The sequence below is a fragment of the Puntigrus tetrazona genome, chromosome 10 (genome assembly GCF_018831695.1).
Source record: "Puntigrus tetrazona isolate hp1 chromosome 10, ASM1883169v1, whole genome shotgun sequence".
NCBI classification, from domain to species: Eukaryota; Metazoa; Chordata; class Actinopteri; order Cypriniformes; family Cyprinidae; genus Puntigrus; species Puntigrus tetrazona.
The window spans coordinates 2883147-3027325 of record NC_056708.1 but is presented as its reverse complement, the minus strand read 5'-3'; the positions used below and the strand labels follow the sequence as shown (position 1 = coordinate 3027325).

The following is a 144179-nucleotide window of genomic DNA, read 5'->3' as shown; positions in this document are numbered from 1 at the left end:
TGATCCTTTGTATTCAGATACAAACCGGGGAGAGCGAGTGCCAGATGCGGGGGTGCGTATCACGTGTGCTTACACTGCACTGCGTTCATCATAAAATAAATGTTGTATAATTATGTTTACCCTATGCAGTATGTGTGTTCATGTTTAGATTATTATTTATGTATATATTATTAATATAGAAGGAAAGGTGTTTTTTGAGCTACCGGAATGGTACGCCCCTGGGAGTTGGTGCCCTATGCAGACTGCATACTTTGCATTTAGAGAGCGTTTCCAAAAGAAAATAAGGGCCAAAAAAAATAAAAATAAACCAAAAATCTTAAAATGATTAATCGTGAATAATTGCATCCAAGTTTTTGTTTACATGTGTGTGTACCGTGTGTATTATATATAGGCTATATAAGTAATAGCCAATTTTTTCTTACAAAAAACAACAGTATTTTGTCTTTTGCTCTTTTGTTTTAGCACTTCACCCTGAAGAACTGTCAGCTAATAGACTGGGCCACACCATGATCGTGAACTTCATGTGCTTTTCTGCCTTGCCTCTGGCAGATACTCTACCTACCATTTTTGTTGTGTCTGGTTAATGTTCAGCAATTTAATGTAATTTGATTCCCAGTGCTTTTGCAAGTTGTTCAGCTATTCCCTAAAGAAATAGCTCCAGTACAACTGGCAAAGAGGATTTTAAAATACAGTGACTTACTGGAAGATGTAGAAATTCCTGAGGCTACATGACCATGTGGTCACCATCAAGGCAGGATCATCATATTCCTTGGACTCTGGGTACGCATCTTATTCAATAGTTATTATACACTGCATGCTTAAAGGGCTTCACAGACTGGTCAGCACATACTGTACGTCAAAGGGTCTAGAGATCAGCTCTTGCTGCAAGCATTGAGGCCAGTTCACACCACACCGAGGCAGACCACTGCAGACAAGGTCAACAAATGCAGAGCGTAACACAATAAAACCCGCTAAATGTTTTGTAATGACTTTGTGCACTGGTTCTGAATGCTAGTCCTGGATACCTCCTGCTCATCACATATCGTATGTCTTTCTTTGCCTCTCCACACGCAATTTTCAAATATTAACAGATTTTAAAGCCACGGGAGACCACAGACATGAACAGAGTTTCAGACAGTGTTTAGCCTTGTAAACCACTGAATGAGATGATTTGACCAGACCGCGAGACTACATAAACATTCGTTTATTGTAGGATTAATCATTTTTGTTGGCTATATCACATTCAGTCCCGCACAATTAAGTGTGGTAAATATGAATACAATTTTATATAGTTTGGGGATGCTTCGACTGGAAGCAGGAAAATAATGGTAATGACACTACAGAATAGATGTTCGTTTTTTGGGGTGGGGTTTAGACAAAAAAATGATTGTGACAAGCCTTGGATTGGGCCACAGCCCCTGATCCTTCTGGGGTGCGATTCAGGCATAAAGCCGGTCTTAAAATCTTCTAGTGCGTGGCCATCCATAGTCTATAAAGCACTCTCTCAGCTGATGAACTGAATCAGGTGTGTCACATAAGGCAGACACTGAAAATAATCAAGGGGTCCCTAGGTCCAGGATTTACAGCCGCTGATCTTATGCCTTTGCTCCAAGTTGTTTACTCCTGCCCAGTCGCTCTCACTGCACTGCAGTGTTTAAATCCAATCCTAATCAAACACACCTGAACCAGTTATTCGAGGTGTTCAGAATTAGTAACATTGTTTCTGAATGTGAAACAGTACATTAAATCAGTAGTATGTCAGAATTTATATTACTCATATAACAGAAAAAAGAATAGCATCCCCGGTTGATCTACTACTTATTCTGAAGTGTGCACCTGATATCGATTGTACTATCCCATGATGCCACAAAGGTAGTAAATGGCAGTAAAGTAGTTGTCAGATAAGACTCAATGTAGCAGCAAGGCATTGGAGGAGCTTGATAGTGTGAAGCCATGGGCCAATGGTCCAGTCTATAAGCCCAGGCCAGGTCAATGATATCTTATAAATAAATATTATAAATAAACCTTTATATGTCGGACCAAGCCTTGGAAAGACATGGACTATAGAATGCTATATTCACATTTACTTTCCTGTGTACTTCTTCCCACGTGCCTGGAAAGAATGTGTAAATGGTTGGTGAGTCAGTGCCCTTCTGGATTTTATCAGTTTAATCCTCCTGTCCCATCTCAGTATTAACCCACCCACCTCACCTGCTTTTGGCACCCTGTGTACATCATGAAGTCAGCCAGTTTTCTACAGTTTCATTGAACATCTGCCAACTGGAGAATGGCAAGTAAACATTGGGTTATTTGACTGCTCCTGCTGCCATTTCTACTGGGTGGGACTGGCCTGAGTCCAAAAGATATGCAAATCATGACTGCAGCAGAAACAACAGTGAAGTGGTTCTCCAAGCTTGAGAATAATGCTCCAACTTCATCTGGTACTCTTACGTACAGGTATCGACAGAGAGAGGATTAAATCATTTTCATAATATCGATGTAGGATGTGATCTGATGGATAGGGGATATTAGATGAGAAATGAGAACAGCGTGATGGTGACAGGTTACGCTGCAGGTTTCTCGAGCCAAGCCACCAAAGTCAGACACTTTCATTAGTTCTTCGGTAATTGCATATATATGGAAGTGTCATTATATTAAACTGCCTTTGTTGTACTTTTCTTGAAAACATCATAGTTTAAAAGTAATAAGGTATTTATTACTTTTAAACTACAGTTAAGTTTTCAATTATTTTTTTAATTATTCTCCCAGAACATTAGGAAAATATGAAATTCGTCGCATTGGAACATTCTGTAAAAATGTATCGTAAGGTTTCATAAATGTTGATGCTGGTCACCATCACTGCCATTATATGGATGAGCATGAGCAGACTTTTTTTTAATTATTATTATCCTCCTTATCATTTAAATGCTGGAAAGGAATTTTTATGTTATTACCGCGTGATAATTGTAGCAAAAGGCAATAAGAATTTCAGAATGCATTCTAAGTTAAAGGTCCAGAAAAAGGGTAACAAAATGGTGATTTAAATGTCTTTTTTTATGCATTGATACTTACACATATGATGTTTCAATTGCATTTTAATTTAATACTACACAATGGATATAAAGTCAATGTGGATTTGAAAATGGAGCATCCCCCAGGAAAACAGCATTTAAGTGATCCTTTTGAAACATTTAAACCTATCTAATCAATTTGGGTAATACATTTTAACTTTAACTTTATAACGCATTAAAATATGTTTTTAATTTGCATGTTAAAACTATTGTAGAAAACGGCAAAAATAAATTATATTATTTATTTTTAATTGTCAATTTGCTTCTAAATGTTGCACGTGTTTGGTAAAATGTAAATTAAAATACAAAAATAAATCAAACGAACTACAACTCGATTGATTGTGTTATTTTAGTTGTTTATGTTTAAAAAAAATTCACATTGGTTAATTTTAAAATAAGGGCAAATCGTTTGCCCTTGTCTTCAGAAAGGCCGTGATTACAAAACTAGGTAATGTCCTAATTATCTTGGTGGTTCTAAAAATTGACCGAATCTGGTCGTAAATCCTGATGTGTGGGGACCTGAGAACAAATGTGCGTAAGATCTGGAGATTATCACGTGAAACTAAACAATATCCAATCGGAAAGCGTGCTGAAAGAAAACCGAAGCGTAATAACAAACGCACTCACGGATTGGGACAGCAGAGATTCGGGATCAGCTTGTCGATTTGTGGCAGCAGAGTGTTTATACAACGTGTCCTGGAAAACATATTTGTTCTCAAGCCTCGAGAGATTTTGTGAGATTTCCTGTGTTTACATTTGGGACTCTGAATGAAAATCTCTTTGTGTGTGGTGCGCTGTCTTTGTCACTGACTTTTTTTTGTCTTCATGTTTGTGGTCTCTCACATTTTGAAGTCTTATAAGATTCAACAAATCTTTTAGCGTGTACCCAGACTAACTCGCATGGTCCTTTACCTTATTAAAGCAGCAATTAACCAAATAAAAACGCGGCTAATTACTTTTCTTATTAATAGATGAAATGTATCTTATAGAGCTGCCGCAAGTCTAGTTCAGAACGCATTTTGTTTCTGTTGAATTAAGTCAAAAATTTTGATATTAAAGTATGCTCTGTTGGGGTTTTGAATCTGCATTCTTCACCTGCTAAAATCCATGATTTCAGACATTCAGAGACATCCCTCCCAAGTGTCCCTGGAGCTTTTCTGGGCAGTTTCTGATAGTCTACTGCCTCAACCAATTGGGCTGCAGTTTAGTGTTTTTTTATACCGACAGCATGCTGTCCTGGCCAGGAAGAAAGCAACTTTGTCAATCACTATTTGGATGCTGGTATGCTGCCTAGGGAAGAGCTATTATTGCACAATCTAGGCCAGCTGTGAAACTTGGACCCGCACAGGTGTCCACGAGTCATATATCTATTTCAGAAACTGCTGGGCTGTGCATGCCAGGGAAAGGCTTGATTGGGCCAACATCTCTGATTTAAAGGTGGGAAGGTGGATGGAAATACTAAAAGGCTAGCAGTGCCTCCTCCAATGAGCTAGCCCAGTAGCTTTTCCTAACTCAGAGATAACTTCGAAACATGTGTCCACACAGTCCTGATGAGTCAGTTTTACTGATGAAGCGGTGGCTAACGCAGACTGCATTTTGCGACTCAAGTCTCAAGATATTTTTGCATAATTTGATGATTTGGTTAATCTAGTTTTTGAAAGTTGAAAGAGGTATGCTTTGGTTTTTATGTGTATGCAAGGTTCTCTATGCAATGAACATGATGCAAACCCTTCACAAAACCCTGCCTTACTTAGTTACTGTTGCTATGTCTGACAAACAATGCTGCTAAGAACACAAACACATATTTGTGTTTAAAATACATACGGCAAAAAAAAAAACAGCATCAGAGCATACTTTAGATCTGAACCATGGTCTCAGCTTTCAAATGTTCTTTTTTTGTTGCTGTTGTTCAAAGAGATATAGGTTTTGTAGCTCTTTAATCTGTCATGATAGAACAATGTAGTGCCAATCTTCAAGTGGTACATGTGAGCCAATTGTCTTTTCATATGTGGGCCTACTTAAAGCACAAAATAAGCACGAACGAACCTCGGAACGTATTTTAGTTATAATACGAAAGGATGCCAATACACACAAGTCCAGTTTAGTCTCCTGTCTATGGTATTTGTCAGCCATGATGGCAGATTTGGTGTTATGGTTGGTTAGATCGCCTGTCAATCTAGCTCTTTGCGAACGGTCAGTTGTGTTACAGTTTTTGTTACTAATTAGTTGTTCCACAATGTGGCAACACTGGCCCAGATCATTGATTCAAAGTGAAAAACCAAACTGAAGAGACAGAATAACTCAAAATACTGGAGACTGAAACAAAAACAGATGCTTGCATTGAAAAAAATTTAGTACAAATATTTTTACTAGTCATAACTTGGGAGAGAAATAGCACAGACAATAGACAAAGACAAAATTCGTTGTTCACACATGCTATCAAATGAAATAACCTGCACTTTCAAAATTTGTGTTTTCAGCTGTACACACGTCTACCAAAAATGAAGTATACTTTGGGCTTTAGCGGCTGTTTATATGTTAAAATAGCAATAATCAAGTTGTTGTTCTCTGAGAAACACTATTACGAGAAAGCATTTATTTATTTGTTTGTTTGTTTTCCAGCATTCCTGAAGTTGGTGACCTTTTCCAGATTTGTAAAAGAGTTCATATCTAAAAGAAACAGGCAGAAATTTACATAAGAGTTTTTTTTCTTGTCCATTAATCTCCCAAATAGGATGTCAGCGTTCCTTTTGTGCTCACCGCTAATAGGCGTTCAGTGTCTTGCCCTCCTTGTGACTTTGTCACGCTGCTGTCCATGATGCTGGAGCATAATTGTCAAGGGAACCAAAATAATGCTGACATACACACCGAGGGCTCATTCTCAAGGTCTCAAGGCTCAGCAGCCTGCCCACGTCTCATCCCAGTCCTGCTGTCCAGGGCAGAAAGGGTGATCCAAGATGTTTTCTAATCCAGTCTGGCAAGGCACAAGCCTAGGTTTTGTCACATAACAGGAGCGAGCGTGATTGCTTCGATGACTTTTAATGATCATATTCGATAGGCCTACTTTATATAGCTTTAACTGCGAGAGTTAATGAAATGTTTAATAATGGCTGCAAACAATCCATTTTTGGTACTGAAGAGATCACTATATGCTACTGAGCAATAAAATTGATTGATTCTAGATTTACAAACAAATTAAGCTTGACCTCAGAACTATATAAATATGTAAACAATAAAGTACAAGAGGCCATGGTGCATGTCTTGGGTATCTTATTGATTTTATAAAATGATAAACATTATAGCCAAAAGTATATGTATTAATATTACTTTTCTGTATTTTAGTTTAAACCAGACCATATGCTGCAGAGCTTGAGTTTACCAAAGAGATAAAGTCAGAATTGCGAAAAATATAAAGTCCCAATTTTGAGTTATAAAGTCAGAATTGGGAGATACAAAGTCTGAATTGCGAGATAAAAGTCAGAATTGTGAGTTATAGTCAGAATTTAAAAGTCAAACTTATCTCGCAATTCTGACTTTGAAACTCCCAATTGCGAGTTTATATTAAGCAATTCTGAGAATAAAAATCAGAATAAAAAAATCGCGAATTACCTTTTTTTTATTCAGTGGCGGAAACAGGCTTCCATAGAAATCTACACTTCAGCAGCACAAAAAAACCAACAAGCAACAAAACAATTCACAGTATTTAATTTCAACATAAGTCAATCAATGTTTTGACTTGATTTGAGACCACTTAAATTAATCTGTCTATTATTCAAAGGGATCGTATTGCTTCAGCAGACTTGAATTAAACCATTGCAGTTGAATGGACGTCTGTTTTGAGCGACTTGATGAAATAGCATAGACTTTATAGACTTTAAAATCCTGCAATACCTTTATAGATAGCAGTCAATCGTCGGCTGTCAGCCGCATGTGACAACAATCTAATGACAGCAGACTGTGAGTTATGCCTCTGGGATCTTATTGCGTCTTTGCCAAGAGATGAGTCTATAAGAAAACTTGATTTGCTTGATTTACACTATATTTCAGAATGATGAAATGCCTTGTCACAGTCTAAAACACTGTCTGGCACAGTATGAAGTCAAATACGACACAAATTATACAGATCCTGACTGACACGCTGCTATTCTTTTATTCATGCGCGCTTTAATTTGCCCTTTGGTTGCAGCATCTCTTCAACCTTAAACATGTTTGCTTTTGCTCCCTAACAATGTCACGCTTTACCGTATCCTGATGTAGGTCATATCTCTAGGACGGATTTTATACGCCGGTATTTATAGCTCAAATTGCATGGACAGATGTCAAACTGTGCATTTCCCGTATAATTCTGACACCTGTTCGTGCGATTTGATAAAAAAAAAGCCTTCACTCTACTGTCACACGCGGTTGCTACTCGTAGAACTCCGCTTGGCGTATTAAATGTCAGATGTGACGTTGGCAGATTTGCGAAGAAATTGTTCTCTGGAGTCTTTTCATCTTCTTACCCGGTTCACTTAGCAATTCATTCACAAATCGCAAATCCCTGTCGATAAGTTTGAGTTTGTTTCTTACACAAAACTACATACGACTTTATGATTCTAAGTTCTTTTAGGAGAAGCACTGAGTCGCTAGCGTCACCTAATTAAATTGCAAAAATCAAAATGTCAAATGTTTTTACCAATCACAACACCGGTTGAGCCAATGCTACAATATTAGCATATCTAGACATTGAACTGAACCATGCGAGCGAGATACAAATGCTTGTGTTAAGTTGTTAGACATCCAAACAAGAAGTAGTCTTCTGCACTAGAATTGAAAAGTTTTGTATTTTTAACATAAAAATTTCACACATAACTTATGAGAGGTGTGTCCCTCTCTAATACTACTATAATGTATGCAATCCAGCGTCTCTTAATTAGTAACTATAGCAGGAATACCAAATATATGATTATAGTGGTAACTATGAATCCTCAGAGATTGTCGTGAGCCAGTCATGCTGAAACACAGTTGTTGGATTCTCCGGGTACATCTGCCACTTGACTGGTTTTGACATTTAACTCATAACTCATGGACAGACCTCTCCAGGGGATTCTCGGACACGATTCTTTCATAACAAGGGAACCGATACGCAATGAGTCTCCCTGCATACATGGGCTGAGAATCTGAGCCCGGGATCATTACGACCCTGAGCATTGTTTAAAATCCAATTACGATTCAGAAACGTTTCAGTGGCTCTTATTACAATTGTGATGACCTTGGGTGTCTCTGGAGAAATACAAGGGACGGACAAAAGCTCAATGCGAAATTTCGAAAAATTCTTGGATTTTGAATAATTCAGGGGGCCAAAGAAATACACGAAGCAGAACAGTGAGATAATAATTTTTTTAATCCCTATTCATGGAACATATTTATCTGTTGATGGTGCTTGACATCTACCCATAGACACATATTCTTATTATAATTATTATAAGGTGTCTTAAAACAATACATTTTATGTTTTTTTTTGGTTTTTTTAATGTTTTAATTTAATTACATTTTTGCCAAGGATTTATTTGATCAAATACATAGTTTTTCTCTCCCGAAATCATTCAGATAAGCTGATTTACTGCTCTTATTACAATTGAAAAAGGTAGTCACTTAACAAAGTTGTTGGTCAAGGCTATTTTTGATAACTTCTTATCACTGAGTAGCATGCTATATATTAATGTCTACAAAATATACATTTTTAAATGTATTTTAAATGCATTACTTAAACTAGAGTCTAAGAAATATAGTAAATAAATAAATAAACACTTTACTTATTACATTTAAAGTAATATGCATATCTTAAACATCCACCCAAATTTATATTTGAAATCAATAGACAGTGCTGAGGGAACATCTTGCTGAAAGCATTTAGATTTAGATGCCAATAAATGCCAGTAAAATAATCATCCCACAGATTTTTGCCTGTCTCAAAAAAAAAAAAAAAAAGCGGCAAGGAGTTTTCATCACAATTCACTGGACATTCAGTTTGATATTAATCTTGTTTCGGGGGATCAATATGCTCTAAAAGCAAATTGGCTCATGCCTTTAATCACCCTGAATGCTGCAAGTTACTTAAAGCTCAATTATGCTGGTGATGCATGTTTGTGTAAAAGCTTCCCTGTTTCCGCCTGAAGATTTAAAAGACAGCTGTGTTGTGTTCATGTAAAGACATTTTGGTAACACTTTATTTCAACACTTATTTATATTCGGTATCCAGCTATTGTGCAGGCTTAAGTAGAATAAGGGCATGTAGAATTAGACATTAATATGTTGTAGTAAATGGCTAATATTCTAGTAATGTGCATGCTAATAAGTAGCTAGCTAACAGACGCTAAAATAAAACATTTTAATTAGATTTTTTTTCCCCGTTTGCAGTGTTCGAAATGAAAAGTAGTTATTTTAATTAAACATAAATAGCTATTTGGTCAAATACAGTCTATTTGTTTATGGTCATTTACACTTTGCAAATCTGATTACATACTTTTTTTGTTCCTCTGCTATTAAAGATCTAAAGGTTTAGAAACGGTCACAACTGCATCTTTACATTTTCTTTCTTTTTTTTGTGTGTGTGAAATCGCGGTGTCATTTCTACAATGCAGTCCATTGTAGACTATAAAATATTAATCTCACAATCTGCAAAGATGGAAATCATTTCAGTCCATTCATTATAAATAACTGCCCATCATAGTTATATATATATATATATATATATATATATATATATATATATATATATATATATATATATATATATATATATATATACACACATCATATTATAGTTAATAACTAATAAAAGCGCCCAGGTTTAACCACTCCACTTTTGACTGCCTGTCATACCCCTTTATAGAAATACTACATTAAAGTGTTAGAGCGTTCAGAAAGGACTGTATAATGACCTGCATTTAAACCTCTTCTCTGAGAGCTTCTAAATGAAACATTAACTACAAAGTGGCCAATAGCTATTCAAAATAATGCATGAAAGCCAAAAGATTACAGTCACTGCAAACAAAGCCAGACAAACATCTTATTATAATAATACTAATCTATATTTTCTATTTTGAATAACAGCCAGGAGTGTATTCGCTATCCTTGATGCAGCATCACCGACACAAAGAAAACATTTAGTCACTGTTTCATGATCAGAATGACAAAGTATGGCAAGACAAGCAAACGGATGGATATTCGGAGCTCTGTAATTGTAATTCTAAGGAAATAATTCACGTTTCATTCTGCCTCGGAGTCGAGAGATGAGATATGTTTCCGTTTTCTCATTTAAAAAATATTTTATTCAGTTTGCAGGCTATATCATTTAACAATCGCAATAGTGGTTTACCATCTCACATTATGAAGATAAATGAAGATATTATAAAATAGAATATGCTTTCTTGGATTTTAAAAATCTGATTTATTTATTTTTTTCAGATGCGCTCGTATCAATTTTATATCATAAAATATAAAATGGTTTTGCCTCAAACCATAATGCTTATAAAGGCTTTTATGGCCAGTGTTGGAGAGAATGCATTACAAAGATCATTTTTTTAAGTAACTAGTCAATTAATGCACTCTATCATCCCTCTGGCTCTGCCCTGGTCAGGCATCACCGTAGTTTCACATTAGATTCCAGACCTCTTGCTTTGCCCAACCGTCTATCCCTTCAACTCTACCGTGTTCTGCGCAACTTCCGGGTACTTCCACATCCACCAGAACCAGTCACTTCGGCACCACCACAGTTTTCCAAGTCTTTGTCTCTACCTCAGACCCACAAGGCATCAACTCTTTCCTTGCACAACAAAAATGAAATTAATAATCCTCAGGCTGAAGAAAATATATATTTGCATATGTACAGTAGAGGGCACTCCTCAAACTAATTGCATCAAGAATATGACACAAGTGAAAAAAGTTCAACACTGTTCAGTAATAACAAAAAATGGAACACAAATTTGTAATTTCTGCTTAGTATGGTGGAATATGATCATCGAATGTCAGTAGCAAAGACTTGGAGTTGGACAGGACTAGACTTGGAGTTGGACAGGACTAGTGCAGATGCTGAAGACTTGGAGCTGGGAAAGACCAGTGGAGATGCAGGACACCTGGACTTGGATGGGTGCAGTACAAATACAGGATACTTGGCGTAGAACAGTACCAATGCAGATGTAAGAGACTTGCAGTTGGATGGGACCACTGCAGACGCAGGAGACTTGGAGCTGGACAAGACCACTGGAGATGTAGGAGACTTGGATTTGGACAGGGCCAGTGCAGACACAGAAGACTTGGAGTTGGGCAGAACCAGTGGAGACGCAAGAGATTTGGATTTGGATGAGACTACTGCAGACGCAGGACACTTGGAGTTGAACGGGACCAGCGTAGACACAGGACATGGTTGGGACCAGTGCAGACGAGGAGACTTGGAGGTGTTCAATCCACTGTTCACGAGCATCTGCACCTCAACCACTGAACTTATTTTAGAAAAAAAAGAAAAAGAGTGCAAGAAAAGTGTAGCGTTAGTTCCTCACATTAGCCAACTCAGCATATTAAGAATATGACACCTATCTAAGCATCCATATATAAAGCCCTTCAGTATTATCAGCAGTTTTTGCATTGCTCAATAGTTAACTACCCTCCTCCATCCCCTTATCCTCCTCTCTCAGTCAGGATCCAGCCTTCTGATTCTCCTTTGAATCAGACTAATTTAAAATGTGTATAAAATTACTGAACATTAACGTTATATGCAATAATTTGTTGGTTCTGTTCTGTTTACCCTGGGTGCGTTATTGCTGCTCTTATCTATGCTCAGTTTCTTAGATGTGCAGGCAGTATCCAAACTGTATGCTAATTGTCAATAATCTTTAATGACAGTGGTCCTGACAGAACTAAACGAATGAATACAAAGGATATTTTAATTAACAAACTCTATATTTCCCTGCTTAGTATCGTAAGGACACTTTAAAATGCCCTTATTGTCACTTACAGCTTTAACTTTAAGTGCATTTGAGCCGTAAATGTTAATCCTAAAATCTGTTTGACAAAATAGATCTGCGCTTCGCAGATGCCAAACGTTAGGCTCCCTTTGACTAGTTTGAGGATCAACAGGAGCTGAATGGGAAACGATGTAATAAAAACTGCACTTAGGGTCACCAGCAGTGCCACACTCTCAAGTCAGCACTTTTTTATGGGATTTTCTGGCCAGCTAAAAGAAGGGGATTGCCTTTTGTGCCTATTGAGTATTCTTACACCGCAGTGTTGATCCTGGTGAATCATTCTTGCTAGGGGAAGATTGTGACTGGCACTGCAGATACAGAGACTCTTTCTGCAGGCTACAGCAGGTTTTTGCATAGGAGGTCGTAAACTGCAGCATTCATCACTCTATGAAGCAGTTTGATAAAAACGGTGTGACAAGTTTTCTTTTCTCTCCCACACGCACGCTAAACTTATCAACCTTAACATTAGTCTTCGAGTCTTGGCAGATATAAGTGTGAAAAATGAACAAAATAAATCAATATGAAATTACGATGCTCTTAACTAGCAATAATAAACCAGTCAGTGAACAAATACATAAATTATCTTCAAAAATGTGCATTTGATGAAACTACACAAAAGCCAAAAATACCTCCACGCTTTCCAGCATGTATCTCAGTATCCCTTAGCTTTATTTGAATTGAGTGCCTTTCGCAGTTATGTTTTCTGAAACTTTCTTGAATTTTTTGTCTACCAAAACAATTGTAGGTCACGATTAAGATTGTCATGTTTTTCTGTGTGTGTGTGTGTGTGTTTTTCTTGAAGAATTGAGATAAACCCTCTGTAATTATATATTATATATAACTGTGCATTTTGTGATATGTTTTTTTTTTTTTTAATGAAACAAAACAAAAACACTTTTTGATTAAAGTAAAGTAAGGAATGCACAAGAAAATATCGTTCATGTTCAGTGTCTTTAATACAAAAAGTATGCTATCTGTTTTAATATACTGTAGTTTTAATGGCAGTTGCCGTTTTGCTCATGGACAGTAAATTCTGGACAGACCTTTGTTTGAGTCAAAAATCTGACCAATCAGGACGGAGCTGCATATAATCTTTTAATGAATTTGGAGCCAATCAATCAAATTAATTAATTGATAACAAACCAAACAAAATAATTGCATTTAAAAAAAAACAAAAAAACATTTACTATAATATAATAAAACATTCTACATTTCCTTGTTAAAATTTTCTTTGCAAAAAGTGTCACGAATCCCTGTTCGCTCACCGCATGGACATTGCGCTACACCACAATTAGACTTCATTTCCCAGACTCCATTGCACAGCTTGGTTACACCTGCAGTCAATTACACAGCTGTTTCCAGTCAGACCCATGATATATAAACCTTAGACTTTCTCCCACTCAACTTTTTTGCCTGTTAATATTCTTGCCTTTTCGTCTTGTCGTTTGGATCGTGTTTGCACTTGCTTGGATTATTTCCTGTTTGTGCATTATCTCTTTGCCCCGTCCCCTGGATCACGTTCTCAGATCGGAGACACCCGCATGCGCTACGATTCCTCTCGTGTAGCCCATGCCATACCCTGCCTATGAATACAGTTCTGTGGATGCTTCTTCTGTTCCTTCCGTAACAAGTGTCTAGAACTACATCTGCTTTCACTCATAAACTTCCTCTTCTTCTTTTATCATTGATTTAATTTTTCTTTCCTGCTATTTGACGCGTTCAGTGGCATCTGTGACACTAATATACCTTAATCCCTCAGAGCTGGACACAATCCATAATTGTAGAATTGGCTCTCTTTTGTTTTGTATTAAAATGGAATGACAGGAAGAGGAATTTGAATAAATTATTCCATCATTATTTTACCCTTCACTTGAATTCCAGTCCTCGGTTGAATTAAACCAGGAAAAAAAACATCCCATCCCAATGCAATTAACTGTAAACGGCTTAATTTTGAATAAAACTGCACATTAATTGAATATTATTCTTTAGTATTTCATTTGCATACGAAATTACATTTTCAATGACGTTTTTTGATTTCATTAAAGAGAATTTTAAATGCGCTGCTAAAAATAGGGGGGAAAAAAACGTTTAAAAGAAAAAGAGAAAAGCTTTATTCGAAATTGTTTTCAAGTGACACTATTTATTTAAAAGTTTAGACAAGCAAATTCACTTTTTTTCTTCTTGAGTTGCTATTAGAAGTGAGCTCACCTTGTTTCTGAACAATTTCTGTACAGTTTTATTTGAGAAATTCGCACCACGCGCATATCCTCCACGGAAACGGGAAAACAGAAATATTCATGTAAATATCCTACAATTTAAGCCATAAAAACATTAGGTATGTGGCATTTTGGGTCACACGTTATAATTAATTCCTACTAAAATAAGTACAATATTAATAAAAACGACAGATTTTATATAAACTTATTGGAATTTCTATTAAAGACGTTTTCACTTGCCATGTGCAGCGCTAATCTTTAAGATCATTTATAAAGATTGCTCCGTACCGCGGGGGTCGTTTAAGGTTAGATGTCGGTGTTTAATGAAATCTGAATAAAATAATATGTATCAAAGGAAACCTTCAATTACTTTTCCAAATCAATTTGCAGTTTCATTTAGCCACACATGATTGATTATAAGAGCGAGATTAAAACTTGATCTTGAGATTGTCTCATCGCTTTAAGATGGAATAATAGATTTACACCGTCCCTTTACTGTCGTATTAATGAGAATAAGCTCTCTGTGTGGAAAATCGGTTTCATCTCCTCTTTAGCAGTTTAGCTTGAAGGATGTAAAGTGAAAGACGGACTCCCGGCCGGGGCCCAGAGCCATGTGTGACCTCCAAGGAGCCCCCGTCCCATGTTCCCCAGAATGCAACAGAAATCGAGGGACGGCCCACGAAGCAATTATTAAAAAACCACACCATGGGGTAAGAAACATGACCACTTTTAAGAAAGCAGTTTTTGCAATACTATTTGTACAATTTGACTTTGGGTTTTGAGATATACAGCCATAAATTAGCCTCGTCTTTCCTATATCATAAAGATATTAATGCTTCTTTAAATATTTCGCATGATGCTGCAAAATGTAACAGATTGAACGACATAGTCTAATTTTGCTCATGGAAGATTTATTTATTTGTGTATTTATTTACTTATATATTATTACTATTACTAATGCCAACACAAATTTAATAATAGTAATAATAATTGTTAAAAACATTCCAATAATTTTTGCTGCGCATAAGCATAACCTTCAGATAATAAAAAAATGAATAAATAAAAAATCGGCATATAATGATATTCAATAGCTAAATTATTGAGTAATATATTTGTTATATAATTGGCATTGGTAACAGTGCATTACATTTTGCATATTTAACTTCGTCACATAGTATAATTATATTAATCATCTGAATTATGACAAATTAGTCAATTTGAATTCAATATTTTTTAATGAATGAATAAATGATCATGCAGCACATGGGGATATGTACCATATTGCCATCTTGTGGTAAAAGCTCATGCTAGCAAATTATTTATATACCTTTTAATATGTGTTATTGTTGCTCGCAGTTTTTTCCACCCCAGTCCTGTGCGCCTGACATTTCCGCTCGAATCCCGGGCCGGCCCATTTAATCACACGGTTATTGTCACTCTTATTGAAACGAATCAGATGCGTAGTCAAAACATGTATCACCATGAGACATTATTGAAGAAGCATATGCAAATAAGCCTGTTTTGTCTCGCTGATACATGAGAAAAAGGTCACGCTCCAAACAGAAGCGCCGCTGAGACTCATTATATGTGGACTGACAGTCAGCGAATCCACACTGAATCACAGGAAAGAAAAGCTGATTTTAAACAAACGTTCATTTGTCACATAGACGACAATCACTGCAGTATTACAAGCATGTCGTTTAAGAACCAAATCATTTCTGCGCATTGGGAAAAGAACCTTTTTTTTTTTTCCCTCTCTCTCTTGGGATTAAATGAAGATCAAACAGCATGCTTTCCGCTTCATAAGTCGTGAGACGTTTCACTTTTAAACTTTTTCAAATTCCTCCAGGATTAAACTGAGCACTTTTATTTCAGAGCTTCATTTTCACACACACACACACAAAAATCATCAATTTCTACCTAATAAAAAATGCTGACTAAACAGTTTTCCATTTATAGAAAATTACATTTACAAAATTCCAATATTTACAATAGGTTTACAATAAATTATACATACACGTATACAATTTCCAAGTCATTCTGCATACTTTTTTATTTATTTATTTCAATAAGAGTATGGTATTTTGTCATTTTGGGCTCTCTTGAAAGTGTGCTGAGACCCCTAGTGGGCTCTGGCCCCCTGTTGAGAACCTCTAAGCTATTACAGCATTTGAAGCTGTGAAAAATAGTTTTTCTGGTTGACACCACCAGTTTATCTTGATTTGCTCACAACTCTCTACTGGGCGGTTCTATTATTGTGAGCTCAGTAAAGGAGGTCTAATGTACGTGGAGGACGCTATCAATCTCAATGGCGGTTGCTTAGCTGGCGCTACTTTCGAATGGCCGTCGATAGGAAAAAATGGGGCAAACTACCACAAATACGCTAATAATTAAACGTGTGTGACGCTTTCAAACACCTAAGCTCCAGTGGATGGCGTTAAGGGTAACGGTTTTCAGTCACGTGACCTGGAGGTCAAGCCTGCCAGGTAACAATTTCAACGACCTCTCAAAGTTTTTGCAGTTTGCAATCCATATTAAGCCCTCGCTGCAATATTTAAACCATCAAACAGCGTGACAAAACATTGTAGAAACGCTTAAAGTGCCACGATATATTCAAAACGGTCATATTAAAAGATAAAATTCAGTATTCGCCATATCAGTGACACATAGCTCAAACAGATGAGGCCGGAATATGAACACAATCTGCTTTCCTTATAATCCTTTTAATGGGAAAGCATTTAATGTAGACCGTTGTGTTTTTGCGTCATCTTCTTGTTAGTATAAAATATAGACCGTCCATAAGGTGTTTAGTAAATTTGGCCATTTAATATCTACGTTTTACTACATTATTACGTGACGCAATCTGATTAAATATAACCGGCGGGATGGAGTTGTGCAAATATGGATAGAGGGTTGCGCTTCCCTCGGTTGATTTAAGTCATGAGAAGGAGTAAGTGTGATTTTATAAAATATATATAAAACGTTGGAAATAGAATGAGCAGTGAAGATTGGGAAACTGAAATAACTTGCAGGCTCTGTGCTTTAGACTGGACCAGCAGTCTTTCCTGATTCTATCTGCAGCAGGACATGCAGTCACCAGCAGAGGGCGCGCGACTTATTTCATGTACCTGCAAATAAACAATGTGTGTCCCATCATAATTTGCAATTAATAAATAAGTCAATATGACATAATCATTCATACAGTGGCCTCAAAATTCATCTGGATAAAAATAAAATAAGCTATTAATAAAAAGAACAATTTGACCATTTTGTTTCCACCAATGTAAAAATAATGAAAGGTAAAAATGTTTGTAAATCTAATGAAACGTCAGATAAGTCCACATGCATTTTCTTTCGCATTTCAGAAACAGACCTACAAGAAACCTTACCTGTGTATTCATAGTCTTTGGGCAAACCGCAAAAGTTTTATTATGAAATTAGATTTTTTTTATATATATATATATATATATATATATATATATATATATATATATATATATATATATATATATATATATATATATATATATTTATATATATATATATATTTATATATATATATATATATATAAATTATTATTTTTTAATCTAAAACAAATATTATTTAAAATAATTTATATTATATAATTTATATTAATAATTTACGCTACCATAATATAATCCCATATGAAACTGTTTATGTATTTATTTTGAATGATGAATTATTCTGAAAATGATCAGGGCCGTCGTCGCATAATAACCACCAGAGGGAGACAGATCCATATAAATGAATAATTTTCCCACAAGGACATGACATTTATTGTGCATATCCACAGTCAATATTGTGCATATCCATATCAACAGTGTGTTGGCGTGTTCAAATATAATGCAAAATAACAACATGAGTGATTTTTGTCAATAAACAAAATGTTATTTTAAGTAAAAAAAAACATGTAAAGCATGTTACGATCTCACGGAGCCTGATATTCTGTCTGTGTGTGTGTGTGTGTGTGTGTGTGTGTGGTGTGCAGTTTTTGGGGTGGATGAGGGGTCGAGTCTGGCTCACTCTTCACCTGTGGCGACAGCTGGATGAGGAAGGGCTAAATTTAGCCGGATCCGTAACTCGGGGTCTGGAAGTCCTGCAGTTCCCCCTCGTCTGTCAAACTGTCTCTCTTTATTAGACAGAGGGGAGCTCGGGGGACCATGGGAAAGTCAAATAATCATTTAAACGAGAACATGGCTCTGTTTCAGCGCAGTTTTTTGGCCTCTGAAGAGATCTCGTTCACAATGGCAGAACCCCGTCTCCATTCACGGCCTGACAACCTCTGATTCGTCAATTCTTTTCATGTCACTCAGCCAGTAATGTCACAAATTCGCTCTTTTCGGGGGACGGGATGGATCCCCCTCTGCGACACATTCTGGACGCGCTGACAACATTGACACGTCTCCTCCAGCCTCAAATATTCCCGAGTTTTAAACGCATTGTTTCTTTTTTGCTGAACTTGAAAAGGTTTGTTTTGGGTGTTTGCACAGCTTTGGGTGCAAAGCGCAAAGCATGAACATCTCATTTGCATAAAATCTGTGACTAAGTGAAGGAGTGGGCCGCATAAATATCTTTGGGCGACAGCCTGACAGAAGTGTTTAGCTCAGCAGGCTTTGTACAGGCGTCTTCTGAATGAAACGTCTGGTGACAGGGTTCTTGGGAGGACACTGGAGCAGAACGGCAAGCTGAAGGTGTTTGGACTGTCGTGATCTACCTGCACCAGTCAAGGTCTTCATTTATTTACCATGCGATGAAGTGCATAAGTACAGCATCACGTAATTATCGATTTACCGTTAAATGAGAAAACTAGCTCCGTTGATGGCGTTTGTCAGCTTCTGGTTCAAACGTGAAAAATTCTCATATTATTCTTATGTTGCAATGTGTAGATTTTTACTGTTCTAAAATTGCAAAAAGGCTTATTTATTCATTCATTTGTCTGTTTTTGCTTTATTCATTTTTATCATTTCTTCTTTCATCATTCCTACTCCCTGACAATAAATAAAGACTAATGTGTGAAGTTTTATAAAAGTTCTATGTGTTAAGAAACATAGGCATGAAAGTGTACTCATGAAAGTGTTTTTTTAAGTACACTTAAGTGGTCTTTATTTCATTAATATTATTTTATCTGCAAGTGCAGTTTATATATATATATATATATATATATATATATATATATATATATATATATATATATATATTTTTTTTTTTTTTTTTTTTTTATATATATATTTTTATAAGACGCAATTTGCAAGATTTTTACTGTAATAATATATTCCAATATATTCAGAATCTAAAACATATAAATAAATAAATACTTGAAAAGCAAATAGATGTAGCTGACCGATATTGTAACTAGACTAGTTTTTTCGTCACATTATTACAGCATCGTCTAGGATTTCGTCTGCTGATGGTCATATATCAGAAAAGGGCCAGGACTGGCAGTTAAACTTTAATAAGAGAAGAATAGTCCACCGGAGACATTCACAATTGAGTGAGTGAAAATCCTCAAGGACGAACTTAATTAATGGAAGTAATTAAGTGCCTTTTATCTTAAAGAAGAACAAAGAACGTTTCCTCAGCCGACAACGGAACTGGTCCACTCAAATAATGGAGGGAGGTCTTCGGGGGAATTTAAAGTGACAATATATCCTAATTTGGCAAACAAGTCAGTGGCACTGGATGACTCTATTGTCTGGTCGCTGTTTTATCCCAGCATGCCGTGCTCTTCGCGCAAACCCGGTCACTTTCGATCGCCCGAAGCATGCCAAAAGTCCTGTTTAAATGACTCGTCAAAACCATTGTTCGGTGTCGGATCCCTTGGTTTTTCTTTCTAACTTATTTTGCCTCCAGACAGTTCAGCACATAACCAACTGGAATAAATGGCGTACTTGTTTGCATTGAAGTTACTGCGAAACAGCTTGAAACGAGACGATGAGAGTATATCTAGCACGATGAGCACACAGTTGCAACCGCGTCTTCTGTTATTGGCCGTTTGAATGCTGTTCAGCAAGCTGCTTTATTACCATATGACAGACTGAACGTATGGTTATAGCATTGTAAAGATGATAGATACAGAAGTATCGCTCCATGCGCCATGCAGAGCAATCAGCCATGTGGAAAATCGAGCTAGAGCTTATGCTTTATTGGCATTCAGTTTAAGGCGGATGTATCGGGAAGTGAGATACTTTCTCTTTACGTTTTGTCAATTAATTACGGCCTGGTTTAGAGTCTGAGTCAGATTGGAGAAATGGAGACTTGGCAGGCTCGTGCTATCAGTAGGAGGATTTGAAAAGAGATAATTTTGAAAGCGTATTACTTTTGCAGCCATTAACAACATCAACACTGGCGCTGAGTCTTTGACACATGTCGGGATGAAAGCTGGTGAACTCAACGAAGGCCATTCAACTTGAAATCCAAGTCACTAAAGCGTGTTATGGTGGCAGTTTATTCTCCTAAACAAAGCTTTTTAGTTCGTAGAGCAATATGCATTCAATACGCTTCCTGAATGAATCGTTCTGTCGCAAATTAAAATGATGTCTAATTAAAAACATCCTTCATGTTTTTTTTTTTTTCTTTTAGAATTTTCGGATGGAAAAAATGTACCGTGCATGGAATATTTTACATCCCAAGTGTTTCAAAGATTTTTGTTGTTATTCTTTTACAATCCATTACTGTTGTTGCGATTGGATCATTAAGTTGGCGAGCTCAATTCAATAACTCTATCCATGAACCAGTTTTGATGAGCAGGTTGTGTTTAATTAGCCAAATGATAAAGTTCACAAACCAGACTGAACAACAACTGGACTGATTCGTTCTCAAATTTCACTGACTGACTATCCTTTTGCAGCCATCTGCAATCTGCAACATCTATCTATATATTTATAGATAGATAGATAGATAGATAGATAGATAGATGTTGCAGATTGCAGATGGCTGCAAAAGGATAGTCAGCCTTGGTGAGCATGAGATACTTCTTTGAAATGTTATTCACTCAAAGCAACTGTGCGAGAGTTTAACCGATTATATAAAGCTTTAAAAAAGTGTTTTAGTGCATTGAAATTCAGTTCAAACCAACTTCTCAGTCTAAATTCTGTTATTTGTCTCATACCTCGATCCAGAATTGGTGCATTATGTCATTGTACTGGTTACTTCAGCATTCTCAACCACTATACAGTAGTTTAAAAGCAAAGCAAAGCCTGTGATGGTGGAAGCAATGGTGTCAGGTGACACTTAAAAGGGAAAGCCATCTGCAGCAAAAGATATATGACCCAGTGTCTAAGTAATGGACTTCTGTGTGAACAGTCCCTATAGACCCCCTAATGCCTTGTTAAGAATCTGTTGAGCCTATTTCGTCTCACTTTATTGCCACTAACATGGAGATATTGTATTACTGACAGGAACAAATAAGCACATGGCGACAGAATAATACAGCCTCAAATGTTAGTAAGAGGTTTGTGTTCGTCTCAGAAGGGAGCTTTTCTATCAGTGTGTGATGTTTGCGGCTCCTGAGACAGAAAACAGGGGAGAAATATGATTTTAAGTAAATGGAAAAAGCCTTTGCGTTAAATAGTTTTGCCGTATCTGTTTACGGCACGCTTGCTTCTGTTTTGTGTTTGAGGGACTGACTGCAATTGCGTGTGAAATTGAATTGGTGAAATGACAGATCTCTAAGGACCGCGAATCCGTGTTATTATTTGCCGTTAAGTGTAGGACGCATGCTCGTTACGCCGGTAATATTTCAACAAATCATTACATTTATTCCCACTAATCTTAAATTTAAAGCGTGAGAGGTATCAAGTGTGCTGTATTTGTTATGTGACTGCAGGAATCACGCTACGGAAGAGTTTATTTTGTCGTTTTTATAAAAAATATATAAAAGTCTAATAAATATTGGCAAGCCTCTCGTTAACAGGTTTGTTTCCTTTCCGTTTATGACTAATTGTTTTACATCGCTGTAAACTGGAGGCTGCGAGCTGTCCGTGTCACTTGACCGATAGGAAGAAGAACCCATCATCTTCATCTGTCCTACACAGTGTCCTGCTCAAGGGCAGCCATCAGTCTGACCCATGGACGCACACAAAGAATTAATCACAGATTTGTTGCATGTACATGATTTGAGGAAGGGAAATGGTAAACATTCTGTTGAATATAAGTAGCATTGCTCCTACACGTCTACTAAATCTCAGAGTATTAATAGACTGGTAGAGTTGGGGTTGGGATAAGTTGAGATGTTCGGTAGTTACTTGTTGTCGGTAGAATGTATGTTGAGATGCCATAAAAAGTTAGCAGAAATTAATCAGACAGCATACTGACACTCTAATGAGAGTTAGTTGGCATGTAGGCATGTAGGTGGAATATTACTGATTGTCAACAAAATGTTCAAAAGGGCCCATCAAGTTTGTGCATAAATATTCTGCTTATGCAAACTTATGCAACAGCTGTCCGGGTAGCTGGTCTCAGACGGTCTTGGAGGTGAAGATGCTGGATGTGGAGGTCCCTGGGTGGTGTGGTTACACTTGGTCTGCGGTTTTGAGGGCAGTTGGATGTACTGCTAAACTCTCTGAAACGCCTCCGGAGAAGGCTTATGGTAGAGAAATGAACGTTCAATTCACGGGGCGACGGCTCTGGTGGATATTCCTGCGGTCAGCATGCCAATCGCATGCTCCCTCAAAACTTGCGACATCTGTGGCATTGTGCTGTGTGGTAAAACCGCACATTTTAGCATGGCCTTTAATTAGGGCCAGCATAAAGCACACATGTGCATTAATAATGCTATCTAATCAGCATATTGAAATGCCACACCTGTGAGGTGGATGGATTGTCTTTGAAAAGGAGAAGTGGTCACTAACACAGATTTAGACAGATTTATGAACAATATTTGAGAGAAATAGGCTTTTTTGTACATAGAAAAGTTAGAGCTCATGAATAATGGAGGCAAAAACATAAGTGTTGTGTTGATAATTTTGTTCGGGACAAATGGGAATATGCATTTTGAATATTTTCTAATTGTTCAAAATACATATTTTTTCATCTATACATATATTCAAATGAGTGAACAATAACAATAATAATAAAGTCAGCAATTAATGTCTTAAAGCAACAAGCATTGATTTCAAATTAACAAAACGTTTTAAGTAACAAAAATGTCACACGATGCAAACATTTTATATCACATTACATTTTTTCAAGAGTTTACCTGAATCTGTAACCATAAAGAGCAAAACGCAAAGTCAAACATCGAGCCAGACAACACACAAGTCTAAAATCTACACACAAATCTAATACGGCATACATAAAGCCGCACGACATTAACAGAAACGCCCATTCTGTTTTGAATTATGTTGAATTTCAGACACTGTCGTTTCACAAAACTCTTTGCGACGCTTCAGGCTGAAGATCGCAAAAAGAGAAAGATATAAATGCATGTAGACATGCGTACGTTACCGTTTTCTAACTCCTTAAATGTCAAGAATATGACCAAAATATGGCGCGCGATGACGCTCAGTTGAACACTTTCAATAGCTCTGTATTAAGAGATCACAGTGTATTGGGCTCAGCCTCAGAATCTCAGGCGTTAAGTGCTGTAATTGCCCACAGACAGGCTGGCACAGCAGTGAGGCGAGGCAAATCTGTGTTAATGATGTGTGGGGCTGCTAGATATCCCCTCATTTACACATCCAGCCAGGACTCACTGAGCTGAAATATTAGTGGGTCTTGGCCTTCCTTTTTACCGACCACCGGAAGGTTGAATCACGGGCTTCCCAATTTCAAACGCTCTCCTTTATTAGCAAGACGCGCGTGAGGCCACGGCTGCGGTACGCTTGTCGGACAGCAGTCATCATTACCCCCAGCGGTCTGACCTCGTCACATCTGGCTGTCGTACGGAATGGCCGCTCTGGAGCTCAAGATGGATTGGCTCATCCATTCAGACGGCTGGACAGTAGGACGATCTGTCAACGGCCTCATTCACAGTCCGCTGCAGTCGATTAAAAACACGCTTTAGACACACATCATTTCCATTGAGTCCAAACTGAACAATGAATTAAAAAAGCTCATTACGTTTGAGGCGTTAAAATCTGCTGCTGGCTATAGCTGGTGATTTTAATGTTTGAGCAATTAATAAGACACAGCATCTTATAAATATCTGGAATGATGTCCTTGTTTATGTAATACAAAACATGGGTTTATGATTTGTTGTGATTGAAAAACATATCAGCTGTTTTTTCATGAATGTTATTATCAATTACTAATTTTGCAAATTATTACTAATTATAATTGGATGAATTTCCAATTTTAATGAAAACACTAATGAACATCAATGTAATATTATGAAATTGTATTACAATTTAAACTGTTTTATTTGTTTATATTGTGATTTAATTTCGAATATCATTACTCCAGTCTTCAATATAACACAATCCTTCCGAAATCACTATAATATGCTGATTTGCTTATTAATATTTTCACGTTATTTATTATTATCAATGCTGAAAACAGTTTTTGTGTTTCACAACTTTAACAACTTTCAATTGTAACAACTTTAATCGTCCTTTTTTATCAAATTATTTTAGTGCTGTCATATATATATATATATATATATATATATATATATATATATATATATATATATATATATATATATAATACATGCATGTATATATTTAAGAAAACTCATATAAATAGTACGTGAAAATAGAAATGTATAACGTAAACATATCTAAATAAATTCATATATACATAATAAATATACACAGCACACATACATTTATTATGTAATTTTTTTTTTATTTTGGATGCGATCAACCACAATTAATGAATTAATAGAACTAATTTATTTCGTCCTTGCTTACTTAAATTATTAATATTTGTATTTTTTGTTTGTAGGTATTGCAGCAATTTGCGGCCATTTATGTGTCAGAAACTAATGTCAGCCGAATTGTTGGAGAATGCTATTATGCCGTAAATAATTTCAAGATGACCATACGTTACGTAAACTTAGTGCTGCTCTGTTATTTAACGGACGGGTCTGTGTGCTTGGAGCAGTCAAATAGTATGTACTCATACATATCTATCAGTACAACTAGAGTGTGATGTCATTGTTTACATGGCCATTAAAAATGTGTAAAGCGAATGTGGTCAGCTATGCCATTGTTTTTAAAAATATCAGTTTTTCTTCATTGAAACCAAAGACAATAAAATGCCCAAGACATGTTACTCATATAGCTTTAAATGAGAAAATGCTTAAAATGGCAGATCAATTACAAGAAGCCCCGCCTTCTAAATAAATTAGCCAATCGCTGATCTGTGTAGTCAGAGCATCACCCAGACTGCCATTAGAAGTTCCAGTTGCTATAGAAACAGTCAGCTTTCTGAGATGTTCGCCTAGCACTGCGCACTGGCTGATCTCGCTTGAGAAATAAGCTTTTTATATCGCTGTTTCAGCAAAGAGAACGACAATTATTGCACAGTTGTTGTCAAATTTCATTGGTGATTTCAAATATTACATTTAAGTGTAAGCTTAGTTAACAATTTGAGAAAATTTGATATTTCTCAATACAAAGAGCAAGGAGCTGCATGCCCAAGAGGCGTTTCAAAGATGGCCGCCGAATGACGTGACTTGTCTTAAAAAGACTTTGATTTTAAACTGAAATGCAACCTCTGATTAAAACAGCATCTGTAGAGCTTTCCAAAAGTCTGTGCTTTTAACCCCCGAAAACGACGGAGTAGTGTACATGAGTTAAGTTATACGTTTTAAAACAAAAACGCACTAGTGTAAATGGGGGCTGAGGATTATCCATTTCTATAGCGACAGTCAACAAAATGAACCTGCGACCACATGAAACAATGTTACTAGCAGCTGTAAAGTATCACAGTACTTATAATAATAGTACATGGTATAAGCCGTCGCTCTCAGAAGACTCTCAGTTCACAGGTTCAGTAAAATGTCACAAGCTGATATCTTGTGATTACGGTAATTACGATATGACGTGAACGCACCTTTTCTTTTAAAAGTAAAGCTGCCTTCACGGCATGTCGTAATCACCGTAATTCTGAGATGACAACATGTGACATTTTACTCATAGTGCTTCCCCCACACCAAAAATCGCAAAACATATCTGTTGATTTATTTTTTACTTATCTATTTCATTCATTTTATGAATTATTCGAAATAACAAATTTTATAAAATGATTAGAAAATAAAATTGGATTAATTGCCATTTTTTGTGTTTAATGTTGTGAAAAAAGAAAACACTAATGCAAATCAATGTAAAAATTGTATTGCATTTTAAAATAATTTTTATTTTTTTATTGGTTGTGATCATAGCTGATTTACGACACCTTGTCCACAAGAAAAAACAAATGATGCTCACACAGAAACACGTCTAATATGAATTGACGGCTAAAAAAAAACGAACCAAAAAACACTTTTTAAGTATCACTCAAGTAAATCCTTACGAACAATTGAGAACTGGATGCAGCCCATAAAGACAGATTGATCAGCTGTAGAATGTGTGTATCTGTAATGATCTGACCTTTTGAGGGCATCTCTTCAGCCGCACTGACTTTCATTAGCATAGCTGATCATTCCCACACCAGCAGAATGGCCAATATTTTTCCTCTTCTCTTGTTCCAAAGTCAAGGATCAAAGTTACTTGGCTGCTAGTCAGTATATGCTCAGAATACCAATCATCACTAGCGTTGCCTCTGTATGTGTGTGTTTTTTCTTGCTTACTACTGCAAGGTTGAAGGAGGATTCACAGTGGTTCAATGAAACACACAAGAGGAGGGGAGAGCAAGAAAAAAGGGGGGAAAAAAAGAAAAAACAAGGACAATCCCAGATGGCACAACAGACGGTTTTGTGTGTTTCAGACAAAAACAGGAGCACTGATGTGTCTTGGAGAAATATGAATTGAAAACCACAGTTGTGCCAAGCTCAAAAAAAAAAGAAAAGAAAAGAAAACCCTACAGAAAGGGATAAATGCACCTCTTGGGATTACAGATTGAAATATCCACACAGAGTAAAGTCGGGAATATTTTGTGCCCTTCATTAAAAATGAGACTAAATTATTGTCTAAATTAAGCTGGTAAATAAACAATGCAGACTGAAGAAATCTGTCGTGTTTATGCATACTCCAAAACTAAAGCTAAAATTAAAATGAATCAATTAAAAAAAATATATCTTTTATATTCTTGGACGCTGAAATCTCGAATCCTGGATCTTTGCTAGCTCTTCACAAACTTTGTGTGTTGCATTTCGGCATTAATGCAGCGTGTTTGGGGTCAGTGCCCAGTTGAAAGGTCCTTCTAGGGGCATATCAACCTCTTGGCAGAGGCAAGTAGGTTTTAGATAAAAATATCCTGGTGCTTATTGGAATTCATTATGCGATCGATCTGACCAGGAGCCTCTGGATCACGAGCAGCCAGACAGCCCCAAAGCATCGACTGCCTCGGCTCACCCGTGGTAATGGATGTCAGATGGATTTTGGATGCATATAAACTCATGTTTACATAAAAACCAGCCGAACGCGAACTTGTGGAAGGTGAAAAAAGGCCACAAAAAAAGCCCAAAAGCATACATAAGATATTTAAGATATTTTTACATGAGATATAAGAGATGCCGCTTACTTTATTTTACAAACAGACAGATCTTAGGGCAGTTTGCACATATTTTATGAGATGACTAATTTGTACAAATTCATAAAAATTCGTATGAATTTGTATAAATGACCTATCACTAACTCTGCAGCTAAACCAACCCATCACTGGGGTTTAGACAAATCATACAAAATCATGCAAGTGAGGTTGCATTAACTAAACTAAACAAAAAACAGTAAAATGTGCGTTTACACAATAACAGTAAAAAACTTCTAGCTGCTAGTAATTTCGAATAGATGTGCGTTTCATCTGAATTTCAACTGTAAACTTACTCAATAGGAGTATTTAATACGGTCACTTCAACGGTTAAGTTGACATTCAGAGAATGGTCTCGCTATTTTAGTAAACACAATGCGAGATTGATTACACGCCAATTGAACAAAGCTGAATTAAAAATTTATTAGACAGCTGTGAAAGTGCGCACTTATAGCCGGAGAAACGGATCTCCGCTTGACCGAACACTTGAGCCGCCTTTGAGCGCGTGTGAAAGGTCAAACGCCGCTGGATCGGCCAGAGATTCGCGCTCCAAGCTGTGATCAGGAATTAATTGTAAATGGAGCTTTAGTGTATTTCAATGGCATTTTCTGTGAAGAGTGTAAAATGTGTGGAGCCTTCAAAATAAACAACATAAAAGAGCATTAATGACTGACGTATACCATATGTGAATGAAAAATCTTCCAGTCCAATCCAATGAGTTTTGGGAATTCATCACAGCGGACAAAGAGAAATGGAGAAATTATCCAAGCATTCCTTCCTCCTTTCTCAATTACTAGGTTCTGTGTCACTTTAAAAATAGATAGATAGATTTCTAAAATATATACATGCATGTGTTTGTATTTTTATATATATATATTAGTTTACACATATATATATTTTTTTAATTTACACACACACACACACACACACACACACACACACATATATATATATATATAAACTTTTATTTTGGATGTGATTAATTGCGATTAATCGTTTGACAGAAGTATTTATTTATTTATTTGTTTATGTTAAATTACTCAAAATCCCTTTACCCAATTACCCAAAAGTCCAATATGGTTTGCAGTGGTGCAGGAGCTATAAAACTTTTTACCAAAACATTTCAGATTTTAATGAAATATTAACAGCTCCTTTGTTGTGGCTCTTCCTATCTAAGGTACTTGCTTACCTACATGAGCTATGAGCTTGCGTGAGCGCATAAATATAAAAATGCATGTTTTATGGTGTGTGACCCATGTCTGGCCGCAGTTATAGATGGATGAGCTTTTGTTTCAGGTGCTGTACTGAGGGCCCATTTCTCTCTCACGCACCATTGGCGAGCAATGCATTAGCCTGTCTGCTTATACCTAAAGTACAAATGTGAATTTATGCTCATCATAATGCTTTTTTTTGAGCATACAACAACCGTTTTATGTTTGATAAATCAGTGTCGTTTATTAAAAGCCAGCGGTTTGCTGGGGGATGATTTTCCTGGCGTGGTTATTTGTGTGCATGTATGCTCAGTTTAATGGCTGTGGTCAGAAAAATGGCCTTGACTTGATGATCCTCTGGTTTAACGTGTTGATAGCCTGTTTCTTTCTGACTGATCGCTTTGACTTTGACCTTCAGCTCGTGTTAGTGGTGAAGCTCAGGAAAGTGTACCAATTTTATCTGTCAAGTGCAAGTGAAATGTGATATACAGTGAAAAAGCCCTATACCATTAAACAGCACTTTAGAGGGCGTTCAAATACAAAACGCTACCGAACATACACTGTAGAGGCTTTCCTTCTTTCGGTTAAAAGGTTTTTATTTTACATTAAAAGGATTTAAATGTTTGTGGCTATCTTATATAAAATGTCCAGGTTGTTTAATGTGGATATCATTAAATGTTTCAGTTATCGCGACGGATCAGAATTTTAATATCCAGGGACTGCAGCTAAAATGTCTATCATGATATATACCCTACACCAAATCCAACCCTAAACCTACCCGATAAAGCTAACAAATGCAAAGCCAATATCAAAAGATATTTATCGATGCAACCGTGCCGTTTCAACTGCCTTTAACACAGATTTGAACTGCTTTGTCAAACCGCTTTACACGGGAGTTTCCCATCGTCAAAGTTCAACGTTTATAAAAACACATAGATACGAAGTTAGATATATGTGATGCTAACGTTCAGAAGCGCCGGTTTTCAAATCTTTTGAAGTCATTAAAGTAATTGTGCGAAACTCTGTAAATTTGCGTGAATAAGAATAAAAGGAGTTTTACTTCCTGTAACTGCAGCGATGTACTTATTGGTACGTATTCCGAGGTTTGCTAAAAAGTGCACCGAGGTACGTTAATGCCGTGAGACCGGGTGTAGGGCCGTGTTCACAATCTTTTCTGAGACAAGAGTTCTTTTTTAGAAAATAAAACGCTGGCACTGTCTGCTGCAAAAAAAGCAGTCGCGAGCGTCTTTTATTGCTAGAGCAACAGCTGCAACAGTAGCCTAGCGTGCAGAAATGTCAAAAAGTGTCTCTTGCATTGAGTTTTGAAGTTAACAGGGAAGAAAATGTTGATTCACAATAATGTTTGTGGGTGCGCGACATTATATGGAGAATGAACCAGTATGGTGCTTACAACAATTTAGTCCAGGAGCTCCGGGTAGATGATGCACTGTTTGCTGCAAATTTTAGACTAAACAACAAAGTCATTTTGAAGACCTTCTACAAATCATTTCATCAATTTATCTTTCGCAGCGTCTCCTTTATTTCTTGTTGTTATGGAGATGACAGATCTCGCTATTCGCTTGGTCATCGGTCAACTGTCAAAGGGGCGCTCGGCGTAAAGCGTTAAAAAAACAACGTGGTGTGGTGCATAATGGAGGTGAGTGAGTGGAAGTTTGTGGCCCAGAATCATGACACCAGGTAGTATTTATTTATTTAACCTGAAAGCACTAGATAATAAAATTACTAACTACATTACTGTTGCTTTTTTTTTTGCAACTGCCATAACATTAACATAGACTTTTCATTTGTATGATCCTAATTTGATTATTTTAGTCAAATAAATTGCATGTAAAAAAACCAAAAAGGGTTGTATTTAGATAATTTAGCTATTATACCGAATTTTATGTAGCGTAAGAAAACATAACCTCGGTAATTGGATATTTTTGGATGTGACAAAATGGGCAAATGGGTTATTCAAAATATAAGTGCGTATAATTATAAACAGATCGCTGAATTATACGGAGAAACGTTTCGCAATTGTTTGTTTTTGTTCATTGTAAAAAGGAAAAGGAAAGGTGTTTGCAAATCTACACACCTTTTCATCATGCTGATACACAGAGAATCGTTGTGATAGAGTGGCTTCTTTCACAAAAGCATGAAAATTTGCTGAACAGCAAGTGCATTTTGCTGTAATTTGTGAAGTATCCACAGCAACAACAACAATGTGGCCTCGCTGCCGGGACGCAGAGCAGCCGGATGGTGCGCCTGTCCCTCATCTCTGAATAACGAGGTGTCAGGCCTTTACTTTAGCACGCCGCTCCGCTTCACGCCTCATTCATTCGCGTCACAGCGGCAGGCCGTCAGGGAAGAACGGCGGGCACACAAAGACAGACCCTCATTGATTAATGGCCAGCGAGATGAGCGGGGTCACAACGGCTCCTCTGCGGCTCTGCATGAATATACAACCGAGAATAATGGCCACACTGCCATTCTGGGGCATATCATAGACTGCGTTTTGTGACAATGGGTGCTGTGCCGTTTCATAACGCCTCCCTATACAATCTCCCGCCCAGTTCAAGAGATTGTCCTCAAATCTTTCCCCCAAATGCCCCATTATGCCATCTGCCATCAGTTTTGGGTTGGAATCATCAGCAGGAATCCACTGGTCGAGATTTACGACTAGGTCGTTATACAAGGAAGCGTTTACACCGATGAAGAATGTGATTGGCTAATCTCACTCTTGGATTGTCAGGATGGAGGTTATAGAGAGCAATGATCCATAAAAATTTCAGCGGAATAGCTCTCTAGACAGATGAAATAGCCGCAATAAATTGTTATAGTGAAAACTGCGTGTATATACTTGACGAATTCAGGTTCATCCTTTAAGTATTTGTGGATAATTCAACCTTGAAGCATATTATAGTCATATATTGTTCCTAAAAACAGTATACTTTTATTTTTTTAAAAAGTAAAAGTAACATGAATAATTTTGAACGTTGTAAAAACAACAACAACAAAATTCAGCAAAAATATAAAGCAGCTCAACTGTTATCAAAGGCAGGATAAGCAATTTTTGAAAAGCATTTAAGAAAAATGAGTCGGACCCGATTACTAGAACTATGTTGTAGCCAATCAGCAATAAGGGGCGTGTCTATTCTCTTTAACTGGGATAATGATAATATGAAATGTTTGTTGAGCAGTAAATCAGCATATTAGAATGAATCACAGCAATAAATTACATTTTACAATATATTCACAGAGAAAATTGACATTTTAAATTCCAATAATATTTCACAATTTCAAATAAATGCAGCCTTTCTTTCTAAATTGATGCCAACCCCCAAAGCTTATTTTGAAAGCATATATTTTGCAGAAAACAGCTTCTTCTGAATTAATTATTTTTTTATTTTAAAAAATCAACCAATCAGATCTGAGGATAAATATTTCAGGAAATATCTGTTTTAGGCTTATGATCAGGGTTAGGTGTTTCCAGAATCATTTTTAATCAGCTATCATTTCCAACTGATTTTAGGAATACATTTTGGGTAGGGTTAGGTTTAGGGGTAGGGATTGGGATGCGTTTATGTTTTTCGACAATAATGTTGATCCAGGATCATGTCTTCATGATCACGGCAACTGTCTAAAAAATGCACAGCTGAACTGGAGACTGCCCGGAGGTGTGAGTGCAAAAGTGTCTGTCTGTTAGTCCTGTGATGGAGTGGCCATCCTCCCAGAGTGTTTACCTGCCTCTCATTCTACATATGCTGGGATATTTAAGTATTCTTCTGTATTTATTTGTTTGTCTGTTAAAGTTAAAAAGGTAAAAGTCACAGTCAACAAGAAACGGTAAAGTGAATTGAAAATAAATGTTATTCGTAAATGTCAGAAAATGTATCATCTTGCTCCTGTTTCATCTTGTATCATCTTGCTTAGGGGCAGTCATGGCCTAATGGATAGAGAGTCAGCCCTATAACCCGAAGGCCATGGGTTGGAGTCTGGCAGGGATTGTAGATGGAGGGAGTCAATGTCCCGTGCTCTCTCCGCCTTCATTACCACAACTGAGGTAAGACCCTTGAGCAAAGCATTGAACCGCCGACTGCTCCTCAGCAGCCACAGCATTAGCTGTGTTTGTGGGTGGTTGTTTACTTCTCACCACTGTTTGTGTGCACTTGGATGGGTTAAATGTAGAGCACAAATTCCAAGTATGGGACATCACACCATACCGGGTCACATGTTGCATCCTTTCCTTTCCTGTTTTTAATACAGACAGAAATCCATTCACATACATGTCCTTTTGTTGAAGGGAAGAGAGCAGGGCCTTATCACTTGAAATTTCCAGGGTTCTTTTGAAGAGATTATGTATGTTTTTTCTTAAATTGAATTAATGTTTGTAATCAAATGGTTTCATATGATTAAGAGGGGAAATCAAGAATCTAAGGACCCTCAAATGCAAGTTGTCTGTTTGCTCGAGAGGAACCATACATTTGTGTTAAGTTTTATTTTTTCTTCATTTTCAATCATTCATTCATTCATTCATTCATTTGCATTCATTTAGTTTGTTATTCAATTTAATAATGTAAACATTTATTTTAATCATTTAAGGCATTTATATACAAATTTTACTGATATATTCAGTGATTTTGTCATGGGTAGGAAGCACATGGATAAGAAGATAAAAAAACAGCAACTGGATGCAATTAAAACTAGAATAAAACAGAACATAACCATAAAACATTGTTATTAAGCCTACTGGAAGGCAAACCCTGGAGTTGATCTAGGTGACCATTGAGGTGCCAACAGGCTGAGGATCCTGCAGGGTGACACTGGCAATACAAGAAGCCAGGTAGGTGCAGTGGCTCAGGGTATGCAGAGAGCCAGGCAGGTGAGGTGGCTCAGGAAGCAAGGGAGGTGCCAATAGCCTCAGTAGTGGAGAAGCTAGGGAGGTGAGGTGGCTCAGGAAGCAGGGGAGGTGCCAATAGTGCAGAAAGCCAGGGAGGTGCCAGTAGTGTCAGTAGTGCCAGTGGTGGAGGAGCCAGGTATGTGCAGACGGTGGCTCAGGGAGCAGGGTAGAAGCCAGTAATGAAGGAAGCCAGTGAGCGCCAGGTGGCAGCAGGTAACCAGTATTTAGGAGTTCAGAACAGCCTCCTTGGGTATAAAATTGGAATAGGAGACACTAGGAGATAGGACCTGCCACTATGGCCTGGGACCCTCTGGAGTGGATTCCAGAATTGTGCTCTCTGGAGCAGATTTGGGGATTGCTCTCTCTGGAGAAGATCCCTGGATTGCACTCTCTGGAGAAGATTCAGGAATATAGCTCACTCAAAGGGGAGGATTGGGTTTTTGGAAACAGATTTGGGTATGGCGCTCTTAGAACAGATTCAGATTACATACCAGACTCATGGATTGCATTTTCTGGAGCAGATTTAGGATTGCGTAATGGACTCTCTTGAATGGATTCAGGGATTGAGCGTCAGGTCATCTGCACAATCTGACCTGTATTGCAGCCTGGAATTAAATAGACCCAGGCTGATTTTATCTGGCCAGAGAAGAACTGGCTCCCCAACTGAGACTGGTTTCTCCATGGTTTTTTCTCAATTTCTGTCACAGATGGAGTTTTGGTTCCTTGCTACTGTCGCCTTTGGCTTTCTTAGTTGGGGACACTTGGCTGATTGCACAGACACTTTTGAAAAACAGCTGAACTGGATGATGACATCAATTAATCATCAATGATCTTCGTTATTCTGCCATATAAAGGCAAAAGACCATAACTCGATAGAATGTGAAAATGAGAATGTTTTTTTGTTTGTTTGTTCAGCCCAATTAATTATAGGTAGGATACTGGAGATTTGGCAATTCGATTTTTTTAATAATGAAAATATTAAACTTGATTTTACACCTATTTTAAATTAACTGTACCCTGCCTTTGCATTGTTTGCAAAAAGTGAGAAGTCACACCAAGGCAAAAGGCAGTAACTTTTATATTATCAATATTTGGTTGCTGATCCCTATTTACAAATTTGTTATAGTAGCACCTGGTTAAAATTCAGCAATTATGTGGTATTGGATAGTAAAGTGTATTATCTGTCTCATTATTATTAGTAGTATTATTAGTATTATTTTTGACCGCAACAAGCAGACCAAAAATATAAATATGAGTGAATAACCTATTGCTTTGCTAAGAATACTTTGCAAAGTATAATAAAAATTACTTTTATATTGACTTTAAAATAGCATAACCTAAAAAAACGACTTGTGCAATAATGGGACTTTTGGCTTGGCTCAGCTGACTAATTTTAGTTTGGTACCAAATTATGAGAACAAAAAAACTGTAAAGGGAGAGCCACATGTCAGAGGCACCATTTACAAATAACTTTCCAAGCTGAAGGAAGAGTCAGCTACTGGCATCCAAGAGGTTAGGTATGGGTCCAGCCAACTCCAACAGAGACTAGTGGTCAGTCACGATTAAAAGGTGGCTATATTGCAGGAAAAACCTGGCTGGATCTGGTGTCAAAGAGCTGAATCTAATATTTCTGTAATAGCATGGTCTAACAATTTCTCCTTCTTATTGTCTATTTTAATTAACATGAAATGTGACCTGTAGATCTTTGTTTGATTCACACAGATTTTCTTTCTTGGAAAATCCTGAACCCATTGTGAGCTGTCAGCAGCTGTCTTTTAATTTAGTATGTTGTGTGTGCATAATTACTGTGTTGTATTGATGAATTTCACTCGTAAAGGAAGCATTTTTAGCTGACAGCAGCTCTTCAGCAATGCTGAGGGAAGCAGATCACCTTGTTTTCAGCAGATGGAGTTATTATAATGGTAGATGTACATGTACTTGTGTCTGAACTGATCATATTAATTTGAGTCACATTTCATTTTGTCTGCTTCATGTCTTCATTATGAGCTCTATATATCAGGAGAACAAACAATATCATTATGCAGGTCAAATAGCTGAGCTATTGTGTTATGCAAATGAGCATGGTTCAAAAATTGATATGAAATCTAATTGAATCCATGCACATTTTTAATATGCAGTGCTTATACACATACACACATCTACACACACACACATACATATATATATATACACACACACATATACAATGTATAGATGTAATTACTGTTTGTGCATGCTAGCAACCCACAGAATGGCAATACATGTGATTTTTGACTACTGTTAATCAATGAATGAATTTTATGTGTGTATGTATGTATTTATTTGTTTAGTTTGATTGCTTTAATTTCAGGTATAAGTATATATTTTTATTTACTAATTTAACAAAAGTAATACAAATAATAAAATAAAAATTATAATAATAAAATACAAATGCAAAAATAAACATTTACAAGCAATATAAACAGCATATATGGTCAAAATTTACCTTTTACCTTTGTTATATCACATTTGATTTACAGTGTTACAACCTTGTGTGTACAACTGCCTGAGAACCCAATCACCTCTAAGCTTTAGAGAAAAGACCAATGAGAATTGGTGAGTGGAATTTGCATACCAAGCCATTCCTCGTGCATATGGATGTGTGCAACTACTTATTCAGGTTTATGCTGAGGAGCCGAATCGCAACCCGACAATTCAGCACAGTTAAAGAGGGACATAACATCTCTGTTCCCTCCTTCGAGGTTACCAAGACATTCCCTTTCAGTCAGTCGCTATGAAGTTATGTCATTATCTGACGTCATGGGGTCCCTATGGAAAATGCCACAACCTGAACTGCATTACGTAATTGAGGTACAAATGCTGACAAATGGAGCTCAATACACAACCATCCCAATGCCCTGCAGGCTAGAGTAGCGGGCCTACCAGGGGTGCCAAAGCAACCATTGGGGGCAGAACACAAGAATGTAGAATGGAGGTAAGTATAGGAAGGGGAACACGGTTAGGCAAAAAAATTGGAATATAGAGATATGGATGTCAGGTCCAAAGAGGGTAAAGGAGCCCCCATTCTGGCAGAGCTCAAGCTACTCTGACTAGTCTGAATTGCAAGGCATGGAGGATGCAGTCTTCACAATGCAAACAATTTGAAAAAACATACAAGGATGCCTAGGGAACGGTGCTGCAAGCTGACACCCCACCGATCTCCAGCAATTACCTGATAATTACCTGATGCTACCCAATACACGGGAGGACATTATAAAATCTTGCGAAGGTGTTGGGCATTGTCCATCCTGCAGTTCCATGCAAAGGCACAAGGCATGAATGGGACACAGCAACACAAGGGCCGGGTCTGCCTACTTCTTTCTGATCCTGAGTGGTGGGAACCATGTGCACATAACCAGGTCAGGGTCTCAAGGTAACGTGAGAGTCAGCTGGACCAAACTGAAAGCATGAATCATTGACAGGTCAACGAGTCAAGCATCTCCTGAAAGAACGTCAAAAGGTCCCAAGAAGGAATAAGGTGTGGTCTGGGAGGATTTAACCTTCTCACACCCCTAAAGAACCTGACAATCAAGTGAGGCCTTTCCAAGGATAGCCTGTCTACTACATTGTGGTAAGCTGTGATAGCAGTGATGTAGATTTTTAAAGTACAGTTCACAGCTTATCCTGTAGTAAGGAGAGAACCACACTGACAGAGCAACTCTGAGCAATCTTTCAAGGAGGGGCTCTCGAGAGAAGCATGAGGTCCTAGAACCTGCTCCTCTTCCTCCCTGATTTTGCACAGGGTCTGTGCAAGGAGACTCACTGGGGAAAAGGTGTACTTGAGAAGACCCCAGGGGCAAACTGTGTGCCAGTGCATCCGTGCCGCTAACCAGCACAACTGCAGAGTCTTTATAAGCCCAGGCACGTGAGACAGTGATCCAGAACCTTACGGTCAAAAATACATCTCAAGAGACGCTCTCAACGACATCGCAGCAACAGGAAATTGTTCTTTTAGCTGGCTTGCTAAGGGGAAGGACTGTGGCACACAATATGCAAACCCAGTGTGATCACCACTGAATTGCAGATGAAAAACGACTGAAAATCGCCTGCAGCTCAACATTTTTCTTCTTCGTAACTCTTCAAAGCAGAAATCTGAATGAGTCATTGCACATAGCCATCTTATATACCCACATGTACAAGGGAGGGGCTTAGCATGCAAATTCCACTCACCAATTCTCATGGGCCTTTTCTCTTAAGAGGTGTAAAGGCACAAGGCGCCAGAAGTGATTGGGTTCCCAGGTGGGACCCTATGATGCCAGTCAATTACGTTACGTCAAAGAAACTTACTAAAAGGTAATTTACACTCACATTTTTAATCTCTCTCACACACATACTTACACATACACATACTAATAACATGCTCAAACAATGCAAGAACAGAATGAAGGTTCACAGGACCCGAAATTCCCACTCTTTTAGTAATATAAGTGTGTGTGTATACAGAAAGTGGTAATGGGAATTTTGGTAATAAAATTTGTTTTTTATTAAAACTAGTTTAAAACTATTTGTCTAAAGTTGACAGTCAATATATATATATATATATATATATATATATATATATATATATATACTCACATACATAATTACATTTTTTGTTATTACAATTTCAATAAAATTAAAAAGTTTTAAAGTAGTTTTAAAGAACAAAAATAATTATTAAAATGAATAATTATGTAATGTCTCTATACTAGCACGGCAATATTACATGTATATATTTAAATATTAACAATTATGCAAGAAAACACATTTATTTATACATTTCTACAATTTATTTATACAATTATCTGTCTATATTTCAGTTGCATTATTGCCTTATATATTTAAAGTAGAGTCCAATTAAACTACTTTATGTTTCCAAAGTTACTCTGACAGGGTTAATAACTGGCAGTGCTTGTATCAGTTCTCAATTTCTCAATTCTTGTTCGTTTGTTTGTTTCCTTTGTTTGTTTGTTTCCTATGCAGCAACATGAGCGGTTGATCGTTTTTACTCAAGCCTGCAGCGGCTCCCGGCCCGGTTTTACACTGGCGCTGGACTGTGTGTGCGTGTCAGGATGGACTGCTGCGTTCTCCACGCTCACAGTCCCAGCATCCTCAGGGGCAGAAGACTTCAAGCCCTATCTCGATTAGCTTATTTTGATGTTTTTATCCTTCCGTGATTGGGAGCCATTCTCGACAGCCAAAACAGACAGGTTTGCGAAGGCGTCGAGTGCATTTTTAGCCCCTCTCGGAGGACCGGGCTTCAATAAAACATCACCCCACCACCTCCTCTGACTGGCCGGAAAGCTGCGTGCGTCTCCAGCGAGCCCTGCCTCCCCCTGTAACATTACGCTCATGTGAACGACTCGGCCGCTCAGTCGAGCTCTAAGTGAAGGTTTGCACGCAAACATGGCTCCTACTGAAGTTACCTCAGGCGAAAGTGCCTCCATCATCGACAAAATTAAACATTACGCCATGTCTCTGGCGATTAACGCCGAATCTGATTCGACTGCGCTGCATGTTTTTTTAATGAGGTGCGATCGTCCTTTTATACCCTGGCTCCCAGAGCAAGGCGAGCCTGTCATTCTTGCTGAAGGGGGAATGGGCAGGAGATGTGAATGGAATGGATTGTTGGTACAGCGCTAGATTTCTGTTGGTGAAGCAAAGCAATGAAAACAGACTTTGCTGGCAGACACGACATGCGCACTGAGACTTCCCTCTAGTGACTGACTATCTTTTATTAACCAGTGCTGCAAATAGAAGACGGTTTACTCAAACAAACCAAAAACACTCCACATTTCGCATCCCTCTATAAATGCTGAGTAATAGTCATACTGTACCCTGTACCACCTGATATTACTAAGTAGCAAGATTTACATAAAAATAAAGATTCTTGTAGATTTATAAAATATTCTTCATACGCAAAATTGTTATATTTATTTATTCCTTTATTTTTATCGTCCTTACCCTTAGACCAGCTAAGAGATGTAGACAAGTTAGTGTCTTCATGGGAACAGATTTGGAGAAATGTAGCATTACATCACTGTATCACCAATTAATCTTCTGCAGTGAATGGGTGCCGTCAGAATGAGAGTCAAAACAGTAGTGAAAAAGTCCATCTCCTGTTGTCCTTTCACATCAAAATCCACCAATATGTTTTTGTACTGTTCCTCGATTTTAAACTGTGATCTGTACAGATTTCGCACCTGATTCAGAAAAGCTGTGTTATGGAAGCAACAGTTACAAGTAGCTTGATGGATTTGTTTATTACAAACACGCAACTTTTAGCTTCACAAGATGTTCATTGATGGACTGGGGTGACGTGGATGACTTGTGGATTACTGTGTTTTCATCAGCTGTTTGACTCTCATTCTGACGGCACCCATTCGCTGCAGAGCATCCATTGACAAGCAAGTGATGCAATTTCTCCAAATCTTACCTACAAAACTAAGAATTGTAACCTTTTTGTTCTGGAAAATTTCCACATTTAGTGTTAATCAGTTTGAGGTATGTATAAAAATAAGGGCTAAAGAACAGGTGATGATTCTGGGGCAAGTGAATACATGGTACTTTAAATGTAATTATGTATGTACATAATATTCATAATGTATAAAATCGTTAGCAACATAAATATGAAATCAGATAAAATGAAAGCTACTTCCTCGGACTTGGATTTCCTTTAGATAAAACAAGCTGCCTTCGAATCTGATTTTCTATATTTTTTCCCCTTTTTTCAGAGAGGAGAAATGCTGATTGTGCTGGTTTTCTGTCAGATTTGAATTTGCAGGCTTTGTGTGATCTATATCAGCAGTTATGGCTAACCTTGACGCCTCTTATTCACCAAGAGACAAATATCTATTGATTTAATACTTCCTACTGCAGGAAAATACAGTCAGATACAGTTGTTCTGATAACATCTGCTGTGTAGTTATATAATAGCCTTTTTTTTGTCATTGTGCTGCTGTGCAAAGAGGACCTGTGTAACAATCATGTGCTGGATGTGCAGTTGTGGAATTAGGAAACGACTGGACTTTTATTTCTCAGTAATAAAATTTGGGTTTATTAATAATTTTGTTATTTGTTAACAGCTTTCTGAGCTACGAGATTAAACACAGATTTTAGAATTTCTGTAAAGTAGATCTATTGTAATTCTTTATTTTACAGTGTGCTTGTATATCAAATATTAAAGTAAATTATGCTTAATCACATGAAAATAACCCTAAACCAAACCCCAAACTATTACTAGAAATCATTTGCATAAAAACACTGTAACAAGTTCTTTTACAAAGCTATTATTGCCTAATTAATGTGTAATTACATTGTATCAGTGATGTGTATGCTGTTAGATTGATATTTGAGTTTGCATGATTTTACTACCTTTTTAAATCATTAGCTGTTATGTAAATTGTTACATATGCCTTGTTTGTGTTACGCTTTGTCTTCCGCTTCCATTCTTTCTGAAAAAAAAAACAACCCTTTGGTTAACAATACACTTCCACTTCAGTTAGTAATAACACAGTGAAAATATTCATATTTAGCTGCTACTGAAGTAAGCTTTTCTAGCAAAACAAAACTAAGGAGAAATAAATTTGCACGCTTTCATACCTCTTAACTGTACGAATCGGTATCTCAGCTCTGTTTATTGTTTCTGATTTGCACTCACAGTAAATTTTCCGTACAACACTATGAAATATTCACACTGAGGTTATCGCAGCAGCGTTTATGAAATTTTAAAGACTGTTGTCTGTTGAAGGTGTACTTTAAAAGCCTGGGTGAAGCGGTCCGTGTTTATGGAGAACTTCTTCAAAGACATCAAACGAATGATTGCAACACTTATCCGGCGATCTTACAATAATCATCCATTACACCACCACAATAAACAACAGTCTATTTCTACAAACTTACAGCTTACAGCTTGATCAAACGAAAGAAATCTGCGTTCACTTATTATAGAATAGATTTTAATATTTAATATTTAATGTTTTCTTTTCCTCAAGCCAGAAAACGTGTTCTGTTTATTTGAATGGGTCTATATATATATATATATATATATATATATATATATATATATATATATATATACACACCGTTCGATTTTTTTATTGTATTTTTACTGTAACTTACTGGCAGCACTATTGCCAGTAAGTTACTGTAACTGTCCCTTTACAGAAGTTGACCTATAAATGAGTTTTACAGTATGATGCCCTTACCGCAGTTTTATTTTACAGTATGAGACCCTTACTGCAACTTAGTTTTACAGTATAACACTTAAGTCATTTATTTTACACTTCATTATAAAAGATCTTTATTTTTAAATTATACTGAATCTATATAATTTAAATCTATGTGTTAACAACAATACATTGCATTGCGTTAAATAAAATAATTTAAAGCACAATTAAAAAGGTTAATTAAATGTATTATGTTAAAATACTAAGAGAAAATGTGTGATATACTATATAAAATACATATTATATAAAATTGGCCTAAAACATCAGTGCAATAAGGCTATGTACATATTGTATGATTTTTGGTTATTAAAATCGGGCTTCTTCATTTACAGTAGCACTACTGCGTTTGCGTAAACCATAATGTATCGCAAATTTACAGATACCTTTATTTATTTAGTTGCTTGCTTGCTAGTTTGTTTTATACATTAACTATGTGTAACTTGGACAGGCTGACTCAATTGCAATTGCCTACTTTCCCAAATGAACTAATGTCTTTATTAAAGGCAATAGTTATGACATCCCATCCTTTCCCTGAGCGCTCAACTCCACTGAAGAGATGAGATTTCTGGATGGGTTTTGTCACTGCGGTTAGCAGTTTCCTGCCCCCCACTCCGAGTCCCGAGCAAAACGTGGCAGTTACGAGCAGCAGGTGATTTTCTCGATGGTCACGTCTGTCTCTCTCGCAGTCAGTGTCCTCTGCCCTCCGCCGTTGGCACGATTGTGTCTCCCCGGCTAGTCCTGTCAATCATCAGCCAGAGGCAGATGGCCAGGCCTGTGGATGGAAGCAAGCGGCGGCCTGTGAGCAGCCCCACAGCTATCCCCACCCTAATAGAAAGCAGAGGAGGATGGAGACGTACAATGCTGATGATGCCGTGATCTCAACAGTCTGCAAACATTCCCACATCTGACATGCAATGAAAGGAGCCCGAAGCCTTTCATTGACACTGTGGCGTGATGGAGCCGTGCCAAGCCAGCATGTAGCACTGCCAGGATGCATGATGGGAACTATGGCACCCTACAACATCATTTGTTCGATTGGTTAACAAACTGTTATTCAGCCTAGTGAACCATTCTCAGATTTTGGGCATCGGATCTATCAGTAAATAATGGCATTTATTCATATATATACCATCCAGATGGGACTAACAATGTCATGAACTGAAAAAAATGTATTTGCAAAACTAAACAAGTGGGACACACTTGGAATAAATACATGTTTTAAATCAATGTTTTATGGCTATATTAAAAGGAAAACTAATAGAAAAAAAAATGTTTATTAAACATGATGACTTTTATTGTGGGCTTATGAATAATTAGTATCATCATCTGTAGAAATAGTTTATAATTTGTTTAAATGTAGAAGGGAATTATGGTGGATAATTATTATGTATTATGCAATATTGTAGTCGTAAACATTGTTCTTGTCTAGTGTTTTGAAAACACTTAATTCGTTTTCTAATTAGTCAGGGTCTCTAATGATTATGTATGATGTCTACAAGTGAAGTTCATCCAACGAATAAGTTTTTAAAAAGTCAATTCTCGTTAAAGTATTTAAAAATACATTCTTTATCATTTAATGAAGTTGGATTGCATTAATTTTGACAGGTAGAGTGGCAGCTGCTCTCAGTGGACACGGAGTCCAAAAACTCACTTGCATTGAGGTTTATGAAAAAGACAGTTTAGAATATGTCTTGGGAAAAATAATGTACATTTTAAGGAAAATGCTGTGAAATGCATATTGTTTTCATTACTTTTTACTAATGCCATTAAATGCATTGCATATGCATACAAAGCCAATATGTTTGCATGTCTCTAAAATAAAAAAAAACTATGTTTTAGATGTTTGTCATTATTATAGCCTTGAGAAACAAAATAATATTTTACCTGCATCAGATAGATAATGAATAAATGACTAATTATAATTTAAGTATAAATTAATTTAAGTATTCATTTAAGTATAAATGAGTGATTCAATTTAAGCACAGTGTTATTTGTTTAACTTACCAATTTTTTCTTGTTCATGCAAAGAATTTGTTATGCCTTTTGGAGGGTTTTTTACCTCCGCCTTGAACAAAAAAAAATGTTATCTACCTTTAAATCGACAACTGTGGAACTTTTAAAATTTACATTACATTTGCATGCCAGTGTGGTTAATGGCATTAAGGCGTTTCTCCAGATGAACTCAGCACTTCTGTACCTCTTCATTATCTCTGAAGATCCTGTAGATTTCCATTCTTTAGATCTATAATTATCTTCCAACTGCAAAACCAGAGAATTGTGCGCACAAGCAGAATTCGTTGTTTAAAATGAATAATACTAGATATCTATTTTTGACCAAATGAAGATATTACTGGGAAGGAAGCTTGGTGATATGTATAAAAATGGTAAAAAAAAACACAAACAAAACTTGTTATATCCAGAAATCTGGAATCCCACTTTACTTTACGCATATTTGAATTTTCATGTTTGCATATTTGAAATATGACTTTTGCTGTCAATAAAGTCAAAACTAGTTTGATGCATCCATTGTGAACCTGAGTCTTCAAACTTTAAAAAACCATAAATTATCAACATTAAACAGGATTCTTAAACTTAGGATGTTCCATTCTATATTGGTACAGAATCAAACAAGACTCAGTTCAGTGAACGACAAAGTCCTGCTTTCTCATTTCTTATGCCAGTGCGATTTCTCTTAAAATATTGCTAAGATCAGTTGGTGGTACTGGTTGGTTCTAGCTCCAAGTGTTTCTAGCAACTGTATGAATTCCAAATTCATCTTCATTCGACTCATATGGACCACCTGCAGTTCATTCACTGACCGTCTGATGAATATTGCACACAAAATTGACAAGAGCTGCCAATTCCTATCAGATTTGCTGGCTTTAAATAACTTCCAAGAGTTCGGTGCAGCAATCCACCTGGAAACGAAACAATTTTTTTTTTTTTACTTTGGTACAGTTTTGATATAGAATGAACGCTTGAGGAAGTTAATAATTGTACTTGCCAAAGTTTGCCAGGTTTAGAGGCATTAGATCTTTCAAAGAGACTGGGAATTGGGTCTTTTGCTGAATGTGGGTTATTCTTGGCTACAATATAAGCTGTGATGTGGGCCAGACTTTATGCCGACGGTCTACACAAGTCTATTTTTTTTTTACACGTTTACACGATGCTACTCTTACGCTTAGGCATGGGTAGCCAGCATTGCACCTGGAGAGCTCAGATCCTGTTTTTAGCTCCAACCCTAATCAAACACACCTGAACCAGCTAATGAAGGTGTTCAGGATTACTTGAAAATCACAGGCAGGTGTGTTGAAGCAGGGTTGGAACTGAAGTCTGGAAGGTAAGACTTCAAGAGCACTACCCTTGCTCCAGGGAAAAAAATGAACAAAACAAAACCAATCTTTAAATCAGACATTTGAGAGCGTGTACACTAAATATCTGTGAGCAGAAATGCCTACTCTGTTTCTTTGTCTGAGAAGTAATCTTTATTTTAATTGTGGCTAGAGGGTAGTGCTATGCATCCCTCTATACATCTTCCAAAGCACCAGTCCTATTCAGGTTTGTGGTCTTGTGCAGATTTATCTCAGGTCATAGGCAAGGATACACCTTGGATGCACCCTGAGATGTATGTCTTTGGGTTGTGAGGGAAACCTACACACGTGGTCCACAGAACTGGAGAACATACAAACTCCACACACAACAAAGCCTCCTGGTTCAGCCAGGACTCAAACTAGCTACCTTTTAATGTGAGAGGATTATTCACTGTGCTACCATGCTGGCCTAATTATATTTAAATATTAGGGGCCATGTACAGTAGTTCTAGGTGCTAGCAGCAGGGTGGATCCTAAAGAACCAATTTCTCTCTCGGTATGTTTTACTTGTTGAATTCTCACCAGCAGTGGCAACTCTGAAGTGGTTGACAGTTGACAGTGGTTGTCTTTTTTTTTTTAACAAAACGTCAGCAACCGATAAATGGCAAACAACTGGTGAAGACCCACTCACCCTTGGAAACGGTTGCTATACCTGACAAACAATGCCGCTCTCACACTACAAATCAAAAGTACATAACAGAGCAAAGAAACTGACAACACACCAGACCAGACAGGTTATTTCTGGCATGAAACCAGGGCTCAAGTCTCTCACTTTTCAAATTTTGTATTTTTTTTTTTTTTTTTTTAATGAAATTTTGACAACAATGTAAAATGTCAAGTCAAACTTTAAGCTGGCTAGAAGTTTTAAGGTTTTCAGTTTGAAGATTTAAAGTCGTTATACTACTTATAGCAACTTAAAAGGTTAGTTCCCCCAACATGAAGATGATGTCATTATTTACACACTCTCATATCATTCCAAGCCCATAAGACCTTCGTTCATCTTTGAAACACAAATTAGGATTCTTTGATGAAATTGGACGGCCTCCAAAGACAGAAGTGAAATGATGCTGGATCCAGAAACTCAGTGGAACGGTCCATGTGACATCAGTAGATCAACTTACGTTTTTCAACGATAGGGACTTTTTCTTTTTTGTACAAAGAAAACAAATTCGAACAATTTACTCAAACATTCTTATACCATGATTTACATCTTCCGCCATTTTTGAAAGTATCGTAACGCAACGCATGCGCACGCTTTAAAGTATTTGATGTAATCAACCTCATTTACGTTCAGGGGGGAAAGCATGAGCTTGAACGTAATCCGTGGTTGTTTACGCCTAGGGGAAAGCACATGCATCCATTGTGATACTCTCTGAAATGGCAGAAGACGTAACTCGGGGGAGAATATCATCAAAAATATCTTAATCTGTGTTCCGCAGATGAACAAAGGTCTTGCGGGGTGTGCACGACATGAGGTTGAGTAATTGATGACACAATTATTATTTTGGGAAGAGCTAAAGCAGCAGCAGAAGTATGGCGTAATATTTATTTTCTTGCTACTTTTCCTTTCATTCTTTTCATGGCTTTTGAAAACTTCGGGAAAAGCAACAGATGTTTCTCTACATTGATTTTTGCATAACTCTGGGTCATTGACACAAGCTTCATTGTAATATTTATTTCCAGGAATTAATTGCTTTCACTGATTTTGTACAGGCACGGATATATCTGTGGCAGTTCAGCTATGTTCATAGTTACCTTAAGATGTTGCTTCCTTGCCTGACCTTTGCTGTATGACTAACAAACTGGGAAAACAAAATCCCACGTCAAACAAGGTGGAGTTTCAAAACACACAAACCGACTGCATAACCGCCTGGGAGCAATGGTAGCTCAGAGGTGTTTAGGAGTAAAAACAAACTCCCCAAAAAGTTTGCTTTCATGAGCCAATTCGAACCGATAAAACTAATTTGTATTGGCTTGATTTTGTTTGAAATGACTTCATTTCAGTTCGTTCTTTGATTTTCAGTTGTAGTATATCATTTGATATTATGTATCATAAATATAATTTTGTGGCTCTTTAATGTGTCATGTATTGCCTCATTTCAAATATGTGAACCAAACATCTTTTCGTATTTACTTACAGCAGGAAATGAACAGAACACACCCTTTTTCAAGTTTAAGTCCACCGAAGTAAACCACAAATCAGGCAGTACAGAAGATTTAGACTAGAATGGCTACTGTTTATTAGCATTTACATATTTTCAGAGCCAACAATATAGCATGAAACCTATGTAAATGATTTAAAAAAGAACATGGCTTCATATTTTTATCACTTCACAGTGACAGTCTTTTTGCAGTAAAGGACCTGTCGTATTTTAACTAGCTTGCAGATGACATGACGAGATGCAAGGTTTGCTGCATTGAAAATAGATGAGAGCATATGTGCATATGCAGCGCCTGATGGGAACAAAGTTCACAGGATTTTGTCCACAGAGTGATAAGACCACAAGTTTTAACATATTATTTTATTATTTCACATTTCAGTGAAAGCGATGCAAGCCATGCATACTGCACCAGACATGACAGGCTTTCTGGCATGCAAAAGTACTTTAAAGGAATTCCTTAGCTTATTACCGTTACTGTGGTTACCAGCAACAGCAACAAGATGGTGGATAGCACATAATATCTTCATTCTGATTGGTCGGATCACCTGTCAATTGAACCCCCTGTAAATGGTCTACTGAAAGAGCATGGGAATCTAGCTAAATCTCCTATGTAACACTGCAGGTCATATCATGGAGGCTGTGAAAGTGGCTGTGCCAGTGTTTTGTATGCATTTGGCCAATCATTTGGGCGCAACTCACTGATTCTATAGCAACTTTTAAATTGGGCAGTTGGTTGGTCAGGAAAATAATCAAAATGTACAAAATGCTGTCATTATATAATTCTCCAATAGATTTGCTGTGCTCTAGTAAGTCCAGGTAACTCAAAAACCAAAGGGTAGATGATTTGAGGCCAGACATGAGATTTGATTGTAACCACTGCTAACGTCCATATTGATAAATTGCAAGGCTTGCGTAGAAACAACTTCCCACTTCTCTGTTGTGAGCCCCAGTTTGTGGTTTGGGTCATTTCAACAGCATAACATGGCTTTATTGCAACAGATCGCCTTAATAAATAAAGGTTAGAGATCCAAGACTTAGAATCTCTTAGTTTGGCTGTTCTAATGTCTAAATGACTTGACTGTCTGCTTTATGCTATATCGTCAAAGTCATTATATGGCTCTCAAGGGATTTTCACAAACATACTCTTTACTTCTTTATTTGAGACATCAAATATATAGTCCCGAGTTTCGTTTTGCCACACTGGCGATAATAGATCAGAGTCATGCCCAGATTCAGATAGCGTTGATTAATAAAGCAGAGCGCTTAACTTTGTGTGGGTAAACACACTTTGTAACCTACACTTACATTTCTCTGTTGGATCAATAATTCATTGCCGGCGATGATTCTTTCATGAGACTTGCTTCACATTATTCATGCTGGGCTGCAGAAAGTAGGACACATATAGAGCGAGCGAGCTAGCGCTGCTAGCATAAGGATGAGAGTATCGCTGGAAACTCACAGGCTTCAATCGAGGGGGAAGGGTGCATGCTCAAAGACGTCTAAATTAGAGAGTTAGGTTTGTGGTTGACACAAAGATCGAGCAGGGTAGCTGGAGAACCTTGGTGGCCTACATTTGCGGTACAACCTGAGCCAGGAAGAGGAATCGGCTGTGTGTGGGATGAAGACATCTCAGGTGTTGAATAAATGTTCAGGCAGCAGTTTTCTTTGCTGTCGTTAGCTCAAGGGCAGTGTGTGTTCAGGAAAGGTAACGGCACACACATCGTGCCGTGAGAGGTGAATCTCGGGAGGGAGGGAGTGTAAAATGGAGAGCGAGAGAGAGCGAGTGATAGGATGTGATGTTTTTGGGCTGTAACAAGTCTCAGAAACCATCTGGTTTTATAGTTGGTGGCGCAAGATGCTGGTATGGGGAGAAATAATATATAACAACCAAAAGCCGCAGCAGGGGGAAACATTTCTGCAGCATTTCTGGTTCCATTGACATTAAACAGATGACAGGGAAAGACAAGCCTAACAGAATGCATTGACATTCCAGAGGCATTATTTTGTTGGCCTCACAGAGACCGTGTAATTGTTGCTGTACAGTACGTAGCCTGAATTACAATCACCATGTGCTTATTGTTATGAATTTACTTTGTGTTTCTCTAGACCAGACGGCATGCCCACAGTCTGTTCACTGCCGCCTTGTGCATATCGCCGACACGACTGGCAAGAAGCTGTGGAAAATCACAAGCTCCAATCAGATTGGCAGACTCGCTCTTAAAAATAAAGGTTGTTTAATGGCATTAGCGGTGCCAGAAGGAACTGTCAACATCATTGAATCCTCTCGACTGCACAAAAAGATTCTTCATTGTCAATGTTCTTCAGATAAAGAAATATCTGGTTCGTCGTTGAAAAGTTCTTTGGTACAGTGGTTCTCAATTCTATTCCTGGGGACCTCCTGCTTTGCACATTTGCTTTTGCACAGAAGGCCCTCAGGACTGGAACTGAGAACCAGCGCATTAGCGAACCCAATATGGTTTTTCTTTGGCACTGCAGAAGAAACTAGAATCTTTATTTTTAAGTACAATTGATTTTAGTGTACTGTGCAACCATTTGTTTATTATTAATATTATTTTAAAATTTATTTGCCTTCTGTGTGTCATTTACTAAATTTGTATTATTTAAGTATCTGACTGTATTTATTTATTTATTTATTCATGTAATATATCTATTTTGATATCTGGTATCAACCTGTCCTTATCAATTTTCGTCAGGTTTTTTGTGCCTAAGTAGGCGGTCAATGTACCAAATTGTTACAAATAGAAAAAATATGAATGTATTAATTAATTAACAACAGTTTATACATCTGATATAAGCATATCAATCCTTACTTGGATAAACACGGTAGGGATATAACATAGCACAGTGTCACAATTGTCTGTTTTTTGCAACATGTATCTGTATTATAACCCAGCTCTTTATATAATGTTCCATATATAATTATTATAATCCACCTGCATAATGTATTTTCTTGTAGAGTGATATGTAGTACATAGCAAATTGTAATAGCTTGATTGCTTGTATGCATGTAGCTATATTATTCCGCCTATGTAATAGTTGCAAAACCAACTATTTGACAACTATTTGTAAATATTAGCACCAAGCTTCATTTAAACAAGTTTTGAGTATTGTGAAAAGTGCTGTACAAATAACTTTGACTTTATGACCCGAATAAAAGCGATGTGGACCAGACTTTATGGTGACAGTCAAATTCTGGTTATGTCATACTGCTGAAGATCCTACTGTCAGAACTTGAGAATCTCTAAGGGAAAACTAATTCCCATAGCTAGTAGTTTGTTTCAGAATCACAATTTTAATTGTACGGTATATGAAAACATGACTTATGTTGTCTTTTTCAGCTGTAATAATGGAAGGTAATATTCTGGTAGAAGAATTAGAGCTGAAAGGGTAGCAGGACATACTGACCTTTCTTACACTAATGGTGATCTCTCTCTCTCTCTCTCTCTCTCTCTCTCTCTCTCTCTCTCTCTCTCTCTCTCTCTCTGTCTCTCTCTCTCTCTCTCTCTCTCTCTCTCTCTCTCTCTCTCTCTCTCTCTCTCTCTCTCTCTCTCTCTCTCTCTCTCTCTCTCTCTCTCTCTCTCTCTCTCTCTCTCTCTCTCTCTCTCTCTCTCTCTCTCTCTCTCTCTCTCTCTCTCTCTCTCTCTCTCTCTCTCTCTCTCTCTCTCTCTCTCTCTCTCTCTCTCTCTCTCTCTCTCTCTCTCTCTCTCTCTCTCTCTCTCTCTCTCTCTCTCTCTCTCTCTCTCTCTGTCTCTGTCTCTCTCTCTCTCTGTCTCTCTCTCTCTCTCTCTCTCTCTCTCTCTCTGTCTCTCTCTCTCTCTCTCTCTCTCTCTCTGTCTCTCTCTCTCTCTCTCTCTCTCTCTCTCTCTCTCTCTCTCTCTCTCTCTCTCTCTGTCTCTCTCTCTCTCTCTCTCTCAAACATTCCCAGGGGTTCAGAGTCCACAGGAACTGCCCTTAGAAACACACGCTCTGCCAATGAAAGCAAAGAAATGTGTTTCACAGGTGAGAAACACTTGAGATTAGTCTGCCTGATTGTTGGGAAGAAACACAATGTTTACACTTTCCCATGTGTGGTGTAGTGTGGGCTATTGTTAGCACACCTGGACTTTGTTGTCAGGGAGTGTTGTTTTGTTCTTTCCTTCGCCTCATTGATGGAAAGGATCGGGACGTTTTCAGTCTTATCTATATTGCATGCGCTGTTATTGTGGTTCAGACGCAGTTCAGTAACGTGGCACTGCATAACACGTGTTCCGCGATTTTAAAGTGTCCCATGTTTGGTTTATTCTTGCTATGAAAATTGAATGTATCATGTTGCTTGTAAAATATGCAATTATGAGTGTGACAGTATATATGACGTATATACACTTATGATGAGTGTTTCAAAGTAAGATTTTCCCTTAAGAAAACCTCAGATAAAACAATGTTTATCAGAATTCTGGAGCAATGATGTTGAATGATGTAGAAATAAACTATATCTTAATAAATATTCACATAAAAACAGTTATTTTAAATGTAATATTTTTTTTATATGTATAAGATGCAATAATGCAATATTGCTTTTTTATATGTATAAGAGACTGGTCTGGTATTGTATTATTTTAAGTGTTTATGTATTGTTTTTAAAGTATTTAAATTCATTCAAGCCCCTTCCCTAGCAAACAGTTATTTTAAATTGTAATAATATTCCAAAATATTACCGTTTGACTTTAATCAAATAAATTCCACCCTGGCAAGTATAAAATGCTCCTTCATCGAAAGGACCTTTTACTGGACTTTTACTCTTACCTTTTGAACGATAGTGTTAATCTTCACAGTCACTGTACTCACAGTAAGTTGTTATATAGTTTTACAGCATTTTACAGTTGTATTATCTTCCCGAATATGGTACGCTCTACAGGATCTTAATAGTCCAACCTTGTCTGTGTGGTACATCATGTTTGCAGCGCCTCCCTGAAAACAAAGCCGTAAAAACGAAGGAAGTATCAGTTTGTCATGATCAGATTACTCTTATAACGTTGACAAGATGATAACAATCGTCTCCATATCGACATGCACTCAGACAGTCTGATGACCGGCAGTATATTATATGATGAAATAATTGTTTTCATAAACAAATTAGTCCCTTGAAATGGATACGGTGGCAACAGCGAAGTGGAAAGCCCACTTTTACTGTAACTGCTCGTCTATCTCATTACAAAAATTATATATTTATATTTATAAACATATTATAAGGTAAAAAGAAACTTCATCCGCTCTGATAAGCCTGTGAAGCTGATTTCTGCTTACCTGTTTTTTTTCCTGTGGCACACCAAAGCAATTTTTTGCTCTTTGTAATCTTTTTTTTTTTTTTTTTTTTTTTTTCGCCTGAGGACAAGTTCAAAGTTTCCTCCTAAAGCTCCATTTATCACCGTGTCTACTTTAGAGGTCAGAGAGCCCTTCAGAAAGAAAACACCCCTCCCCAATGATACGCTATGAGGTAATGGATGATTTGAAGGCAAAAGTAAAGCTCGCTGTCGGAGATTTCCAGAAGTATTTGTCAGATAAGAAGTCTGTACGGTCATTAGCGCATTAGAGCACGATGCAATCACACACCTGTGATGACAGACAGATGCAAAGAGCCGTATAACAAGCTCACCGCAGACGAGCTCTTTCATGATCACTACCGTTTTTCTCATGGCTAATAGTGTATATAATACGTATGGATGTTTAATCATAAATCAGCTGTCCTGTTAAGATGCTTGATGAATGCAGATCCTGACCTTTTTGGTATGTGTCTATAGAAGTGCACGAAGTCTGATTATCATTTTCACGCCTCATTGGACTTCAAGGAGAAATTCCATCCCATTTCCATTCATTATAGAGCAATTCAAGCATTATAACCGTTCTGTACAGAATAATATTAATAATAATAATATAATAAATTAATAAATAAAACAATTATATAAAGACTAGTTAAAGTCATTTGCAAAAAGACTCAGCAAAATTAGATGTGTATATAAAAGTGATAATTAAAATGATTTGATACTTTTTTTTTTTATTGATTTTATATTGACTAGGGAAAAATGTATGTGTGTATATATATATATATATATATATATATATATATATATATATATATATATATATATATATATATATATATTAATTAATTTATTTATTAGTTAGTTATTTATATTTTTAGTTATTCAGAGGTGCAAAATGTGCAAAAATATTATATGGGAAAAAAGTGCATATGAATATCAGTTGTCACTATATACCGTATCTCCCAATGGTATAAGTAAGATGATATTTAAATCATCTTTTTTAAAACATAAAATTAAATGCAATACAGTGCAAATGTACCTCAATGATATGTGATATTTACCTTATCTTTATATTTATTTAAAAATATTTTATCATGCATGGCTAATAAACTTTTTGTTCATTGCGAAATATTACTAACAATATAAAAGTTATGTTTATTTTTAATGAAATATACTGAGACAAGTTAAAGGGTCTTTTTGCGATGAAATTCTAAACTATCAAACAGATCGCAGGAGACATCATACAAACAGATTTATTTATGTATTTTTTGAGCATGTTGATCATTTAGAAATATGTGCACGAAGTATGATGGGTATATGTTGGGTTAAAACACCTTCTTCTAGCCCATTTTACAACCCAAAGAATAACTGCATAAATTAGTCCTTTTTAGGTTAGCTCACAATACTAAGAAACCCACCCAGCCCGACTTGTGCAATGAATTTTGGAACGACGGCTGTATTCAACGCCGCTCACAAACAATTACTAAATACAGCCCTATAAAATAATTTTTTTTTTTTTCCATCCATATTGTTTAATGTCCTGCACCAAATAACTCATTCCACGCGCAATAAAGTCGATCTAATTTTCGGAGGCCTGCAGCTGAACTTTAGATGTGTGTAACAGGATTCGTCCGTCTGCGGCAGGCTAATCACTTCACTGTGAAAGCCGGCGGTCGCATGGGGAGAAAACGCCTTTGATGTCCTGCGTGTGCATCGGGGTCAATTGGCATCACACTCCCACAATTCTCTGCTAGTCCAAATGGCAAAGCTGGTGAACACACAGCAATTCAGCCCTTCGCTTTTAATAAAGCTGTCAGCGATGACACAGCCGGCCGGGTCTGCGTGTGCGTGCGTGAGGGTCTCTCTCTCTCTCTCTCTCTCTCAGTCACCCTCTTCCTGCGATCGGGACGAGGGGGATTACGGAGATGAAGCCGTGCATTGTTACAGACTGGGGAGCATTGTCTTTTTTTTCCTCACAGAGCAGTCTGCAGCTTCCCCCCCGGTTTCATAAACGCCTGCACTGATGAGCTGTCTCTTTGGGGCGAAAAAACACCTAACAAAGCTATTTTAGCTCGGCTGTTAACTAGATGTGGCAGGCTTTGGCAGGAGGAAACCGTGGCATTTTTTCCAGCTCTATTTCTTTCTGCCCTTTCAAGTTTTAATTGCCCTTGCCCTGCCAAGTGCAGCCAGATCCTATGCCAGTGTCACAAAAATAGCAATTACGCAGCATGCACGCGGAATTCTGCATATCGTTGGAAACAATCTTTTTTGTGTGCGTGTAGATGCTAAAAAAAAGATGATTTACAAAAATTGCACAATCACGTAAAATGATGAAACAAACTGGATATACAGTAAACGATATAAGATATTATGTTCGACGATATTATGCGAGATTTAATTTTTCAAAGCATATTTGGTCATATGTATATGTTGACTGATTTTGTACATTTATAGGCAATGCTTCATGAAACAGTCACCTGGTTACACATTCATTATTATTGTTGTTTTATTAATTAATTTTATTTATTAATTTTTCAATAATATTAGTTAACTGCATTAGTTGACATGAAATTTTTTTTTAATTTTATCTTCAAATACTACATCTGAATACAAATAGTTTAATCTTAGTTTGTTAATTCCAGAATTTACGAATGCATTATTAAAATGCAATATTATTTAATGCACCTGAGCTACATTATGTATTACTAATTTTTAGATAATATTCATTAATGAATCAACCAACATTAATTGATATATTATTATTATTATTATTATTATTATAGATGTTGTTGTTGTCCATACTTACTACTACTACTGCTGCTACTTCTATAATAATAATATATATATATATATATATATATATATATATATATTTTTTTTTTTTTTTTTTTTTTTTTAATTTTAATAAAAATGTTAAATTTAATTTTCTGTATTTTTCCATTGTTGAATCAAGCATGCAATGCTAAAAAAATGTAGCATTGTGTTGCTTGAAATGTTGCAAAGTGTGCGCTGTTTCAGTAACTTTTTACAGAGTACAGTATTCAGTAAGCAGTAGAGCATACAATCATTTCAAAATAATAAAAATAAGGTAATTATGAATAAAAAGTTTGCAAGAAAAATGCTTTTTTACTGTATTACTGAAGCAATTTTAAAAAGTACATTTATGTGTTTAATAAAAAACCATTAATATAAACACAATATAATTATTAGACAATGTTAATAATTAATTTATTACATAGTTATAAGCAGTTATACCATAATACACGTGCCACTAATGATGTTGTAGGTATTTTGACAGGCTGAACCGTTATTCAAAGCAAGCGATGATTGCACTCATCAGCCAAGCCTCCTCATGTTCCCCGAGGTCCAATCAGTGTCGCGGGTCGCGTGATTAGAAGAGTGTAACCTCAACATCTACACACGCTTTTTACCTCAGGTTGTTTCTCTCCAGCAGACCAGCCACTGTAACCCGGGTCCAAGTGTCGGAGGAAGTATCTTTGCGATGTCTCTGAGTGAGACATACAGAACTCACACGCACTAACAGACCGGCTTGCCTTTTTAACATCCCACCGGTCTCCTCCCCCTCTCTTTGGACTAAGAAGATTTGTGGTTCAGACAGCTGGGTCTGGCAGTTCGCGGCCCAAACCAACCCTCCTCAGCATTTACCAGCAACCCCAGACGCGTCTCAGAGTAATTATCAGTTGATAGATTGGGATAATATGCAAATATCTGCTCACATCCGTGATGAATGAACTTTATAGCTACATTTCGAAAATGCGATATGTATAATGATGCGACAATTCCTGCACACCGCGCACAGAATTTCACCGTGTCTTTGAGACCAAATGCATGTGTGTGTGTGTGTGTCATATCTGATTACTCACAGCTGCTGGTTCGGAGCTAACACACTGAGTGCTGTCTGTTCTTCGTTCCCACCCTACACATGTTGTTTATGATGAGTTCAATTAAAGCATTATTTTAGAATAATGAAGCTCTGAAGGACCCTGATATCAAATGTGTGCCTGGCAGTTTTGGGGATTTTCGTCTCCCAAGCTACAGTACTCATAAGGTAAACTACATTAAAACATGTATTATTATTATTATTGCTTATTACTCGCAATATTGAGGTGAGGTCATGTTAGCAGTATTTATTTATTTCCTTTTTTTGTCTATTGTCAACGGCGTAGCAGTGCATGAAGAACCGCTCACACAGAACCCAACGTCAAACCAAGCAGGTTTTCGCCGGTCAATGTGGCAAAATCACGGGAACGAGACGCATCAACTCTGAACCCGTTGCGAAATCGGCAAAGAGAACATCTTTCCCCTCAAATGAGCAGATTCCAACTAAAAAGGTATGCTCCTTCAACCTAGCAAAATTAATTCAATGATTTTCAGTGACGACGCTTGTGAAGATTGGTCGTTCTGAACACTTTGCACCAAAAAACGCATTCACTATTTTGTGCGAATGCATATTATTTGGTTTGTGCGACTACATGTGCTTTTGAGAATAAAAGTGGGCATTTGTAAATCTCTTTAAAATCATTTAGCTTCTGCTAAATGAGCCGTAAACATAAATGCATGAAAGTCCGCATCTGAACATAACTTTCAGTAAGGGATGAACAGATCGTGCAAAAATGCACTTCTCTACCATTTCATAAAACACGCATAGTTACAAATTGACACGAAAGTGTGTTATCTATAACTTGTTTTGTAAAAATATGTCAGTAGAAGAGATCACAATAGAATTTAATAGATAGGATTATTCAGATGTTGAGCTTGTCAGTTTAATTTTACAATTTGCTGTGTCACAACTGTGGAAATAATTTTTATAAGTATTTAAAATTAAAGTATTAATTTTATAATACATTAAAAAACATTAATTATAAGATTCAAAGATAATTTGACTGCAAGCGAAAAATATTTCAATGTTTTTTTCTTTGTAATTACTTGTGAAACTGACAATGGAATTGAGTTAAAACCATTTCTTGACCATAAATTAATAAATTTATTTTCAGTGTACTCGTGTCATTAAGTAAGACAAAATACTGCAATTGAATCAGGAATAGTGGAATAATATAAAACCACTACCGACAGGTTTTCTGCGGTTAAAAAGTATTACAGTAAAAAAATAATAAAAATACCATACCAACCCAAACAAAAGAAGCCCCGAAAATATGTATACTAAAATAGATATACTATTTGTAAATAAAATAAATATTATTAGACTGATTTACCAATCCTTCTACTTTTAAATGTCATGTTTAATAACTTTTTTTTCTGTTTTATGAAAATGGGGGTCACTGCTGAGATCCAAATTGCGAGCAAAATATTTCTCCAAGCATATTTTTTTCCAAGGGGTTTGGTGTTAGCCAAGCAGATTCGCCACGTTGGCCAACAGAAAGCAGCTTGGTTTGCTTCGTAAAGCATGACCATTCACTGAATAGAAGAAATCTAATCATGAGGTCATGCGGTTTGACTAGTTTTGATAGCGTTTGTGTTTTGTAACGTCACAGGAATATCTCAGCCGAACCCTCACCGCGTGGGGTTAAGCCTTTCACCCAAAATCCTGACAGCAAGTGGGATTTTGCAAATTGCATTTGATGGCAGAGCACCCGGGGCGAACTTGTAATGAAGAATCAAGTTCTGCAATTAAATAATGAAAGAATGCACTCAGAATTAGCATTTGAGATGGAAGCAGCATCTTTGGATGCGAGTGAATTGCAGCTGGCAGTGGTGTCAAACAGTGACGCGGTGTAGCAGACGTCTGGTCTGTTTCTCCTCTGTAGCAGCTCGTATGCAGCTCACACACTCACCATATGCTTGAGTTTCACAGTGTTACCTCAGGAGCCTCCAACATGCTCAAGGACCGGTTTAAAAACATGTTGCCACGGATTACTCTCAATATCTTTTTCTGTTTATATTGAGATGTATGCGAAGACTCGCCCACTTGATGTAGTAATCTAAATTTAAAGCAATAAATATTTAATTTCGTAAGGAAACTCTCAGCAGATTTTCGTTGTAAGGCTTATTAGCGATAAAGCAAGGAACGCTATTACTAAGGGTTGTTTTCTCTGAGGAGAGACTCCCTCGAGCTCATCGCCGGGATCGGGATCAAGAAAAGTATTGGAAACTAAATGCACGTAGTAGGAAAATAACAGTTTTTTTCAAAGGGCGATTTTGATTTTTTACCCAGGATCTTGGAATTAAACTAAAATTGTGATATTGAGAGATGCACTCGGAAATTGTGAAGGTAAACTTTGAAATTGCGAGAGATAAATTTGGAATTACGGAATGTAAACTTGGAATCGTGGGATTCGAAATTAAAATTGTGAGATTTAAAAATGTTACATTTTGAAATGTAAGCGTCAAGTTGTGAAATTTAGACTTGGAAATGTGAGATTAAACTCAAAAAGGAAAGACAGAAATTTGGAATTGCGAGGATTCCGACTTTTTAAATTTTTAATTCCGATTCCGGAATTTAAATTTGAAACTGTGAGAAGTAGATTCAAAATTGTGAGAACTTTCTTTTTCCCCATTCCTGTTGGAAATGCTTTTAATCTTAAGGTCTGATTCGTGCCGATAATTTAAATACAGTCATGATTGTACCGTAAAAGTTTAGTTTAGAATCTATGGCGTGAACAGGGCCCTGTGTTCAGTTAGCAATACCTCAGCAATGCTTCAAAAACTGCTCGTAGCGCCCTAGCAACCGCACAGCAGTATTCAGAATTCGCTCCGAACTCTATAGCAACACCTTGGAAACCACAAACGGCCTAGCACGACGGCAGTGACTTTTACATGGACAACCAACGATCTTGTCGTTCTTGTAATTTCATGAAGTAATCCTCTCAGTTCAATTTAAAGACTAACTCACCCTTGGAAATGGGACGTTTTTGAAAGCTTCCAAACTGCTTTTGTTTTCATTGTTAATGAAATCATGTGCGACAATGAGGTGATCAATCACCGCCATTCTTCACTGTCACACTGTCAAGCTCTTTGAATAGACGGGAGAAAAACTCTGGCAGTGGCCAGTGACCAGTGAGCTTCGCGTTTGGACAATAGAGACACAATGGATGTGAAACGCACAATTAGGAACTTTTTAGCGCCACTTGCCAAGTTTACAAAAGCGGAGAGTACCAAAAGTAATTAAAATAGTATTACCTGTTACTTACAGTCGAACAAATTCACAGCGTGAGTACTGTAGGTTAGCAGATACATCAAAATACGAATGCGACGAGTTTTGATCAGGTTTGATTCGAAACCAGTTTTCTGCCGGTTCATTGTTTGATCCCGAGTTTATTAATTACTCCTAAGCTCATGCAGTGAAATAAGGAGAGCATCGGTTTGATTCACTTCTCATTTGAGAGATATTGTTAATTCAAAGTTTTTCTTACTTCTGTTGAAAAAATAAACAACAGCAACAACAACAATAATAACAGTAATGTGGTAATAACAATGTAATAATAAATAAGCTGAAATAATATGTATAAATCTTTAAATACATCTAAAATGAAAACTGAAAATATGCGGCAGTAATAAAAATGTGCCAGGGTTCACCTATTGAAACCGTGTTTTAGCGCCGCTCAGTGGACATTTATCTTTGAAACTGAGGCGAAACGTGCAGTAATATACACAAAAACACAAAAAAGTTGCACAAAAAGTGCAAAGGGGTATGTATTTTTATGAAACCGGGTTGCATTTATTTCTACTGACCAGCGAGTGGATAAGATATTTTCTTTAGAGTTATATTGCTGTATGAAAGACATTAAACTGTCAGACTTGCGTTGCCTGCACTGGACAAAAATCCTTAATAAACAAGAAACACAAAAATGTCTTTTATGCCGAACCGTATTATAGTTAGTATTTTGTCAGTCATGACTACCCACCGGCTTCTGAGTCACCCTCTGCATCCCACAATGCACCGGTGTACTGCTCTCAGACTGTGCGCCGACTCTCAAATTGTTCCTCTTCCTGTACTTTTGTCCAAGTCCTCTCTCTCTTTAATGCCAGGGCACGATTATCAGTAGCGACAGCTCAGCTGTGTCTGCCCAAACCGAGCCTCCCCTCTGAGCGCGGCGGCAAAGACCCTGCTGCTTCAGGATCACAGAGGCCTGGCCTTCTCTGCAGTCCATGACAAGTCCAGTTCACCCTTTCATTTAGAAGTGGCAGCTCGTTCATTTTAAACGAGATATAACTAGACCTGCAGGAAACCTGTGCATGCACCGCTCAAAAAAAAAAAAACGCATAACCGATCTATTTCCAGCTTGTTTTTCGTCATTTGTGTTGCTTGTTAAAACAAGCCTCGCTGATATTATGGGATATTTACATGTCTTGGCGGATTCCATTCCAGCACCGCATTGGGTTTAATGCTCAAAAGTAGTTTTTGGCAGCTTATATAAAGTAAGCAACCGCCTATCAGTGACTCAGCGATGCATAGGTGTGCTCGGAAATCCAGTGTGAACACCTTAAATTAAAACAGATTGTTTTTAATGCATTTAATCAGATTTAAAGACTTTCGGACCTTATTTTTATTGTGCTCTGCACCCTATCGAGACATTTAGTAAGACACAACTGAGACAACGGTGTTGATAAGGATAGGGTTGTATATGCCCGCTTGATTTTGTCGACATCTGAAGACCAAGCCCTCGCTGTTGTTCTTCAGCTTGTCGTTTTGAACTCAGGAGGAGCTGGGTCTGAAGTCGACTGCTGAATTTCTCTGAGTGTCTGGTGAACGAGGACAAGCGCCGAGGAGCGTGGGATGTGTCGGGAGGGCACGGCACGGGAATATGTATAATCATGCAGATGAAAGAGATTGAGCTGCAGTCATTGAGCCACATTTATCTTGTGGGTGGAAGTGCTGCTTCGGCTTAAATTTGGATTTTAAGAATGCAGTGAAAAATAGAGCGATGGGGAAAAAAAAGGCCATGTGAGCTTAAATCACATTTGCTCTGTGAATACAGGCCTGCTTTTGAAAACCTTTACAGTGTTGTGCCGCAGAAGCTTGTTTTTTTAAGGAATAGATGTAGTTTGACGCCACAAAGCACATCAGCCAAAATCTCAGACATCAGTCAGGCTTTAAAAATAAAAAATAAAAGAAAAATAAATAAATAATATATATATATATATATATATATATATATATATATATATATATATATATATATATATATATATATATATATATATATATATATATATATATATATATATATATATATATATATATATATATATATATATATATATATATATATATATATATATATATATATATATATATATATATATATATATATATATATATATATATATATATATAAAATTTTAAATAACCCTTAAAATTTTCTTTTTACATTTAATGTAAAGATTTAATAAATAGATGCCACAAAGCACATCAGCCAAAATCTCAGACATCACTCAGGCTGTAAAAAAATATATATGTATTTAAATGAAAAATATATATTAAAAATAACCCTTAAAGTTTACTTTTTTACGACACAATAAATAGATGCAATATTTTTTGCCACTTTTTCCACACATTGTTCTAGCAGTTTCCATTTTATTGAATTATTTTAGTACATATATATATGTATATATATATATACATACACACACACACACACACACACATATATATATATATATATATATATATATATATATATATATATATATATATATATATATATATATATATATATGTGTGTGTGTGTGTGTGTGTGTTTGTGTATGTTATGATTTATCATGATAACAACTGACTTACAGATTTACAATGCATTCAGATTATTTACGATGCTATGTTTATGTACAGGTATAAACTCAGTCTCGCTGGGTATTTGATCTTAACCTTACTAAATTAAACATTACACGAGACATCGTAGCATACAGGCCTAATAGAAAGAGTTGCTTCATTACTCGCATTAAGAAAATGGCAGCGCGACATCAATCCAACGCAATCGATCAAATACACGAGCGACACGACGCGCGCATAGTTGTCATTTTTTTAGCGCGATTCGTCTGACTTACACCTTCATTAGTCTGGATGAGTCTGGTGTCACGAGCAGTCACTGATGTCTATTGGAGAGCCGTAATCGTTTACTCCTCCTCCTCCTCCTCGCGCTGTCGGCTGTGTGGGTGTCTGACAGCTCCGCGAGTCTCAAACCGGAGCGCTTCAACACTCGCCGCTCTCCGCTCAAATGTGCTTTCATTCCCGCGTGACTACGCTCCGCGCTCCCCATGTCCCCCGCAACTCTCTCCGGATCGTTCCGGTGCTGATGTGAGTCCGGTGCTTCCGTTCGTTTGGCACGTTTCTTCAGTCGATGAGCATGCGTTCACGGTGGAGTTACATCGCTTGGATTTGCGTCTTCGGTCTCGGCGCGTTCAGGACTTTCTGCATTCCCGGTAATGAAGGTAAGACGCGGGGTTTGGGGACGGCGCTGTTTCTAAAGCGATTGGCGGCTGACAGTCGCCGGGTTTCGCCCGTACACTTCTGGAAATAAAGCGAAGAACGAACGCTCTTCAGATCAAGAACCGTTTTCGGCTCTTGCGTTGCTATATGGTTGTATGGAGAACGAAAGTTCTTAACGGTAAATTAAAGGTTCCTTTCATCCCATCGTTGATGTCGTTCGCTTTTTAATGGCCGGGAAATAAGTTGTTTTTAGAACCTTTTTTAAGTTCTAATCATTGTTTGTTTTTAAATAGAACCGTTATTCGGATAATTAAGCACATATTGCGATAAATACAGAGCGAGCATCCATGCGTTAAAAATCCTATCCAGAACGTTTTATAGGTGACGCGCGCGGATCTCTAACAGAAATGTTCTTCGCGCAGCATTAAATATATCATATGCGAAGCATTACGTAATATGTTATTCATAAAGCCAACAATGATTTCACACCAGACCGTTTAATGGAGCAGAAGTTCCAGTGAAGATCCCCCCTCCAAAACTCCCAGCCAGGTGGTTTCTAAACATCTTAATCCACTATTGTGCGTTCACTGAAAACATGAATTCATAAAGCCTATTGTCGCCTTTGAACGTGTTTACTGGATCCCTTTACAGCTTTTATGAACCGTATTGTTCAGTGAGAATATCCATTCACAATCGCAGATTAGATCAGAATGAAAGCACTATTCATTGAAGCTCAAGCTTTACAAGAGTCAGTGGTCTGTTATAGACCTGTTGTAGCACCATCTTTCAAGACACAGGTACTAGATGGAATGCGATTTCCAAAGATTTACATCGAACTTCGCACGAATCTTTCAATATTTAGGCTTTAAATCGGCTGATTAAAATACATCTGTTGCATTGGACCCCAACGGCACTTTTTTGGTAAAAAACATGACGTCTTTTTTTTTTGTGAGAGCTGAAGTGTACACGTGGGATGCTGCATTTGCATTAGAGGCGTAAAGACAAAGGAAACACAGACGCGGCTTCATCAAAGTTCCCTAAATTTGCTTTGTAGTGGTCAGAGAAACTGCAAATCATATCGCGTGCTTTAAAGCTTTATCACAAAACCGTATAACCCTTTCAAGTTACCGGACGTTTTAACTAGCACCCCGAAAAAGATGATGCCACAGGGAAGTGTCAAGAAATTATCCTCGAGTGAAATTGATGCGTTCCAATTCATCATTCGAGCTGAAGCGCGGAGACTACGGAATATGTAAATATTCTAATGAGGAGAAGTCAGCATATGGATAGTGCGGTGACAAGTGTGGGGATGAGTTGATTGATTGTACGCTGATGATGGCACAATAAAAAAAACGAGAGCAGGATGGGGGAGGGCGCTCGGGTGCCTACACAGACTGGCACAATGGCCCCCGGCAGACGCTCGAGGACGACGGCCACTCCAAAATCACAATAAGCGACGAGTCCGTAGGATCTCAACAAACCTGTCGATGCCTGCCGTCAACCGCGCTTGCAAACGAACATCGACGATATTTGCGGTCACGATACGATCCGACCGCTTAACCTCGAGTATTCCGTGGCAGAAAGGCATATTCACTTTGAACGCTCACTTTAAAATCCATCTTTCCCCTCCTGAAGTCAGATTTCCCCATATCGACATTTGTATTCGCCTAAGGATGGACATAACCTCTCTTTTATCTAGTTCATAACTGCATTCCTTCCCGCTAATTAGATTTATGCCGTTCTCCCCAGGATATTTTTTTTTTTTCAGTTTAAGTAGGACAATGCACATCGATGTCTGCCATTCAAAAGAATCACGTTCAGACCTCGTTTAGAGATGTTTAAAAACGGGACACGAGAGGGTTCGATTTAAGTCGAATTTAAGGTTATATAATATTTAGGATCAATTACTGTTTTGTGCGTCCTGCCGGGAGCGAAGTGCAAAAATGATCCTAAATGTGTACTTTAAAGAAGTTTTGACGAACTAATAGCTAGCCTTTACAGATTCGTTTTTAGCACCGTTTGCGTTGGTGTCTTTGGTCTCAAAATGATATTGCTATTGTGAGTCATCTCACACATGCTAAACAGTCTCGCCGCACAACCTTTGATCAACACAAGGTCAAATTAAAATTCAGCCCTGATCGCACTGTGAATGTAAAGGTCATCTAATTAGCTGTGGCGGTACTCGTTCGTAAAAGGTTCCAGCAGATAAAAAAGAACCTGTGACCTACTCTGGGTATCAAATGCTGGCACAATAGTCTAGAAAGGACTGCTTGTTTAATAGACATCTCGCATAGAACGCGCACTCAATTTAATCAAGGGCAAAGATTATACAACAGATATTATTCCATGATCTTTTATATTTTCTATAGGGTATTTTGAAACGATTGTCCACACTATTCTGAAACATTCAGATCAATAGTATCGCAACAAGCCCGTGCAGTCTCTGTTTTTTTGCAGGTGTACAGATACGAAATGTCTGGATGCATAATATTTTCTGTCTGGGATTGATTTTCAAGGGCGTTTAAATCATAAGACTTTATTATTTAATTCAGTTTAGTTAACTTCATTTAGTTTTTGGTACTTGCATTTTTGACTGAAGTCAATTTGGACCTGGATCTAAAATATTTTTAAGGGTCATAGATCATTGCATTTATGCGCGTCATATATGCAGTTTATTCAACCTGGTGTGAATCAGATTAAATAGGTTCGATCAAATGTAAAATATATTTAACTTGCATTCATATTGCTTTACTTATGAATGTCTATGAAAACAGAACTGAAAATATTTTTCTATTAAGATATTGCATAATAGAGACTAATCGCACACAAAAAAAAAAAAATTTTTCTTAAAATTATATATGTGTATATTTATTATGTAAATATAAATATATATATATATATATATGTGTGTGTATATATATATATATATATATATATATCTATATCTATATATATATATATATATATATATATATATATATATATATATATGTGTATATATTTTGAAAATAGTTACATATTTTATTTATATATATATATATATATATATATATATATATATATATATATATATATATATATATATATATATATATATACAGTATATATATATATATATATATATATTTCATACATAACATTTTTGTTCTGAAATATATACATGCATGTGTTTGCATTCATACACACACACACACACACACACAATAAATATACACAGTGCACACGCATCTATTATGTAAACGAAAAAGTTTATTTTGGATTTGATTAATAGCGATCAAAAACTTGAAAGCACTAAAAAAAATGATCATGTACAAGCATCTAAGAAAATGTAATGAAGTCATCTGAACTATGTAATTACATTGTAATATTAGTTAACAACATGCAATTAGAATATAGCTAGAGTTTGGTTCAGGGATAGTTGCTTGTAATTATGAATGAATGAATAAATTACCGCCATTACTACGGTAAGTGCATGCAACAAAGACACTGTGAAATAAAGTGCTACCGAAATCTATGAAAACACACTAGATCTGAGCTCGACACTGGTGTAATAAAGAGCATCTAACGTGATCTGCATATCAGTGGTTTTTCTATGCTGCTTTTACAACTCCAGATCATTGATTTGTCCCCGTTTCTCGTTCTCCCCCGCAGTGAACTTGCTGGACTCTCGCTCTGTAATTGGTGACCTGGGGTGGGTCGCCTACCCGAAGAATGGGGTGAGTTCCACACATCTTCCTGTCTCTCAGCACTTTGAGTTAAGAGCCGGCTTAGGAGAACATCTCAAGGTCTCCGATTCCCTCGACGGCAGAAAAGACAGTTTCAAAGTGAAAAATAACAGAACGTAGAGAGCGCTGCACAGAGAGAGAGGGACTACGAGAGGTCAGAGACAAACAGAGAAGAAGGGAAAGCCCTTTTTTGTTCTAAACGAGGCACAAAGACACACTAAACCTGCTGTTCTAATTTCTTTGCAACAGTGTGATTCATTTCTGTCGAGCCAGCCGATCGGTAAACCCCGCTGAACAATGTGTTGAATTTTAATGACAAATGGCCAACTTTATATACATATCTGTTTCCGCGTTCGCTGTTTCCACTGATAATACCAAAGCGAAGAAAGCTGAAGCTACATGAAACGGTTTGTCAGCAGAAAAGGAACATGTGTTGAGCATCTCGGTTGGTTTTGACAGGCTGACAGGAATAAACAGCTACAAACTCGAAAAAGAACATATCCCGGTATTGCTTCAGGTCTGTCAGTAACATGATGTTTTTATACCCCCCCAAAAAAACAAGCAATGCCATCATGCTAGCTCCTTATCGTAACATCACCCAGTTTGCTGTTACAGGGGTAGTGCACTGACTAGGGCGATATATGTGATATTGGCAAAAATATATGCGTATTGATGTTTAGTGGGTTTTTCAATAATTAACTCTATCCTGGGTGGCGTTTTTGACGATTTTACCTAAAAAACAAAGCAAGACTTTGCTTTATCACCACTTGAATGCAGGTAGGTTTCATCAGAAATACGACATTTTAGACAAAAAAAAAAACACACAGGGAAAAAATGCATTTTTATCAAAATACTGCATTTTCATTTCATCGTATTATCATGTTCTTTCGCCTATAATATAATTACATGAATAATTGAAATTGCGTTCAGTAAACGGAACAGACACACAAACACACACACGTTTATGCACACTAGAGGTCTTCAAGGGTACGCTTGACAATATTACAGAAGACATCATACGTTATAAGGAACGTGACGTCAACTTTTTTGATTCTTCTCCCTTTTCCCCCCAGGCTGTCAGAACGGAAATGCATTTATTTTTAATATAAATGAACAAACTATTTAAAAAAAACTAAGTGCCTAACAGTAATTTAATATGTGTTTATCAGGTTTAAGGGAAAGGTGTATGGATTTTTGTCCTTATAATCCCATATATAAGTCGGTGCATACTTGCACGTTGGTGTTAAGTGCACTTTGAAAACGCATATCACCGGGTCTATCCACGACATAACTCGAGATGTTTCTGTGTCTGTAAAGGCATCTCCGACACTGACTAGTCTACTTCGTCGCTCGATTCAAAATGGTCAAAAGACGATCTACATGCATGAGCTACGTACTGTATATGATCTGTGATACACCTGGCTGGGAAGCGTTGTAACCTAAGTGAAGAGATATCTTTTACATTTTAAAGAAACCAGTATAAAAAGAGAATTAGCTTTTTAGGTAAAAAAAGTCAATTAGACAAGACAGAATTGTGTGGAAATTGAAATAGTATTAATTTTTAGTTGGCATAACTTAAAACAATTTGTAGAGACAAACTTAAGTACCGTTGACTTAAGTGCATTATTTGAGATAACTTTCGATTCACATAGGAAAATATTAGGAAACCAATTGCCCTAAAAATTACTTAAAAGTAAGCTAAACTAAAAAGTTAAGACAAAAATCAACAACTGAAGTGAGATGACCCAACCATATAAACAGTTTTTTGAATTTGGCAATAACAAAAAAAATTTTGACAAACAAAAAACACACAGTTACTCATGTTAATCTCATAAATCAACTTGCTGTGCAAGTGCAGCTATAAAAAAGGGATCCTGACTGCTTGACAGTCTTTGACCTGAAACTGAACAGGTGACCCTTTAAAATAGTCACCACTAGCTTAAGTCTTAAAAGGATAGTTCACTCAAAAATAAAAATGTGATGTTTATTTGCTTACCCCCAAAGCATCCAAGATGTCGGTGCCTTTGTTTCTTCGGCAAACACGAAGATTTTTATTTCAAACTGTTGCAGTCATGTAATGCACAGGCACACAATCTTTGAGAGTAAAAAAAAACATGCCCAGGCAAATCCAAATTAAACCCTGTGGCTCATGATGATACATTAAATGTGTAAATGAGTCGGACATTGTGGTGTATCAGAGGTAAAAACTGTTCAGATTTGTACATATATTAAGCCACATGGATTAATTTCTTGTCTGTGCATGTTTTTTTTGTCTCAAAGGTCATGTGCCCATTGACTGGCATTATATGACTGACAGATTGCAACGGTTTGACTTAAAGAGCGACTCCACCCCAAAATGAAAACGTTGTCATTGATTACCATTTCGTTCCAATCCTTCAAAAGCTTTGTTTGTCTTATTGTTTAGAACTATATCTTTATCGTTATCTGTGTAGCTGTCATGCTTGGTCTGAACGAGGCTTAAAACCTACTAAAACGAACCAAAAAATTGACATCAGAACGGAACGAACAACTTGCATATTCATTCAGGTGAATTTTCAAGAATGAGGCCATTCAAAACAATAAATGCATCCAGAGAAAGTAATTAGCAAATTTCACACAATACAGAGCAGTCTAACGATTTGATTAAAAAATATAACATCAAATGTTGCTATGTAACTCTACCTTGCTTAATCTGTTTAATACACGGTCGATTACTGTATACTAAGCAACTAAAATTGCTACAAATCAATTCCACCTAACTGTACATAGCCACTCATTTCAAAATACTCATGATTGTAAGTAAAGTTTAATCGCACCTATTTAGATTAAAAACTTTCAGTGCTAAAAAGTTGTCATTACTTTGATAAACGTAGTTTGGCATGAATGAGTTTCAGAATAAGTTATAATTATATACATTCACACATAGTCACACAATGCGGATGTTGATAATATTAATAATTTGAGAATAAAGTATAAAAGTAGTAATAATTTGCATGGTTTGATGTGATAGGAGCTAATTGATTGTTAGATTAAATCACAACTGACGTGATTCGTGGTAATCCTTTTTTTTCTCAGTTGGTCAGAACAAACGCAGCAGTTGTTCAGATGAAAATTCTTATTTGGGTAATATCTTCCGAGATTTAGACTAGAATCCATGATTGTGAAGTACAGTAAGCATCCATACTGAAGGGATGACTGATAGCCACACAGCTTTTACTATATAAATACAAAAAACGCAAACCTTTATTGTTTTTTTTTTTTATTATTATTGGGGTGTTTAACTGCATCTTAAAGGCTTCTTCAGACATTCAGTGATTTTGCGTGGTGAAGACGTTTTTTTTGTCAACTCGCATATCATCAAAACCATTATGATATTATCAGTAACTTATGCCCACCTATAGGACTAACTCGGCTCTCTCTACTAGCGTTGGATTTTATTTAAGACCATGCAAACACTGTGATTTCTCCATTCTCAATATCACCCTGCTTGTCCCAGGTGCTTTTTAGAGGCCTTTATTGTTATCTAGCGTGGCCTGCATCCAGTGTTGACAGTGTGCAGTTATAGCTTAATTCAGTTTCCTGTTGTGATGGTAAAAAAAGAGCGCTTGCATTGTGCTTACCTGCACCTGCCCTCCATTGCAACAATACAGGCCAACAATAGATGTTAAAGTCTCCAGGCTCGCTGGATAACACCTGTTAAGGGAGACGATTATTCCTCCTTTCAGATGGAAATACACATATCCTTACGTGATATCCTGAATATGACTTGAAATCTGGAGAGTGATAAATCAATGTCAGATAAAGCACAGGGCTTTTCACATCCTGCTCAATGGCTATTGAGATTAAATGATTTGCTCTATTATTAGATGTTCAAATTACACAAAGGTGACACGCGGCATCTGAGATTATGTCAGCAAGCCTGGGATGTTAACTAGCATTGCTATTATGCAAGACGTGTCGAGTTTTAATCAACCAGTTGATTTCGAGGGTGAAGGCCGAATCAGTTTAGCTATTAATATTTAAATCTTTCAGTAAAGTCATTCAAGTCATTCAAAGAAATTAAGGTACAAAAAGTAGGAACATGTTAGCTTTCACAGACTAGATTACCAGGTAACAATACGAGACACGCATTAAATACTACTATTAATCTTAATTTTATCATTAATATATCGCCATTAAAATACGAATGCATATTTTTGTCGTATCCATTTATTTGAAACAGATTTAAAATACAGATTTTTTTCAAAACCGCTTTATAGTGATACACAAGAACGTAGTGATTCATTGATGCGAATAAAAAGACAATAATAAACCTTAATTGTGTACAGAAATTTCACCGCATTACGTACATCGCCATACACACTGCAGGAACAGACAGTATTCCAGCGTGAAGTGAAACAGTTACATAATTCGTTTTTTTTCTTAAAGGAAAGGTTGAAAAATTCCCAGGAGATATCAGATTGATTGTGCGAGTTAGGGAGGAGATGCTGGTATCCGGGAGGCTTGGGATGTTTGTTACGCTGTTAGAGTCGACTACACTCACAATCATATTAATTCAACAGAGCGTCTGGAGTGTGAGATTTAGCAACAGCTCAGCAGTTTCAAGAGACTCAGTAAAGCCGGTCACTTACGCTGCAAATGTGAAATATGACGGATAAACCCTCTTAAAGTATCTAGGTATTGGTTAACAGCTATTTACATTTTTAACATTTGATGAGAAACCTAAACCATATTACTATGCGTTACTATGCATTCTTATATAATACAGCTAAAAATAAAAGAGGTCAAACACTAGTTTTGCTGTCTCGATAATGTCTTCCAAGGCAGCATCATAACCGAAACTGAATAGAATTGACTGGTGCTCTTTATTGACAGAAACCTCCAGCAGATAGACACCCTCATATCAATAACACAGGAGACTCACGTTTGATGTTTAAATGCGGAAACAATATCGCAAGTAATAAAAAGTATCCCTTGATGTTAAAGGGTTAGTTCACCCCAAAATGAAAATACATTTTCGACGCACAAATGAAGATAATTTTGCTGAAATCGAAGAGCTGATGTATCTGACCTTCCATAAACAGCAACGCAACTAAAATTTTGGGGAGTACGTAAGAACGTATTTAGCGTAATAGGCATTGTTTACATTCGGTAACATAATCTGTGTAATAATCATTGTTTCCGCTTATGGGGAAGTGTGCGTATGTGTTTCGAAACATAAAATGAAGTATAATATATGTATGTATGTGTATATATATAGTTGTCACATGGACTGTTTTACCAATGTGTTTACTATGTTTCTGGACCTGGATCATTTCAATTGTGTTGCTGCCTATGGAGGGTGAGATGTCTCTCCCATTTCATTAAACATATCTTAATTTGTGTTCCGATGAAGAAGCAAGGTCTTCAGGGTTTGGAGTTGGAGTGAAACTCTGCAGGACATCAGCACTCCAGGACCGATGTTGCCTACCACTGTTCTAGATTATTCTGGGATTGCCTTCTTCTAACAGTTTAAGAAGATATGGTAGCATAAACTTGTTCCCTAAAATGCTGTCTAAGTAGGCAGCTCACTATATTTTGGAATGGAGCTGTTAGATAACAAGAGTTAAAATTTTCTTTTTCATGTCGGTTAATGCAATTGGGTCAAATGCAGGTTTTTGAAGACTCAAAGGCTTTTGGATCTACAATCAGCAATCTGTACTGGCAGGTACATCACAAAACGCCAGCGATTATCTTTTCTCCCCGGTTTGTTTGTTTTCAACTCTGGCTTCATGCTGCTTTAACCGCTGTCAGAGCGGGCCAGATTTGCCAAGTCAACGAAGCGGTTTACAGGAGCTCAGCTAAATCCGGGCTTTGTGCAGGCCTAGGGCACCTCTGGCTCACACCGCTGTCTCTTACCGAAGGGGAAAAACGTATTGACGTGATGCTCAACAGAGGAGCCGCTCCACCCACCCTGAAAAGTCACATTCACATGCCCCACAACACTCTCACGCAAAGACAGCAAGAATCATAGCAGGGAGCTGTTTTCAACCCCGACTGTCAGTCACGTTCGGCCCCGCCCCTGTGGACCCTGGGCGGCAATGACAGGGATGGCTGGGTGATGATGATTGGTGGGTAATGACGGGTTATTTTTTGAAAGGCAGTGGGTCGTACTTGCCCGTTCTCTGCGGTGCAGCGACGGTAATAATCCGAGGAGGAAGTGCTCTGGGAGCTGGGGTTTATGGGTAAATGCATGCTTATAGCACACTGGGAGAATTGAGGGTTTTAGGGGCAGAAAGCATTGGTAAATAAGTGTGCCGGTATAGCAGAGGGGAGGATTTAGACGGAGGGAACGAGAAAATAGAGAGGTTCTCAGTAGGGGATGGAAAGAAAGAGAGTTTGAATGATGATGGTTCGCAGAAATTCGTATGCGGAAAAGCGAACAAGTGAACAAGCAAAGAGAAAAATAAATGGTATGGATATTTTTTATATGGTTTGTCAGACTATTTCTGAGACATAATAGCATATACTGTGAATGGACACCACTGACTGTTTTTAAAGGGATAGTCCATCCAAATATTACAATTATGCCATTGGTTACTCACTGTCATGTCCTTCTAAACACATTTGGAAAGTCATTTGTTCAAAAAAACCAAAAACCAAAAACCTTTGTGTGAATGGCAAGGAAGCACATTTGTTTATCATACTGTATAAACTAATTAAGCCTCTTGGGAAGATTTGGATTCATTAGATCATTAGATTTGTATGAATAGAGTTTTTAGTTTTTTGAAGTTTCGGTTACCTATAAAGGTCAGAAATCTGTGTGCACCAAAGTCTTATGAATTTGGGATAACATGACGGTAAAGCTTAAAACATGACACAATTTTAATTTTTTGGATGAAAGTATCCCTTTAAATTTAACACACAAAAATTAAATGCCTGCCTCCTCCATTGTCATGTCAGTCCATTTTCTTTTCATGAAACACAAGGGGTGTTTAGTAGACTATTAAGAACATACATCGATCGGAGAACTTTGAAACAATGGTTAAATATTGAAATATTCAATTACTTAGTTTAATGCGCCATCTGGTTTTAACATGGCCATTTTTACCTTTAATATGCAAGACATCTAGTTTCATTCGAGTTATTTAATTATTTTACCTGTGTTTGTTATGTTGCTTAATATTGCAAAATGGAATTTATTACGTTTTTATTTAGTATTGTAATCAAGAAGATATCAGTTTGTTGCACAAATAGTTTTGCTGTTACTGTACTTTAACGCATGCTGAGGCACTGTTGCTCTAAAAAAGTTTCAACAATCATTAAACTACTTCCTATGATATATTTCTTATCATATCTCTCATGGAGAAGGCATTACCATGATGCACTGCAACAATCTATAGGAAACAAATCCAAGATGGTGGGTGAGGCCAGAAAAGTGTTGATTTCATTCAGTCCTGAAACATGCTGTAGTTCAGCATAAAATAGCAGTTGTGTATTTGCTTTAATGTTAATTGCAGAATAAATGTGTTAGCTTAGCAACACGCTAACTCAAACATTGATGAAAACAATAAGTTGAGTCTTCGTGCGAGGTTTGCTATTAAATCACTTATTTTTTTAATAAAAGGTCTGCATCAGCATGCACTAGCATATCCAGGCCACCAGGCTGATGTCTAGGTGTGCCGTTTCAATCTTTGGCTTGATATGATTCATGTTATTACTACGCAGATGTGACACACATCCTCATGCAATATCCCTTCTTAATGTGGTGTGCGTAATGAAAGCCTTTTTGAATTATCTATTCGTCTTCATCCACGTGTCGGAAATGTTGTCATCCCAGAGTGCCTGGTATTAGTAATGCATTTTCACATGAGAGGTCGATACGAATATCCAAACGCCCCTTGGTTATCTGCATGATATAAATTCGCACAGGCAAAGTTTCATTTCAAATGGCGGCTTTCTCTAAATTGCAGCTTTGCCAATGCAATTTACCAGATCGTGGCCGCACCGTCTCATATTGGAGAAATATGTGGCACGCACTTTTCCGCATCAATCTGGTCCTGTTGCATCACCGCTAGGCTCTTTGCTAAATATGATCACCTCGAGTAAAATTCATATGGTAATATGGACGTTTGGCTGATTGGAATGAAATTAAAATGTGCCGTGAATGTCATTTGGTTGTTGAACTTGAGGAAGAAAAAAGGGACGAGCGGTAATGGGACATGGAAATGGATTTATGGTTGTTGTTTTTTTTTTTGGGTTGTTTTTTTAATGAGATGTGTTTAAGTTGTGACTTTGACACTCGCGTTGGGGATTTCATGAAAGATGCAAAAGAGTGCCTATAAATTGTTTCATAGCAATATTATACATTAGTGGGCACAATGAATAAAATTAGTAATCAATGTGTTTCCTACTGCAGAATGATTTTTTAATCCATTATAGAGAATTCATACAGGACTAAAGGTTGAATGGTTCATAAAACCTATTAATTATTGAATGTGTTTTAAATAGCCCATGCTTTGCATTGCACAAATACTGATTTCTTAGTTAAAATCTCATTTTAAAATATTTATGTGTAATTGAAAAATATACAGTGTGCTGTTTTATACTGATTATTTTAACTCTGTCTATCTATCTATCTATCTATCTATCTATCTATCTATCTATCTATCTATCTATCTATCTATCTAATCTACGAACCTATAAAAAAGAGAAGCGCTTATTTGCATTGTATAAAAAAATCAATAAAAAAATAAAAGACCACTTAAGTGTGCTTAGAATTATATATATTTAATTTACATATTTTTTAAAAATATACATTTGTACTATAATACTTGGTCACACAGTTCTATATAATATGAATTCACAGGTCAAAGGTCACTTTAGAGCGTGCGTTTCCGCTCTCTTGCATTCATATGCGTGTGAATGAAAATCATTGGAATGAAAAGTGCACGGTGACTACACCTTAAGTCATACTAAACATAGGCAATGTGTTTTTTCCGTGTGTGAACTGCAAGACTCTGACTGTTAGCACACACTGAATGACTCCCGGCGGTCCAGACTTCAGTTCTTCTACTGTCCACACAGCTCACAATCGCTCACATTCAGAGAGCATCAGGCAGAGGTAATATGAGGCCTCGGGAGGGACTCTCTGGTCATTGACTGTGCGTTTGAACAGCGCTGAAGGGCCACTTGGGCCCTCGGGGTGCATTCTGAGGTCTTGCTTTGTTAACTGCCATGTTACAAGCCTCCTGACTGCGTAGATTATAGCTGGCAGATTGTTTTTCCAATCTCTCCGCCACCTGATGTATTGCTATTGAGCATCTCCCTGGACAGCAAAGCAGACAGGCATATTTTGTTAGATGTGGCAGTTGCGGTGTGTGAATGTGCCATGATTTGCTTTAAGGGTATTCGTAGAATTATGTTACGGTACACATCAAGAAGATTCCACAACATGCTTATCAAGTGTAGTGTTTTATAGAATTGTACTGGCAGAATGTGTTGGTTGTTTGTGTGTTTTACTCTACCAAGACCTCTACTATTAACGTCTTATATGTATAGACTTATTGTTGTACACTTGTCTCAGGTTAAGACTTTTCCTAGTCTCTGTGCTCACCCATGCAGCCTGTAATTATTTGATTAAATTATATTACACATTTTATTATAAAATTTCACTTATTTGAAAAAAATGACAAAGTAAACAGCACTAGTGAATATAATAGAAAATGTAAAATTCCAATAAAGGTGTAAGGTTTCACTGTTTTAGCCGAACACTTTTGAGAGATGCCCAGAATTAGAGATAATTCTCTCTCTCTCTCTCTCTCTCTCTCTCTCTCTCTCTCTCTCTCTCTCTCTCTCTCTCTCTCTCACTCTCTCTATTCTTTCTCTCTCACAAACACACACACACACACACACACACACTCATAACTTAGTTATTAACTGCATTAATCTGCCATCAAAGGCTCAAACCTAAGTCTAAAATGACATTTTGGAATTAACAACAGAGGCATTAGATGACTAGAAGAAGAAATAATCCTGCTCACAATATCATTTTAAGTATGGAAACCAGAAAAATACCTATATATATATATATATATATATATATATATATATATAATCTGATCAATGTCTTGAAGTGTGGAAATCATAGTATAAGCGAATCTTTTTTTTTAATAATTCAAAGGCCCGTTGTCAATTATTCCTTACATATACAGTAGTCAACATTCGAAGTGGATAAAAACCTTTTTTCAAAGTTGCTCTAAAACCTATAACAAGTATGTGTTCTGGTCTTAGGACAACTTTAGGACAAATTTGATTTGGCAGACATTACCTCCGCTGTATTTCACAGATGAACTTGTATGTTTGGGATCATGAGCAGATGCTTTCTTTAGCCTTTTCATCGCTTTGGTGAAGGTTAATCTTTGTCTCATCGGTACATAAAACTAAATTTTTAGCAAATTCCAGCCTGGTCTTCTATTTTTCTTGCTAATGAGTGGTTTGCATCTTCTGGTGTAGCCTCTGTACATGTGATCATCGAGTCTTCTGCGAGCAGTAGATTGTGATACCTTCACTCCTGCCCTCTGGAGGTTGTTGCTGATCTCTCTTACAGTTGTTTTAGGGCCTTTCTTGACAGCTCTCACAATGTTTCTGTCAACTTCAGTTGTTTTCCTTGGTCTTCCTGATCGATGTCTGTTACTTAGTACACCAGTGGCTTCTTTCTTCTTCAAGACAAATTCAAATGGTTGAAATGGCTATGGCCAAAATGTGTGCGGTGGATCTGATTGATTTTCTTACCTCGGCTTCACAATTGCTTGTTTTTTGCCCATAGACAGCTCTCTGGTTTTCATGTTTGTTCCAACTCTTAACTATAAACGCAGTCAAACCCCAAATCTGAAACTTAACGTAGACATTCGGTGCAAATTATTGTTTAAATAATCATTGTGATAGGAGACACCTGGGCAACAAAATACACCTGTCAGTCACATGTTACAATATTTTGCACTTATGCAAATTTGTTGGGTTCAAACAAAAGGTGCTATCTTCTATGTTCTTTCAGATTCATATGTAAATATCTATAAAAAATAAAAGGAATTGGCCTCACTGCCCGATACACACTCTCTAAGTAGTATATATATATATATATATATATATATATATATATATATATATATATATATATATATATAGCTACAAAATTACCTTTAACGTGATTACAACAACGTGTGTGTATAAAATGGTATTTCGACCCTGTAATTTTATCCAAAAAACGGAATTCACTTTTCTGTTCTTCCAGATAAATTAAATCAATTAATGACGCTATTATTTTTCAGGATTAGTCCAGAGCACCAAAAACTTAGTTCCACTAATATTGCATCAGCGACTGAATATATTTTAATATGTAATTCCCAGAATGTACTTGACCCAAATGACATGTCCATGAAGTCCACTAGACCGCAGGGTGTAGCATTTGTCATTTCATGATTCAGATGGGTGAGCGCAGCCTTAGCGGGCATAATAAAAATGTGCCCTCAATGCACCCCTCTGCCAAGCACGCACTGTCTGACAGTCATTACATCACCTAAATGTGGACCTATATTTGGGACGAGCTCTGTCCACTTCTCTGGAGTACTCCCGGCAGTAGACATTTTGGATGTCATTTTTTCTAGTCTCGGCCTCAGACATCACACCCACGAATGGCAGAACGACGGATGCATATGGTACACACAATTGGTAACACTGTGTGTGTAGCGTTTTTAACCATTATGCCTAGATGCAATGAGGCCAAAAGCCCTTATGGATGAAGAAATCCATTTTGTTTATAACTGTGACTTTGAACAGTTATCAGGATCAACTAAACACTACATTTTGTGATCAAGTATGTGAAATATTTAAAGTTCATGGCATAGACTGCGTAAAACAAAACTAGATTGGCTGCTTTATCTGTAAGTCGTATGGCCTGTTGGGCAGGCCTTGGCCATTCAAATCAGCCAAGGTTTCCAGACCATTAGAAGCTGACACACCCATTTTTGGTCTTGGGGTACAATCGCATGGCAATGATTGTATTAAAAATGGAAACATATTTTTGAAACGTTTGTGTGGAGACAACACTTTTATATTCATCTAATTTTTTTAAATAAATCTACGCATCTGTGCATGAACCTGTAGAATGAACACTTGCGCAGGGCATCTCTGTTTTCCCAAATTCATGTTTTTTGTGGTTTACACTGAGAATATAACGGCAATGTTTTTAAAACTTGCACTTTAAAACCAAGTTTTGTATTCTTAGGCTCCCAAAATGCCACAAATTATTGTGTGGTGAAAATACATAATACAAAATACAGAGGAATGCAAAGGTTTTCTGGTTTTAGTTGAAAACGGTGTCGAATGTTGGAGGTTACCTCTAAACCAAACCCAACCCCAAACCAACCTGATAGTGTTAACAAATGCAAAAGTGATATAAAAATGCATTTGTTGATGCAGCCGTGCTCTTTATTCAATGTTTCTTTATGCAGATTTGAGCTGTTTTGTTGAACCGTTCACAGAATTCGAACTGGTGCTCTTTAACACCTAAATGCAACACTGTATCACGTAAGCTACCATGCAAACCTACTAAGTTAAAAAACTGAATATGAAGGTGATATGTCACACTAACCTTCAAATATATCAGTTTTTAGATGTAACAGCATGTAAAAAATTTATTTGAATTCACTACGTAATATTTCTCAAGTAATTATGCAAAATTAGACTTGTGTGGACCTGCAAAGCATATTTTGTGTGAAAAGTAATAAAAGTTGTGAACTTTAGCGGTTCATATGTATAAGTACATTTTTGGAGTTTTCAGAAATGTAGGTAGATTAACATATTTCCAGTGAATAACTTATAGCTTAATATTTCCCAGAACTGTCAACTTGCCAGTGCGTCCACCCTGGGTTCTTTGGCAAAGGGTATAGAGCAAGTGCAGATATGATATAGGGGTCACTATTAAAATGTATAATCAACTAATCAGAATCGGGCATCAATAACTGCAGTGTTAATGTTCCTTGAACTGTCCTCTCAAACAAAAGGCATAATAAACCCCCGAAATGAATGAAACTGTTTTTGATCTGCTTTTTCTGATATCCTTTTTCTTTAGTGGGAAGAAATCGGAGAGGTGGACGAGAACTACGCCCCCATCCACACGTACCAGGTGTGTAAGGTGATGGAGCACAACCAGAACAACTGGTTGCAGACAAACCTCATACTAAACCAAGGTGCCCAGCGAGTGTTCGTGGAGCTAAAGTTCACACTACGGGACTGCAACAGTCTCCCCGGAGGTCTGGGCACGTGCAAGGAGACTTTCAACGTCTACTATTACGAAACCAATGACGATGAGAGGAGGAATATTCGGGAAAGCCAGTACACGAAGATCGACACCATCGCGGCTGACGAGAGCTTCACAGAGCTTGATCTGGGAGACAGAGTTTTGAAGCTGAACACGGAAGTTCGGGATCTGGGTCCGTTGACCAAGAAAGGCTTCTACCTGGCTTTCCAAGACCTGGGCGCGTGTATCGCGCTCGTGTCCGTCCGTGTCTTCTACAAAAAGTGTCCTTTTGTTGTCAGGAATTTGGCCCTCTTCCCGGATACTATAACTGGGGCAGATTCCTCCCAGCTTCTGGAGGTGTCAGGGACCTGCGTCAACAACTCGGTGGCTGATGAACTTCCCAGAATGCATTGCAGCGCGGAGGGGGAGTGGCTGGTGCCCATTGGGAGGTGCATGTGCCAGGCGGGCCATGAGGAAGTTAATGGCTCCTGTCAAGGTTGGTGAACATCTTCATTATTATGCAAATGCAAGCACTGCCGATGCCGCACATGTGTGACGTATCCCCTTGAACTGCGTCTCTGAATGTCACACACGCTGATGAGAACCTGACCCCTTTGTGTGGCGTGGGCAGACTGTGACATTCATTTCACAATCTAGTAATTTTACGGCTTGCATTTCTCATGTATTATGGCAGACAGAGTTTATATTTGAGATGTTTATAATGGTCGTGTGCATATTTAAGGTACTTAGAGCACTCGGTGGGCATTTAAGATACTTTCTCGAAATGGTTTACGTGACTAAGTGCTGAGAGGCGGCGTTAATCAAGAAGGAAATGACAGAAGTGGTTTGGTAGTGTAACTGCTGTCAGAAAGCATAAGAACGACACGCAGATGATCTAAACAATACAATGAATTTAACTGAATGGCAGCCCACTTTGTGCCAGATATTGTAGTTTATTCTTTTAAATAACACCATTTACTTACACTGCAACAAACTTGCAAGTCTGAAAATCATGTGAAGGGTGTATGTGAAACGAATGTTTATGCCTCACAAATGTCAACTTCTGAAAGGAAATGTCTTCAAGATGTAACAGGAAAGTTTTGTTTTAGATACTGTAGGTGGGCTCAGATTGTTCCAGGACAAAAATTTGTGCACCAAAATCACACCGTAATGGTTCAGTTTGTATTTTTTTTTTTACTATTTTTTGTTTATGCATAATTATTGTCTGACTGCAATGACAAAGAAAACTCAAATTTGATTGATGTACTGCAATACATCAATGAAAGAGCTGCTTCATTGAATGAATGAATGAATGAATGAATGAATGAATGAATGAGCTACTGAAAAGGTTACAAAATAATAATAATAAAACAACAGAAAATGTATTAATCATAATTAAATTAAACTAACAAAACAACATATCTACGCAAAAACAGATAACTGACTTAACGATTTGATACCATTAGCCTGTCCATTTCTTTACTCTTTAGTAGCAGTTCTCTTACATAGAGTAGATGCTGTGCAAACCAATGTTGTTGTTGCCCTCAAATCTAGTGCTACTGTAAATACTGTATTCTTTTTTTTCCCTCTGAAGCATCCGGTAAAGATCATAAAACAGTTTTGCATACTGACTTTGGTTTCTGTATAGGCACCGCAGTCTTTGATCGCCAATTGTACTAAATTTAAAATTTGAATTCTCTGTGAACTATATGCTTTTGCTTTCTGCATAATCCTTCCTGAAATGCTAACACACGGATGGGAGATCTTAGTGGTGTCTTGTTTTATCTCAGAAACTTCAGAGTGCAGAGTTATGGCTTAAATAATTAATTTTTATTAGTAAATAACTTATATTTCAAGCTTTTCTTTTGACAGACATATTATATGACTATTGTATGACTTCTCAATACTTCTAATATCTATCGATCTATCTATCTATCTATCTATCTATTTTTTTTTTTGGGGTGTACATAAGAACTATGAACGGTTGTTATATTTCGGAAGGAGCCACATAAGATTATTCTTGATTTTTAAGATTTAGAACAACATAGTAATAGTAACAACATTCTAATTTTGAATTAGTTTAACTTTTAATCATTCCCCTATCAGTCGTGAATGATGTGCAATTTTCTCTGTCGTTCATGTGTTAGTTTTGATGGCTTTGCCCAACCCCCATCCACACCACTCGAGCCCAGAGGATATAATGATGGTTTGGATAGAGGAGACGGGAAGTGATCGAGGGGTCCACGCTCCAGCGGTGGAGGAGGGCAGTGTGTCCTGTGAATGAAACGGTGCCTTCATCCTCCTCCTCCTCTCCTCAGATTGCTTTCCTTTGTCTGCTGCCAGAGTTGGCGCTTTGCGATAAGGGTTCTTTTTGAGCGCAGTGTGATATTTCTGTGCGAATTAATTTCCATTGAGCTGTCCTGAGGGAATGTCCGGTGCCTGTGCAATGTAAGCTTTATAGGGAGTTGGTTTGTGCAGTTGGCAAGGTTTCCAAGCAGACCAGGTGACAAAGTGTCGGAAACGCTTTCAGGGCTTTTGTCTGGAGGAAGGGCTGCAAAAATTGGTACAATGAGCACCGGAGCTGTGGGTGTGGGCGTGCGGCGTTGTTTCTATTCAAATGTTCCATGCAGACAATTATAAAAATAATGTAAACATGACAGTCACCTGAGATAAAGAGGAAAGGGGCTGTCTGGCTGCTCTTTAGGGAGACACGCTGAATATATTCAGTTTGTCAAATAAATAGGACATTTCATCAGAGCAGAATAGAAATAAAGCAGAGGCTGATGGCTTTGATGAGAGTTTGTGCCTCTTGCAATTAGAATATGTACAATTGCCCTGCAGGAAAGGCCTTAAGGCCCATTCACACAAAGAACACTGTAGTGATAACTGTGTTAGCCTTCACAATAACAGACGTGTCGTTATATCATTCCTCTATGCCATTATCTTTAAAGTTGTAGTGTTTTCTTTTTTCTTAGGTTGTGGTCAAAAGTGTTAAGATCACGTCCAAACCTTCGAAGAGACATTTTGTGCAAATAATTAGGTTTCCAAATTAAACGACTGGATTTCACTTGCAGAAATATTTACCAACTGTGTTAAATGTGACTGCACCTTTATTTTTTTTACCATTCTGTAGGGCTGGGAATATGCAGAATCAATTCTAGGTTGATTTTTCTCAATTTCAACTCAACTCAGAATGCCTTTATGACGCAAGATTAATGTAAACACAGACCACTGTGAACACTCTTCTTATTTGCTTCAACCTTTGTGAATTTTATGAATGATTATTTTAGGTTCGAGTATGTTTAAGGATAGTAGCAGAGTACGGCTGTTTCTAAAATCATTTCTTGATTTGCCATGCACTGATTGTCCCACCCCTACAGCTTTGTAGTTGTTTATACAGTTCTTGGCGAGAACATGTCTTTGCATTCATAGTTGTACAGTGATAATAATGCTTATGTGACTATTGTTGAGTCAAACATCCATTTTTCACATTGCCAGACTTTTGGCATGAAGTCTCATTTACATTGTGTCTTATTTTGGCCCCTCACTTAGACAGGATGTCTGACCGAAATGCACAGTAAGCACTCATTTATTTATGATATTTAGAGATTAATGTTAGAGAGAATAGATAACAAAAATTATAGACCTCCATGTCTTATGTAGAATAATAAAACATTATGTTTTAACTGAAATCACATTTATTTAATTCCAATAGACTGCCATTGCCTCTTAAAATCCTCAATCTATGTCAGACAAAAGATTAATAAAGCAGATGGAAGGGAAAGGAATCTGCTGTATCGATGTAGCCATATCACACACGGCTGAACTGAGACTTCATATAATTTGCACCAAAATGAAATGCCAGTGCACGTCTCGTACAAATGAAAAGCGGGGGACATAACAAAGTAGTTCTGCCAGGCCTGTGGAGGTATGAGTGAAGTACAGGAGTATGGATGGGACAGTGTTCGGCTCTCTGTGGGATTGAGTCGGCTCTCCGGGCCGGAAGCTTTCTGAAAGAGCTGGATCTCCAATGATCTCCCTCTATTTTCATTCCTGTCATCCGTTACTGCTGCAGATGTCAAACTCGATCCGGTCACTCGCTACATATCAAGGGACTGAGCTACTGTGGAAATGTACCAAAGAGAAAGATATTTTGGAGAGCACATCGTGCTAGCATCGGGAGACCAGAACTGGACGGGTTTTGGTGAAATGTGGAGGGTGTTATTTCCACTGTGTGAGAAACTGATTAATCAGATTTTTAAAGGAATATCTTAACCCCGCCCCCATCATCAATATTTAGTAGTTACAAGGCCTTATTAATTTGTTTAGTCCTTTTTGGAGCTCGATAGCCATAAGTCGTTTTATATGTATATTTTGCTGAATGGAAAAGAGCAGCATGAACATTCTGCTAAACGTCTTTTGTGTTTAATGGAGAAATGTAAGTCATACGTGTTTGAAATGGCCTCATGGCAAGTAAATCATAACATAATTTTCTATTTTGGATAAATTATTCTTCCTATTTTTCACATCAGCTGACACTTTCACTATCATTTGTGGCATGTAATATCATAGAAGTATAGAAACCGAATAAGTGATTGATTTATTTCTATGCACTGTTCATAAATGGCTTGCTACTTCAGTAGGATGGTAATTTTATAGTGATTGACTACATTTTCCTGTGCCGTCAGTATGAGAATTTAATAGGAATTTTTTATGGGCTCATTTGTAAGCCGTTCTACCTGTGATTTTCCCCTACTGATGCAGACTGCAGTGCAGAGCTCGGCTCTTCTCGAGAGCAGGGAAATGACAGCTTCATCCAGAAAGTCTTTTCGCCCCGTCTGTGGGCCCCGCTGGCGAAAGAAGCCCAGCTTCACACACACAAGTGAAAATGACACAGCCTGAGCCGTCCACACTCACTGCTGTGCCCGGGTTGTGTTTAATTCAGCATTTCCTCCCGCACAGCACCGTTCTGCAGTTACTTCACAGCCTTGTTAGTCGACAGCGAGTTTCACGGTGGCAGGTTTTTCACAGGTCGGACGTGTCTATAACATGTCCCTGGTTTGATTTGTATTATTTTTAGATGGCAGTTGTGTGTGGGATAAGCGTTTCTGATATGATTATGTGTGGGTGAACATTGATCTGAGCAGACTGAAGTGTGGTATGTAGGTTGTTCTTGAGCAAACTAGGTCTGCATTGACACTAAGAAATGCAAGGTCTTTGGAGGTTACTTTGAGTTGCAGTCAAAGGCACATGTTTTGCCTTATTCAAATACACTGAGAAGCTGTACATATCTGTACATGTTTTCAATATTATTATTATTAATAATAAACATATTTTATATTATTTTGATTCATATTATTATTTATATAATATTATTTTACATATTATTATTTATATATTATTATTTTATTTATATATGATTATTTATCATTATATATTTTTAAAATATTTAAACTTACGTTATAACCAGCACATGGCTAAAAACGTACTTTTTTGGATTTAATATCAACTGACAAATAATTTTTGTGCCAATTTCAATAAAAAAAGCACAAAATAAATTGAAAATATTTTTTCTTCCCTTTGAAAAGTTGATACGGCTCCCCTACTCTGCGTAATTATATATTGTAAAATTAGCTACATGTTATTATTTATATTTATCACTGTTTTTCCCCTCTTTTCTGTTGTCCTTGATCATAATAGATATGCAACATGTTTTTCGGGGTGGCAACCCACCAGTTGAAAATAACCGAATTAGATAAAATGACAGAAATGTTGCAATTATGCATAATTATGTCCAATTTTTGTCCCAGTTATATTCCCTTTCAACACCTGCACACAATTCCTTTATTCCTTCCACACGCAGCACACACATACAGTTTCTGAATGCTAATCACTGTTTTTGAACATGTTTTTGGGGTATTTTATGAAAACGTACAATGAAACCCTGAATCAAAAGGCTCACCGTTTGTTCAAATTTGTTCAAAGCGAGCCAAAATGTTGGGGAAACATTTCTATTTTAGCTTTTACTAAACACTGTAGGTCAACATACATCTTTATGCTGCCTTTTATGCAATATTCAAATTGGAATATTCATCAGAAGATCGCATTTGAACTACCTGCTAGCACCTCTCTCTGAAAACATCTGCTAAACAGGTTTCACTGTCATGTAAATGTGGGAACTTTGACTAATTATTACAAGTTTAAACAGTCTGTGTGTTTTCATACACCCGTTTTTATATATTCATAGTCTGAGATCAAACATTGTTCGCTTGGTCTCATATATCCAGGAAGAAGCTGAATTAATGCAACAGTAACCCTCAGACCGATTGTTTTATGGCCTATACTTTGGCGGATTTTGGCAAGGCTTTGTTTGAACAGGTTCGCACCAAAATGGAGAGAATCTAATTGATTTTTCCCATTTTTGAGCAGTAAATAGTGTAGCATTACATCCCATCTAAGAGCTTTTCATATCTCACAATGAATGACAAAACCCAACAATGGCATTTCTGATGCGTTTTCAGGCCTGCCTATAGCGGGCATCAGCTAGAGATGACATGCTGTGAGTATTAGCAGGCGTCCAACTCGATGTCATTGACATAATGGAATTTAGATAGCAGATTTGCTATGCCATAAATCAGCTTCAGTCCGGCCCGCTATTCAAACACAGCATTGAGGAAAAATACACAAGTTTGGCCTCCACAATAGCCGAGCACAAAGACCAACACTAGCCGCTGCCAATCACATGTTTGCATATTGTGATTTGAATGTATTGGTTTATAGTGGCGTTTACTCACAGGACGTTAAACACAGGAAAGGGATGTTTATTGGCGGCGCTCAATAGCCATCTGGGGTACCATTATTGTGCTTTACTTCGCTGTCTGTTTGCTTTAAAATGCATTCTTGGAAAAAGCAAGTTTTATATTTTTGTTTGACATACTGATGTTAGCACAGATTTGAGTTGGAGGTTGGAAACTTTTAAATCGTTAAGGAATTTAGCGATTCTGCCTCAGATTCCAATTGTTCCAAATAATAATAATAATGATGATGGCGAATTCGCCATTTACACGTTTATCACAGAGCTGCTCATGCACATGCGAATAGGTGGTTTAAAGCCTTTTCCACACTGAGCGTGAAAAAGCTAAACGAATATCAGACGCGATGACACGCAGGAAAAAAAAAAAAACGTGAACATTCGCGCACCAAAAATGCGAATGTTTTTTTACCAGTCTGACAAATGTTCTCAGTTTCACAAAGCCAAAGCGAATGTCCAATAAGACTTTGAGCATTAAATCACGTGGCCAGAGTAACTGCCTGTTACCCAAAAGGTCGACGTTGTGGCATTAAAAACTATTAAAAACAATAATAAAATATGAAAGCAAATAGACATGCGATTGTGACTATATATTTTCTGTATGCTTTGTATGCAGTACATGGTATTTATTTATTTATTGTTTACAGTTATTTTTACATTTTAAGCATGTCCGAATCAAAGTCAGCTGTAGATTACAATTGGAAATTTTAAAGGTGTAGAACCAAACTTTATTTAGCCTTTTTTTAATGCGGTATATTGCTGTATATTTTTTAATGCGGTATTGTGAGTTACATATCTGATGTCCGAAAGTTATATATCTGACGCATGCAAATAGTCATTGCATTCGATACATGCAGTGACTATCCATTATGACATGTAGGCCTTTTTAAATTTATGTAGCCTACTGATTTAGTATTTAACACGAAAACAAAAATCGTAAGGGACTAACTTTAATGCTTGCATTTTCTCAGTGATTCAAACTGACTTCATTCCGATGCGAGTTTATGCACTTTAAAAACACTTTGTTGTTTAAGATAAGACGATTCACAGAAGAGCTGAATTATTAATCGAGCATTTGTAATGAACAGCAAAACTCTGCTGTTTCAACGAGGACTCATCCGAGCACCTCTGATTGGCCATTGTATTGTTGAATGTAACGTGCAACATTGTAACATTTTATGTCAGCGGTCATATTGTCAGTGGCATCTCTGACTGTCTTCAATAAACAATACAAAATCTATTGGCACAACCCTACAGTACATACAATTAAGCAACAGACTATTATTCCAACATCAATGTACGCTTTATTAAATGCATGTCAAACACTCACTTCCTGTTCTAATTAGCATCAAATCTATTTGTCAGGGCATTTATCAACCACTTTCATCGTAATGTTCTCCAACCAATTAGTTTTCGTTAACCTACTCTGCCTTTTATAGCGAGCATCACGGTTTCAATTATTGGACATATCTGCTATCAAAGCTTGTTTCAAACACTTTTTTTCCCCTCTGGTAAAAATAAAGGCTTATTAATCAACAGTTCTTGTCTCAGAATGTCTCTCTATTATAGGTACACATATTGAGCTCCTCGCAGCTCGTTAATTGCCAGGCCCACCACTGTTTGCTGCATATTAATTACCTATTAGCCTTGTGCGCAGTGCATTATGACTTTGGCTAGACTCCCTCCAGAGTGAGCAGTGATCATCCCTGAATCGTCAATGAGACGCCGCAGTCGGGCATGTCCAAATCACATCGCATTCAAGTCGAGGCCAAAGTGCACCAGAGCGACTTGCACATTTCACGGCCAGCGTTTTGCATGACGGTACTGTGAGATAATGTTTAGCGTCCGTCGGCGTTTGGCGGGTCGTTGTTTGGGTTAGACGTGGTGTGATGTTGTTCTGAAATATGCCAACCGTGATTATTGTAGCTGCTATGCAGTTAGTTACGTATAAAACTTAGACGTGACTTGTTACTTAAACTGAGAATTTACTGAAACATGCTTACTATATTATGGTATATATTGTAGTTTTACCATATAGTGTGTTTTTTACAGCCTATTAAAGCTTAAAAAGTAAGTTTTCATTAGTAAAATAATTAAAACTGAAACAACCACTACTAATACTACTACTTCGTTAGAGTATCAATAGTATGTGAACATTCTGTCTACCCTACCCTAGTCTATTAATACTCTTATATATAATAAACTTAGCCTTTTTTTCAGTTAAAAGTATTAGCATGCGCATATTAGCCTCACAGTAAAACTCAAAGAACACTTTTAAAATAGTTTTCGTTTCTGCTGTCATTGGCAGCTTAGTTAATAAGTGAACAAATGACAACAATGAAGTTATTATTTTCTCCTTTCATAGACAAAACACTGATTTGCTGTGACATCTTTGGCTCTCTTGTGCTAAAGAGACACAGAGGTGATGATTGAGTTACCACCCAGCCGAAGAGCGATAAGAGTGCGCCGTGTGTGTATGTGTGTGTGTGTGCATCAGAATTGAAAGAGCGTGGTGACAGTGATGAATCGAGCTTGTGAGCAGGTCTCACAAAAGACTGAGCCATTGAGAGGTGATAAACAGAACGGCTGGCTATCAGATGTGTGTGTGTGTGTGTGTGTGTGTGCGCGCTCACACAGGTGCTTGTTGGCTAACAATCTGTGTCAAGAATCTTTTCTTGAAGATATGTGGGTCATGTCAGGACAGCTCATCAAAAAACAGACTCTCAATGGCCATTCAGTACAGCTGAATTAAAATGTATTTAGTTTATTTATTCATTTCGCCACGCTTTAACTACCAGTGTGCTGTCAGCTCTATTTATTTATTCATTTATAATTCAGTTGAATGATATTTGTCGGTTAAAATGCCAAGGCTCTGACTGCAGTCACAGAGAAAAAAAAAAAACATCCATTAAAAAGTGATAATGTGATCTAAGCCTAACAATGCGTTTCTCATATGCAATGATAAAATGGCGATGCTCACATAATCCTTGCGTATGACCCATTTTCGTTCTTTTAATTCTGATGTTACGTAATCGACCGTGTAACGTTTCCGTTATCCTTAGTTCATCTGGGAATGCTTTAATTTCCGCTGCGTTATTTTCTCATCTCTGTTAACAGGCTTGTCAGAAAAATACGAAAACAAATCAATGAAGCCATGGCGTACCAAAAAAATATGATTCTGTTCAGTTTACAAATCAATAAAAAGACACCAGAATGCTTTCAGTGCTAGACATCTACAGTATGCTAAATCAATGAGTAGAATGAAATCAGCCAAAAAATAAAAATAAAAAAACCTTTTAGCGTTTAGATTTCGCCATTACGTTTCCTGGTTCGAATGTTGCATGACAAGAGATTCAGTGAGTGACTGGAAAAAAAGAAGGTTTGCAAATGGAAAAGGTCTTTGGAAAATAAATAAATACATAAAATAACCAAATCCATCTTTTCGGAGCTATTGGATTATAGCTTCAAGCACTTTTGTAAACAGAATGCGTTTTTTTTCTAATCTTCAAGGAGGCATCTGCACGGTTCATGAAACAATTTTATGAAAAATGCATTTTTAGATATATTTAAATATCTGTTTTGCGCTGGTTGGAGTCGAGCATGTCAGAACAGATATATACTTGTCTCGTGACTTCATTATGCAGATAAACTGTTGAATAATCTTGTCGCCTGAGCCGTTCATTTAATAAAGACGTGTGTCCGATCGAATGTGCACCAGCTCTCTGTGTAATGCAATCAAAGGTTCCTACAAGCTCCATTAGTGCAGCCCAGCACCAATGCTTTATTTAATCAAAACTCGTCTGGTTTCCATTAACATGGGCTTTTAGATCATAATGCCGCGTGTCGTTTGTGGGGATTATGCTATGTGGAATTGAGTGAAGAGTGGAAAAATGCATTTTGCCATGTCGTGATCTGTATCTGTTAGCTGACATTGCATCTAAATGGATGAAGGCCTTTTCACACTGAACCATACTATATATATATATATATATATATATATATATATATAAATATATATAGTATGGTTTATGGGGACACAAATTTGTTTAATGACTTGGGTATGACAGAGATCTTCCAATTTGAAGGCGGTTTATGAGGACACTGCCTATGTCGCCATAATTCAAAAAGCTTACAAAACATACTAAATTGTGTTTTTTTGAAAATCTAAAAAATAGCTGAAAACCATTACGCCTATGGAGAGTCCTCATAAAGCACAAATACTGTGTGTGTGTGTGTGTGTGTGTGTGTGTTTACATTTGAAGTTGTAAATGCAATAAATCCATTTTAATGCATCTCTTAATCAAATATAGAGTAAAAACAGTATTATTGCAGATTTTTATTACTGCAAGTTTTCCGTTTCAATACAACATTTAAGAAATTACTGAAACGATTAGCAGAAAATTCTAATGAACAGCATTTATTTGAAGTATATTTTATAACAATCACTACTGACAAAAACGCTCTTAAAAAAAAAAGAATTATTTTATGAAAAGAAAACGTAAATTTCATGTTACACAATGTTTCATCTCAGTGACCAAATGCCACTCAAACAGCATTTTCCTATTCAATTCGGTTTCATACAAATGTCATGTATTATTTGAATGACATATAATCTCACTAAAACTCATGCTGCTGGAAAACTATAATTGTTCTGTGTTTGCCCTTTCATGGACATTTAGATAATAATAAGATTGTGAGCTTTAGAAAGCTGTAGCGTTTTCCAGCAGGACGCGGGTTAATGCTAATTGCAAGGTCACTTAGAGTCGTGTGTAATTCAGAGTCGACTCCTGTTAGCAACGCTCTAAAACAACGGGAGCCTGACGAGAGATTTTAAAGCGACAGTAAAATAAAAATCTGTCATTTTCACAACCTACAAACCTATCTTTCTTCTGTCGAACACAATTTTTCACCATACTAACCTAAAACAAGCAATCCATTTAGCTCATGTGAGGATGGTCTGGTCTAAACGCCGCCAATGGGGCAAAGATGATCTATTTATGGCCTCAGACAGACGGCTACAGCTGAGCAAATCTTGTCTGGAGGCCATGGCACTGACAATCTGAAAAAGACGGATATGCTGCTCATGCAAAAGAGAAATCATGAGAGAATTTTACCCTGCTTTAGTTCACGTGGTCTGGCAACAAACGACAGAATTGAACCCAGGAATAACTAGAATGAAAACTAGAGCTATTAAGTCATAAAATCTAATCTAATTCCTGAGATTAGGGAACTCCACATCAAAACTTTAGCAATAACAATGCAGAGGAACTCAATGGTTCACTTTCAGGATGACTTTTTACAGCTTATGAACAATAAAAACACTGCCAACCAATTTACAATCCACTCAACTTTGCACTTTTAAACAGGAATTTTGAATTTTTATTGTTTGGAGTGGACACTATATATTTGTTATTTTTATAGTTGTCTTTATAGCCATTATTTTTGGTGTGAACGGGCTATAGAGTGAATGGCAAATTTTTATAGGGCACATTTAATGAAAAACTAAAAACTTTACTTAATTTTTAATTAGTTGTATTTTAATTAAAATTTTATTTTATTTTATTTTATTTTATTTTATTTTACATCCTGGCTCCATTCTGGTGTATGTAACCCTAATATATATATTAATGAAACACACCAGAATGGAGCCAGGTGATAAAGTCAACCCAAAAAGAAAAGGGGCAGAGCAGGTTATTAAATTTTTCATCCAAAAAAAATATAAAGATAAACATTCTTTGGAATAAAGTGATAAATCATTTTACAATGAGATGGAATGGGTATTAAAAAGTAAATAGGCTTACTTTTGATTTTATGTTTTTAAGACAAAGTAGCGAAACTACAACTGTTTTGTTGGACTTCAGGGAAAAGCATAAAATACTAGAAGTGCAGAATGCAGCCCATTAATAATAGTTAAATGCTGAATGATATTATATATCATATTATTCTGCATTATCCGCCTCTTTCAGCTCAGCTTGTTCTCTCCGTGGCTCAGAGTTGGGTTGAATTCACAGCGCACCTCTGCTGTCTGCCTCTTAATGCACACCAGGGAGGCTTTAATTAATGTCTTTGTGTGCACTTTGGACTGCCGAGGCCATTGATAATCTATCTCTCTCTCTCCATGGCAATACATTATCTAAATGTATTTTGCGCTGACAGGGTGTCTGCTGTGCATAAGCACCTGTCCTGAATGGAGAAGCATTGCAAAAACCAAATATACTGAATCCATTTGTCCCACTTGTGGGTGTTACACTGTAAATTGTGGTTTTCATGCTTTCTGGGAATGTTGCTAGGTAAGAGGCTGGATGAGTGTGGTGTTTGATGGGTGAATGTGTGAAGATTTGTACATAAAATTGTTTTTAAAGCCACCTATAAAAAACAACTTATGGTATTCTTTACTTCCTTCGTGCAATTTTGAACCCACATGAAGAGGTTTAGCAAAATTTTCAGACTGCCCTTTCACTGAAAATAAATAAATAAATAAATAAATAAAGTTCCTAAATTGACAGCCTTGCTCGTTTTATTTTATTTTATTTTATTTTATTTTATTTTATTTTATTTTATTTTATTTTATTTTTTCCAGTCACAATGCACTTTTATTTAGCAGCATGGTATATATTCCATTTTAAAATGTGGGTCAGTTTTAATTAAATTAATATTTTATTCAGGAGAGAGGCATTAAAGTGATCAAATTTTACAGTAAATACATTCTTAATGATACGTGTCACTGGGATTGAAGCAATGATGCTGAAAAAAACAGGATAACGAGGAAAAAATATGCATTTCAATAGAAAACTGTTTTACAATATTCTTGTTTTTACTATCTTTTTTTAAATAAAAAAGGTAACCAACCCAAAACTTTTGAACAATTCTGTACACGCATATTCGCTTTTTACTAGTTTTGCGTTGCACATCAATAAGATTAACATATAAAATAAACACCTAATTAATAATTCAGTAACATTACACAAAGGAAATGTCAACCATCATTTATAAATCCAGAAAAAGACTAATTTTGGGTCGATAGCCAAGAACAGAAAATAGGCTATTCATTAAACCCTGTGTGTTCAAAGCATCAGCTCTCTATTGAAATAAGCACCTGCTCTTTTTAATGAAGTTGTTGCATGTTTGACTTTAATGGCTAAATTTTCTCATCAGCTCTGAACAAGTGGTACAAAGGCACTGATCGATGGCATTAGTAATGTAATCACCTCCCTATTGTGCTTGATATCTCTGCAGTGTGCAAGCCGGGCTTTTACCGATCGGCTCTTCAGACCAAAAGCTGCAGTAAATGCCCTCCCAGAAGTTTCACCAAAGTGGAAGCGTCCACCTCCTGTCAGTGTGAGCAGGGATACTACCGGACGGAAACGGACCCGGCCAACATGGCCTGCACAAGTAAGAGCTGCTTCCAATAATGGGTCACTCACCCATAAAGGGATAGCCATCCGTTATTATTATTAAATGTATGTATTTAAATAAATCGAGATTTTTTGCTGAAACTGTGGTCCTTGGTGATTCTTAAAATGCTTTAGTGTTTTTGAATCTATTCGGCAGATCTACAGTTCTGACAGTAGCACTTTTAGCTTTAGCTTAGCATAGATCATTAAATCTGATTAGACCGTTAGCGTCACGCTCAAAAATGACAGAAGAGTTTCCCTTTTTTGTCTTCTATTTACAACTCTTCTATAATTATATTGTGTGCTAAGACCAACGTAAAATAAAAATTAGCAATTTTCTAGGCTGATATAACTAAGAACTATACTTCCGGCGTAATAATCAATAAACTTTACTGCCGTACCATGTGCGCAGGCACAATTAAATTGAAATTGGGGACTATTTTCAGACACTGCTTAAACGCCTAAAAATGCTGGGAATTGTTTTCAGGTGCTGCACAGTATCACAAATATCGAAACTCTTTTCGAGCGTGACGTTAACGGTCTAATCAGATTCAAAGATCTATGCTAAGCTACAGCTAAAAGTGCTACCGTCAGACCCAGAGATCGGGTGAATGGATTCAAAGACGGTAAAAATACCGTTGTTTAACTCTAGGGGTGTTCAAAGATGAACATGCTTTCAAAAAAGTGGCATATTCCTTTTTATGTGCTGGTAGCCATTGACTTGCATGTTATGAACCACCGAAGTCTGCGGCTTTAGCTAAAAATCATCTTTGCTGAAAAAAATGCCATGGGGATGGGAAAAGTAACAGCTAGCTAAAATGTTTACCTGAACTAACTTACTTTTATGCCATCATATGCTTTATTATCTCGCAGAGCCACCTTCGGCCCCACGTAATGCTATTTCCAACGTGAACGAGACCAGTGTCTTCTTGGAGTGGAGCGCTCCGGAGGAGACAGGCGGTCGGAAGGATGTTCGATACAACATCGTGTGCAGCAAGATCAGCACAGAGTCTGGCCAGTACGAGCCGTGCGGAAGTCACGTGCGATATCTGCCTCAGCGGACGGGTCTGAAGAACACCTCCATCATGGTCATGGATCTCCTGGCTCACACCAACTACACCTTTGAAGTGGAGGCCGTGAACGGGGTGTCGGAGCTAACCGCCCCTTTGAGGCAGTACGTCTCGCTCAATGTCACCACCAACCAGGCCGGTGAGTAGATTCTTCCCTCGGGAATTACGCTAAAACGTAACGTGACAAAGGTCATGCTGTCTGCAAGAGCTTACAACGGCATCTGCAAATCTTTTCTTTATGTAACGTGAAACTAATTATTTGGCTGGAAATAATGTAGGATGGGGCTTCACTTGATCTCTTGATTCGACTGGATAAGGACAGTGTCTGTTTTAGTTATGTTTTCTCTAATATTTCAAATTCCCTACGAAAATATTGATATGGAGCTCAGATGATCGTCTGGTTGTTCCTGTGAAGAGCAAATGCTTTTAATTTTATTGAATGTACATTTGTAGCGTTCCTATTACTTCATCAGTATAACTGGAATTGTATATATTATGTAAAAAAATTTAAATATAATAAAATATATAATTAATATAAATCGAAAAATAAAATAGCATACTTGAAGAGAAAGACTTTCATGATTCTTAGCATGCTCTAGTAATCTTTTACTAAAGTGCAACATTTTACTTTCAAGTACATTTTTAATTCTTATTTTCTATTACACTTTCTGTTGACTAATATATACTATATATACTAATATTATACTAATACTTTACGGTAGCTCATTTAAAGTATGCGATATAATAATAATAATAATAATTTACAATTTCTATATTTTAAAATATAATATAAATAATCTAGTTTGCATTGGACAAAGCTGCAGCTTCATCATAATAAATGTGTAATTACAAATATATTTAAATACATAGATTCTTATTCATATATAACTATATTGTAGTTTCTAATAAACGCTTGTCAGTACATTTAACAGTATGCATCAACCATTAGAATATGTTATGAAGTATGTAACAAAATATATTTAAGGCTTACATAAATTCAGTTGGATGTAATGAATATTAAAACAATTTCCGCAGTGCCTGAAAACATTAGATTTAGTTTACACTAAAATTCATATAAGTCATATGATTTCTGTAGTATATGTTAAGTTCTCGAATTCCTATTTAATGAACCTTTTTTGAAATGGAAAAAAAGATAATAAAGATAATAAATAACTGTATTTTTTTGCAGAAATAGTTGAGATATTATACTATATTAAAAGTGATTTATCTTTTCAACAGCATGATAATATCGGTTAATGTTATTTTACCCCACTCACATGGCCTTGTTCATATTATTAAAAAAGGAAAATCATTTCAGAGATGGTGGAAGTAATTGGATTTTAGGAAAGCTGACGAAAACAAACATTTTAATTTAGAATAATGTGCATAATAATGCTACAATTAAATACGGAAAATTCAAATGAAGTAAAATTGTATTGCATGTTGGCTTAAAAAAAGTCAGATGTTTGTCATATAAATAAGAGTGGGGTGAACTGGCCCTAAACCCTTTTCAGTAGAGTGTCACCTTTTTCTGACTGCTATTGACTTTTCATTAAGTTAATGATGACCCTAATGGACACTGAAGCGTAATCTGCTTTATCTGAAAGAGGGTCTGTAATTGCTGGGGATTGGCTAGAGACTGGGGGTGGTGTAGTGCATGTGTGTGTGTGTGTGTGTGTGTGTGTGTGTGTGGATGGATGGTGGCAGTGTTAGTGTTGATAAGGCCTCTTTGAAATGAAGGGTTTTGCGCGAGGCTAGCGCAGGTTGCAGTGAACGCTGAGCGCTCCGCCGGCACGGTCGGGATAATCCGTTTGGTCGATGTGTCGAGTAGCGGTCATGTTTTATGTGAACTGGATGGCTGGAGGCTAAGCGCGAGGTTTGGCTGGAGTTCTGAGACCAGACGTGCTCACAAAGGTGCTTGACTGTCTGAAGGTGATGGGCTATTGAAATATTGAGGGGGAATACAGGCTTCCACTGTGTCGGCTGACTGAAAATCACTTTTCCATTATCTTGCTTTTGTCTTCCCTTGTTTGAAGCGCAGCTCAGTTTGAGGATCTTTTGTAGGCCCGCGTTCAAAGCGAACACATTCCTACAATGCGGTGCAATTGCATTTATGGCTTAATATATCGGTTAAAATATATTACGCTGACAACTTTTATGGTAGATGGAAATCATATTAGATAGTTTTCTTTAAAACTGTATCATGATTGATGTTGTGTTGTTATTGTAGTTTTTAAAATTAATATGATTAAAAATGCTTTGGTAACTTTTTATCATATGTATTATATGTTTATTATAAGTACCAAACGCATTTTTGGCAACACTCTATTTAAGTTACATTTTACTATAATAATAATTTAAGTATAATTACATGCAAGAAACCCTAAGCCAAATCCTAACTCTTACCATATACATTAGAAAGTGCATATAGTTAGTACTAAGTATTTAAATAAATAATTACACTGTAACAAGGACATATTACAATAGTATAGAACAACCTATTGTAACACACATGACTATCAGAAACTTTGCAAATATATTCAGCAACTTATTCTACTAACCCTGAACCTACCCTAACAGTCTAAAGGTAAGTAGACATGTATCTATTATCAAAAATAAAGTTTGACCAATAGAGTATGATAGGTATGATAATAATATAGTAATAACATAGTAGTAATATTGTTATAGCATGTATATGTGTGTGTGTGTATATATATATATATATATATATATATATATATATATATATATATATATATATATATATATATATATATATATATATCCTGTTTTTGGCCAATGTGTTAAATAATAAAATTGTAAAATATCATATTTACCCATTTTACATAATTTCTTGAATTAATGTAAAGCATGCATTATATTATTTTATTAAGTTACAGGTTCTGTATAACAGAAATGAACTATCTTTTAAATTAAAAGCTGCCAGCTCCCTAGCATTGGTCAATCGGTTTCTTATTTTAATTATTGAACGTTGTGACAATCAAAGCAATGCTAAACAGCATGAAAACTTCAGCCCGCCAGTGACCTATAAATCAATACTGGAATAAGGCATACTCACTCCAGCTTACAGACCCACAGCTCTGCAACGCAATAAGAGACGCAGGTGCTGCAGGTGCCGTCAGGCTAAGAACATTTATTTTCACTTTGCGTAATCCATTATCCTAAACTCTCAGGCCCTTTTTTGCAACCTTTACAAACGGGTGCTGCATTCTAATTTAGGGAGAAATATTTAACACAATATTTGTGCCTATTTCCGTGCCGATGCGTCTCTGTCACAAAAGAGCAGCAGATGCAGTTACGAGGAGCACAGAAACAGTCTTAGGGTGCTAATTTATTTCGCTGGGCCTGTGAGGCTACAGTATTTTCCCCCTGAAGCGACGACTTCAACATCTGCTCAGCTCATTAAGTTACTCTCAAATCAACAGAGGAATTATGCTCTTTAAAACACTATTAATTATGACAAGCAAAATGATAATTTTTGCAGCACAGGGCGAGCCGCCACGCATAGTCAACAAAGCTTGTGTGCGGAACGCTAGCTCGCTAATGCGCATCTTTACAAAGACGTCGATGACATAAATTCTGTTTTTACTTCACAAGTGCCGGGATTTTTAGAAACGGGAGCAGATTGTACAGGTTGATCAAATGCGCTCTAATTTGTAGCATTTTCGAGCGGGGTTTCAAAACAAACTGAATAGTTTGCAGGTGCGAGTGATTAGCGCATAGTTTGGCGTGCCTCTCGAGTGCTTTCCCTGATAAATGTCGACAGACGCATGAGTGGAGGCATTTGTGGAGCTCTCTTTTTAGAATTATTTTGTGAGCTTTGACTATTTTCTCATTGACAGTTGAGTGCATGACGTGTTGGTCTGAAAAGAGTTGTGACACTAAGTATTCTCAAAGCCTCTCAGCAAAGCTCTTCTGGCATGCGGCTGTGAGCACTTGTGCTTTACTAAACTCACTTCCGACACTGGATTGTTTGAATCTCTGCAGATGGTGACCCAAACTATTTTAGAGAGTCACTAACTGAAAGTACAGACAAAACTAACTTTTAATTGTGTGGCAGTCGTTTTTTAAAATGTAGCTTTCCAGTGATGCTCATGTTACCAATCAGTTGCTTCTCCTTTTTTTATTTCTTTATTTTTGTGTTTTTACATAGGGTTAGTTGACCCCAAAATGTCATTATTTACTCACCCTCATGTCGTTCCGAATCTGCAAGATCTGTGTTCATCTTCAGAACACAAATAAAGATATTTTTGATGAAATCTGAGAGCTATCTGACTCTCCATAGACATCAACACAACTGAAATGATCCAGGTCTGTTTCGATTGACATCAGATTTTAGTTTTGTATATGCGTGGGAGAGAAGAATGTTTTTTGGGGGGTTTTTTTGCGCAAAAAAAAAAAAAAAAAAAGTTGCAAAACTAAAGTTGAGCCAGTGATGTCACATCCTGTTTTACTGATGTGTTTACCACGGAACATTTCAGTTGTGTTCTTGTCTATAGAGGATCAGATAGCTCTCAGATTTCTTGAAAAATATCTTAATTTGTGTTCCGAAGATGACGAAGGTCTTAGAGGTTTGGGATGACATGAGGATGAGCAAATAATGACATAATTTTAATTTTGGGGTGCACTAACCCTCAAGTGAGCTAGTATCAAAATTTGGTTCCGCAAAAAATATTTTTGCAGTAACATTTTTTAACTAAAAGCACTAAGTGTCATGTTTTTTTGCTGTTCATTTAAATAAAAACTGTAATCGTGGGCCTGAAAATGCTAACTATTGAGAACAAAAGTGCACATTTATGAAAATGCTAAAGTTACTGTCTATGTAAACAAGAAGAATGCAAATATGCACTGGCATGAATGTGGCTTGGCATGAACATAACTGCATTTTAGTCATTTTTCGTAAATCTATGTGAGTGTTTTGGCAATGTTGTCATCTGTACACAAACGTTTTCGAAAATGTAAAGGAAAAACGCTTTTAGTATATTAATCAATGTTCAGCGCTTGAGTATCTTTAGTGTTGTTGGCTACGGTTTGCTCATAGACTGTAGCTACATGTCTAATTATGATTTTTAAAAGAACATCTGGACTGCACTTTGACCATTTTATGTGTTTCTTGTAACTACAAACGGCAGTTTCATAGTACAATGGAAAATATATATTTTTGAAGTTAAAAATAAAACAAATAGAATTGTTAAAGTGTATTTTACAAGAAAATACAATTATAATTTGTTCTATTGCTTGTCTTATTAATTGCAATTAATTTGCATTCATTTCAAAGTAAAACATCTGAAAGACAGGCTCAATATGTGACGTTTTTGTTTACGTTGATATATTGCTGTGTTTGTATTACATTGCTTCAGGTGCATATTGAGGTGGTTCATAATTCGAATATCTGAAGAGGTGTCACTAAAAGTTAATGCTCTTTCATGTCGGAAATATCCCCTAACACCAATCCCAACTGTAAACTTACCCAAGAAAACCCATGCATGTGAAGCTGGACATGTGACGAGACACAAGTATTATTTTAGTGAAAATTAGGCTGTGTTATTTGAAACTGGGCCTGAAAATCATACTTTGCGTGAAAAGGAATAAAGTTGTTTTTTTTTTACTGCCTCTAGTGTACAATTAAACATGAAACTGCAGCGATTCGTATCTAAGTACGTTTTTTGAGCTGCGCAGAAATTTAGGTAGAGACACACATGAGCCTATTAGAGTGATTTTTAAAAGGTTAATGTGATGTGAAACTGCTATTTTAAAAAACAATACTATTTCTCAATATGTTCTGGTAATTTTAATCGAATAAACGCAGCCTTGCTGAACAATATTGCCAAAACCCGAACTTCCGAATGGACTATGATAATGCTGGTTAAGTAAATATGTTGGCGTTGTCTTGAAATCTGTCTATCCAGATGTTATGCATCAGGGCAGATACGTTTGGCAAATAGTTCAGATTGTGTTTGGTAGCTCATAGTTCTCAGGCCAGGCCTCTGGCTGGCACAGGCGTCTGTTGGCAGGAGCTATATCTCAGGCCTAGATTTGGCCGATGGTCCGCTCGACTCTGCCAGGGGTTTTTCATCTTGCTTCTCGGCAGGGCTCCCCAAACAACACTTGTTTACAAACACACGGCCTGTTGAGATCCTGGTGCTGGCAGTCATTCGGGGGCCGGAGCGGAGGAGATGACCTTTCTTACCCAGATGAAAACCACGGCCCGGCATGCTAACTTCAATTAAATCACATGCAAATATTAGCTTGGAAGATTCCGCCTACACAAAACCCAACGCTGCCTGCAGTCAATGTCGCACAGCCAGCAAGTGATGCGGGTTTTTGATGCTGCTCACGCTAAGCTGGATTCTCGTTGACAGCTGCGATTAACTGAGCTGAAGCGGCTCGGTTTGTGTGAAAAAAAAAAAGACTAAAATAGTTCGCTACATGAGTTCGGTGTGCAAGTAGTGACATTTCATGCTGTTTCTTCGGGCTGGCGCAGATACTGCATCGAGTCTGAAGATTCTCGCGCTAGATGAAGGCAACACTTCCCATTTGGAGGCATTAATCAAAGTGCGATCATCACACTTCCTCTGACACTCTTCCCAGAGAAGGCTGCCGTTCCATCTGTTAATGAACTGAGAGGCGGCTCTTTGGCGGGACCTTTGCACTGTGAGCTGTCACTGGTGATGAGACTGTTCGAGGACTTTATTACCTTTGCATTTCGTCGCTGGCTGCGTTTCGTTTCGCAACACAGAGGGTTTTGATTAACTCGCAGTGGTCTTTTGGAAACGGAAAAGATCCAGTTGAAACTGTGAAATACGCAGTATCTGGTTTTATCGCATTTATTAGACGGGCCACAATGTATTCCGCGAAGCACTCTACTGTAGATGAAATTTCTCGCTGGGCTAAAAATAGGACTGTGAAATTTCACACAGAGGAAGGTTTCGCATCCTTTTGTGCTTACGTATAGGTCTACATCAAATCTGCACACATTTTTATGTTTTCTTTGTTCGTTTTTTATTAGATGCTAAATGGATTTTTGTAGACCGTTAAATGAGGTTTATACTAAAGGTGCGATCTTATGAAACATTTAACGTCATTTTACAGTAAAATACAGTTGAAATGAATAATTATGGAGGTAAAAATAAGTGTGACTGTATGACTTTTGTTCATCATGTAACTTTCTGTGTAATCACCTGTGTTTTTTTTCCCCCAGTTCAACACTTTAAAGTAAACTCCCTTAGTTAACCTTAAGCTGGGCTCACACTACAGGAGTTTTAAAATCTGATTATGAAATAACATAAAGAGAATCTTTGCAGATCATCTTCCCTCGAATCTCGAATATAAGATTTTAACATCGTAGCGTATCACACGCTACAAGATATTCTAAAGATATCGTCTTCAACACATTCAGACAGTGTAAAGTGTAAAGACTAAAAAACTCTTTACTATCCGAAGGAGCCGTAACTTACAGCAGCTGTTTTGCGGTCGCGCATTGGCTGTAGTGAAAGTACTGACATAATTATATAGCCGCCATCATCCCGATTGATTGATATAATCGGGGCGGCACCGTTTTGTGCGTGATCAGATGGTGCAAAGTTCTATCGGTGAACACCTAACTTTACCAGATAATCTGAACGCTGTGACCGATTGAGCTGCTAGACAAGATGATTGCTCAGATTGTCGGGAGGAGAAAATCAGGGCTAAATCAGGCTAAAAATCCTGTAGTTTGAGCCAGGCTTTAGTTAACCACATTAGTTAGCAAGAACTATGTAAAATTAATTTAAAGCATTAATTAATCAAAAATTATGTTAATTCCAGTAATAAGGCATTCAAATCAATTTTTTTTGTTTTATCATTCATTTTAATATTTTTGACTGTAGTATGACTACTTTATCTACAAACTGCATTTATTTATTTATTTATGTGTTTGTTAAGTTCTGGCAACCGCAGCTTTTATTTATTTATTTGCATTCATTTACTCACTTTTTCCAAACCCTATTTAATTTGTTTTATCATAAAAGCAATTTTAATTTGTATGGGATGCTTTTATGATGTCTTTATGTGCGTCTTGAAGCTCAAACATTTCGGTTTTTGATTTAAAATACTTATAAATATCTTTAATCTGAATTTTTTTGGTGTGTGTGTGTGTGTGTGTGTGTGTGTGTGTGTGTGAGATACCTTTTTAAACTTAAGCAGAAAGATCCAACAAATGAAAAGAGAAACTCAAGCCACATCCGAGGACACATTATCATGGAAATTCAGAAACATATTTTGCATGCAACGTGAGCGTTCGGATTCTGTGTAAATCTGCGGGATATTCTCTGGGTAAAGATTTTGCGTGGGCTTATATTTGTGTAATTGGACATATATAGTCTCGCTCTCTGTCACACAGCATGACTATTTTGTTTGATGGATCCCCCGCTGATGTTTTTGTTTCTTGCCATCACCAATATAGATCAAAATTCCCTGAGCTGACCTTAAGGATTATTGAGAATCAATAACTCAAAGGGCCGCGTCTCCCGCCTGACTGAAAGTCAAACATTTAACAGGCTGCCAGACCGTTTAAGTGGCCCATCTACCCTCCACAATACCTCTCTTCTCCTGCAGGCCTAAAGATCAGGTTGCCAAGTATACCGTTTCAGGCTTTTAAGATAGGAATGATTACAGTTTTGTCTGAGGAGAAAGGATACAGTTACTCTTTGTTTGGGAAAGAGAGGATGGGGGAAAAAAAAGACTTTGCTTTCCTATCTTGGGCTTCTATTGAGCTATTGGATCAGCGCCTGAGGGATCGTCCGGAGAACTTAAACGCGATTTATCTCATGGACACAGTCCGACACTTCTGTTGAGGAATATAAAGCCGGGTTTGATTTCAGCTCTCCACGTATAGACAGATAGGGGCTTTTTATGTGTGTTCTCATATTAGGGACACTAAACACAGCCGCATGGGAGGAAAACCGAGAAGCAGACGAGAAAGAATTCAGAAAATCGACAATTGAATTTAAAGTTTTTGCCATATGTATTATGTATAGGATGTGTTTTTTTTGGTTTGTTTTCTTAGAATTTCTATGCGTGCGTGAAAAAGTGTCCAGAAGAATCAAATTTGTTCTTTTAGTCTAAATGGTTCATATATATACGATTTGGACCGTTCTGGTTTTTGAGTGAGTCATTGATTCAATAAATGTAAAGTCATTTTTTTGGTGTCTGGCGACGTGGTACAGTGCATGCATTGTATGGAAAATGTTTATGATAAAGTTCTGATACTAATGCATTGCTTTTGTGTGCTTTTTAGCATTTTAGCATCATTTTTGTTTTTTTGTTTTACATCCTACAATTATATACACAATAATGCTAATTAAATAAATAAAATAAAATAAAATAAAATAAAATAAAATAAAATAAAACAAATTTAACTAGTTATGATGATGTACAAATATAGTTGTTTTTTTTTTCAAAATTTATATTTAAAGATATAATCATTTTTTATTAGAACTATAATTGGTTTGTGTTTGTTTCCTTGTTTTTTTTGTTATAGCATTTTATTGCACACATGCGCGTATTAAATATAATCGACTTTGGTTATACATTATAAATATTTTAAGGTGCAAACACGCAACTTGTAGTAGCCGTTGATTTCAAAATCACTCTTGCCACGTAGAGTTTAAACTCCACTGTAATATAATGTCGTGAATATTTAACAAAGTTATTGTAAATATTATCATTCCTGCTCTTTTATGAACAAATAATATAGACTATAAAACAATTTCACACTTGTTGAGACTGATGTCGTGTCTAGGACTTTATGGGAAGGAAGGTAAATCAGGACAGATTTCACCATGCATTTTTCATCCGCGATAATTAGGTTGTACAAACATTAAAGCATGTCATTGCCCAAATCCACGTTCAAAGCGTTTTCTCAAAGCGATTGAATAGTTAAGATGAAAGACATTCCCTCTGATTGTCTCTGCCACTGAAGTGTGGAATATTTCATATTTCTGAATTGCTTTTTTCTCTGAACTTTACGAAACTCATTCAGGCAATTAGCACAATATGATATCTTCATTTAATTAGGAAGTGCTGAGGGGTTGGACTTATCAAATATAAGTCTGAAGTATATAGACTTGGAAACCTTCAAATGACAATTACAGCGCATTGCATCAGGGCTTCGCTGCATCACGCAAGAAAATACATTTTCTGCTTGATTTGAGGTGAAAAGTAAGGTGAGATGTAACTGTTTTGTTCCCAGCTCCGTCTCCTATAACCGTGGTGAAGAAAGGCAAGACGGCGAAGAATAGCATCGCTGTGTCCTGGCAAGAACCCGACCGACCCAACGGCATCATCCTGGAGTATGAGATCAAGTATTTCGAGAAGGTAAATACTGCACGGCTGTAAACATTCCCAGGTTCCATTTCACCCCAAAATCAAAAGAAACAAAGAAAGAAAATTCTATTATACTTGAAAAGGTACGCTACGGGTCAAATGTCACTTCTGCTCAACACGACTGCATTTATTTTGGGGGAGTTTTTTTAATTACACATTAAAATGATAAAATATATTTTATTCCGGTGATCGAAGCTGAATTTTTAGCATCATTACTTCAGTTTTTATAGTCAAATGATCCTCCAGAAATCTTTATAATATGCTAATTTGCTGCTTAAGAATAATTTCAGATTATTATCGATGCTGAAAACAGCTGTAGTTCTTTTTTATTTATTTATTTTTTTTAAAAGCATGATTTTAGTAAAGACTTTTATGTGGTGCAAATATATATATTTTTAATATAATAACTATTATTTGGATTTTCTACTCTTCCAATAATCCTGAAAAAAACATTATTCAAAAAGAAAATAATAAAACATGATTTTTAGAAAGTTTTGGTAACGCTTTACAATTAAGTATATTTAATGCTACAGTGAACAATGGATTTTTATAGTATTTATTCATCTTTGTTAACGTTCATGTAGTGACATTTTATGATATTTATTCCTATTAGCTCTGTTCGTTGTTTTTTGATTTTAACAATGTAGACTATTAATAAATGTTGAAATGAATATTAATGCTCTAAAAGTATTTATTATTATTATTATTTATTTTTTTAGAAGCCCCAAAAACCCAGTGATCATGTTTTACATTTTAAAATAATTTAATGTAAATAAATATATTAAATAAATAAAAAAATGCTTCAAAAAGTGTGCTGCAAATATGCTGCATCCAGGATTTGCATACAGAATTTTTAAAGAAAGCAATTATTTAATTAGGATATTTTAAATGAGATTTACAGAACTAAAGTAAAGTAAATAATGAATAGTTAAAACCAGGATTAATGCTGATGCACTTTGTTAGTAAATCCTGACCTTCATCGTAATTTTTTCAAGCTTGAAATCGCTAGCCCAGTCAATGCATGGAAAACAAAAAAAAATCATCATGAGGTTGAGTAGATGGTGACGGGATTGATCCAGTAATGAAGTGACGTTACAGTCGACCACCCCACCGGCGACAATCCTCACAAAGCCTGAAACTAAATCCCCTCCCCGATCGCGGCTCTGATTGCTCCTCACCTCGCAGCGTTTGCCGCTTGCTTTGTTGAGCCGTTTAAACACAGAATACGTCTGAAAACGAGCCTCGGCTCCTCATGACCTCAGCGTTCTGTGAAACGCCGATACGATGCACTTAGAAAACGAAAAAGCTACGAAGACCCCCGGCCCGCTCGAACGGCAGCTAATGGAACGAGCACTTAACGCAGGGCTTTAAAACAAAGCAGACCAAGTCCGTGAAACCGATCCTCGCTGGACGCGGCGCGCGCACACACTTCTCCGATCTCTCGCGGGACGGAGGGCCTTTATCCTCTCTGACCGTTTCTTTGCATTCTCTTGTCTTTTGGTGGCTCTGTAGGATCAAGAAACAAGCTACACCATCATCAAGTCAAAGGAGACGGATGTTTTGGTGGACGGCCTTAAACCTTCCTCGGCGTACATCTTTCAAATCAGAGCACGCACCTCCGCGGGCTACGGAGGCTTCAGCCGCCGCTTTGAGTTTGAAACAAGTCCTTACTGTACGTGAAATATGATGAAATGCTCTCTCTTGCTCTCTCTCTTTCTGAACTGATGAGCCACAGCTAGAACTATTTATGCCATCCAAATTTTGTATGTATGTGTACTGCTTAATAACATATAACGTATTTTTACGTTAGATCTCAGATTGTCTTAAAAAGCATTTTTTTTTTTGGTTATTATTATATATATATATATATATATATATATATATATATATATATATATTTTTATGTATAGCCTATTGGAATTGGTAGTTTTTTCTACATTATTGGTCATAAAATCTTAAATTGTAGACTAACGACACACAAACAGATATGCTTTTTCTTTTTTTTTTTGTCTTTATTTACACATTTATAGTGTCGTGAGAAATTTAAGTAAGTAAATTTTACCTTGCGACCTGTTTTTTGCGTATTTATGTACATTTCTGAGCATCAGCAAATGCTTTCAGTTGCGTATAAGCAAGAAGTGACTGTGACGAACTCTGTTCCAGCAGTAGCGGCCTCCAGTGATCAGGGTCAGGTGCCTATCATCGCTGTCGCTGTTACCGTGGCCATCATCCTCATCGCGTTGGTCACAGGCTTCCTGATGAGTGGCAGGTACGTTCACGTCACAGCGGAGCAAAGCCTTAGTGGCTTTTACTCGAAAGATCCGTTCCAAAACAATCCATTGAGAACCGTCTCGCAACCGTTCGCTGTAAACCAAGCGGTTTTGTTTTAGGGCTGCAACAGCTAGCCAAGCTAATAATGCAAATAACCAACACTTATTATGAGTTAATCAGGTTTGTGCGTTGAAAACCAATCGGGCTGACGTCACAGTGGTGTCTAAACATTTCCATGGACGAAACTCATTTGGAAAACGGAAAAAGCGCAAGACCAAAGCTGTCGCAAACGCGATGAGACGTGCTTTACGTCGAGCGCTTCAAACGAACGTATTTAGTACGGCTTGCCCTTCAGGTGTTTTGACAGATAAGAGTTTTGAAGCATGACTTCATTTCCTCGGACCATAACTTACGTCTCACCGTTTGATCCTTGTCTTTAAATGTGAAAAGGTTTTGCATGAAGGCTTTCCATTAAAGTTCGCTGAAGGAGCTAATAAGGAAACGAACAAATACATATTTAAACAAATAAATAAATATTGTTGTAATAAAATGTATTTTAGACATTTAAAGTATGTTTACCGTACTGCAGTATTTAAAAAAAAAAAAATAATTAATTAATAAAATGCATTTATTTAAAATATTTATCAAAATAATCTTCAGTTTTATACCTAATCACAAGTTATTATAATAATAATAATAAAAAAAATTATCTAGTCAAAGTGTTGAAAGCCCCACAATTCACAAAATGACTACATTTTGGGTTAATAAAGAAAAATTGAGGTAAGAAATATTGCTGGAAGATTCTGAAAGCTTCTTACGATATTGGAAAGGCGCCTCGCAACTTAGAATTTTAATAATTAACAACTGTGATATTTACCTAAAACTAACCACATCATATACAGAAATGTATACAGAAGTGTATATGTATTTAAATGTTCGTAATTACAGATGTTAAAATGCATTATGGAGTGTTTAAACAGCTTTATGTACATGTGATTAATTTAAAAATATATAAATCGATTTATCTGTCATTTTTAGTCGTCACGTATTGAGTCAGATATGTATCTGCGTCTCTGAACGCTGGCCTCGGTTCTAAAGTTGGAAAAATGTGTGCCGGCTCGCTTCTTAATGTAAACGGCGTTGGGAGATTTGTTTACATGATCACAAAATACAATGGCAGAGCAAGACGAGGAGCCAACGACAATATCCTGTTTAATAAACGCTGTCCTATTTAGCATTTCAGGCACAGCATTTTAAAATGAGACGGTAATGCCTGCTATTGTCCTCGCTGGCTGGAGGAAACAAACTGAGACGCGTTCTGTCTGTCTTTCTATAATAAACTGTCCGCAATTTACTCGAACGACGCTGGGAGTGAAGTAGGTGCAGACATAAACTTGCGTTGTTTGTTTGCAATCAGAAGTTTTCTTTTTCTTCCCAATAGATTATATATTGAGGTTAAAATTAGAAGTGCGATTGTCTGGAAAACGAATTTCCTGCTCCGAAGGAATACATACAAGAATATTTATCTCATATATATATATATATATATATATATATATATATATATATGAGATAAATATTTAAATATTTCTGATAATGTGCTTTTCTGAAGATCTGATAAATACAGTTAAGCAGACATTTCCTATATATATATATATATATATATATATATATATATATATATATATATATATATATATATATATATATGTACATATATATATGTATATATAAATAAATATTTAAATATTTCTGATAATGTGCTTTTCTGAAGATCTGGTAAATACAGTTAAGCAGACATTTCCAGCGGTTTGAATGTCTTTCAGCGGAGATCTTTGTGAAGTCTCTCCTCACCCTTCACCCTTGAACCGAGCCGCAGCCTTTAATTCGGCGCTGTCAAGTTCTCATCCAGATTGACGATTGGCACGGGAGCAAGACCTCAGGCCGGCTGAATTCTCACAAGCCACTTGAAAGGCGGTCGAATTGTTTAAGCAAGGGTTAGGACGTCCCTCAAGGGTGTGACGGTTTCAGGCAATTACTTTTAAAGTGTATATCGGTGTATCACGAGGGCCACAGCCTTGACACTTCCGTCACCTTTCATGTCACAGATGGGTTTGAAGCGCGCTCTCTCCTGCAGGAAGCAATCAGGGTTGTTAATAGCCTCTTTGGCCTTACTAGGTCAAGACGTATTCATGAATGAGCCACAGAGCTCCGTCAGAAGGCTGTCTGGAGAACAGGGCTGTTAGTAAAGCTGTCAGAGAAACATCCTGATGCTGTGAAGATACTGGCTTGAGCCGAGGACACAAATTCACACTTTATTATTTTACCTACAGTTCATTTACCATAATACCAGGAGATATTATGTAATAATATTCAAATTTAAAATAACAGTTTTTTATTTTAGTATATTATACATTTACATTATTTTTAAAAAGCTGAATTATCATAAATAATAATAATAAAAAATACTGGTCCATTATATATATATATATATATATATATATATATATATATATATATATATATATATATATATATATATATATATTCTACTACTTTATTATTACTATTTATTATACTTTATTATTTTACCGATAGTTAATTTACCATAATACCAGGAAATATTATGAAATAATATTACAATTTAAACAGTTTTCTAATTTAGTATATTATACATTACATTATTATCATCGTTACTCAATTTTTCAGTATCACATCATTATTCAGAAATCATTTTAATATGATGATTTACTGCTCAAATCAATTAATAAACAATATTAAATTTGTAAGTAAATATATAACAGTATCATTAGTACATTTAATTTCATATTTTGTCATTTCATATTGTCATATCTTTACAACACTTTTATCCACGATGGTTTAATATAAATACAGTTCAAAAAGAATTAAATTTAATAGTAGTTTCATGATAAATATTTCTTACTGACATTTTTTAATCGTAATATGATTTACCATGAAAGAAAGATTAAAGATTAATATAATTGATATAATTAATATAATATGTCCCTTGTATAAAAATGTACATTTCTTACTTTTTTATATATATATATATATATATATATATATATATATATATATATATATATATATATATATATATATATATATATAGTAAAATAGACTAGTGTTCCTTTTAAGTAAAACAGTAATATTGTGATATATTATTACAATTAAAAATAGCTGTTTTCTATATTAATATAATGCATATGAATATATGAATATTAAAAGTTAATTACATTTTAAATATAAATTATATTCAAGTCATAATATAATACATAATTTATCACTGAGATGCAAAGCTGAATTTTCAGAAGCTTTTTACTGTGTATTTTAATGAAATGCTCGCGGCCGTATAAACATATTAATCTTTTACTACTCAGAGTAACTTTCCTTCCATTTAGATTTTGGCTTTGTAGCTTATTACGTCAGATTGAGTGACAGCACAGAGGTCCAATCAAATTCACCAGAGGAAAGTGGAGCACAGGAAGAGGCGGGGCTTTAGGGTTGACATACTGGTCAGACTCATCCGCTTTGCGTGTGTATCTCCCCTGAGGCTGCAGCCATACAGGCAAATCCCACGACACACACACACACACACACACACACACACACACATAAGAACAATTGGCTACAATATACCCCTAAACAGAGCAGGATCGGCCTGAAAGGGAAGCGACTTGTTTAGAGTTGTACAAAACTGGGCCATAAACTGACCTTCATAGTAAGCATCCGGTAAATGCTATTTTATAGACTGTGGGAGAACCCATATTGAAATATTAGTGTGCTGCATTATATATACTGAACGCTGCCAAGGAAACAGTAGGCAATATGCATATGCGCTATATTTGCCAAATACACATTCACATTTTTTGCATATTGAATACAGTTTTCCTGGCAGCAAGTGCAGTACACACACATTTTTGCGTTCCATGCAGAAAATTCCCATACTACAAAAATAGCGTGGTAGCCAAAAATAATATTTAAAACTACTATTATTAATAATAATTCGCACTGTCATTTGTTTTAATAAAAATGCTTTTAATGCCATTTTAATATTAGTGTTTTTATCTTTATATTTTCTGTTATTGTAGTTAGCGTATTATATAATTATATGTGAGTTGGTTCATTTTTTTATTTAGTCATTTATTTTTAAACCTGGTTTGAAATAGCGATCGAATTAATTGCATTGCATTCTAATGAACTGAATTTAATTACAGTTAATGACATTTATTATAAAGCACACATCATTTATTATAATCAGCTTGTTTCCGCAGTTCATTGTGTGTGAATGTTCACTTGCTCGTTTCACACACACACACACACACACACACACAAACCCTCTACTGGCAGATAAAGCCGTGATGCTTTGGGTTCACTTATGACTGCTGTCATGCAGCATGTGTGTGTGTTTGGATAGTCCTCTCTGGAGGATTCTTGTGCTGAAAGCAGATAAAACCATTACCATCCCGTATACTCCGTGTTTACTAACCTTCCTCCCTCTGTCAGGAAGTTCAATTAAGGAAATTGGCTTTTTTTAGAGAAAGGAAAACCGTGCTGTGTAAGGAGTAACGTGGCTCTGTTTTTTTTTTTTTTTCACAGGCGTTGTGGCTACAGTAAAGCCAAGCAAGATCCGGACGAGGAGAAGATGCACTTCCACAATGGACACAGTAAGTCTAAGTGAAACAGACAGACAGACACGTCTGGGTTCAGCCAGAGTTCAGTGGGCTGCTTTTATCCTATCATAAGCTTAAAAGTGATGTCAGGATGGTCGGACATAAACATTTTTAACAACACTTTTACAGCCCTCAAATAATAATAATAATAATAATAATAATAATAATAATAATAATAATAATAATAATAATAATAATAATAAAGCTTTTACATTAATAATATATCTAAGGATACACAGAAAATAGATATTTAATTTATTATATGCATAAAATATTATTTATAATTTAATTATATTTTACATATAAATTACAATGATAAATACTTGGGGAAAAATTATATATATATATATATATATATATATATATATATATATATATATATATATATATATATATATATATATATAACATCAGTCAAACTATGACTAATCAGTGAATATTATTATCATCATTATTATTATTATTATTATTATTATTATTATTATTATTATTAATATATATATATATATATATATATATATATATATATATATATATATAATATATATATATATTTTTGTTTATTATTATTATTATTATTATTATTAATAATAATATATAATAATAATAATATATACTGATTAAAAAAACTTTCTTTAGTAAGATTATTAGTTATTGACATCATTATTATTAATATTTATCTAAGGATACACAGAAAATCTATTTTATTTTTATATTATTTTATTTTATTTATATTATCATGACAAATACTTGGCAAAAATATATATATATATATATATACATCAATGAACTATAATCAGTGAATAATTATTATTATTATTATTATTAGAATATTATATATATATATATATATATATATATATATATATGTGTGTGTGTGTGTGTGTGTGTTTGTTTATGATTATAAATTTGTTTTGTTTTTTTATTATTTATTATTATTATTATTAATACAAATATTCACTGATTAAAAAAAGTACAGACTTCAGTTCTTTGTTTAGTAACATTGCAGTTACTGGGACACCATCTGTAACCCAAAAACCTCACTGGCCCATTAGGCTACAACCACACTAACCATGTACCCAATAATATAGTGTCACAGAGACGTGTGCCATGTTTTGGTGGATTCTTATTATGTAGTCCTGAAGCAATCCATCAAGATGTTGTGCTCGGAGCAGCAGGGAAGAACAAACAGAGTCTCTAGAGAAGAAAGCTGGAGCAGCATCTCCTGCACGCATCCTCTCGTGTTACATCACATACCCCAACCCCAGAGCTACGAGGGGCCGGGATTCAACATTTCCCCCTCTCTCTCTTCATCACAGTCAAATTCCCAGCGGTCCGCACGTATATCGATCCTCACACCTACGAAGATCCGAACCAGGCCGTCCACGAGTTTGCCAAGGAGATTGATGTGTCCTGTATCACCATCGAGCGGGTTATCGGAGCCGGTGAGTGAGTTATGAGCAACTAAAACAAAGCAGGCCTTAGGAACAGAAGTGCAATTAGCTTGCTTGAGGAACGAGGAGAACGTGTGATGCTTTGGTTTTCAACCCTCGTCTGCAGCGGTTGCATGAGGTGGAATCTGTTTAGATATTTCGGATCAGTATGTTGGCTAAAGAAACTGTCTAGCAACACCCTAGCAACCACATAGCGTTCTTTTATTATTTTAAAGCTACTATTTAAAGGGATAGTTCACCCAAAACTGAAAATTTGGGGTGAACTATCAGGTAATACAAGATGTGGGTGGCTTTTGTTCTTCAGTAGAACAGTGAAGAAGAGTTTTAGCTGAAGCTGTGCTTCTTGATAATTCATAAAATATGAAAACAAAACTTTAAAAAATCACAAAATTCATACCTACTGCTCCCTGGCAATATATTGAGGTCTTATGAAGTGAAATGATCAGTCTGTGCAAGAAACCAAAGAACTTTATTACTTGTAATCTAGAGCCTCAGACAAATGGTTGATGGCTCGAAAGGCATAAATCTACTAGTTAATTAATGAAAAATCACTTTTGGATGCCTGACAATCAAGTAAAACAGATCAAACCGAAGAACTGATGAACTTTGAATTCAATGAACACTTGAACTGATGAACACCTGAATGAAAGCAGAGCTTATTTATTCACTTCATAGGCTTTGTACTCACGAAACGTGCATTTTATATAATTATTATACAATTAGTTATTATACAATTTTGTATGTGTTAGTCATTGTGAGATTGCATTAAAAAAATGTAGTAAATAATGTTCAAGTCATTGTTTTGCACAGACCAATTGATTTGCTTCATAAGACCTTAATATATCATCAGGAGTTATGGGTATTAATTGTGTTCCTTCATATGCTTTTTATGTATTCTCAAAGTGCTGGCGGCTGCCAAATTGCTTTTTATAATTGACCAAAGACCACAGTTTCAGCTAAACTCTCCTTTACTTTTTAATGGATGACCTGAAGGCCCTGAGTAAATTAACAGCAAATTTTCGTTTTTGGTTTAAAAAAGTTTCTATTTCAAACTTCAATCCTATATATATATATAAATATATATATATATCCTTAAAACAAGGGTTCTAGGCTAAACATTCAATTTCAACTCCTGCTCTGAAAGTGTCACGTTATAAATACGGGAGTTCACTGCCAGATTTTATTCATTCAGAAGGAAGAGAGTTCATCCCTCAGTAGCTTTGCACTTTGTGGCTTCGCGTGGGAAATCTGCCCGAACACAATGAGGCGTTTCATTGCTGCCGCGGTTCACTGATGGCTCCGCTCGCGGTTGCAGGTGAGTTCGGCGAGGTGTGCAGCGGTCTGCTGCGGCTGCCAGGGAAGAGGGAGATCCCAGTGGCCATTAAAACTCTGAAAGCCGGTTACACCGAGAAGCAGAGGAGGGACTTCCTGGGCGAGGCCAGCATCATGGGCCAGTTCGAGCATCCCAACATCATCCACCTCAAGGGGGTCGTCACCAAGAGTGAGTGCCGGGATGCCTTCGGTCGGGATTGCTAAAGAGCTGTTTATAGTAGTGCTGTCAAACAATTAATCACAATTAATTTTTTCTTACAGAATATATATGTGTGTACTGTGTAATATGTGAAATATACAAGAAAATATGCTATGTTTATGTATTAAACTTGTTTTATATATATAATAAAAATTGTTAATTAAATATATATATATGTGTAAATGTCTTGACCTTGAAGGTAAACTCCGTGTGTGATTTGTTTCTGTAAGGTAAACCAGTGATGATAATAACAGAATATATGGAGAATGGATCCCTGGACACCTTTTTGAAGGTACATTTTCTGCTTTTTGAATATAAAGGCAATAATCGTTCTGTGAATTTCATGGGAATGCCACGAATAGTTACAGTTAAAGGGATAGCTCACCCAAAAAGCCCCAGGGCATCCGAGATACAGGCGACTTTGTTTCTTCAGTAGAACACAAAAGAATATTTTTAATTCAAACTGTAGTCTGTCGGTCATATAATAAAAGGCAAAGGCCACCAAACGTTCCAAAGCTCTGAGATTTAAAAAAAAAGCGACAAAACCAAATTAAACCCTATGGCTCATGACAATGCATTGAGGTGTTAAGACACAAAATGATCGGTCTGTGCAAAAAATCCAGCAGTATTTATATAATTTTTATATTCCACAATATCAGACTCTACAGCTCATTTACAACATCCACATAGTGACTGTTTTTATGGGCCGTGATATGCAAGGATCTATGTCTACATCTATGTGTCTATATTTATGTGCCAGAGCATGTTGACGCCTCAGTGTATCGTCATGAGCCGTAGGGGTTAATTTGGTTTTGTCTGTGTTTGACTGACAGACTGCAACCTTTTGAGTAAAAAATCTTTGTGTTCTACTGAAGCAACAGAGTCACATACATCTTGGATGCCCTCAGAGTAAGCAGAGAAACATCAACAATTTTCATTTTTGGGTGAACTGTCCCTTTAAGAGTAGTCGTACTGGATGTACTTTATTTTATTTGCTTACAGTGTACTTACCTAAGAATGTACTGGATAATATATCATAACAACATGGTTAGGATTAGGTTTAGGGGTATAGATTCAATGCTGATACCTATTACCCAGTTTTTTGTAATTAAGTGTTATTTTCAAAGTCTTACTAGTGTTTCTGAGAATGAGAAAATCCATACACATTTATTTATTTAGTTGGTTAGTTGTGCATAAGATTAATTATGAAGTTATTTCTTACCTTATTTGATGAAAAAAAAAAGTTAAAATACAAAGTTTGTATTAGTATTGGTATAGTTCTCTGTGAATGAGAAAATCCATAAACTCTCATTATACGTTTTTTTTTAATTATTAATATATATATATATATACTTTTATTTATAGTATTTCAATATAAAATAGTGTGTGTATATATATATATTTTTACATTTTTTTAAATAATTTTACATATTTATTTAGTATATATTTTTTCCATTGGCCAAATTGAATTTCTGTAGATAATTATTTTTCAATAGTGGCAAAAATTTACTTGGGCCAATGGAAAAAAAATTATGTAACGGGTCACTAGAACATTGGGAAGGTTGGGAAGGTTCTCTTCTCAAGTAATTACTCAGTTTGAACAGCTGTTCATTCTTTCTGAAGTATAAGTATTCGATTGTATGTGTAATGCTTACAGTCGTCCATAATGCACTGTATGTCTTCACTGCTCCAACAGAAGAACGACGGTCAGTTCACTGTCATCCAGTTGGTCGGTATGCTGCGTGGCATTGCTTCTGGCATGCGCTACCTCTCTGAGATGGGCTATGTGCACCGTGACCTGGCTGCCCGTAACATCCTGGTTAACAGCAACCTGGTGTGTAAGGTGTCCGACTTCGGCTTGTCGAGAGTGCTGGAGGACGACCCAGAGGCGGCCTACACAACCCGCGTACGTGCTACAGAGGATAAACGCTGAGTCACGCTAACGGCTAACCTACTACACCTCACATCTATTAGCCACCTCGCAGCACGGCTTTGTTTTAAACCTGTATTCAAACCCAGCGCCACTGGCACACTACTTTTCAGTATTGTTGTCTTCTTACTCTCTGATATTGCAGTAACGATTAAACTGGATCTTTCTTTAGCAGAGTGCATTAGGGACATTACACAAAATCACCTGCTGCGTCCTCCACAACCTAGAACTTTGAATGAACCCTGTACTATGGAGGATTATTACCACCATGTAATTGTCAGAAATAGCTTTATACTTCACACATTCACAAGTTCACATCTCACAATACTGATTGTTTTTTTTATCTCACAACTAAGACTTACTTTCTCACTGTTGTGCGTTTTTATCACATTTCTTCTTGCAAAAAATTATGTTTTATACTGAACTGACCTGCAAAGTCAGAATTGCATATCTTAGATTGCAATTTACTGATTTATATAACTATTTTACTGAAGGTTGATAAAAGAATTTGAGGTGCCAGATTCACAAAATGAATAAATAAATATATATATATATATATATATATATATATATATATATATATATATATATATATATATATATATGTGTGTGTGTGTGTGTGTGTGTGTGTGTGTGTGTGTGTGTGTGTGTGTGTATATATATATATATATATATATATATATATATATATATATATATATATATAATGTATTTATTTATTAATTTATTTGCTTCAAAACCACTGAAATTTGGTCAGAGCAAGACAAAATGTATTCCACAGTGAAAACTAATTATTGTTGAGCTCTGAAAATGAAGCTGCCGTATTCTGAAAGAGGATAATTAGAGGTTTGGTGGTGGCTGTCATAATTAGCATAGCATAGCGCTCTTTGTCATCTGTTTCTTGTTTTGGTGTGTCAAAGTAACACTGAGGGAAGCGTTTTATGTGCCGTGTGAACTGCCGGTAAAGTAAATTAAGACGTCTCCTCAGTGCCGTCAGAGACGGAGAGCGCTAACACCGGGACAGTCAATTAGCGATTAGCATGCAGCAGCCGTCCACAGACCTAATGCTTCCTGTCACATTTCACAGCCTGACGCCGTTCTTTCCCAGTGATAATCACCCGTTAAGATGCTCTGACAAGACAGGTTTCTGATGTGAGACGATGTGAGATTTCAGCAAGCTGTTTGTCTTGCAGGGAGGAAAGATTCCCATCAGGTGGACGGCTCCGGAGGCCATCGCCTACAGGAAGTTCACCTCAGCCAGTGACGTGTGGAGCTACGGCATCGTGATGTGGGAAGTGATGTCGTACGGCGAGAGACCATACTGGGAGATGAGCAATCAAGATGTAAGTCGAAACAAGCTCAAAATTCGATTCAATGTGCTCGTATTGTGAGTCTTCAAAATAAATTGGAAATTGTCTTTTCGAACAACACATTGCAGTGTTTCGTTGCTGAATGAAACAAGTGGTGAATGATTCAGTGGTTTGTTCATAAAGACGGTCGCTTGCTTTGTTTCTGAATGAATGACGTTTGAACAAATCAGCCACCTACTGGTGGTTTTTGTTTAATACTAAGTATTGTTTTACTTATTCATTTTTTATTATTTACATATTTAAAAATGATAACACATTTTTAATGTCAATAATACAGAGTTATTACCCAGTAAGCAATTAGTCGTAGTCATTGTACTTATATAAAACAAAATGAACTACAATTTGTACTTAAAGTTTGTAATTATGTAGATATAACAGGCTGCTACTGTTACATTAGAATACTTCATGCTTCATGTGTAACTATACTGTACATCCTATCTAGATGCGCCTTAGTTAGCTTGAAGGCTAATTTCTAATTACATTGAAATTACAGAATATAACAAAGACATAAGATACTTAAAATAAAGTGTATCAAGATTGTACTTAAGTGCAGTAGCTGCCTGTTACATCTAAATAATTACAAACTGTAATTACAGGCTTAGTTATAACTTAGTTAGTACACGATAAGTACATTTTATTTCATTTAAGTACAATGGCTACTACTAAATACCTAATTAGGTGACTACAATAACGTGTTCTCTTGAAAATAATTGGTTAATCAATGTTTTTCTCATTTAACACAACAATGACCTTTTGGGGGGGTCATTTCTTAGCCACAATTAAAGCGCATTTACTTTGAATTTTAAATTTAGTCATTTGCACAAGTTAGTATATCCAGTGATGATATAGCATACATTTATGAAAAGATTCGGTCTCTGGGCAGCGGTGAAGTTAAAGTGCAGTTTTCCCCTGCAGTCTTTTAACACTACACCACAATAATTGCTTCCCATGGCCGTTTTAAGGGCTCACATGCTCTCTCGTATTTGCCTTAGGGGAAATGAGAGCAATAGAATGCTGAAGTCTATAAATAGATCAGGAAGTGAGGGTAAAATCTGAGCTGAACTGACATATCGAACACCATCAGCGGGGGAGATCCATGCAGATTTTGGGGTTGGGTTGGGGCTGGATAAACTCTTTCTCCCACCGTGGTACATCTGCCTGCGGTCCAGTCAAAGGTCACCTGCTCGGCGGCAGAACAGGAACACACGGGATGCTGGATAATGGATATTTGGGTTGAAATGGGAGTTTCAGGTTTTGGCCACAAGAATTTTACTCTCTGCTTTTCTGCACGAAAAGAGCATCCGCTCTCTGTAGACAGAAATCTGCCGGCGTAATGGAGTTCGGCTCAGGCATAGAGTTTCTTTAAAATACATTACGTACAGTAGCTTTCACCGGACGCTAACGTCATCTATCGTTTCCTGGTCGCTGTCTAAATTCAAACATGATCTCACTGAATAGACTCACAGAGCAAAAAATAACATAAACAGCTTAGAAAGTGTAAACCAGGGATATTAAACTACAACCAAAACGGTAAAAAAACTGTAAGACAAAAATGTATGCACATTGTATTGCACAGCAAAAAAAAAAAAAAAATATATATATATATATATATATATATATATATATATATATATATATATATATATATATATATATATATATATATATATATATATATATATATATATATATATATATATATATATATATATATATACACACACACAGTATATATACACATATGATATATAATAAAATACAGGGCTATATATAGACTTCACTATCATTGACAGAAAATTTAAAAATTGTATTATTTATATATGAAATATATATATCAGTGTTTATCAGAACAAACTAAAATATAATAGTTAAAGACAGATACCTTTAAATGTTAATGCAGTAAAAACATTGCACATCACAGGCATCTTTTTAACTATTATTAAAGCACTACATCCTCAGATATTGAAAAACACACAATACACAGCGAACAGCCACCTCTCTGTCTTTTGTTATGTAAATGCGCATGTCATATGTCAGCGTATGAGATGACAAGTATATTTGCAGGCAGAGATGAAACACAAGGCGATGCCTAAGTTTTCCCAGCATATCCCAGAAGGAGGTGCACATAGCAGTCACGGTTTTATCAAGCATGACTGACCTTTTTTCCTCCTTTACAGTTGCCAGTGACGGCTTCATCTGCGCCTCACATCTCGTTCTGTGCTCCATCATTAATCTGTTTCACACACGCTTGGGAAGGGAGAGCTATTTGATGTTTTATTTAGCGGTTTCTTGAGGGTTCCCCTCAGATCTCGGCTTCCTCTGCTCAGCTAGACGCTGGCGTGTTTCTCGGGCTCTGTCTGTCTGTCTGTCTGTCTGTCAGTCGGTCTCCTTCTCTGTCTGTGTTTTCTCTCTCCGAGTGTTTTCCGCGAGGGATTGCTTTCTGAGCTTGCTGCCGCTCTTTGTGATGTGGGAGTGAGGGGGATTTTAGAGAAAAGATGCTCTTTGTTGGTTCGCGGCTCTGATTTCTGTTGCCGGTTTTTGAATCGCAGAAAAAGTAAAACTGATCTAATAGACGTATCGCGTTCACCCTGTAAGGCAAACAAGACATCTTCATTAATTATATATAATAGCTGTCAACTGATACACTACAAAAAAACGTATATAATATTCAAAACATGATTCCTGTGCTCAGCGGTGCTGCATTTATTTAATCGAAAAAGCTAAAAAAATCGTTATATTTTTTGTAAATCGTTCGTCTGCTTCATATTTCTGTAGAAATTAGATTTATTATGCATTTATTTATTTCATATATAAATTATTAAATGTTATGTCTGTAGTATATGAGGTCTATATATAGCCCTGTATTTTATTTTATATGTTTCAATAATATTTGATTAAGTACTGTTACAGTATTAATAATGTTAATTTTACATGCAAAACTATGCATAATAAAAAGAACTAAATTTGAATTCAGTGATGAAATAAATGCATTCAATTCAAATAAATCAATAAAAACATGACATTTAAAAGTTAAAAATATAAGCCTATATTTTAAATTACATATTATATATTTTATTTATATTTTATTCAGTACTCATCACTATATATCATCACTATATAGTAATAACTGTAATAATAATATTAATAAATAATGTATTTAATTAATTTATTACAAAACATTTAAATTAAGGCCTCTCTTTTAATTGTGTTTCGTGTTGCTGTATTAACGACATTATTTTTACTGTTACTGTGTAATTATACATTTGAGTTCTGAATAATATTAATTGCTATATGGTTATGATTAGGCTCGCATCTCATCGTTATTATAATAGTAAGTACATGTAACAACACCTTCAAATAAAGCGTAACCCTGTTTACCACATTAATATTAATAACGTTGTAATAAAAGCATTGCATTGCATCAAAACAAATCTGTTTTGATGTGGCAGTTCATTCAGAGCAGCTAGCAGAAAACAAGGTCAGCGTCTGAATTCACCACCTGCTCTCAGCAGCAATTCATGAAGCAGAACAATCCGTGTTCGGACACTGAAGGCACATCATATATTTATCGTGGAACATGATGTAAAATGCCTGCAATCTCTTCTGTTGTCTCAGGTTATAAAGGCAGTGGAGGAGAACTACAGGCTGCCGGGGCCCATGGACTGTCCGACCGCCCTCTATCATCTCATGATGGACTGCTGGCAGAAAGAGAGGAACAGCCGGCCCAAATTCGAGGAGATTGTCAGCTTACTGGACAAACTCATCCGCAATCCCAGCAGCCTGAAGGGTCTAGTTAACCCATCCAACAGGTAGACCACCGTCCACGTTCCCGTCGGAGTATATGCTAATTAAGCTGTTATTTACAGCATGTGATTAACATCGACGAATAATGTGACGTCTGTGAAGCATCGATAACCGAGGGTTAACCACCCTGCTACACGGCTGTCACAGGAAATCAAGCTTTAATGACACTGGTGACAAATACGCACTCACATTTGGTGATTTAATGTCGCGTTAAACAGAAGTGACAGTGTGCAAATGACTTCCAATTACTGTGATTATACGTATCGAATACATTCGCGCTCGGTATTCTTACATGTTGGAATCATCCATTATCTGTAATTGTGTTATGCAATTATGTCCAGGTTTAATACGATATTGATTTGGAGACTGGGAAGGTTTTGTGAGCTGCGTTATTGCGCCTAATTTTCTTTATTTGCCTTGGATGATAACATTAGCGAGCGTGGCCAAGAGATCGCCGATTATGCTAATGTGCATTGTCGTAATGCGATTCGACGTTGACATGCAAGCTGAGATCCGTACAGATATTTTTGAGTAGTTGACATAAGAAAATTTGTGTCCTGTGGTGTGACATAGCAAAAATGTAGGACGTAAATGAGGAAAATGTATCTTCGTTCTTAGAATTACAAATAGCATGAGTGTTATTTAAAATATGTATTTATTACATTTGTATGTCGCACCATATGACAACATTCATATGTCAACTACACACAGTTAGTTAAAATGGTAATTAAATATGTCATATTCATTGTAAATTCTGTTGAAAATGCTTAAAATAATTATAGTTCAGACATAAAACTTTGTTTATTTCAGCCTGTGTGAAGAAATCACAGATTTTGAGTTTGTTTTCAAACTTTTGCATAATAACACTTATTACATTGTAATAACATAGTCGTTACATTGTTATAATGATCAATTCTGGGGGCATTAATAAGCATTATGAATTGTTCTATATACCCCAGAAGCCTGCTAGATGGTGTATTATTCTTTGAGTCAGCTCAGATCCATGAACACTTTTATTATCCTGCCTTCACCTAGAACTGTAATGTCAGCTCTATACATCCATTTGTTCACCACTGTACCTGTCTCTCCCGCAGAGTGTCCAATTTATTAGTGGAGCATGGGAGCCCTGAGGGCTGTGTATTCAGATCGGTGGAGGAATGGTTAGAGGCCATAAAAATGGGTCGATACACTGAGCTTTTCATGGAAAGTGGATACACTTCTCTGGAAGTCGTCACTCAAATGACCTTGGAGTAAGTCATCTGTTGTGGAGGTCATTGAGCCTCTTTGCCTTTCACGTACTTGAGAAATGAGTGTCTCGAGAGTGTTTTGATTCTGGGAAATTTGGATGCACTTTCTGTTAACTGCTACGTTTTACGATGCTAAAGAGATGCAGAACAATGAACTGTAATTTAGGCTAATTGTTTCCACAATTGAAATGTATATTTACGCTCTTTCAGAATAGGCTGCAGTAATAAAGACATAATTAGGGGAGAGATTACGACTAATTGACGTTTTTAGAACTAATGGTCTTTTCCGTACTAAATAAATGAATGGAGACTCGGGAGGGTGACCTTCACTTGTGAGGAAAATAACTTTTGCATGTCAAATAATGCTATAATTCTAATTTGGGATGTCAACATGCGCTACAGAAAGGTTTATTATCAAATCAAACGTTTCAGTGAAAACTACATTTTGTCTCTTTTGTCACTCATTACTTGTTAGGATTAATTCCGTTTCAGCTGTTATTTTTACATTATTTATATACTACAGAAGTGATTATAAAATGTTTTCATTTAGCTTATGTGTTTATTTATTTGCTTATTTTTTACATTTATTTGTTTTAATATTTCCATTAAGCTTTTTTATTTTAGTTTGAATAATTTCAGTACTTGATATTAGTTTAGATTTATTTATTTATTTATTTGTTGATTTTATGTGCTTTTGTCATTGCATTATTATGTTTTAATATATTCCCATTTAGCTTTTTTAAAGTATCAGTTTGAGTCATTTTAGTGCATATTTTTCTCAGATAATCGCTAGCTAGCTCGCTATTTATTTCTTAATTTATGTATGTATGTGTGTATTTATTTAATATTTTTAATATTTTCTGTTTTAGTAACTTTAACTAGTTGGAATATATATGTAAATAAACGGCAACAATTATTTTTGTGAAACAAACTTTTTGAACATCCATTCTTTTGTTTTTCTTTTCTTTTATTCTAGAAATATTAGAAGTTCCAATTTAATAAAGTCCCTGAAGTTTGGTCCAGTCCAATTAGATCCATTTTTATGTACAACTCACTCCAGGTTGTTTAATCATTGCCAGTGATAGCTATAAAAAAAGTCACTGATTTATTGTTCCGTTGCAGAGATCTTAGGAGGGTTGGAGTCACTTTGGCCGGCCATCAGAAAAAGATCCTCAACAGCATTCAGGAGATGCGAGTCCAAATGATGAACGCCACCATGCCCATCTGAGAGCGGCCTCAGAGGGACCTCCAGCAGTAGCCTAGCACTTTCTACAGACACTTATTTATTGAACGGAACTATTTAATGAAAATTTGAGGAAAAAAAAAAAACATGGCTGGATAGACGGACAAACGGTTACTGCCTCCGAACGAAAGCGACAGGAGGAACCTGACTGAAATGTTGAGCGGTTGTTTGGAAAAGTGTGGCACATCTCCGGGCAGGACTGCTGACTTGGGATCAGGTGTCTCTGGGCTGAATGTATAGCATTTTTCCATGACCTCATTCAACAATATTATTACCTCCGGAAGAGACTGCAGTCGGTTTCAGCTCGGATGTTTTTTCTTTTTCTTTTCCCCAAGTTCACCCGAGGCGAATTCAGACAGCAAGTCATATCGTGGGCCGAGGAAACGTATGGCAGTGTTAAACAAAGCAATAGTAGATTTCGAGCTTGGATGTCGATTTTGCTTCCTTCTAAATTGTTGCTTCCTTGTTTCGGTGAGAGGACAGAGCAGTGGACGGGATCGTTTTCCTTTTGCACAATATCTGTGTCGTGACGGGCGGAGGAAATGCAGTTGTTTTTCGAAAATGTGACACGTTTCAAAACCACCGATTTATTTTAGTTCCACTGATGTTTTGGTGTTTTATGTGTAAATAGTGTACAGTTGCGTAGTTGAAGTGGAGCTCCAATGCATCCATCCATGTTCATGTGAGGTTGATATACTTTAGTGCACAGGTGGGCTAACATACTATGTATATTCAGTCCGGTCAATAAATGTTTATATTGCCTCTCAGTGCTTCTTTAGATAGAAAATGAACAATTGTTTTACCGTTAACGTGTGATCTCTACTGTATTCTGCTACCCATATTATCGCCTTGCTCAGTTTTCACAGCTAGTCAACATGAAATCACGATGGACGCCATTTTTCTTTCCTAAGTCAGATTGTGGGTTTTATTGGGAAAGTCTTTAACAATCTTTCTCGCCTGATGTTAGCTAAGCTGCAACAAGAGCCGATAAAAACACATCTGCACACAGAGAAACATGTTGAATTATGGAAGTAAAATGGCTTGTGAATATCATTTCATGTTGGCTTTAAGTTGGTTCGGTATGTCTGCGACAAATGAAAAAATAAGTTCAGATTCTACACGCCACATCTGTCGATTACCGTAGGCAATCATTTTGACTCGTCCCCCAGTGTACAGACAAGCGTCGAATTTTGTACGTTTACAGTAAATAGACAAATGAGTTAAAAAAAGATAACAGGAGTATTTCACCCAAACATGAAAACTTGTAGAACGTGTATTCGCTTTCAACCTTCATCATCGGATTGGTTGAAATGTAGTCAAAAACGTCTCTAAACAAATATGTGGGTGTATTTTAACGTGAGAAAAAAGAGAGACTAGAGCAATTATGGAATTACGTTTATTCTGACGGCACCCATTCACTGCAGATGATCCATTGCCGTGGTGAATTATTCTTACTATTGTAAAGAACATCTCTGGTTGGACAACTTTTCAACATAATGACATAATGACGTGAGCATTGCACATAGATGAAGATTACAGTAATGTAGTTAGCCTAGCATGCTAATGTTTTCAGTTGTCTGCGTCCTCTTCTGATTTCTCAAATACCAGAGGTAGTAGCGTTTTATCGTCTCCCAACCCCATCGTCTTCCATTTTTAGTTGCACTGAGGTACGAGTACAAAATAATCGCCTGCGGTAAACAACAACGTGCCACACATGCATTATAGATACTACTTCATAGGTTATTTATTAGCTTTATTATTATTATTATTATTATTATTATTTAATAAAACAACATGTTGAATGTTAAGACTCAAAGTCAGAAACAAATCATTCAAAACCGAACGCCAGGCATTAGGTCATTTCTACCCATATTTTATGTCCATAAATATTACAGCACATTATGCTATTAAAACTATTGAAATGCCACAAGATTGTATTAATAAGTGCTCAAGCATGTCACGTATTTTCTCAAAATCTCATATGACTACGGTCAGCGTTTTAAATAAGTCCACTCTGCTAGATTTTCTTTTAATTACTTGAAATTAGTCTTAGCGACATAATGCTCCTTAATTAGTCGACTGGAAAGTACTCAAGTGCCTGTGATTGTGTGAGTACATTATAAAAATCCATAAATACCATTGAGGAGCTAATCAGATGTTCACTGGTCAGAATTAATAATAATCCAAAATCCTAACGATACTGATTACTAATGCTCAATTAAACTGAATCACCACAGTTTTTTTGGTTTTTATGAGCAATGAGCATTTGATATTTATTACGATGAATGTTACTATAACATGCTTTTACACAATGCATACCCTTCATTTGGTATTTTGCACCGAAATCCACTTTCTAAAAAATGTTTTTAAGTTCGAATTTATACATGTGTTTTAACCCCTTGTTCTCAAAATGGTAACGTAGACTGACTAAACATTAAATGCGACCACCCCACACGCCATGCTTTAATATTTGTGACTTTAATTCAGATTTGTGGCTATTGTTTATTGCATTTATTCGGTTATTGTAGTTATTCAGATATTTGTCCATAACCATTGATCATATCTTCCAGAAAGAAAGCCAGATTGATTATGTTTTGCTCTATTCTCTATTATCGGATTACTCCGAATATGTAAATCTGGAAGAATTTAAGTTGTAGTCACAAACATAGCAGAGATACGCCTTTCGTTTGACGTTTATGATTGCGATTGCACAAAATACATCTATTCTGCGTATAGAAATGTCGAATTTAATTAAGAACCTTGCAGTGATTCTTCAGGACAATAAGGTATATCGTATTTGATCTTTGTTAAACTGGCTGACCGTCCTCAAAAAAAAACACATCTAAAACATGCTGATTACACAGATTTTTTATTTTTTTTGCATAAAACACTGATTTTGAGTGCATCAAATTATTTATAGTAGTGAAAAATGGTATGCATGGTGTTGGTAGGATGCCTATTACAAATGCATTTTATCAACACAATGACTCAAATGTTCAAATGTTGTTTGAATCTTTTATCATATTTGGTCCAATAAAGAGCGATGAAAGAAAGAAAAGCACAGAAAAAAAAAGAAAAAATAGTTTCTATGTGATAATTGTTCGTCTATTACCTTCTGCTGTGTGTTTTGTTGTGCAAATGTCTTTTTGTAGTGTAATATATAAAATTTTATATTTTTTTGGAATAAACTGGAGAGAAACCCGATATTGCTGAGTCCTCTATGCAATGCAACATTGCAATACTAAATGAATCTGAGGAACCTTTCTACGGCTGGTTTTCTTTTTAGGGTCGACTACTGTAATGGAGACGCAACGGTTTTGAATCTCGCTGAGTGAGTCAGTCACAGTATGTTAAACTGCATACACGCTTATCTGGCTGCTGAATAAATAGCACATTGGGTTTAATGGCACATTTGAAAGCAACTCTATCGCCCCCTTGAGTGCCCGGATTCTTCGAATTACATAAACAGTATGGCTGCCTGTTTACAATGCAATGCATTTGTGGCCTTGCGAAGAGAGCACTTAATTGCACTGAATTCATGTTGTTGGTTTTTTTCAACACACTTAAGTACTTAAGTAGCAGACTTAAGTACACTTTTACTTACTTCATCATACTTTCAAGAAGTACACTTATTTTGACTACTAACATGTAGTGTACTTGATTATAATTTAACCTGTAGTGTTAGTTTATATATTTTAAATGTATTAAACTGCAACTTCATTCATCAATTCCAAATATTTTTAAATGCATGACATGTACGTATATCGTAGTTCAGTCCATTCGACCGACACGTACACATATTTTAAAGACAAACGTAATTATGTGTAAGTAGGTCAAAAAAGCACTCTAAAGTTCAACTAAATGCATTTATTATAAATTTAAACCATATTGCCGTTTCGTTTAATTGCGATTAACATGGCCAAAAACATTACATTTAGTTCACCCTTAAGTATATTCTGTTAAATTATGATTTCCATAATAAGTACACTCTTTCTAAAAGTATGCTAATATGCACTTTTTTTATATATATATATATACAGTATATTCTCTTAGAAGTCCAGCCTCCGCTGATTAACAGATTCAAAGTTTTCCAGACTGACAGACGCATCCATATAGTTATGAATTTGCCATCAGGATTTGCATCATATTGGGTCTTTCAATAATAATTTTATTCTTACATGACTCTCTTACATGAATAACTTATAGCTTTATTTTTAGCTGCGTATGAACGACTTGAATTAACAAGACTGTCTTGACCCCATTGCCGCGAATGCATCTGAATCACTTAATTAAAATTCTCTGAGTGTGTATAATTACAACGGTGCATTATGAATCAGGCGCATACGGCTGTTGTAAAACTTCATTCTGGAAAATATGGGCGTTATGTGCTCCACTTTCAATTGATCTAAAACATGACCAATATGCTTTTAAAAGATTTGACCTCTAATGTTTCAATAAAAAAGACAGTTTAGTCAAAAATGAAAGTTATGTCATGTAATAAATGAAGAGTAAATTATGACAAATTAATTTATATATTAATATATATTGCCGATGCTAAGTAAATATCTCGTGGTTGGAAAGACTCTTCCAGTCTGATTCATGAATTGGCAAATTGGCAACTCGTAATAAAATATATACGATTTAGCAAAAAGTTTGTACGTATGAGGTCGCATGCATTAGCAACCTAATATAAATATAGAAATACATACGATTTGCCGTGAGACAAATATTGCAAATGAAATTCTAGAACACATGCCCTTAAATGAAAAACGACCCTATAGGTAGTTTATTCAAGAACCTTATTACGTCCTATATTTTCGTTTTAAAGTTAAAAGTTAAAGTTAAAATGCATGACATTGTCATTACCAATCAAAACAAGTGTTCATCTAAATGCAATGTTTGGAATTTTTAGGTGTAATTCATACAAATGATGACACCTAACCCACCCATAAACTATTAAATTATGATTTATATACATTTTATGACCATGTGCATTCTTTTCCATCATGTGATCGCATGGTTATATATCATCGTGTACAGCAGGGGTGGGAAACGTTGATCCTGGAGTTCATCTTCAACCCTAAAAAACCCTGTGAAAAAAAACACCCAACTGAATCCTGAAGATCTTGATTAGCTGGTTCAGTGTTTGATTTGGGTTGGAGCAAAACTCTCCAGGGACACCCCTAATGTAACGCAATGTGCCACCAACTGAGCTACACAAGACCTGGAATACGATGCAGATAAAAGAGTGCAAAACATTAATATGAAAATGCCCTGCTGCTGATAGGGGCGCATTGCAGAATAACGCTCTGATGGGTCATATTTCAGGGATTCTACACAGGCGTAGAAGTGATTGCACATTTACCATTTTGCTGAAATCCAATCATTTTAATAGAAATCTGTGCATTCATGCGTCAATATTTACACACATGTTAACAGGGTAAACAAAAGCCACCAATGTTGACCCGAGACATTCCATCAAGTGCTTCACTAGTCCTCTTCCCCACTCGCTACCTTAAACTTCCAATAAATGTAGGCTACTATATATGTTAATATCACCTCTTTTGTATTTCACACCAATCCAGCTGTTTGTTGTGACACAGAATCTCATCTAACCACTGTGCTCCTTTGGGAAATTACATCGCTAAACATCACCTTGGGTGTTAATTATCAATCCATGTTTCTCAACCTCAAGGGCATCGTCATATATCAAATATCGAAATGGCCAAAGATTCCATATCAGCAATACAAGAAACCTCTCTCCGCTCTGTTCATCTGCGAGTGCAGCCTCGCCTCACGTCATATTTGATTGTTCCTTTGATGGCTCATTGCTCGCGGCGTGGGCTGTCTGCGCTAATGTTGGAGGTGCGAGTCCCTGGACAGTGTCTTTGACTGGTAATGCAATTTTCATGTATGGAGGTGCCACTAGACCCACAATCCCTTGGGTCATTTAGGAATCATTTGGATTTTAATCATTATGAATGACCTTCATCAGAGTGTCTGCGGTCCTGGCAGATTGGGGGGTTTATATGACACGTTTTTACTAAACGCGTATTTTAACAACGGGTCTGCTCTATAAAGCCTTTTTAGTCGCACTTTATATTAAGTGGTCTTAACTACTATGTACTTACATTTAAATGAATATTTGGTACAATGCACTTACTCCGTACATGCAGGTTTTTGCATTGCACTTATATTTTAAAAATACCTGCATGCAACTGTAATTACATGCACTGTTGATCCATCCCTTACACTTTAACCCACTCCTAAATTTATCCATACCACCAAACCTATCCCTAAACTTACCGGTATTCAACCTCAGTGGTAGCAGAAGTGTTTTGCAATACAATATGAACACAATAAGTACATTGCATTTATTTTTTTGATGTCAGTACATAGTAGTTAAGGCCGCTTAATATAAAGTGGGACCACCTTTTCTTTTAAAATATTGCTCATTGGAAAATAAATTGCCATATGTTTGCAGAACAGAAACATTTTGAAAAGCAAGATACACATATCCACCTTTTTCTTCAACGTGCAAACTAATTTGAACATTTGTGTCTCATAACTACTTCCGTATATGTTTTTCTGATGTAGTAAACTTGCTAGGTAGCACACCTGGTATGGAGTTACACTTGCGGAAGTTAAGTGTTCGAGTAGTTCAAATAGCTTCAGTTTGTAGAAAGATAAATCATATCTGCGTTTCCATTACAGATTTGCACAAAGCTTTGGTGATAAATAAATAAATAAAACAAGTATTGCAAAATGACTGCGTTTGCATTAATTAATGTTACGCAACTAAAACTTTTTTTTATCGTGATATGTGATGGATGTTGGTAGGTTTACATATATCGCAATTTTTAATCACAGGAGTTCTAGACGTGTATCTTAATACACGAAGATCCGTTTCTAGGACATTTCTCAAATGTATAAATATAAATACAAGCATTGACCTTATTTTCAATTCGCAAAATTTAAAGGGTAATGGGAACCCAGCTAACAGCCTGGTTGATTTAGCAATTGAATTTTTATCTCACATTTGCTTTTGTTCAGCGCCATTTAGTTCGGGTTTAGTGTCCAATTTATTTAACCATTAAATCTAGGTAATCACGAAATCTAACGGGAACAATAAAATAAAGTAAAATAAAATGTGTTCATTAATGATTTTAAACATTAATTACATTGCAAGTTTTTTTTTTTTGTTCCTGTTGAACACAAGACACAATAAGAACACAATCTATATTTGTCATAAAAAAAAACATAACTCCACACCAAACACTTAAATCGCAAAACAAGAATCCTCTTATCTCTAATATTCGCTTAGCGCTAAGCTTTAAAAGGAATCTATTTAGCAACAATTCTCTAAGACTCTACCTAAATGTACCATTTATCCACCTAGCACCAATAACCTTTGCGATTCATCTTATCTCGCAACCAATTAACCAGTAACCTTTTTTTGTCTAGCGCATGCTAATCTGCCTGTGTGGCTAACATCCCTCCTGCCATAAACAGCCAGCGCAATTACATGCTCCTTTGCTCCAGGCTCTAGCGTTATTTCCCTCTTATTTACCCGCCAATGCCCTCGTATTGATCTCGGCTGCGACGTGTGATCTTAATAATTCCGGCCTTTGTCGCTAGCCTGCGCTCGCCAGCCTCTGCGGTGTTATGAGCGCCCGCAGGCACAGGCCCAGGAGAGTCTGGAAGGTGTGCGACGACAGACCGCACGAGTGTGTGATGAGGGTCATTGTGTTTGTCACTTCAGCAGAACTCTCAAGGTCTCCCGTGTCTTAAAAGTGTGCTATCCCTGTAGTAAGTGTGGGTGCGCTAAATTGCTATTGTCAGCAGGGGAGCTGACAGCGTTATTAGGTATGTTTCGCTGGAGGTCGTCCAAGGTGAAATGAAATAGTAGTTAACCTGTGACATCCCCGAGCTAAGGCATATTAATAACGGCCAATGCATGTAAGGAGCGCCATTATTTCTTTCTAATGAGCACTGTCATCGGCGTTCAGAGGGCACGGCGAGCGCTGCTATCTACTCCCTGAGCTCTTTTCTTTAGATTTACGCTCTTTTTCTGTGCTTCTTTTCTGCAGATCGTAAAGGATACCTAATGTGCTGAAGCCATTATGTGAGACTATGTAAACTTTAAGGGATTGTTCCCTAAATTAGTATTTTGTCATCATTTTCTGATAATTAGGACATGCTCTGAATGTATTGTATGTCGTGGTTTTCTTTCTTTCTTTTGTGCAACACAATAGTACATAGCGAGAGAGTTCATAGTGATCATGTCTGTCAAGTGCATAAAGTACAGTTTATGTAAAATAAAAGCAGTTCATAAAACTATTTGTACTATATTCCGAGTTATAGGAAAGCATACAATAGCTTTGAGAAGCTAAAATAAAATAAAAATAGAAAATAAAAATAATAAGAATAATTAAAAATAATAATACAACTAAACAAATTAAAAAAAGAAAAAACTATTTGATACTCACTAAACTAGACTTGTTGTAGCATGAAAATGTAGGACAGTATATATATATATATATATATTTTTAATATTTATATTTTATAAAGTTATTATTATCATTATCACTGTTATTACTATAAATATTTAATTATAGTATATTTAATAAAATATTTAAATATTTTTACGTTCACAAAAAATATTATTATAATTATTATTTTTGGAATTTAGGGGTCATGATTAGATATTATTTTTAAACAGCATAGTATGAAGCATGTATATGAAATTGATATTTAAAAGCAGTCACTTTGCAGTCACTTTTGATCAATTTTACGCACCCTTGCTGAAAAAAAGTGTCAGTTTCTCAATGGCCAGGTTTTGGATCACTACAGCCGTGCTATTTTGAAGTTTTTGTGTGGAAAAGTACCGTCCCATTGGGAAAAGGGTTTAGAGCCACATGAGGGTGAGTACATAATGACAGAATTTTCATTCTCGAGTGAACTTTTCCTTTAATCCACCATAACAACTGTCCCATAACCCAATGTTCTTGCTATTGAATTAAACTCTCTTGAACACAGGCATCTAAATGCTTATAAAGCTGGTTTTTGCTGAATGACACAGCACTTTGCCTGCGGTGAAGCAAATGTGATTGCAGCCTACTTATTCTGCCTCACTACCCAGAGACACTCAGGCTTGGATGCGGTATGCAGACATATTCAAAGTAATGAGCTGTGTGGACGTTCTTGTAGCAGAAATCACTTGAGAGCACCGGTGGCAGCCATAAGCCACAGCATGAGTTCACAAATGATCGTCCTCATTATACTGATGAGCGAGGGGAGTTTTCGGAGCCAGAGTGGTCCAGGACGCTCCATCATCTGTCAGCGAACTCCAGATGGGAGCACTTTCAAGAGCAATCAGGGACGCCGTGTGATTCATCTGCATGGACTCACAGTTATGCTTTAAAATGCCGTTAAAAAAGACTCATATTTCAGCGTAGTAGTGGAGGATCACACTGTATCTCGGGAACTTTGATTGCTCAATTTACTGTGTTGTAGTTGAATTTTCCTGGAATTGGCAACAAGAATGCAAAGGTCTTGCTCATCATTATAGTAGTATCATTGTCCTAAACTATATGCATATTATATAGTTTAGGACAAACCAACAATAAACAAGAAAATACACAAACAAGCAAATAAATAAATAGTTGCAACATATTTATATAAAAAGCTGTTAACTAATTAATCAACCAATCAAAGATATTTGCAAATATTTAAAAAGTTACATAAGTTTTACGTTCCAAATGGTTTTCTTTGTAACTTTCCATGAAAAACAGATACAAACAAGCAAACAAACAGACAGACATGCAGAAAGGTGGGTGAATAAATAAACGATTTCTGATTGATACGTGGCGCTGAAGAACTGTGACCTCCACGATGGAAGGCTTTAACTCCAAAAGTCAAATGATGGATTACTTTCCTGTTCTGGTGTCTTGACGCTGGGATGATAAATCTCTAAGAATTTCTCTGAAGACGGATTTGGTTCTTCATCGGTCTCCAATCCGTAGAGTCAAGCAAAATGTGCGATGCTTAAAAGAAAGGCAGCAAAGTGACCACAAACAATTTAATTTCTCTTTAAATGTTTTGAAAAAAAAAATTCATGGCACGCTTTTGATAGCAGCGACACGTAATGAATGATATCGTGAGAAGTGCTCTCCAGCTGTGGTCCTATCAATGCATCACGGCGTAATTCGCCTTGAGTCGCTCGACAGTGAGAAATGAACTTTGGGCTCAGTAGTGGCCAGATCCAGAAGGTTAACCTTTCGTCACACTTTGTATTTGCTCGGTTCTACAGTAGCGCCGCTAATGACTGTAATCGATCATCGGAAAATGGTGTAGCAGTCAGGTGACTCTCCTGCAGCAAAAACACCAATATTACCTCCCAGCAGCTCATCAGTTTAGTTGGTTTAATCATTTTTAAGCATCTTTGGACTTTTGGAGGTTAAAATGTCATTGTTTGAGAGGAAACAAACAAACTAGCAAACAGATTTTAAATTCTTATGTGTAAAATAAGTGTTATGCTTACAAAAGCTTAATATTTTAATAAATGAAAGGAAATAATATGTATCTATCTATCTATCTATCTATCAACAGAACAGTAGTTATTTCAATAACATATAATGATATATAATGATAATGATACAGCATGGCTAGGACCACTTCACCTAATGTTCTGTGGGTCGAATTCCAAACAGAAGTGAGCATCCCTATACCCTACTCCCTCCGAAGTGTGTTCTTTTAAGGGTGTAGGGCGTTTCTGTTTCCGTATTATTTTACTAATATTGTCTCACTGTGTCTTATTTACTATTAAACTTTTTTTTTTTAAAACTGAACATGCTTAAATTTGCCTACACTACCACCTTAAATCATATTTCTATTACTGCCCCAAATATTTTGTATCACATTAAAACAAAGACTAATTTAATCAGCCTATTCTACTGTCACACATGTGGACTCCTTTGTTGTTGTTTTTGTCTTGTGCCATGTGCTCTGTGTGCCCTACCTTCCGTTCCTGTTAATTGTGTCATTGTCTTCAGGTGTGTCTTATTAGTTTAGCCACTTCCTGTGTGTATTTAAGTTCCAATTTGATTCTGTTTAATCGTTGGTTCTTGTGCGTGTGGTTTTGTTGTGCCCATCAGTTCTTGGTTATTTCTTTAGGTGTGAGTTAGGGGTTTTCCTCTGGTTCCTCTTAAAGTTAGGAAGGCCCACAGTGTTACAAAGTTATTTGAAGGTAACTACCAGAAGGTTGGACTCAAGAGTTGAGTCTGTAGAGTATCCGTCTAGGAAGAAAGATTTTGAGCACTGAATAGTTGGTGTTAGGGACTTTTGATAGTTCCCTGACACACCCACTGTTTGATTGGAATTGCCAATCAGAGGCATGGATTTTGAGTGGGAGAAAGTTCCTTTGTTTGCTTTTATGGCCCATTGGCATCTTTATTGCTCGTCTGGAGAGTTAGAGCAACTTTATTCCAAAACACCAAAATGGTGCACTTCGTGATTCCGTAACGTAAATCAGCATTTGAGGGATAACAAGAGGATCATTTTGATACCAAGAAAGAACCCCCCTAGAAGATATCAAAGTAGAGATACTCTCATAGACATGAATATAGGCATTTGCGGTCTAACTAAAGCAAATAAGGAGTTGTAATTAGGATAATGTGATAAAGGGACACGCATACAGCACAAACATACAGTATATGAGAAGTTCTTGACTGTTTAATCAAGGCTTAAAATAAAGAAAATGTCCTTATGTGTGTGCGTGATGGGTATTGCAATGGTGTGGTCCGAAAACATCTCTAGTGAATCCATAGGTGAATGGCACGGGGGTTTGTTACTCCTCGCTGGAATGTTTTTGGAGCTTTGATGTAGGGACTAGAGAGCCATTCTGTTTAGCATCTCTGTGATAATGGAGGAACCATGGGCAATTTAACACCCACAAAGATGTTGATATGAGGTCCAGGTCTGTAATTTATCAGCAAATGTTAAAAGGCTAAAAGGGTCCTTTTTAAGATAATGTCCAAATGAACATCTAGATCTTACCCAGATGCTACAGTGGGCTTCTGAAAGGGCCCTTCATGAAGAGATTGAGTTGCTCACTTTTGTTTGGATCGCTCTTACAAATGAGGTGCATTCCGATTGGCATGGTCTCTACGCGGTGTTCACTGCTCCCTACTCCCTAAGCACGGGACATCTGTTGAAGTGGACTTAATGTAAATTTACCACACATTAGTGAGTACAGTAAAGTATCTAATTAGTTACCATGTATAGGCATTCGTTCTTACCCACACTTGTCTATATACAAACCAATTAGCATGCGTGTAAATCCAGCCATGTTTCTTATGTTACCATGTACATACACTTCAAGTAAGTATCTTGTGTTATCACTCAGATTTTTACCATATATGTACCAGGGAAGTACACATACTGTAAAATAAAGTGCTACAATCTGTGCTTGGTAGTTTGATATGTTGGTCAAAAGGTCAGTAGATGGGCCATGGCCAGTGTATTCTAAACCTTCAGTCATCAAGGTCTGGCTACAAGAGACTAGTTCCCGACTGTGCCTGATTTCTCCCAAGGTTTTATTCTTTTTCTGTCACTGATGGAGTTAGTAAATTGCCACCGTTGCCTCTGGCTTGCTTAGTTGGGGACACTTAATGTCAAGCAATATCGTTGATTTAATTACACAGGTACTATATAAACTGAACAAGCTGGACGATGACATCACTGAATTCAATAATGAAATGCCTTTAAATTTGAGTGTTTATTTGATACTATAAAGTTGCTTTGACATCATTGTTAACAGAGCTATGTGAATAAAGATGACCTGACAACAACGTGTTCTACAGAAATTGTTAAAAAATGTACACAATATAGTGCACATAGTAATCGTATGGTATATTTTGGTGCCCTATTTAAGCTTTACATCGTGTCCGTACAATAACGTAATGCTCCACAAGTTTTGCTACAATATTGTAGAAGCTTGTTGTCATTCTGAGCTCATTTATGCAATCGTGAACATCTTGCAGTCTAACTAGATGCTATGGACCTTAAAACAATAGCTTAGTGGATTGTTTATTGCATTTTCTCGGTGATGCACACTTGAAACCCTGCTGTAATGTGGCATGCCTATTAATGCGCGGGATGTAATGGAATCTGGGGAAAGGTAGAGCCGAACACAAAGCGCCTGTGATAGGGATTCTATTATCTAGGTCTTGCTTCTGGCACCTCATGAAACATGGATGAGTTTTTACCCATAAAAGACTCAATTTCCCTTTGATTTATACAAGAAATAAATTCTGAAAAGGTGAAAAGTCCAAAGGATGCATATTTTATGTGCCTTCCACAGGCTAATGCATTTTAAATAAGCATCCCTAAAATAGAAAAATAAGTGTAGTAAAAAAAGGCTAGACATTCACACAAACTCTTACATTTGATCAGTGATTTGTTTTGGAGTTTTTGTTGGCGGCTTTCGCGAGTGCAACTCAACAGACACTTAAACTTAAAATAGTCATTCATCCGGACAGAACATACAGGACATATTTACTGAAATTACTAGAAACGTATATAAAGTTTAATTGCGGTTTTTGTTCATTTAACTTGAAAATCTTCTGCATTGCATCATTATACTACATAGTTCTGCCAATGAAAGCAATGTAAAGCAATAATCGTTCGACTTAACATACTATGCCTATACGCTTCTGTTTATGTGCATTGCTAAAATCTCTCGTTTTGTATTTTTACTGTTGATTATTTTCTCCTAATTTCAATTGAGAAAGCACCGCCTCCTTTAGAGTTTAATCCCTTTAACTTTTTTTATCATTCCTCTGACAGGAGAGCCTCCTGCTTTGCGCGGCTCTGTGTAGCTCTTTTCTTTTCGCGCTCTTACAGTGGGAATTCTCACTGTCGACTTCACACTCAAGTGGCCTTTGCTATTATCTGCCTCCTTCCTCTTGACAAATGTCCCCTCTTTCTCCTTGCCAGTTCTGCTTTGCTCTGCTCCCCTAAAGGATGCCGGGAAAGACCGTGAGCAGCAGGGTTCGGGAACCCATGACCTGATGAAGAAGAGGAGAGTTGATGAGGATTCACCTCCTCCCGGGGAAGGTGTAGAAATACTACCGTGGCTCTCGCTAACAACCGTCTCCGCATGACCGGTTACTCCTCATTCGCTGACAAAGGAAGAATTCCTACAGTGATTTCGCTGTGAGGCACATGACAGCTCTATTACCAATCCAGTTGGCTTGTTAAACACACAAATGCATACATTTTTATGACAATTTTTGGTAACACTTTCTATGAAGCCTGCAGTATAATGCATTATAAAAACCTTACGTAAAATCTTGTGAATAATCATGAAAACAATTATAATATTTATCGTAAGAGTATGATTCTTTATACCACACAGTGAACACCATATTAAATCTACTAAATAAAGCTTATATAGATCGTTGGAGACACTTTGCATTCTCAATTCATTTATAATTATCAATCAAAATGAATGCCAGATTTATCAATATGTATAATAACTTTATTGACGATTTAAAGAAGTGGTAAAACTTTAAATTTAATAAGTAGTGAGAGGTCACACCAAAATGTACTTGAACACTTTGAACATTTTGTGTTAATAATAATTAATAAATAATAACAAACTTGGATTTTTCAGCACTGTACTCTGTTTTGTACCAGTGTTCAAGAATCGGTGATTTTCATTCTTGGCGAGTCGCTGCTCATCCGAAACTCTGCATGTTTGCTTTTGTATTCAGTGCACTAGCTGAAGCGTAACTCATGTCAGCACTTCGCTGGACTCGTAACATCAGCATGAGCAGAAAGGCTCGCTCTGCCTGCCCCGGTTTGTCCGAGAAGCCATGTACTTCCTGTTGCAGTGCATTCATCATCTTCAGTCAAATTTACAGATGCGTCCTCTCCATAACCCGTCCCTGACCTTCACAGTAGCATGATTTCAAAAACGCCCCGGTCTGCAGTCAGTCAGGATGTATAACTTCAATGATGGCATCAGCAGAGCTAGTAAATGAAGCAGACGAGGCACTGGCATTGGAGACAACGCCGTTGGTGACACATTGGGGAACACTGAGAGCAGATAGAGTCATTGCATACCTGCTTAAAAAATTAATCTCCAGGCCAGCTGCCTTTCCATTGGAACATATGGATGAGAGTCATGGCTAATAACGGCCATGACTACACAAAAGAAGCCATCTGCCTGCCTCACAAGGGGATCAAACAGGCGTCTCCAGCCAGGGCAGTATCAGTCCAGCCCAGCACCTGGGGTTTGGACCCAGTGTCTTCTGAGGAGCACACACTCGGTAATGACGGTATGTGCAATAGTGAACCAGACAGTGAGCTAAATGATTCTGATCATCTTAATGTGTGTGTAATGCTGGAATGGTCCGAGGTAGAGATCGAAATTTCAATTAATTAATTAAAAGTAGTAAATAGACAAGCAAAGAATAATCTAATTAATCAGTCAGTCTATCTGTTTGCAAATATAAAATATTATGTTGTATTATTTCACATCATTATAATTTTTTTTTTAAATAAATATGAGCTTTTATGTTGAAACTTTAGTAAGTTTGTTATGTGCTTTTAGGTTTTGTAATTTAGTAATATTTAATTTTAGCTATAATCTTCACTTAAAAATGCATAAGCTTTAATCATTTTACTTTGTTAAACTTGTTTTTTTCATCGCGGAAGCATTTTAAATTTTTATTTGTAATTATTATTATTATTATTATTATTATTATTATTATTATTATTATTATTATTATTATTATTATTATTTGACTTAAATTTATTTTAGCTTTAATATTTTTTCAGCTTTGAATTAAAATAATACTGATAAAATCAAAGCATTAAAATGTATTATAACAATAATATAACTATATTTATAAAAATGAAGTACAGTTATTGACATATACCACTGCCTGGCTGTAGAAAGTTCTCAATGATGTGTTACAAATAAAAAAAATAACGAACAAAAAAGTATATATGATTCACACATTACAGTACATTCAGGGCAGTTTTGTTGCATAGTATTCTTGTAACTGCACTCATTACTTGTGTTATTGCTGTGTTTCTTTACCAGGGCATGCTTCAAGAATAGTAAAGCACTCGTTTGAAGCAATAAGATATACGGGCATGTTGTGTGTGCGTGTGTGTGTGTGTGTGTGTATCATTGACATGCATAGCAGCGCACCGCTCAGCTGTCGCCGGTTGGCTGAGCAGGTGGGGAATGACCAGCTGTAAATGAGCTGTTTCGCTCACAACAATGAAAAGATTGATGCAATTAATTTTTCATTATGTGCCTTCACCACGGATCCTAATCATTTCAAATAGTGCATGTGAGGAGCAGAAAAGTGGCATTTGTAACAGTGCATTCAGACAGCTCCAGTGGGAACTTCTGAAAGGCTTTATTATTTGTTCATTAAACAGCCCTTTTGCTTTCATCTGGGCTCTGTGATGAAGCCCTGTGTCCCGATCAAAAGCTACTGGTGCAACCAGTGTGTGTTGTTCAATAAAAAAACGGCTTTTGGGTGGGAATAACATCATTCACATTTCTTCTCTAGCCGATTCCCTGAAAAATGCATCATGTACAAGAAGAAGTCAGACCTTTCCCAAAGGAGCAGTGAGTCTGTAGAAGTTTTTTTCTTTTTTTGGGCAAACAGAAAAGGTCAAAATAAGTTCATTGCATCAGCTTAAACTTTTGACAAACAGAATAAGCAATCTGCCAGACAGAGTTCTGGAGGATAGCATATGATATTCATTTACAGAAGTGCCCTATAGGGGGCCCTCAAGAGACAGTGCTTCGGTAGAAATGCCTGAGGAAATATAAGTAGAAGAAATATGGCAAAAGTCTGCAGAAAACATCTTCATTATTTCTTGCCTGTTTACACCAATTACTGTAACAAATGATGACATTTTACTTTTACAGGACTAGTTTGCTTCAAAAAACTCACTCTGATGTCATTCCAAACCCAAATTATTTCAGTGAAACATAAGAGAAGCTTCTGCTGAACAAGTTCTATCAGACTCTGGAAAAATGCAACTTAAAAAAAATAATTACCCATAGATTTGCCCACCCTCAAGGCATGCTAGGTGCTTATGGCTTTCTTCGTTATTATCAAATCAATAAGATGCATTTAGAAACTAGATGGAAAGTGAATTTGCTTTTCATATAGGATACACACTGTCCAATTTAAAGGGTTAGTACACCCAAAATTGAAAATACCCCATCATTTATTCACTCTCAAGGCACGCTAGGTGTATAAAACTTTTCCCCTATCAGATGAATCCAATCAAAGTTTTTTTTTTTTAATTGTCCTGGCTCTTTCAGATTTTACAATTACAGTGATCTAGTGTTATTTTTCAAAAGCAAAGTCAATTAAAGCGCTTCCATCCACAAAGGCCTTTAAGTAAACTGAACTGATGCATTTTTATAAGAAAAATCATTATATTATTAACTTTGCATTTACACTAGAAAGCCATTTTGGATAGATGATGTAGGATGTTGTTGTAAACCCCAGGAGGTTTACGAAAGTGCTTATTTAAAAAAAAAACAATGATCTCACAAATCTAGATCATTACATCTTACGCTACACCAACATCTATATTGTGAAAATGTGTACATTAGTTGGTAGAAGCAAGCTATTACTGGTAATACAATGTTAAATATGGATAAAATGCACTCTCTACGGGAGACCCTTATTAACCCACAACCTCCCATTCGAAGCAATGTGGATTATTTCGCTTTTTATTATGGATGGACATGCTTTATTGCACTTCTTTTGGACTGCTGGAAAATGACTAAAATTATAAAGCTTGGAGGAGCCAGGACGTTTTTAAATATAACTCCCATTGGGAGTTTGGCTATTTTTGATCGGAAGCATGAATTAGCTGTCTCATTCCAATCAACAATCGATGGACAGAGTCAAATCCTTTTGGATAATCTGTATATTAAAATTATATATGTATTTTAAAATCAATTAATCAATAAAAAAAGTGGTTGTTGTTACTTGTAATAAATTACAAGTGAAATCTTGCCATTAATGGTTCCATGAAGAACCTTTATCATCTGTGGAATCTTTCCATTTAAACACCTTTTTTTTTTTTGTTAACCATGGAAAATGGTTCTTAAAATGATCAAACTGGCTAAGAACACTAACAAATAAATTTAAAGTGAACTGAAATGTTTTTTCAGGAATTTAGAATGTTTCTTCAGTGCCTTCACAAACCAATTTCAAAACTACATTATGTAGCTTTTTTTTAAGAGTGCACATTCTAAAATTATACTTATAGGCATGGTTGCCTTGAAGTCAATCTAAGGCTACACTAAATTAATTTAAGGGTCCATTTGGCCCCCAGAAGGATCAGGTGTGGCCT

The 144179-nt window shown here is 36.5% G+C and overlaps 1 protein-coding gene across 3 annotated transcripts; it reads left to right on the top strand.

Annotated features, from left to right (window-relative positions):
• The first annotated feature begins 62892 nt into the window (after positions 1 to 62892).
• On the top strand, positions 62893 to 128975 carry LOC122352946 (ephrin type-A receptor 5). Of its 3 annotated transcripts, none has more exons than XM_043250722.1 (17): positions 62894 to 63564; positions 67214 to 67278; positions 80399 to 81062; positions 94614 to 94769; positions 95645 to 95980; positions 106094 to 106218; positions 107740 to 107899; positions 108394 to 108496; positions 113119 to 113186; positions 114512 to 114637; positions 115962 to 116147; positions 116408 to 116469; positions 117874 to 118083; positions 119301 to 119450; positions 123093 to 123286; positions 124376 to 124531; positions 125651 to 128975. In XM_043250722.1, the coding sequence occupies exons 1-17, from the start codon at positions 63474 to 63476 to the stop codon at positions 125754 to 125756; spliced, it is 2958 nt and encodes a 985-aa protein (XP_043106657.1). In that variant the 5' UTR covers positions 62894 to 63473; the 3' UTR covers positions 125757 to 128975. The 3 variants fall into 3 exon arrangements, with proteins under 3 accessions (XP_043106658.1, XP_043106657.1, XP_043106656.1); XM_043250721.1 differs by having other exon boundaries at positions 108391 to 108496; XM_043250723.1 differs by lacking the exon at positions 124376 to 124531 and having other exon boundaries at positions 62893 to 63564; positions 108391 to 108496.
• The last annotated feature ends 15204 nt before the right edge of the window (positions 128976 to 144179 follow it).

Excerpts from the sequence above, each read along its gene's own strand:
- LOC122352946 (XM_043250721.1), top strand. The coding sequence starts at position 63,474 with ATGAGCATGCGTTCACGGTGGAGTTACATCGCTTGGATTTGCGTCTTC. Across the intron at positions 67,279-80,398 it reads TCGCCTACCCGAAGAATGGG|TGGGAAGAAATCGGAGAGGT; the intron begins GTGAGTTCCACA and ends CTTTTTCTTTAG. Across the intron at positions 114,638-115,961 it reads CGAGCGGGTTATCGGAGCCG|GTGAGTTCGGCGAGGTGTGC; the intron begins GTGAGTGAGTTA and ends TCGCGGTTGCAG.